We start from the raw sequence: 115,847 nt of genomic DNA, 5'->3' as shown, positions 1-115,847 counted from the left end.
GAGGTGCAGATGCAGGAGGAATGACCACAGCCTGAGAAGATTATCAAGACAAGTTTGCTCAAGAACTCGTGAGACCTTCACAAGGAGTGGATTTAGCATAATGAGAGTACAACATGGCCCATCGTGCACAGATGTCTTCAGGGCTACAGGTTTTTTTCATTTCATAAAATCAAACCGTTCCTGAACCAGAAACAGCTGAAACATCTTACCTGAGCTAAGGATAAAAAAAAACTGGACTCAGATTCTCACTTGATGGTTCAAAGTCCTCTTTTTAGATGAAAGTAAATTTTGCATTTCATTTGGTAATCGTGGTCCTAGGTGGAAGAGCAGAGAGGGCATTGTGTTTTACGAAGTCCAAAGTCAGGATAGCAGTTTGTTGATCAATCTGAAGACAAGTTTTATGGAGATGCTGCTTTCCTTTTCCTTCTATAATGGCTGGTTAAACACTGACCATTAAATTATTAAAGATCCAATCTAAAAACTAAAGAATGTTGTTTCATTCAATAAAGGAAGCTGAAACGTACAGCATGAGTCAGGTAATGGAAGTACAACCACACAACTTGTAAAATGCTTTGTCTCATCACTCAAGCTGGCAGAACGGGAGTTCACTGTGCTCCTCTGGCAAAGCCATCTCTCTCTCTCTCTGACACACACACACACACATCTGCTGAAACATTCACCCCCATCCCCATCATGGTGGTAAGTGAAAATCAAGAGAGATGTTTTGATCTGAGAGAAATACTGCTGGAGGAGAGCATGACATTCAGACTTTTTAAGTGAAGGTCTGAAGAAAGAAGGTTTAACACGGAGATTTAAGAGTCCAAAAATGAGGGTGGAGCATAACAAGGAACACAGTAACAAGGTTCCAAAGAGTCAAACTCTACACAGAAAGAAGCATGTGCCACATGTTGCTTTCATGCAGTTGGGAGTGACTGGAGGAGCTGCAGGAAAGCAGGGGCTCATCAGTCAGCAGAACATGATATGTTCGCAGTGTCGCCTTGTGATTTCCCCACTGCTGTTGTTAATCTGCTTCCTAACCTCTCCATTTCTCTTTCTGCAGCCAGAACAAAACCCTGGAGATGGGTGGGGAGCAGGGGAGTGTTCTCCTGATGTCTTCAGCTTTATATAATTTGGATTTTATTTTCCTAAAATGTACAACGTTTCAGTTTGTTTTTAATTACTATTATTCTTGGTTGGATTTTCTTAAAGGATTTTGCTACAGCGGATCAGAGAAAGTAGTAAAACTTAACATTAACATGTCTTCACAAGCAACATTTAATTGGCAATTCTTATAGGACAGAAGGAGTCACGCTAAAAGAGAGATGCTTATTTTCTTCAAAAGAGAAGAGTCACCATGAAAGACAAAACACATAATTGATGGTTTGTTTGTTTTTTTCACATTTTCTTTGCTTAAATTATTCGTGACAGTCTTCTGTTCACAATGTGTGTTCCTATTTTTATTGGTATTACTATAATTAAAGAGTGTCTGCATTTCTTTCTTCTTTTGAGGTTGGAGTGAAGAAAAAATAACATACCATATTTGATCTTTTAGACAAACTGCATATGAAAGGATAAAGCTGAAGTTTCTCTCTATTTTTCTTGTTGTTTACAAATCCTTTGAAATAATTCTGTTGCCAGACAAAGAAAAGTCATATTAGATGTTTCTGCAAAACCCCAAATTACAGAGTACATTGTTGAAATTCTTTCTTTCTGCAACATCTGCACACAACAGTCACATCACTACAAAGGTTATAGGGAAATATAATATTAATGGAAAGTGACAGGCATACATTGACTTTATTCCTTCTGAAAATTTACTTGCTAACCTAAAATGCAAATGATTTCTAAGACAGAACCATATGGGAAGTTAACCTTGGAAATTCTTTCAAGGACGACTTCCTACCAACAAAAGGCTTCAGTGCATCTGTTTGATATTCTATTAATGAAGAAGAATCATGTATTTCTTATATAAATAATGCCGTAGAACCATCCTATCATCGCCTTGTTTTCCGTTATCGTGACACCTGAATTATAGTTGCCATAGTTGCAGTACAGGATGTTGACTTGTGTAAGATTTAAGGAACTTTACAAGATAAGTTGTCTGAAAAGACCACACTAACAATGCTAGGTTAGGCCCAAGCTTATTTTTTTCAGATTACACATTCATTATTGCTGAAAAACGTCGTCTTCTTCTTTCTTTCTCTTTTATCGTTATTGTCATTGTAAATACTTGAAAACATACATGGAGGTGGCTTCCTTATGGTGACAGTCATTCACACAATACACATTGCACTTAACACATGGCACTATTGCACGAGAACACCATCACATGTGTGGCATTATTGCACATCTTTTATAGTAATGGCTACCGGACAGAAGTTAATCTTGGGGCCAGGGTGTGAGGAGTCTTTTAAAATGTTCTTGGCTTTCCTAAGGCAGCGGGATCTATGGAGTTCTTCAAAAGAGGGTAGAGGATAGCTGCTGGTCTTCTGGGCAGTCTTAATGATTCTCTGGAGTGTTTTCCTCTGTGCTGCTGTGCAGCACGATAACCACACACAGAGGTACTAGTAAAGGATGCTCTTAATAGACAGTGTTGGGAAGGTTACTTTTAAAATGTATTCCACTACAGATTACAGAATACATGCCCTAAAATGTATTCTGTAACGTATTCCGTTACGTTACTCAATGAGAGTAACGTATTCCCAATACTTTAGTATGTTATTACTTAACATATTATCATGCTTTTTACAACTACGTGAATGTACTATTGCTGTCATTTATTACTGTTACTGAAGGTCCGCGGCTCCGAACCGTAGTAAAGGGACCTCTGGCTAATATGGTTCCATGTCGGGCTCGTAGCCGAAAACTAGCTTTACTTTGTTGTCTGGGTCAACTCTGCTTGCGAGAGACAGAGAGAGGGGTTGAAAGGCTGCTCCAACGGAACTTATTGTTTCAGAGGAAAACACGAACACAGCGTACAGTCGAGTCTTAATAGCTTACTTACAACTGGGCTCCTCAGGCACTCTTCTTGGCTGCAGTGGTTATTATTATATTTACATGCTTCCAGCTCCCGTTTTTGCTCGATGACAGCTCGTACTTTTCCTTTTCCTCCCTCCTTGCTCACAGACACATAACGAGTATGGCAGTCCATTCTCCCTGCAGCACGGACTACACTGCCTATGAAGCTACATTCTGCATTCTACCTATTAGCTTAGCACAACAGCAACAACAACAACAAGGCGCTCTCTCACCCAGGAAACACGCAGAGAGAGAGCGGCACCCTGTAACCATGGCAACCGTAACGCTGCCGCCTGGAACAACAGAACGTAGCTGTCAAACAAAACCCAAACAGTCCTGACCCGCGACAATATGAAACAGGGAAGTACCGCCGTGTAATCCATTTATTTCAACAAAGTAACTGTATTCTAAATACCACCTTTTTAAACGGTACCTGTAACGGAATACAGTTACTCATATTTTGTATTTTAAATACGTAACGGCGGTACATGTATTCCGTTACTCCCCAACACTGTTGATAGAGCATCTGTAGAAGGACACCAGCTTTTTTTGAGAGATGCTGAGGACTCTTTTGCTGGGCCTTCTTTGTCTGCTCTCCCACCTTCACATCTCAGCTCAAGTAGAGAGGTGGGAACCAGCGTTGGGAGCTATGCTAAATATATTACTAACGAGTAATCTGAGTATTTTAATGTTTTACTTTATTACGCATTGCGCCAAACACAGGTCACAACTGCTAAACATATTGTGTCTTGTGTGTGTGACACACTACAAGCCACATCCGCTAGCAGTTACAATGCACAACATTAAACACAGACAGACTTATTTTTGATCCACTGAGTGATGTTCCAGTCTGTTTACTCTGCTGTTGTAGAGCAAACACGAGTTCTGGCTCTCTTTGACACACTGATATGTCATATATCACTACAAAGTCCAAGAGCAGCAGATTTACAGATGAATAACTGTGTGACTCAAAGTTTTCAACAGCAAAGTTAACATCTGCACATTTCAGAACGCATTCAGACCCGTTTACTTTCACTACATGTCATTTAGTTGTCGATTTGTTTTGAATGGATGAAACTAAACATTTTCTCTTCAGTCAGTACTCCATAGCAAACACAAAGTGAAAACCTCAAAACCTGAAGTGTCCTATTACGCACTTTAATACTTTATGAAACGTAGACTTTATAGAAGTTACAGTTTCAAGTCTCTACAAGTGTCCACATCTGGATTTGAGCAATTTATTCCATTCTTTCTGGCAGATCCCATCCAGTGCTGTCAGACTAGATGGAAAGCGTATGTGAACAGGTCTCTCCACAGATATCCTGTGGGGCTTAAGGCTGGGCTTTGACTGAGCCCCTCAAGGACAGTCAGAGACTTTTGCTGAGGTTTCTTAAGTGCTGTTTTGGCTGTATTCTTCCAGTGCTGTGTTGTGGCTGAATCATGGACCCAGTCTTAGTTTGCTGTGCTGTAAAATGTTTTCTTTTAGGACCGTTTTTGCTTTTAGCTGCACTCATCCTGCCTTCACTTCTGATCTGTCTCTTTTTCTGTTGCTGAGAAGCACTCACAAAGCATGAAGCATGATGCTGCGACCACCATGCTTCACTGCAGGGAGGGAGGACTAGACGGAAAGTTCGTACTTGTCATCTAACCATGTCGCAGCCCGGAGGATCAGCAGGTAGCTGATCAGTAGCATTACAGTTTCTCTCTTGCTCTCTCTTTCTCTTGCTCTCTCTCGCCAGGGTGGAACTCATTGTGGGTTCACGCCCTCGACCTACGCACCTGTGAAGTGGAAACACCTGGGCCTCATTATTGCTGTCAGCAGTTAAGCCGAGGGATGGCAGCTACTCATCGCTGGATTGTTGTGTGACTAGCGTCAGTGTAGCCAAGCTCTCAAAGATTTCTGTATAGCTCTTGTTACTTCTTTGCCTTCCCTGCACCCGTCTCTGTGTTCCCTGAGAGGATTCCTTGTCGTGAGTGATTGGAGAGCGGCTGGCAGCGAGCAGTGAGTGACCGAAGAGGAGCAAGTGTTTTCTTTGTGAGCAAGTGTAAAAACAGAAACAATATAACTTTAAATCTCCCTGAGGGGCATATTATAAGGTTTAAGTTCAACAAAGCCATGCTTCTTTTGTATTAGCTGACAAAACTTGAACAAAACAGCGACACGTTAACTGACTGCAGAAGTTCCTGTATGAACTGAACAACTCTGAAAATCCAAGGAAAAGCTGAGTGTATCTTCTTTAGACCTCATCTGGAATTTGATGGATTACTATGCTGCATTCAGGACTTTATCACAATGGTATATGAAGAGTGGTGCCACTAGAAAGTGTACACACAGTGTCTCACTTCATGCTTGCTCTTCACCAACCTCTGGTGTCACTTTGTTGTCACTTGTGTTGTAATTGTCTTATTTGTTGCAGAGGTTTTTGCTTGGGAAGTAACCGTGACCTCTTTTTCAGAGGCTTCTCTAACATTTAATGCTTGTGAAAAATGTTTTTCTCCATTACTTTAACAGCTAAGAGCATTTTGAGCACAGTATAGACAACGGGTTGCACTGAGGATTTTGATCTATGGCCTGTTGTCACTGCTGAGGATTCGTGTACACAGATCCTTTTTCACTGAGCTGCTGTTTACAGTTTCAAAGTCTTCATCAGAACAAGCACTTCTAATTGTACTTTGCTCCTCACTGTCTTTGAAAAGCAAGAGCTGATAAAACAAATCCAGTAAATGCATTTTTATCTTGAAGTTTGGTTTAGTAATCTGACTTAATATATTTTGTGTTTTATTTATTATATTGGGAACAGGCTGTGGTCATCCATCCTGTTCTAATAAATCCGAATTTCAGGAACACCTTTAGATCTGTTCAGTTTTATTCATACAGCACCAGTTAATAGTCAACAAATCTTGTCTTGGGTCATATTGTAAGGTAAAGACTACAGTGTTAACCTAAGTCAAATGTTCACTCTGATTCATTGATGAAGTGAATGCAAGTCAGTAATCAAAGGTGAGTTTTTGGCCATAACTCACTATAGTATATAATGAGTGGACAGACATGGATGTAAACCACACCTTAACGGTTTGGCTGAGCCAAAACAACCACAACAGTGATTCTAGCTACATTCTTTGTTTGTCAGGTGTCCTGTTTGGAGAAAACACTTTGAAGCCACTTGAATGTATAGGAATGTATGCTGTCTTTATATTTTAGTATAGTTTTTGAGTTGAGGCAATAAAAGAATATTTAACATTAAATGCACCAATGTTCTTGTGCACTACTTGTGCACAGATCATTTTAAGAAGTTTTCATTTAGAAGCAAATAGTGTGTAAGCTTGTAATTGCATAGAAATGTATGGTTAAGGATATAAAAAAGTACATTTAATGGGTTAAAGTTAAAAGAAGTGACAGTAAATAAGAATAGAAACAGAATTTTCAGTTTTTCTATTAATGGAAAATATCCACTAATGATACAGAAACTATGCCGTGAATACTGTAAATAGTACAGAGAATATACTGTAAATCTACAGAATTTTACCGCTTATGGAAAAGTCTGTCAACTTCCATAAATAAAACAGAAAATGTACTGGCAAAAAAACATACCAGGACATTTTCTGTTTCTTTACGGAATAGATTTTTACAGTAAAGGAGCAATTAGAGGAAGTACTTCAGTCTTGTCATCATGGGTACTGATAGAGGTTTTTGTGGTTAACGAACACTCCACGAAGCCTGTGTGCAACACGCGACAATAAAGAAATGCTGACAGAGTAGGGCAGGTTATTGTAAGTCCTCTTGTCTCTCTGTGGCACAGTTGCTACATTCTATTACGGAAGGACCCTCCCTACAGGAAAGAATAAATGTATTTCCCTGGCTGACCAGTGAGGGTAGTGAGTGGCTTTGGGCAGTATTTGTGTTGGGTGGATCATCTCTTCCTAATGAAACTCAGCAGGCTGGAAATCCACAGAGAGGCAGAGGTGGTGTCAGCAATGATCCGTTTGGGTGGATTTCCTTAAAAATACCAAAAAAGGAAATGGTGCTATTAAATCGCTGGAACAAGGACTACTTTTTGCAGTTTGACCCAAATCTAACACAGCGAGTGGTCTAACAATCACCTGCTATGTTAGATTTGTTTGTTTCCTTTGCACGCTCGTAATGACAAGCATGCAAGACTGTTTTGTAAGGAAATGGAAAATAATTCAGCTGCTAGGTTTCTCTTAGTATATTCTGTCCAATATCACGCCTTGCTGGGAGTTCGTGTGCATATTAGTCCTCACGAAATAACCTTTTCTCCACATACTTCTACATGTTCTTCCAATCAGTGCTCCCTCTGTGAGCGACTGTAGTTGCTGCAGAACAAACGGCATGTGCATTTCATTGTGCAGCCCCGTTATATGTGCGTGTGTTTGTGTGTATCTTTTCTGGGGCAGTTATATGTCACTTTTGGTCAAGTGTTTTATGGAATTGACATGTGTTGCAAATTGTCTGCCAATGCAGTTACTGGAGTGTCTGCGAGCTCGAAAGACTGAGACAGTGAGCACACATGAGCATAATTCTTCAGAATGACGATGGGAGTGGACTTACGGAAAGTTGCCTCAGTATCATTTATCCTGCACGGCTAATGTGTTTTGTAGTCTGTAGTCTAGACAGTGCGAACACGCATTTCACAGAAATAAACGTGGTCATAATTATGAACAAATGTACTCATTAATCACATGTTCTGCAAAAGAGAGAAAATAAACACATTCGGTACAAGCTGTGCTTTTTGGTCTGACAGTACAAATAACACATATAAATCAAAGGATGTGAGCCAACACAAGAAAGACACACAGATGTCATGGCATTTCAAAAATTGTCAGAAGTGATAGTTGTATCATCTGATCACTAATCACACACCAACACTTGCTTACCATTCAGCTTACAGTTCAGGCCTTGTCCATAAACCCTTTGATGCAATGACAGGAGGAGCTGGTGATTGAAATGCGAAGCAGGAATAAGTAAGTTTTCTCTCTACAAACTTCCTGGTATAATAGTCTTAACTGGTTCTTGCCTTTCCACCAGATGTGTATAAGTGGTTGCCTAAACAATAACAAGAGCTGCAGTGAGAGCCAACACTATTGTTGGGTAAAAACTGGCTCATTTCAAAGGCTTTCATTACAATTAGAGGAGTTTCAGACCTTGATTATACTGTGGATATTTTGACATGTACAGTGTTATGAAGAAATATTTGCCCCCTTCCTGATTTGTGATTTTGGTTTTGCATATTTGTCACACTACACCTACAGCTACAGGATGACTGTAGGTTAGCAAGTGACCGCTTAATCAGAAATGTGGTGATTTGATCCTTTGGCATGAATATGAATGTGTGTCAATGTTAGACAGAAAGCATCTCACTACACTACCGGTGTAGAAAAAAGTGCTTGGGTGAATGAAGTGCTTTGAAACCTCAAGTAGAATACAAAAGCGCTATATAAGAACCAGTGGCTTTTTCATGGCTTATATATTATGGCATCAAGCACATTTCAGTATTACACTAAGCTGACCCGAGTCAATGCAAAATGCAGAGACATTAGAGGGTTTTCAAGCATGAGCAGCCTTTTAAGGTCATGCCAACATCTCAATCTGATCTAAGTCTGGATTTTGAATAGGCTGCTCCGAAACTTTTTCATGATTCAGAAGCTCTGGCAGTGATCAGGTCTGTTTGTGGATGCTGAAATTTAACTCAGCTTTTACTTGCCAAGAAGGTAATGTTACCATGTTACCATGTTATATTTTGTATTTAATCTTGTTATTTTGTTTAATATGAGCATTTGTTTGATGATGTGAAACATGTAAGTGTGAGAAATATGCAAAAAAGGGGGCAAATACTTGTTTATAGCGCTGTTTGTGGACAGCTGTGGACATCACAGACAAGTAGTTGTTTCTTTTTGACTTGGTGGTATGACTCTGTCTTGGACCTCCTCTTCCTTTTACTCGCCTACACAGAATTGAGCAGCATAGCAGCATGACCAATGTACAGAAGAAAGCAGGTATAACAGGGAGCAAGTCAAAGAGAACATGAAAGGAGGAGCTGAGGTGGAGCTGGATATAAAACAGCTTGTAGATGTGCAGCAGATAGGGGCAGGCTAAAGGAGCCTGAATAATATGGTTTATGTGATATTTGTCAATTGGATTTGAAGAAGGATATTAACTGAGTCATTAGATGATTTGATCCGGAAATGTTTCAAGTTTTATTTGTCATATGCAAGTTAGCACAGGGTCAACATTGCAATGAAATGTGTTTGACGAGCAGCAGTCACTCAGTAGCATGATACAGTACAGAAAATATAATAAAATATAATAAAATAAAATATAAAAATAGTAAGGAGCTAAATATTAGAGAGACATGGTAAAAGAGAAAAGATGACTAAATATATATGTATCTATAAATATAAATATATGTACACTAGTGATTAAATAAGAAAATCTTGAAAAGAAATATGACGGGAGGGCAGATGGGATATGAGATAAATGAGATCATCTCTTCCAGGATTGTTGCTAAGTATATCTTCCTGGCCTGCCTGAATTGGCTCATTGTTTTTCAACTCCATTGGGAGTCAACCTGGAGGATGGTCTAAGGAGCTTGGAAAGAAAAGCATCTGGACTTCTTTAAGTTGCTTGAAGACGTTTCACCTCTCACCCGAGAAGCTTCTTCAGTTCTAGGGTCAAATGGTCCCAGATTTAAACCCCGTGGGTGTATCCCCCCAAAGAGGGACAAAAGGACCCCCTGATGATCCTCTGCATATTTAAAGAGACAAGCAGCTGATCGGTCAGCCTATGATGACAAAATTTATCACACAGACTCAACTGGTCCACCGTGATTATGGTGATTGAACTCTATAACAGTGGTGTCACATTAAAACAGAGCAGGACAAGCACAGGTACAAAGAAGCATCCTGGGAATAAAATCTGAACAGATCTTCAAGTAAGGAACACTTTCAGTACCACGATGATCCAACAATCATCGATGAGCCACAGTCATGTAAAACAGAATGTTTTCTGCATTTTATACTTGAGTTTTTCGACCGTGGGGAGTATAATTCAATATGTGATACAGAATCTTACCAAAAAGGTCCATAAGAGGGCCTAAAAAATCTAAAGCTTTTCCTGATATTAAATAATTGAATCTCCCATTTGAAGATGATCCTGTGATGATTATCTGTTCAGCCAATGATATGAGCTAAGCAGCCGTAGTGCAGCAGTAATCCTACTGTATAGTGACCAGAGAAAATCAAGTACCATGCATATACATGTCTGTCTTTGTCTTGTTCTTCTGTATCTTTACCTAAATATGTCATACTGTGCATATGGATTATGAACATTAGAGGTTTAGATTCATATCGGAGAACTCAACCTGCCAAGGAGTAACCAAGGAGGGCAGGTACAGTTTAAAGGCAAATATAGATTCATTTTTTGTCTTTACTGCACTCTATTATTTGTTAATGGATAGAATAAGAATACTTATATTATAGACGTATTATACTTAGTTAATCTTTGTATAGTGCTACAGCCAACCTGCAGCTCTAAATATCTTCAGTATTACACAAACACAAGCAGCACAGTTACTATTCTAAAAACAACCCCCCAAAAAACAACAATTAACACTATTTTAATTTTTCTCTATATATATGTAAATTAATCATGCCTATAAGCTCAGCTTAGGCATCACCTCAGGCTCATCTGACCAAGAGCCTCTATCCTATTTGGCAGTGAGCTGTGACAGTGGTCAAAGGATTAATGGAGATCAAACACTCGCTTTAACATGAAAAGACAAACCAAAGCTCAATTAGCTGCGTGTACATAACCATCAGCTGACTCCAATCACGGCACAGGGCAATCTGAGCAGAGGAAGAGAGGTGAGACTAAGTCTTCTCTTCTCGTTGTTGTAAATTGGGGATACTGTGAAATAGATCTGATTGATTGCCTGAAAGATTTTTTGTGTTATAAAAAGTTGGCAAACAGATCAGTACAATTTGTTTTGCTAACAAAACAAAGCCACGTGCTCCTGTCACTGCCCAGCTGTTTTAGGTACACAGAGGTTTTAATTAGTTATAAATATTAAACAGTTAATAATATATCCAGTTTCATAGACGATGCTTGTAAAAACCACAATGACTGAGGCTTCATGGAGCCCACAAATGCACATTTCTTGAGGTAAGCAAAGAGGGTTGAGATAATATTGTTCAATTTGTTTATTCTTAAGGGCGTTGATTATAGGAAAATACTTTCCTGTTTATTTCATGGATTTTTTGCCGCAACAAGACTCTAAATTTCTAGCAGCAGTCTCCTCTAAACCACTGCAACCAGCTGCTTCTTCTACAGACATGGAAGCTTTTGTTGTGGTTTAACTTTGAACTTTAGTTATCATCTGGAAACAGAGTCCATTGTTTTACAATGTATTACGTATCATCCAATTCAATTCAATTTTATTCATAGAGCGCCAAACATCAGTCGCCTCAAGGTGTTTTATATTGTAAGGCAAGCACTTTGGCGACAGTGGGAAGGAAAAACTCCCTTTTAACAGGAAGAAACCTCTGGCAGAACCAGGCTCAGGGAGGGGCGGGGCCATCTGCTGGGACCGGTGTAGTGAGAGAAGGAAGACAGGATAAAGACATGCTGTGAGAGAGCTAGGGATGGGTACCGGTATCCGGTGCCATGATGGCACCGGTTCTGACATAAATGGTAGAAACCAGACCGAAAAGCAGCGCACATTTCGATGCTATATTTCGGTGCTTTTTTTTCCTGAGATGTCATACACTTTGGATTCTAGCCAATCATTTTACCTTTGCAAGGATAGTAGGCGGGCCCAGGTACGTACGTTCTTTTAGAGCAGAGCTACAGATTAAAAACGCCCAAGGCGAAGCGGTCAAAAGTCTGGCTGTACTCCACAGCAAAAGATGCAAACTCAGCAGCCTGCAACAAGTGCTTTAAGCTGATACTGTGATACTGTGCAAAGGAGGTAACACCTCGAATCTGATGAAACACCTGGCGACGCATAGCGTTTTTTTAAAAGCCGAGAAATGCGCCGTATTTGATAGCTTGCTGCGAGACCTCACACCGAGCACATCTACTGCGGGTGTGGTGCCTGTTATCGGACCCGGAGTTAGCAACATCCCCCAAAAACCTGAAGAGGAGAGTCCTGGCCCCTAGCCCTGCCAGTGTAGCAGAAATGATGATGGATGATGATGCAGCAGCAGCCGTTCTTCTGTGGGTCAGTAGTTTAATGTTGTTCGTGTGTAATTTACGCTGAGTAGGCTAACCACGTTATTACATTAATGCACATAAGGTGAACTAGCAAACACCGCCGTAGTTACATGCGGCTGTCTTCTTGTTTGATGGCAGATACTCCCTTCACCCTGGCCAAAAAGGCTAAAATGACCAAAGAAAAAGTGGGAAACACCTAAACATGAGAGGTTTTTGGACAAAGTTTGTGTTTTTTTCCCCCATTGATTAAGCACTGCTTCCAGCCAAGAGTGATGCCATAAATCCCCTATAGGCTAACATTGTTATCTTTTTACAAAAAAACAGCTAAACATGAGAGGTTTTTGGACAAAGTTTGTGTTCTTCATTCTTTAAGCACCGGTTCGAGCACCATTTAAGCACCGGCACCGTTTCAAAAGTACAGTTTCGGTACTGGTATCGGATAAAACCTAAACGATACCCATCCCTAAAGAGAGCCAGAGATTAATAACAAGTAGCATTCAGTGCAGAGAGGTCTATTAACACACAGTGAGTGAGAAAGGTGACTGAAAAAGAAAAACTCAATGCATCATGGGAATCTCCCAGCAGCCTACCTCTATTGCAGCATAACTAAGGGAGCATTCAGGGTCACCTGGTCCAGCCCTAACTATATGTTTTAGCAAAAAGGAAAGTTTTAAGCCTAATCTTAAAAGCAGAAACAGTTTCTGTCTCCTGAATCCAAACTGGAAGCTGGTTCCATAGAAGAGGGGCCTGAAAACTGAAGGCTCCGCCTCCCATTCTACTTTTAAATACTCTAGGAACAACAAGTAGGCCTGCAGAGCGAGAGCGAAGTGCTCTAATGGGGTGATGTTAGAGCACGTCGCTCTCGCACTGCATCATAAGCCCTCAACTGACCGATCAGCATGCAGTAGCAGCATTGTTATATAACATATAACAAAAAAGGAAAAAGAAGGACATTAGTGTTTTATTTTAAAATGGACATATTATCAATACTGTATTTGTGAAAACTGTGTGTGAAATGAAATGGGATTTTTTTTTTTTTTTTGCTTTGTTTCATTTTGTTTTGCCTGAAAGCTATTGGAAATGATTCCGACACCACTGAATCCTGTAGATTGAGGACTTTTTAGCGCTTTCTGCTGTGCCCCTGGCTGAATCGCTGACAATTTCTCTATAATGGGAGTAAAGGGAAGATGAATGGCTCTCCTAAATTGGTTTTGTTCTTTGTGCTGATGTGTCTTCCCCCAGGGCATGAGATCCAGCACGCTACTGTACAAAAACAGGGCGAGAGTAATACTTAAAGGCAACACAATACACCTGTGTCAATCACATTCGCTCCCTGGCTCCATTCCCTAAACCACTTGTGCTATCTCTTGCTGCTGCAGCTTCTCTAACCAGAAGCACTACAACAACATTGTCAAGTTACCGTAACGTCTGACTTAAAGCCAGCTGTTCATGAACCAAGCCTCTGAGGTATTTAGTCTGTGTTTGTAATAGAAAACTATTTAAAAATGTATTTTATATATTAGTTTTATTTAAAAATATATAAAATATTATTAAGGGACATAATTAAATTGCAATATTCACCAAGTCAAATTAAGTTATTCTACTGTTTTAATTATATTTTGGAAATGTAAAACTTCTTGCTAATGCCTTGTTCACATTTGGACTAATAAGTTGGCTTTTTTTGGTCTATGGAGCAGTCACTATGTTGTTATTATAGTAGAGGCTGCAGGGATCAGTGGGATATGTGGGATTGCTGGGGCTAATCAACCTGATCGCCCTGTGTTGGAAATGTGGGAGCAATTTCAGCTCCCAGCATAGACCATTTAAACTGTATTGTCCACCAGCTGAGGCACTTTCGCTCCCTAGAAATTCAAACCAGATACTGATAGCAAGAAAACACTCAGTGCCATTTTGGATACTACAGGGAAGATTTTGACGCCATCCTGCACCAACAGAAGTAACGGTAAAGAAAAATTTATCAACCAACTTTACCAATTATAAGTTGGATTTCAGAGTATTTAAAATGAAGTTATCATAAAATATTTTGATTATTTTAGTAAACTTATTTTAGAGCCTACTAAAAAAAAACAAAGGGTGCAAGAAATACCACAATATTTAATGTAACTAAGTCATTTAATTAATGTTGAAGCATAGAAAGTAAAAAATGAACTTATTCTAAGATAAAGAAGAACAGAGCAGTAACTGTGAAGGACTGAACCAATCACCGCCTGCATATTAAAACTGACCTCACAGCTGGCTACAACAAAACATGAAACAGATTTTAATAAATTAATGTAAAAGTAGAAAAATTTTTCTGTATCAGCTGAAGAGGGTGAAAAAGGCAGGATAATTATTGTAATTTTATATTATTTTTGTCATCATTTTATGTTGAGTTGTTGGTTAGTTGTGTTTACTTCCACTTCCTCTTCTTGACCCTTTTTTGCTAACGGTTTAAAATAACCCGGATTTTCACTGACTGTGAATGTTGTTAAGAATGTTGTTGTTTTTTTATCTTTTATTTTTACTTCAGTCAGAGCATGACACCATTAACATGGAGATTCCCAGTATTCATTTCCACAAATTTGGCAGCAGTTCCTCTGAGGACTGCTGTTGTACTGTCCTGAGTTTCTGTTGGCACTCCCACTGGATGCTTTTTTTTAAGACAAGGGTTCCTCTCCCTTTGAGATACAGTGCATTCTTACTGTACCGTAACTCCTGTGTAATGTAAATATACTTTTTTTTCATTTACACAGGACACATAGATATTTTATATTGTCTAAATACTCCTAATCTGTTCCATGTTTGAGCTTTGTTTGCCACACACTAATGAATTCCAGTGTTCTTTGGATGGTAAAACTTAGTCACTGCAACAGAGACTCTGTGTTATGTTGAAAACTTCCCCCAAACCAATGCATTTTTTTCTCAACACAGAATGCCAGGGAGAAATAGCAGGAAACAAAACAAGATGAAAATGTGTTTCCTGCTGTGCAAAACACTGTGAAATTGTCCCTTCATGTCATGATCAAACCATGATTTCTTAATTAGTGGCTGGGTGGTCAGCCATGAGGACCGTGTGATGTAACTGAACAATAATAGGCGGGATACTTCATTTAAATTTAAATTTTAATAGAATGAATGATCAGCGAATTCATCATCATCACTCTGGGACTGGGCAGAGGCATCTGGACGCAGACATGGAGACAGACGTTGGATGTCTTTCCATGGATCCAGTTGGGTGGGGTGGGTGGTACTGTATGCCATGGTTAAGAACTGGCAAAAAGGACAATGCACCAACCGACCCTGAGGAATGATGCACATTATTTATGCATCATTTAACAAAAAAATAGTTGTGACTCACGATAAGCATAACCCACTTCACATGTTGCTATGTGTTTTTGGTTTGTTGTCTTTTGTTTAGTACATATTACACAGATTACAATTTCAGCATAACTTTTTCCAACATTTTTCTCTCAACATCTGAAATAGATGAGAGAAAGAGTTACTGGGCACATAAACTGGTAGGTGGGAGATGTTTACCTTCTGGTATGTGTTTAGAGTTGTAAAAGGGTATATTTGAAACCAAATAACCCAAATCCCAAAATTTTAGGACTCAGCTTTGTTGCCTAAAAGTAACCACATATTTCCTAAAGGCCTAGGCCTAACCTAAATAGTAACAAAAAGAGTAAAGTCACTCACACAAGTAAAATAAAATTGGAAAAAGAAAGTCACCCAGTTAGACTTAAATGCTTGTCTCATATTTAGATTCATACCAGCCAACAAGTACTTTTTTTCCCCCAATGTTTTTAAATTACACTAAAATGATGGTAAGGGGGAGACCCCTTTCATTAAAAGATGATGAGAAAAGGTTCCTCATAAGTGTACCAACAAACTATTGCAAAATATAACTGAACTCCTAGTTTAATTACAGGTAGTGAACTACTCAACAACACCGCTCCTTTTATTGTAGGAGACCTCTAACAGCTGTAATGAGTACATATTTTCTGCAATTTTGTCTTGAAGGTACAAATCTTGAACATTCACAAAATTAGAGGAGAGTCAGAGGACAACTTCAGAGGCCTGTATCAAATAGGTTAACACATATTTGACCAGTTTTACTCAAATTCATTAATCAACTGATTGATTGATTCATATAATAAGCGCAGTACCCATCTTTTAGAATATAAAAAGTAAGCAAGAATCAAATAGTCCACCTTATCAACTCTGACCTGACTGAGTGAGTTCCATGCTTTTCATTTAAAACCCTCATTGCGGAGCATGTTTTTGTAGCTGTCTGAAGTGTTGAACTATGCCTATAAACATATTGCAGTACTGTAATAATGAAAGAGAAGAGTTCTTCAGAATTTTACAAAGTGCAATATACATCCACTGTGAGTCATGATTCATTAGAGGGTTGGGACAAGCCTTGTTGCCTTGGCAAATTCAGCTCGGGAATCCAAACTCCCAAGCATGGGTAGATACAATACATTCCTCTAATCTGCAACCCACACAGCAGACCTCCAGTTAATATTACTACTGTTCATCCACCCATCCATCAATCCTTGTGGCCAACATAGATCAACTCGTAAGCTACCTGCACAGTCAGCGCTCTCCAATACGATGTCTGTGCCACTTCTGTCATTGAGGAATACAAAAACAGAGACTCTCAAAGAGATCAAGTGTGCAAATGTGCCTACGATTAATGATTACAATGCAAAACAAAAAGCACATTCACACATACTGATTCCAGAAAAAAGAATTCCTGGAGCTTTATTCCAAGAGATGATTTAAATTCTGAGGTTTTCTCAGAATACAGAGTCCCTGAGTGGGTGAAAGAGATCAGAGGCATTTATAAAAGTATAAAAGTATTTTAATCCGTATAATATTGATAGACTTGGTAGTAATGAGCACTAAAGATGGGTGTTCTTAATCAGACTCATATGTCACACTTGTTGTTTTAACTTTTACAGGCTTGAGTCTGTGGGCATCCTAGTTCAGATTAGTAACTAATGACCACAGTCAGCAAACCCACGTGGCAAATTACGCCCACATGGCTTGGCTGCATTAGTCCTACGTGCCTCATTCTTTAAGCCAACACAGCTGTTGTATAGACTGTAGAATAAACTGTGGCTTTACTCACTGCCTTTGTCATCACTCTGTGCTTCAAGTGCATCTCTGACCAGAACCCTTTCAGTGCACGCACAGCTCACAATTCAAGGCTTCGTACCGATGCATTACTTATTTCCAGGTTTGCTCATCGTTCAGGGAGTGGCACTAATATGATACACTTGTGTTACACTCCATATGCTGTATATGAAGATGGGCAGCCTGACAGCTCCTTGCAGGGATTCCAAAATAAAGGGATCATTCTCTGATGGCTCGCAGCAATATAGGCTCTCAGTGTTAGAGGTAATGTACCTAAACTACATTTATTTGATGCTATAAAATCATAATCAGTGACAGCTGAGATTGACAGCTTCTTTGAATGAAATAGTTGGAGCGACACTGCAGACTTCTGTTCAGGGGTGATGAATTCACTGATGAATGTGGAGAAATCAGTGTTTTGTTGCATTGTTTATGGTTCGTTGAAGGCATCACTATAATACAAAGCATGCTAATTTTGTACCCTGCAGACCCTTTAGATAGCTACTTCTACAGATTCAGTTTTCTCCTTGTTAAGAATAGAAAAGGCAGTTCAACATCAGCCTTTTTCACGCAACTAAACACGCTTCCCTTTTTATTGGCTCTGTCTCTAACGATGTCATTGTTCTGACAAGTAGCCCACTGGACTAATCTATGTAGCTCTTTCATTCTGGGACAGTTCATTTCAGAACACCCTCCCCCGACCCCCCAACCCCGTTGCCCCTCAGGCCTAACCACATGCCCTTTCACCTCTGCTATCCTCCAGTCCCCCGTGTACTCCGTCATTACCCTCCTCACACGTCTGTTTACTTCTGTTGTTAGGGCTGTTCACATGGTGACCAATCTGGACTCTCAAACCAACGTCTGGGCTTGTGAACAAGTCTGGGGAGAAAGAGTGGAAAGGAAGAGGAGTGAGAGAATGAGAGAGGAAGCCAAAGAGAGAAAAAGAGACTCGATCTAAAACACTCTCCAGACATGGCAGAGGAAAGTACATCTATCTGGGAAAGCAGGTCCAGCGCTCCAGCTTTAATTATCTTTTAAGATGCACATGGGGCAGGGCAAACGATTCCAGAATGGAGCGACGAGTACAGAGGCCGGGCAGATTCATGCTGCAGATTCCTCTTTTTCCTCACAGCAGACAAACAAATGTAAATAGAAACCAAAGGTCGACAAGTAAGAAAACATTCACAGGGATGTAATGAGGGAGATAACTTATTATTTCAGCATTATTCTCTACCGGTTAAAGCTTATAGAGGCCTTAAATGAACCTGCTGTGCAGAGCAGCATCTGTTTGCCAGAGAGCAAGCGAAGCCTCCACCCCGGACCAGACCAACACTGAGATCATTGTTGTTCCACAGCCCTCGCCGGGCTCTAGCAGTGGGGCTCTACTGTGGTAGGTCTTCCATAGACATTTAAAGTGTTTTCCAAACTCATTTCTGCTCTATTAGATAATGCACCTAAGAGAATGGCGGTTAGGCAGCAGGAAGATGTAACTGATGTATGAGCAGTGTTGGGAAGGTTACTTTTAAAATGTATTCCATTACAGAATACAGAATACATGCCCCGAAATGTATTCTGTAACGTATTCCGTTACGTTACTCAATGAGAGTAATGTATTCTGAATACTTTGGATTACTTAATATATTATCACGCTGTTTACAACTACATGAATGTACTATTGCTGTGATTTATTACTGTTACTGAAGGTCGGCGGCTCCGAACCGTAGTAAAGGGACCTCTGGCTAATACAGCGGGTTCCATGTCGGCTCGTAGCCGAAAACTAGCTTTACTTTGTTGTGTGGGTCAACTTTGCTAGCAGAGACAGAGAGAGGCGTTGAAAGACTGCTCCAACAGAACTTATTGTTTTTGGAGGAAAACACGAACACAGTGTACAGTCGAGTCTTAATAGCTTACTTACAACTGGGCTCGTCAGGCTCTCTTCTTGGCTGCAGTGGTTATTATTATATTTACATGCTTCCAGCTCCCGTTTTTGCTCAATGACAGCTATACTTTTCCACTATCCTTTTTCTCCCTCCTCTTGCTCACACATAACACATAACATGTATGGCAGTCCATTCTCCCTGCAACACGGACTACACTGCCCATGATGCTACATTCTTTAGAGCTATGCTTGTAGCATTCTGCCTGTTAGTTTAGCACAACAACAACAACAACAACAAAAAGGCGCTCTCTCACCCAGGAAACACACAGTCGCAGAGAGAGAGAGAGAGCGTCGCCCTGTAACTATGGCAACCGTAACGCTGCCGCCTGGAACAACAGAACGTAGCTGTCAAACAAAACCCAAACAGTCCTGACCCGCCACAATATGAAACAGGGAAGTACCGCCGTGTAATCCATTTATTTCAACAAAGTAACTGTATTCTAAATACCACCTTTTTAAACGGTAACTGTAACGGAATACAGTTACTCATATTTTGTATTTTAAATACGTAACGGCGGTACATGTATTCCGTTACTCCCCAACACTGTTGATGAGGAACTAGGAAATCCAGAGGTCACGAGACAAAATCCTATGATGCTGCTCAATCACCTCACCATATGCTCAAGGAGGAAAACCCTGACTGCAAACATTCGTTCTGGTTTAGTTTTTGCTGATCTTTTGTTGCTTATGTATGTCCCATTTTAGCTGTTTCTGTTTCTTTCATATTTTATAGGCATATAGCATATAAGCATACACTATATTGAATATACACACACCAGCCATTCTATTAGTTGTACCTGTTCAACTGGTCATTAATGCAAATATTGAACCATCCAGTAGCATCAAGACAACGTGCTGAAGATCAAAGTGAACATCAAAATGAAGTAGAACAGTGACTTTGAACATGGCATGATTTAACAACTTGACAAAATCAAAAGTAGTGAGGTACAATATCTATCGATCTATGGGGATTCACTTTAACCTTCACTAAGCCCCCTTCCCACCTCTTGCACTGAAAGCAGAGGTGGGGGAGCTGACGTGCTCTCAGTTCAGATAGACGCGATGCATGGTTAATTCCATTTTTACCTTCACTAGGGAGTCTCACGTATGTTTGCTGTCTTTAACTTCAAATTATTTTCCTTTATTTATTTATATTTCTCCAAGCACCTTTTAGATGATTTCCTTAGCTGCTTTATATGATATAACAGGCACCGATCACTGATAAGTCACAATACATCAACGCTGTTGCCAATCTTATTAATTGATCAATCCTTGTTTTGTCAGGCCACAAATGTTAGGCTCTGTGCCTTTACTGTATGTGTGAAAGCACTGATGATCACACAGTTCCTGAGTTTCAGTGTCCCACCTACTCCCTTTGTTTGGATAATGCTAAAAACAACTTTGGTAAATCCAATCCAAATACTGAAATCTGGCTTTCATTGCAGTGGAGGGAATCTCTCTTTAGCTCTCTCACTCTCTGTCTCACACACATGGCTCATCCTGTTTTTTGTCCTCAGTGGAAGAGAGTTTGTAGCAGACAATTGTTAAAACTAATGACATCACTCCTAGTGGACCTGAGGCCATGCTGAGTGTTGTCATTATTTCTTTGTAGCTATGATGTGATGCTCCTGTTTACAGTGGACATATTTTGGGTGTGGGGTTCCTATAATTTAGTGGTGATGTTACTGAATATTCAGTAACAGTGAGACAGTCGCGTGTTTCACATCACAGACACAAAATTACCTAAATAATTTCAACAAAGTGCTGTATGTATGCACAATGTTAATCAACTACCCTTAACAGCATCAACATGTACTACGATGGCTATCCTGGGCCAGTTAAAAACATAACTGTTCCCTAACATTATAAAGATCCACCCAAAATACTTGCATTTCATGCCCCTGAATCACCTTTTAAAAACATGCAGCGGATGCATCAGATGTTTTCACTTCAGCCACAGACTGCATTAGTCAGTCTGTGGTTGGGATGAGATGGCAGAAAGACAAAAAAAGGCTGGTTAAAATCACCGGATTAGCTGGGAACATAATGATCATGGATGTAAACAGATGACTACTATTGTAGCTGTACTGAAAATAAAAAAAAAAATATTTCTGGGCGCAATTCGAGGATCATTTGTGTCCATGTAAGTAAAAGTTGCTATCTTTTAACTTCATTTAATTGAAGTTTTTAAAGTATGATTTTCCTTACTTGTGTTAAATAATGCCACTCCCACCTCTACATTTACTACAGGTCTGCACATCACCCTTGTTCCACGCATAGTCTCACTCTCCAGGATTGAGTTAAACAATCTAGGTAAAAAGTCCACTGCTCTTTTTTACACTCTTCATCCTCTTTATAGGTGTCCTCACTACCTCCTTACTATCCTCTGCACTTCCAGATTCATTAACTGCCCTCCATCCATCCTTCTCTCTCCATCATTTTCTTCAGTCATTGCATGTCTCTCCTTTATCACCCTAACTTACTGCACATCCATTTTAAATGCTTATTAACAGCTCCTGGCACTCCTCTATCATGGATCTAGCTTTTACCAAGCAAACGACAAAACTGCGAACTGCTGCTGCGGCACTGAGATGTGTATAGGCACAGAGACGCTTAAGCTGTACTTCCCCAGTCATCAGCTAACTCTTCCTTACCACCAAGAGTCTATCACAGCTCTTTCCTGAACTCTGTTGAACATTTATCCTTCTTCAACTTCCAGCATTTAATCCTTGCCTTTGCTTTCACCAGCTTGCTCTTCTTGGTTTCTAAAGTCATCCTACAGAATACCATCCAATCCTTAATATCCAGAGTCGTTCCTGACAACACCTTGTAGTCTCCGATCTTTTTCACATTTCACCTTCTGCATAAGATGTAGTCCACCTTCCTATGTTCCTGCCTCTTCTTAAAGTGCATCGTCACTGCAGCCATTTTTCATCTTTTTTGCAAAATCCACTATGATCATTTCTCTCCCGACACCATACCTAGCCAACAACTCCTCGTCACCTCTGTTCCCCTCACTTACACGTCCGTTGAAGTCTGTACCAATCGCCAGTCTCTAGGGAGTGGAGACACACTCTATTACTTCATCCAGTGTATCCAAGAATTCTTCTCTTTTAACAGACCTACCTGCAGTAAAACCTCAGTTTTCACCTCTATAATACGATTCCCATACTCTTTCTTCGGGATTACTCCTACTTCATTTCACTTCCATACAGCTTGAATCCATCTACAATGCCTTGATTTCTACTCTAGTCCTATCAGTCGGATCTCTCTTTTACCATAGTCCCTGCATTTCAAGGCCTCTCCTTCTCTCTCACTGCCTTCTCATGCCTTCCTCCTCTCCTCCTCGTTTGTCTTTGGCCAACAATAGCGCAGTTTCACGTAGCCCTGTTGGCCAACGGCACCAGAGGTGGCCATTTTTAACCTGGGCCTCAACCAAGGTAAGGAAATCCCATGCTTTATGATTGTTACGTCCCCACATGAAAGCTAGGCGAAGAGGGTGGGGGACAGTAACAGTTGGATCCGGGTTGAAATGAAAAGAACGCCAGGCAGAGGTATTTAACACAAAATACATCTTTATCATCATCAATTAACTCAATATTCATATAAACAGTAACAAAACGAGACAGCAACGCTGCATTAATGATAAATCAGACAGGCCGACCCAAAGAGATGGTGACCACTTCAACAAAGAAAACAACTATAAGGCTTCAACAGAAAAAGACAGCAACGCTGCTATTAGCAATAACTAGGCAGGCCAAACAAAATAATGGAGGCCACCGACACTTAAGGAAAACCACTGCTCAGTTAAGAGCTACACACAAAGAGCCACGCACGGTGGGGCTGGTCACACACAGCAGGCCTTTTCCAAACCTAGACCAGTATCACACACTGACCAGCACAGAGGAAAACCACCAGAAGCCTCTCCCACTGCTGCTACCACTCCACGCAGTAGGCAGGACAATCACACACCTAGCACTCAAAGCGGAGACACCAGAGAAAGCCACCCTCCCACATCCAGCCCATCCCCAGCTTATATGACCTCAGAGAGGTGATTGCTGACTGGGCCCAGGTGGTAAATGAGGCCAATGAACAGCAGCTGTGTCCTGGGGAGAGAGAAGAGCAAGAGAGGGACAGAGGGGTGGAGCAAGAGAGGAAGAGGTGGAGAGAAAACACCACACCCACACAAGGGCAGTTTCAGGAGGCCCAGCTAGGGCCGTAACAATGATCCACAAGTTTCATTTGGCAAAGTTTTATGCCCTGAACGCCCTACCTGACACAACTGCATTTACCTGAGCTTGGGACCGGACTAGAAGTGCACTGGCTTGTGCCCCCGGTCACGGCTTAATTATAACTACATTATGTCATATATTTATTGTCCTTTCATTTTTTTATTTTTATTTTTTAGCTGTTTTAAGTATAAATTCATACATTTAAAACCACTTACTTGTTAGATGTAATTTAAACATCTGGTTATAAAAAACACTTTTGGCTGCTCCCTCGTTAAAACGGGTCCCCGCAGCAGGAAGCTCTGCATGCTTAATTTGGCGAATGGCATTCGTGACGCAACCGCAAGAGAGGATTTTGTCTCCTACAGTCTGAAGTGTTTATTGATTATTTTGACCATATTTAAATCATTTATCTATCGCTTTGAAAAATATCCACAGACATTCACGCAGAATATGTAAAGTTGGCAGCGTCGTGAGAAAAAACTTAACTTAAAGAGTGTGAAACAAACTTTGATGTGTATAAAATCTTTAGCTGGGTTTTCCCCATACCTATCAGATCGTTACCACTGCTGACTGAACATACAAGACAACTTATCTGATATGGTTTCAAATACACATTTGCGAAACAAGGCCTCGTTTGTTATCTCTGACTGTGAGTCATAATCTTGTAGGTTTATGGTGGCGGTCTCTGAGGGCATGCTTTGGGAGTTTCTGCAGATTTTAATGAAACTGGCCCTGGCCAGCTGTGGATCCTGAAACGAGACAGTTATATAACCACTGCTGTGTTGACAAAGAGGTGTTTGATGTGTTTCTCATAGGTTTAAGACGTCTGGGTTTTTCACACAATCTGAAGAACAGCCAGGAGCTGTGAGACTCTCTTAGACATCACATTTTTACCTCTAAGCTATAGTTTTTACAAAAACCTATCAAGAAATACATCATCTTTCTTTAGCTGAAATAACAATTCTCCAAGTACAACGGGGGATACATCTCTGCAGCTTAAATGATGATATAGATTACTGCTAATAATGTTCAGTAATGTAAAGTTAAAGGAATCTCATCATGGAACAAAGCTCTCGCTGTGTGGCAGGGAAACATCTATGAGGCTCGCTGTGGTTTGGAAATAATCGAAATGCCACGGCAGCCTAAAAGAAAGGATTAATACAGTAGAAGATGGTTCACATATGCCCTGTAAATGCATACAGTTAACTGGGTGTGCACTCAGCTGCACAAAAAACCTGCCTTTGTTTTCTGTGCACACTGAGCTCCCTGTTTAACAGATCTTTTATTCAGCTCAAATGTCATGAAGCGTGAGCTGTAGGGGTCGTGTGGCCGGGAGGTTCAGAGCGAAGGGTCAGAGGCCAGTAGAGTCAGATGAAGCAGCTGATTGTATAATGGGACAGTAATGAACACCAGTGCTGAGTGAGTGGGTTGCCAGGCAGCCAGAAAGGTCAGAGAGGTGATGAGAACCATCAGCCTAGCTTTCTGCTATCACACTGTCGCTCACACACACTCTCCATATCGCTCTTCTTTTCTTTTTGTGGATCATTGCACTCACACTTGGATAGATTAAAAATAACTAAATAAACACATTAAAAAAGTTTTACTTTTTGAGTTTTTGAGGTGAGTTAAGGTGTTCTCTAGAGAAGGACAAGTACAAGTGCAGTACAAGTAGAATTTCTATAAAAGAAGCTAAAAGTTACGCTTAATAAAACTGATAACATTTAAGTTATGATTTCTCCTTCTTTTTACTTTTTACTGTCCAAGCTATTCTGCTCATAAATGTTAAATGTTTTCAGAGTACAAACAGTTCATTTATTTACTAAAATCTCAGGGAGCATTAACAATAAAACAATCACATCATTTTACCAGTTTAAGCTTAAGAGTTTCAAAACACAACAGTGTCACCATCTACAGGCTGTTGTATGTCAGCACATCTGAGAGCGGGATGAGGGTGACACCCATACCAGTACAGGCTTTTATTTTTCTAAGAGAATATTATTTTTTGGATCTCTTGGACAACTTAAGTATCATTTTCCCACACACCTGCTTATTTAATTTCAAATGGAAACTAGAAGGGCCCACAGAGTATACTTTTTTCTTTTCCCAGCTCTCCACCGTGTTTAAGTGTGCCTTGGTCATTTTTTGCACAACCTTCTGATAGTCAGACAAACAATCAGCCCATCTGATACCTATGCATCCATGTTAACCTTCTCTGAGGAATCAAACATTCAAAATTTTATTTTTGCAAGCCATCAGAACTGCAGTTGTAAATGATAACATGCACAAATAAGCTGCTCTATATGTCTAAAAACCAAGAATAATGTTCAACAGTCTGGCAATCCCTGTCCCTATACTGCCTTACAACTCATTACTAGTAAATAATGTTGTAACCATTAATAGGGCCACTGATTAAAACTGTGTATTATTAGAACATGGTATCTATAAATGGTTGTTTCAAGTGATAAATCGCATAATGGAAATATCTTTTTAATACTGAAATGTTCAGTGTTGTTTAAAGAAAAAACTACAAAGAAAAATAACATGCTTAAGGAAAATTTTGTTGAATTATGTTTAATTTTTTGAATGAATGTAAAAAACACTTTAAACCTAAACAAGTGAAGTAAGACATTTCTTCTTCTTCTTCTTGACAAACTTTCATTTCCAGGCTTCTTCAACCCAACACAAGTAAGACAAAAACCCTCACTGAACACCAGATGTCATCCTCAACCTTCCTCAAGATTAACACAGTACGTCAGCCACAGCCCAGGCAGGGGTCATTTCTAACAGAAGCCGTAATTATCTGCGCCTGCTGACGAACTGGACCATCATCTTGGCCTGTCTGATCTCACAGCATCTAGATCTACTTAAATAAATGTTCATCAGATTACTGTAAATTTAAAAAGAGACACTCTTCTGAAAAGCTATGCATTAAGCTGTAAAAACGAATCTAATTTTAACATTTATCTTATCATGACAAATTAATGCTTTCAAAATTTTTTTTGTCATCAACAATTTTTATTTCATTTTAAACTTCAATAACAGAACTTAAGGATAACTACATAAATAAATAGTTTAAAAAACAAATAAACAAACAAACAAACAAAACACAACAACAAAAAAAAACAAAACAAAAACCAAAACAAGGGGAAGTTATCCTATTCTTTCTTCGCACACCAATCCCCACACCACCACTCTGTCATTACTCCTCTGTTCTTCAAGTTACAGAAAGCCAGCTTGTAAAGGGCGACCAAATACAATCATATTGATGCAATTTGTCTAATAAACCATAAGTCACTTTTTCGTAAGACACCAACTTAGCCATTGTCTTTAGCCACTCTTCATAGGGAGGGGGGTTCTTTTTCTGCCAATGTCTTAGCAGGACCCGTTTGGCTGTAGTAAGAGCCAGAATAATCCATCTTTTTGTATAACTGGAAAATGTTCTGCTTTCAAATTTTTCATTTAAATCTGCTTGTGATTTAAAAGTGAAAAGTACACTGTCCATAAATATAAGCAGTGTTTTGTTTTTGTTTTTGTTTTTTTGTAGCTGACTGTTCTTATGATTGTGGCCTTGTTACTGAAGATTTTATAATGTTGTCTTGATAAATCTTTTGTGCAGGACTTTTAAAATGTTGACTCTTTAAATTTGGTGCAGTCTGTGTTTGGTCCTACTCATAAACACACTGGATCTTGTCCTCTCATACAGTTTGGTATGCCCGTGTCAAACCTAGGGATTTGTGACACTATGTTCTCTGATCATATGTCTGTATCATATGAGGTTGGGTTGTCTTGTGCTATACTTACGAACCCGTGTTCGGCGCTGTCGGATGTTCAAGCCTTTCACTGCTGATCAGTTCTCTGCTGTTTTTGATCTATTCTGTGATGACTCTGTGAATCCAGAGGAGCTTAATGCCTGGTTCACTTCCTCCTGCAAAACCATCTTAGACTCTGTGGTGCCACTAAAAATGAAACAGCCAAAAGCTAGATCTGATAAACCTGGTTCAATGACGGGAGTGCCAAAGAGCTGAACGAAGGCGGGAGAAGGACAAGCTGCAGGTGTCCTTTCAAATCTTCAAAGATTGTTGGCGTCTGTATTAAATACCTTTAAACAGGCTAAAAGATGAGACAAAGATGACTGCAGCAAACTGTTGTAACTCTCGCCTGCTGTTTAAAACTATCAACTACATTCTTAATGCCTTTATTTTGAAACCTCCCTTTTTTTTATTGATAAGGTTGTCACCACCAGGGCTCTCATTTCAACCCCTGTTTTTGACCTCTAAGCCTCGGTCCCTTGTTCTGCTGTTTTTAACCAGTTTGAGCCTGTGTCTCTGTGTTCTTAGAGGATGTGGTTCATCACATTAAGCCCTCAGGTCCTCTGCATGATGCTGTTCCTCCTTAATTTTTAAAGAGGTTTTTCCCAGTATAGGGCAGTCAGTTTAGTAGTCAGTCTTCTGGTGTAGTCCCTGGAAACTTAAAAACTGCAGCTGTGCAACGTTCAATTAAGAGATCTGATCTTGATCAAACTGTGTTAGCTAATTTTAGGCCTATCTCTAAGCTGTCGTTACTTTTCCAAAAGATTGTTCATTATATTCAGTTGAAGTCTTTTTTGGAAAAGCAAGATATCTTGGGTCATAAACCCCCCCCCCCCCCCCCCCCCCGGAAATTACACCCTTGCCCCCTGATAGAAACTCTTTCAAGGTTAAACTTTGTGCCCTCTCATTCCTCAAATTTGCAGTCACAAAGTTATTGATCATTTTTCAGTATCAGTACCTTCACAAACACCTATCATTTACACCACTTGTCAACATTTTGTAGTACCTTACTAATAGCTAAAAAAAAAACGATAAACATTTTAAATATTAACAAAGAGTAACACATAGCACTTTGAAACATAAAACAACAAACCTACTCAGTCCATTACAGACATGATGGGGAGTAAGGGATCTTGCTATAGCCAATATTTACTGCGTTACTGCTGGGTACATGTGTATGTGACGTGTGCACCAGCATACATGAAGAAGGCAAACTGGTGGAAGGAGTATGATTATCTTGGCAATACACGTTTGGGAAACCCTGTATTCAGTATTCACATGGTCGATAATTTGCCACCTACTTAAAAAGTGTTGCAGGCAAGGAACATCCATCCATTAATTCATCAATACCTACAATCATGCATCCTCTTAACCATGTATCCAATTCAAGGGGGCTGAAGCCTATCAAAGGTGCTACTATAAGAGAGGCAGGGTACACCTTGAACAGTACCAGGAACATTAATTTGTGGGTCTGGTACTCTCTGCTACACAGGGATAGCAGTCTTGCTTTGTAATACAGACTTTAGATCTCACGAGCTGGCGTTGCGTTAGAGGATCACCAGCATGTAAGACTGTTCATAATTTTCATGTCTAGAGATTAAAATATTAATAACTTGAAAGAAAAACTATAGAAATGGTAAATGGAGTGGTATTTATATAGCGTTTTTTACTCTTTTATTCAACCCTATTGAGCCATAGCCGCCTCGTTATCATGCTTGCTTTGTTTTGTAACAGTCAAGTTCCTGGTCACAGTTCTTGTTGCAGTTACACGGGATTGTAGTCTGCCTTCTTCCTTTCTTGCTCCTACATCTGCCTTAAGCTGTCTGCCGGTTCTGAGACGCGTTGTTATGTTTTCAGGGAGGAATCATCTCAAATTTCACACTGAGCAGGCAGTCCCTCCTTAAACACCACGGCTTTTACTTTGAAAAGTCATTTCCCAGACGCTCGCGTAGCAGCTGCGCGTTCCCCTGGGAGAGAGAACGGCGCTCGCGACAGGCTACTTTTTTGAACTTTGCAGATACAAAATTAAGGACCTGGTTATATAACTTCTGGAAAATGACATATTAGAAGCAAAAACAGTTTTTAGTTAGCAAAGCAAGCAGTTTTCAGACTAGAAGAAATTTTGTTGTCCGACTGGTCCGTGGCCGTTGCAACTTCAGGACCACCGGCTGTCTCATGCTTGTGTGGAGATTCAGCAACCTCCAGTCAAAGGGGATGTCTGTGTGATAAATGAGATAAGGGTAATGCGCTCGACCAGCGACACGCACCATGGTGAGAGTCTTCTTTTGTCTTCCTGCAGTTTCCCCTTCAGCCTTGCAGTCTGAGACAAGACGGAACACTTTGAAAGTTTTCAGCCAAGTGCTGAGTAGGCAGATCCACGAGTCTGTTTCAGAGAGTGCATAGTACAGTCGACCACATATTTCATATGTTAAATGAGTTTATAACTAGTAGTGGAAAAAATATAATTGTAGGTCCTAAATGTGGACTGTTTGTACATTGCAGAGCACCAGTCTCACACCGGCATTGTAAAAAGGAATCTTAGTGAGCAGAACTCCCCACTCTATAAATAATAAGTATAAATAACAAGGACACTGCCATGTAAAAGTAGTGTAATGGAAGTGTGCATATTTAAAGACCACGTACACAACAGACAGCTAAGCAGGTCCTCGTGCATGTGTGTGATTACTGCTGGCTGCTCCCTTCCGTTCTCAGCCCCAGTTGTTGTAATTCTGCCTTAAACACACTCTGCTGTGTGTTGGTTTCAGCTGCAGATGTTTTTTCTTTCATTTAATTGCCAGTTTATATTTTGTTCATGGTCTTGGTTCAGTGTGAAACCATCTAAAACTGCAGTTTTGCGCTGATAAAAAGGAATTTGGAAATGAGTACACACCAGCATATAGATAAATTATATGCACAACTGAAATTGTTACACTGTGGTGTTTTAACTGAAATGCATCTGCATTTTATTTTTTATTTTTAAACAGAAAACAAGGACATTGTTGGGTGACTCTTCAAGAGTGCTCTTTCTTCTGCTTTCTTTTGTGGTCTGTTTCTTCTGCTATGTTTTTCTCTCAGCACAAGCTGTTTTAAATTTCTGGGTGACTAATGGAGGAGAGCTGGTGCAGATGGTGCTGTTGGTCTTGCACACGTGCATTTCTCATTGACCGTAAGTCATGACCACTGAGAAGTGCAGTCTCTTTGAAAGCTCTTAACGAGGCAGCAGTATTTGTGCAGCTACTTAGATAATTAGAGAGAATTCATGTATACAAATTAACTTTTGAGGTAATAAACTGTGACTTTGCATGACAGCTTACTTCTCGAACATAAAGTGTACAATGTCATTAGCTCCTTATTGATCTTGTCCCCACATTGGGGTTAATTTATCATCACTTACTACAGATGTGCTACTTTTTGGATGGATTCTGCCTTTGTGACAGCAGGTTTTCAATAAATTAAGAGAAGACTTCTCAGAACAGCTGGAAGCAACAACCTAACTTTAATCTTTTGTCAAAATGTATGTTGTAGTCATTAGAAGTGGGCCTAGTTTTTACAAACTTTCACATTTCTTTAATCTCAAGTTGTATTTTATAAAATTGTATTCTGTAAAAGATACTGTAGAGCAAAGCAAAAGACGGAGAATTTGCCATACATAAAAATGTATTTTGCTACTTAGGAGTTGTGCTCATGGATCATAATTATAATAATTATGCAGTCACTCGTTTTGCCAGCAAAAAAGATTCTCTTAAAATCTAGGCAAGTGTTGTAACAATGAATATTGCATTAATTGTAGACTAGACTGTAGGCCTTAATGACTGATGTGTTAGACTTCAGGAAGTTTTGTTGACCAGTTTCAAACTTTTATGACATTTTACATGACAATGTAAAATTCATTTTTTTGGAAAACAAAATAAACTTGTGGTGAGGAAATGTTTTTCATTTGATATTTATTACTAAACATGTGAACAGATTTTACCTAACAGTAAAATGAATGCTACACATGTGCCATATACACATCAATAAAAAAAATTATAAGAAATATGGGCAAAATTGTCAGGTATATTAAAATAGGTTTTAACAGAATAAAACAACAAAAGCTTTACTTTTCACTTGTTTTCACTTCACGATAAACTTTTAAAAGTATATTTATATGAAAACAAAATGAATATATATAAAATACAATACTACACCCTTAAAAGTAAATACTGCCCAGAGAGTGAGCTGCCTTAATGGTGGTTTGTGCTTCTTGTACTTATATTAGTTTGGTTTGTTTGTTTTTGCTGTATCTCACAGCGGGTAAGAATCCTTAGATCCAGCTCCTGTGTCAGTTTGGCCCACCTCTGGTAAAATTTTGATGGAAATCTATCAATAAGTTTTTGATTAAGCTTCTTAACAGACAGATAATCCAACCATATAACTGCCATTAATCTCTCCTGTAAGTTACAGTCACAGCAAATGTAACCTTTGAAAGGAAAAAAGATGCACACAGCCTGAAACTCTCTGAGACGAGATATACAGGACCAGAAAACACAGTGTAACCTGATATATTTTGATACAAAATTTGAAAAGAGCTTGGTTGGCATTTAAATACTTGTTTTTCTATCATCTGATTGGCAGTCATCCGTCTTTCAAGGAGTCCCTATAGTTTCACATTTCAAATTGGTTCCATATGCAGAGCAGGCGCCTGGGTTTAAATTGCCACATGGAAACCACAAACCTCTTCTCTTCTCTTCTCTTCTCTTCTCTTCTCTTCTCTTCTCTTCTCTTCTCTTCTCTTCTCTTCTCTTCTCTTCCTCCTGCACTGCATGCTGGGAGTGTGAGTGTATGGGTGTGTGAAGGTGTTTGGTGAGTGCGTGGAGCTGCTGAGTGAGTTTGGGACGTTTGGACTGTTTTCTTCCAGAAAACTTTGGCCTTTATGGGTGGTTAACAGGTAAGGCACGTTTATTTCATTGTGTTGTGTGAAGTGAAGAATTTTAGTTAATTGGCCAGTTTTACCTTGAGTCATGGCGTCCCTCACTAGTGAGGGTTCACCTCCCCTGTCTGTTAGACATGGGGCCAGGGTGGTGGCACCCCAGCAGTACACCGTGGAGCAGGTTTTGCTAGCTGTTGGTGAACAGGTGGGCCATGAGAACATAACTTATGGCTCTCGGATGAACAAGGCTGTGGTTGCCTTTCTCTGTGAGGAGCGCTTGGTTCACCTGTTAGTTGAAAGGGGGATCATTTTGGATGATTTGTTTGTAGCTGTTTCGCCACTGTTTGTGCCATCTACGCGGGTCACCGTGTCCGGTGTCCCGCCATTCATCCCAAATGAACTGCTTGAAAAGGAACTGACCCGCTTTGGAAAGTTTGCTAGCGGCTTCAGGGTTGTTCGCCTTGGCTGCAAAGACGCCAGACTGCAGCACGTTCAGTCTCTACGAAGGCAGGCCTTCATGTCTCTACGAAGGCAGGCCTTCAAACGATCCTTCACAGACACTGCAAGTGTAGTTTAAAGTGAGATATGAAAACAGCTTATATACTGATTATGCAAGTGCACGTAGCATGAAGTGCTTTGAGTGTGGTGATGTTGGCCATAAATGCTCTTCCTGCCCTCAGAAAGAGCAGGAAGTGCACGGTGACACAGGTGAACAAGAGGCTCATGCTAGTGGAGCAAGTGAGCAGGAGCGTGCTGTAGATGCCGGCATGAGAGAACAGCCTGCTTGTAGCGGTGCGGACGAGCAGTCGTCTACGCGCAGCGCAGTCAACAGCGAGCCTAGTGGCTCGCTGTTGACTGGGTGACAGACTGGTGACAGAATGGAGGTCGCAGCCAGTGCTCCACAGGCTACCCTAGAAGAACTGGGGATAGTACAGGGGACCGATGAGGTGGAGGATGGAAGTGATGACAGACAGGACAAGACAAGTGTGGAGGAAAATCCGGACAGTGGACAGACCGAAGCACTGGCAAGTGCGGTAGGACATGAAAATGTAATTTCAGGTTCTTTGAGCGCGGAAAATGAGGAAGACGACTTGTTGGAAGATGATTCCCTGTCACAGTTCTCTGATATTGTTTCTCAAGATGAACATCAGCAGTCGTATTCCTCGCTTTTTGGATGAGATATTTGGCATGCAGTCTGTGGAAGTCAGAGTTTTTTCCAGATGTCGATCTTTTTATAAAATCTGTTTTGAAAATAAGGAGAGTTGTTGGTTATGAACAATTGAGCAAACAGAAAAGATTTCGCCTAAAAAAAGATCCTGACTAAGTTGAGGAGGGAGAAACGAAGAAAAACTCCTTTAAAAGCGCAGTAAAATGTTCAGAGCACTAAGGGTGTTTTTATGGAAGGGTTTCACTGTCTTCCTTCTGTTTCTCTTCCTGTTCTCTCTGTCTTATATGGCGAGTTTGAGAGTGGGGACGCTTAACATTAATGGGGGTAGGGATAGAGAAAGGCGTGCAGTTTTGGTGGAACTTAGCAAGAACAAAAACATTGATGTGTTCTTTTTAGGAAGGAAACGCATAGCACTATAGATAATGAGTTGGAGTGGGCATGTTTCCCTCTGTGAGATAGAGCAGGGAAGGGCACAGGTAGTACAAGCAACCATCAAGGGAATACCTTTTGCTTTTATGAATGTATGCGCCCATAACTCAGCTGCAGGTCGTGTACGGTTATTTCATAAAATTAATTATAACTTATCAAAATTACATAGTGTTTTTCTGATCATCATTTAGTGACTACAGATATTTCTTTATTGATGCATTCTAACATCTGTTCGCACTGGCACTTTAACATGCAACTGATTCATGACAAAGAGCTCTGTCGAGCTTTTTCTGACTCCTTGTGCCACTGGAAACAAAGGAAAACTGACTTTTGCAATTTGACTCAATGGTGGGAGGTGGGGAAAACGCAGATTAAGCTTTTTTGTCAACAATACACGTCACATGCAACGGCCACTGTTAAAGACTGCTTTGAGGACTTATAATCTTATCCTCTAGCATCTTGAGCTCTAGTTCTAAGTGGGACAGATGATACAAATAGTACCTGGGACAGTAGGAGGAAGGCTTTAGGCAAGTTTCTCCACGAAAGAGCAAAAGGTGCTCTTATAAGAACTCGGATTTCTACTATTAAAAAAATAGATGCCCAACCAGATTTTTCTTCAAGCTGGAGAAAAGGATTTGCGAGTCACACCAAATGATGCACTTAAGGCTTCCAAATGGGAAGGTAACATCTGACCCAGCAGAAATGAGGAAGCTTGCCATTGACTTTTATGCCAGCCTCTTTAGTGCTGAAATGTGTGACCCTGACTGTGTGACGAAGATGCTGGAGGCGCTGCCACGGCTGGATGAGGCTGAATCGGCTGTGTTGGAGTCTGCTATCTCTTTTGATGAGATGTCTTCAGCGGTTCAACAACTCAACGATGGTCGGTCATCAGGAGTTGATGGTCTTCCTGCTGCATTTTATCAGAAATTGTGGTCGCTGCTAGGAGAGGACATACATGAGGTTTTAACATACTGTATGACCACTGGGATCTTGCCAACAAGTTGCACAAGGGCAGTTTTGACTTTACTGCCAAAGAAAGGGGACCTGGGCCTGCTTAAAAATTGGAGACCAGTTTCTTTGCTTTGTACGGACTATAAGATTATTGCAAAATGTCTTTCCAATAGGTTGAAGACCTGTATCGACATGATTGTCAATGTGGATCACGCATACTGTGTCCTTGAAAGGATTATAATGGACAACTTGTTTTTAATTCGAGACATTATTATTATCTGGCCAAGCTCAGAGACTTGGATGTGGGGTTTTTATCTCTGGATCAAGAGTTGATCACCGCTATTTGTTTAAAACTTTAGAAGCTTTTGGGTTTGGAAACATTTTCATTTCATGGATCAAACTGTTGTACTCAAACGCTGCTGTCATGTTAAAGGTGGGGGGAGGGTTAAGTCGGTCTGTTCCAGTTCAGAGAGGCATCAGGCAGGGGTGCCCCCTTTCTGGTATGTTGTATACGCTGGCCATTGAACCCCTTTTGCACCATCTTAGACAGGGACTCTCAGGTTTGACCTTTGAAGAAGCAGGAAGCACAGTAAAATTGTTAGCTTATGCTGATGATGTTACTGTTTTCATAACCAGTCAAAGTGATATTAAAACACTCCGACAGAAACTGGACTCATATGAGCGAGCATCCTCCGCGAAGGTTAACTGGTCGAAGTGTGAAGGTTTCATTTTGGGAGGGTGGGTTGATAAAGAGGAGCCAGTGTTACCGGCAGAGTTACAGTGGAACAGGGAGGGACTGAAGTGTTTGGGAGTGTTTTTGGGAACTGATGCTTTTCGGGGCAAGAACCGGGAGGGTGTTGTTGGAAAAATGACTGCCCGGTTGTCTCGATGGATTTGGGTCCAGCCACAGTTGTCCTACAGGGGAAGGATCTGGTTGTTAACAACTTGGCCACTTCTGTACTCTGGCACCACTGTTGTTGAACCTCCGGCCTCTCTTCTCAAGGAGATACAAAAAAGGCTGGTTGATTTCTGTTGGGGAGGGCTTCACTGGACCAGGTCTGCTGTGCTGTCTCTACCTGTGTCGGGGGGGGGGGGGGGGGGGGGGTCAGGGTTTGATTGACCTTCGCAGCTGCCTCACAGCGTTCCGTCTTCAGACAGCACAGTGGTATCTTTATCGAAAACAATAACCACTCTGCTTCAAGACTGCATCTATGCTGCTTCACAGAATAAAGGACCTTGCATATGACAAGCACCTGTTTCTTATAGACCTAACTGGCATACACCTTTCGCAGACCTCTGTTTTTTACCAGTCTGTTTTGACTGCTTGGAAGACAAGGAGGAGTCTTGTCTTGTTGGTGAGGAGCCTCTTTTTTACAATCCCCTGATGCTAAGTAGGATGATCAGCACTACTAGTGTGCAGAGGTTCCTCGTAAATGCTGGTCTAACTAAGCTGGCGGGCCCGAGGATGGCAGGGCAGTGGAAAACGGCTGCCGAGCTGGCTCAGGAGACTGGAATCAGATCTCTGCGCTTTCTGGACAAGCTGGTGGAAGAAGTCATGGGTGGTCTTCCTGGACTTGTAAGGGCTGCACTGGGGACTCTGCAGGTGGTCAACCGAGTTCAGCTGACTTTCTGTCGTGCCTGTTTGTGCCGCAGTTGGGGAGCAGGATGAGGAGGGAGGCTCTCTTCTTTCCTTTCGAACACCTGTCAAAGATTTCACAGAAGGCTATATATGAGGTGGCTGTAAAGGTGCTGAACAGATTGTTGGCTGGTGTTCTGGAGTCGAGGTGGTCAGGTGTGTTGGCTCTGGGGTCATCTCCAAGGGGCAGCTGCAGGTCCCTGTACAAACCTCCCATAGAGAAACGCAGTGCGGATCTCCAGTGGAGAATAGTGCATGGGGCCATGGCTGCGAACAGGCATGTGGCACATATGGATCCACGAACAGGGCACCACTGTCTTTTCTGTCTAACTGAGGAAACACTGCAGCACCTGTGGCTTGGCTGTCCCAGGCTAGCTGGCCTGTTTTCATTGCTGCGGCAGTGGCTTGCTGGCCTTGTGTGTTTTAGAGGAGGGTCTCTTTATCCTGGGTCCGAGGTACTCTGAAGTGCAGCGTAGGAAGGTTTGCTTGATTAATCTTTTAATAGGTCAGGCTAAGATGAGTATATGGCTCACAAGGAGGAACAAAATGAAGGGAACAGGATCTGTTAATTTAGGAATTATGTTTTTGTCCAATAGAGTTTGTCTCTATTTGGGGTATTAATGGAGTTTTGTGTAGAATAACTGATGATAATTTAGTTGTGTCTTCTGTTTTTGTTTTCATTTTTGTGTTTATTGTATTTGGGTGGGGTTGATGGTTGTTCATATGTTGATTTGGCATTCATTTTCAGTTATGGTTGTAAGTTGAAGAATTGATATAATAAAGGTGTGTTAAAGGTCAAAGGTCTCTTCTCTTCTCTTCTCTTCTCATAATGTAAATTATATAACTAGGTTTTTGCAGCAGATTGGATTCAGTGAAGGTGACAGACCTACCTGAATATAGACAGAACAACAACGCAGCCCTCTGCAGTGTTCTCAGCTGTGTGTTACTCCATGTCTGCATCTGTGTGAGAGACAGAAAGAAAAGCAGGTAGACACGCCTTTGCTGATTGCAGTGTATCAGTGGAGTGCATCCCTACTAAATATACTGTAACAGAAGTGTGGTTAAAGCACCAGTTATAATTTTGTCATGCACGCTACAACCATTTCAAAGTTAGACAGCACTGCAATCAAGTTTTCTTCAAATCTTTATAGTTTAAATTATGTTAGTTTGTTAGAGCCTCTGTAAATGTGTCTCTGTAAAAACTGTAATTCCTAAATAGTTACAGTTAATACAGCACTTTGAATTAAAGATGAAAGTCTACACTTCAGTGACGTCTTGATTGTTTTTTTTTATATATACCCACTGTAATGGTGCACTGAGACAAAATTAGAAAAAAATGTGCCAATGTTCAAACATCTCTCCTCCACACTCCACCATGCCCTCTCCACAGTGTTTCACCAACAAACACACAGTTACATTGAGTTCTAAAACTGAAAAAGCAGACAGAAATATCACCTTCAGTTTTTTCATTGCAGTGGTGATGGATCAGTGTAGCAGTGTAGAGGGCAGGAGTGCAAGCTTTAACTTGTGTTTTGGGCACTGGTGTGTGCCCACACATCTGTGTTGCAAGTGTTGGTTATCTGGTGGTCATCATAGCAGAGGCCTGCCCATCGCGGCTGTTCTCTCTGTGTCTCATAGTTAGTATTGCATTTTTAATTTCTCTTTGCTATTTGGGCTGATTGGGACATGATGAATGTAAAAACAAAGAATTACCAGATTGTTTTTTTTATTTATTTATTTTTTTTACCTGATTTTTGTTTCCACATATTCGCTTTAAACAGTGGCAGTATAATGTCCTCATAAGTGGATATCAGGCACTTGTAGAGCACAATTTAGTATTTTGGTCTAGACAACCCAAAATGTAATGTCCACATATGTGGACGCCAGGCCAGGACCCTGCATCAGTTGAATGCAACATTAAATTGGCCCTCACCCTGTCTGTCAAGCAGCCTTTGTGATAGAAAACCCTAATTATGGCTGTAGACTAGTTTGACTTATTTGCACCGTGTTGAAGAAAGTGAGCAGCAGTGATGATGATGTAATCTCATGCAGTCTTACTAACTCTTGCATTTGTGTGCTTGCATTGATGATATGAGTTTCTGCAGTACATTGGTTTTGGTTGCTTTGGCTTTGCAGCGTAATGAAACTGGACAGGAAACAGAAGAGATTTCAGTGCAGTGAAAGTGACTTCAGAGGCGCGTTGCCTCCCACTCAATCTGTCGCGAGTACAATTCCAAGAGGGACGCTGTCCACACAGCCATCTGCTCCTTGTGTTTGTGTGGAGGTAGCTGGTGTATCGCTCAAAACTCATAATGGTATGCATTGCGACTTGTTGGGTAAACCAAGTAGTGGGTGGTGAATGGGAAAGACAGGAGATGGTAGAGAGTGGGGTGTTAGGAAGTAGTGACAGATGAAAAGCTGTAATAGTTGTAGAAATCAATAGAGTTTATAGCCTCTGTTTATGGTGGATGTGTTATATTACGCCAGTGCTAATAACCATTTGGTCTATGATACCTGATGGATTTGCATCAGCTGTGCTTCTGTCTCGTCACAGAACAAGGAGAGAGAATGCCACTCATTTTCTTTCTTGCTCTATTTTTCTACAGTTTATTGTAAAAATGAAACACTTGGCTGGGATGTCTAGCCATTAAAACGGACACCTGTGAGGGTCTTTGTTAAATATCTTTCAAGTCTTTAAAGACTTAAAGATTAACACGAAGAAATTAACAGAAATTGCAAATAACAGAAAGAGATACAAAGGAGAAAATATCTATATGTAGTTATTATCTTAAGTAATTTGGCAAATGCGGCTTGCACGTAGTCTGGCCTGTGGTTGCCAATGTCTGTTCGTCCGTCCGTCAGCCAGTCCGTTTGTGACGCTCACGTCTTCCATCTGGGCATCTATCGATCAAACAGAGCAGTTTTTCCTGACACAATTTGCCACGTTGCAGACTTTCCACCAGAAAACTGCCCAGCGGAGGTGGTGATCGGTGAGCAGCTGTTGTCAGTGTCAGGTCACATATATATTTGTAAATAAGAAGTATGTAATGCTGCTGGCCAGACAGCTATTGAAATCTTTCAGCCACACATACACTTCTCCAAGGACAAACTCACAAGGTTTCAGAGATTTATGCAACATAATGGTTTATATAATGAACTGCTGCCAGTTTAGCAAATTAAAAGCACAAGGCTGTAAAGACAATTCTATACTTCCTGAAGCCTGTGAAAATCTCCTCTTTACAGAACTGTGGATGGATCCTAAACAGGCAGGGATGACTATTACAGCTGCATTTCTAGTGAAATGAGTACACACACACACACACACACACACACACACACACACACACACACAAACAAACTGGCCTTTTAATGCCTTTTAGCTTGACTGTTTTACCAATTTAATTTTTGAATCCAGTCTCAAGTGGCAAACCCAAGAACTGCACTTCCACGTCCACTTTTCTTATCACCCGTGGGGATTGCTGCTTGGTATTAGGACTGTGCCATCATTGTTATGAACCTTTATGTCATATAAAAGTGTTTTATCACAGTATCATTGCTATAGCAAGGCAGTTTATGTTCCCTAGTGCAAATAACAAGACGAGCTCAGGCATCTCAGAGACCAAGAGCGGCATTTCAGTTTCCGATAGGACTAAAAAAGGATCTACTTCAACAAATTACAACATGTGCAAGAAAAATGTTTCTGTTAAAGGTGCAGAGAACAACATGTTTCATCTCTACTTGGTTTTATCACACATGGCAAGTCAGGAAAATATGCATGGAGAACCCATTGGGATTGAAATGCACATTTAGGTATCTTCGCATGTGATCTGGGACAGGTACGTTTTTGTAAATCCTAACTAATCTAAAAACTGACATCAAATGTAATTGCATTTGATGTGTCCGTTAAAAAAAGCAAAGACCCAAGGATACTTCATACTGGAGTATCAAGATAATGTATTCAGCCTTAGTAGTGACATTACTTTTTTTTATAATTTGTGTTTAATGTAAGTATTCAATTATGAATACTCCTTATTTATCTTATAGTGGTACTTTTTGCAGCCCACAGATTTTATCTGAATCAAAGCGGTTTTCACAGCCAGACCTGTGTATTTGAGACAGCCCATTTAGGGATTGACAACACACAGAGCCAGGAGTAGAAAAAGAGCTTAAAAGCAAACTTTTTAAGCTCTTGAGATACTGGGTGCATCTACACATATTTGGAATCTTTGGTCATGTTTAATATTAGAATTTCCCTTTATGACAGCATACAGTGCTGTGAAAAAGTATTTTCCCCCCCTCCTGATTTCTTACTAGATTTTTGTCAAGCTTGGAAATCATAAAACTGATTTGTCAAAAAATGTTTTAGTATGACTTTGATAAGCTACGAAGCCACACTGCTTGATGGATTGTCAGAGCATTAAGGCTACCGTAGGCGGGAGCCTCGTGGAGGAATCTGGGTCCAAAATTCCGTCCGCTTCAGGTCCCAAAGTCAAACGAACACTGCGGCATTACTGAGAGTTAAAAACTGTCTACATTCTTTTATCTTTAATAAAATGATCAGCGTTGCTGCTTTACCAGGTGTAACAATTAAGTTTAACATCCATGAAAACAGAATTTATTCAATTTAACAGAGTTAAAAGTTAGCAGGAAGTTAGCTCGCTAGTTTCCACCTAAACATGATATACCACGTTCTGACTGAGATTTCTGAAAAAATTAAAACGTACAGCTCTGCTATCACTTCCAACATAAATGAAGACAGAAAACTAAACAGCAGTGACTTTTTTAGGGTTACTGAAGTTGGACCGGATATATATCGATGTGCTACGTGATCGCTAGCGACACAGCTATGTTAGCATAACATAAACACAGTGAAGGTGGAGGATGAATGCTAACTTTTTTACACTCGATAAAAGTTAGATTCATTCTCCACCTTCAACACAAGAGTTCCCGATGGTTAGGGACATATGCAATGGCAGGATGCTGTAAACAGACTAAACTTCAGTCAGGAGAACAACTGAGATAATTCATCCACAATACGAGGTTAGTCATTAATATACTGCAACAACACGGGAATAGAGCAGCTGCAAGAGAATTCAACATTAATGAATCAATGGTACGCAAGTGGAGAAACCAAGAAGAATGAGTGGAGTAAAGTTTGACTTATCTGACTGTTTTGTTTCACTTAATGAGCCTTATAATCCGGTGCACCTTATGTATGAAAACAGACCTTTTCATCGACAGTGCGCGTTATAATCCGGTGCGCCTCATGGTCCAAAAAATACGGTATACATTTTTTAAATAATGAGTTCATCTATTAAGGAATAAAGCTTTCTAGACAAACCTGATCCTTCACTAGTCACATCCAGGTCTAGGTGTGGCTAATGAAAGTAAAGGGCTTTTTAATGACTCAAATACCTCAAAACTATGCAGGGCTTAGGTTAATGTACTTACATTTTACAAGTACAAATAAGCAGCCAGGGATGGTTTCCATTTGTAACCAGTTGGTCTACTGAAGCATTAGATTAAATACATGGTGACACTAAGAAATATAGAGGAAGTCATCTACCATCACTCAAGCTATGTGACTATGGCAGGGTTGCTGTGTTCAGTCAATTGAGACAACATTTTTGTCCTTTAAACAAGAATCACTATTTCTGCTTTAATTAAATTTTGGCTTAAGTTGTTGTAATTTGGCTGCAGCCCAAATGTAATCTGTTTCTTGCGAGCCAGTAAATGATCCTGAAAAGTCAGCCTTCATTTTCTTCTTGCTACCACATCTTTCTGCAAAATTTGCTCTTACGCAGCCCCTTCCTCTTAGGAGAATGGAATGTGCGTTGTGGAACAGACTCGACCACGTATGCACTCAGATCTCTTTGCAGCCATATGGAGGAAGGATTTTTGTGCCATAGAGTAATTACTTTCAGAGCTGTGATCTGATGTTTGGGCTTCATTCTACACACGGAGATGAAGAATATGAAGAAATTTATTCTTTATTCCTTTGCCAAAAGGGAGAAAATCAGGTCTGTGCACTCACATAAAGCTTTTTAACAAAGCTTTCTAATTTAAAAGTGAGATTAGTTTGGGATTCTGAAGAAAAAGAGACGTTTTCTCAGTGCCTGTAGTACATATCTTATTAGGAGGTAGCTTTTAGAAAATGAGCAACTTTCAAAGGCAGATGGGGTTTTCTTGAAGCTTAAAAAAACCCTTAAATTAATCAGCACATAAATCCCTGAAAGGCAGCACTCATTAAGTGTTTGCTTTTAACATGTCAGAAAAACTTGTGGTTTTAAGGAGTTGACTTGTCCTTATTGATTGTTATAATCAATGGGCAGGTTGCACAGTTGCTTCACTCTTTTGAAACTTGCATCTGTTCAACTTACTCATTTTATTATGGCAGGAGTTCCCCTCCTCATAATCAAGGCTTTCATTAAAATGAGAATAAATTGGATTGTTTCCTTTCTAACGCTAGCTCTGTTTCAACAAATGCCCAGATGATAACTTCTCAGAGCAGTGAAAGCCAGTGTTGCCAACTCCTCAGTAAGGAAAATCGCTATTGGTTGTCCTAAAAGTCGCTAGAAGTCACTAAATGACGTCATCACCTAATTTGCATAATTGGTCATGCTAATGTAATTGTAACCTACGCTGCTGGAGAGAGAAATAAGTATTTAATCCCAGGGAAAGGTGAGCTCTGGGCCAGAGTGCCATGTGAGTGGTTACAGCTAGTGAGCTGCGTGTCTGGGTTTGTATCTAGTGAGCTGCTCTCTTTTTGACTTATTTTGTACCTTATTGACCAACGCTTGAGTTTTGTTTGTTCCTTTAAATGGTGATAGCGGCTTGTCCATCTCTTTTAGTATTAATAGAAACTTTAATAAAACTCTTTAATTTAACCCTTTTGCCTCCTTGACTCCTTTTTCTCACCCGGACACTTTTTGTTACTTCCCCCTCACCGCCTGGACCCTTTTAGGGGAACGTAACATTAGCTTATCACTCAGGGGGGTCGGCCTGATGGTGTTGAATCCACTGGAAAAGTCAAAAAACATGACCCTCACAGTGCTCGCCGGCTGGTCCAGATGGGTGTAGATATGATTGAGCAGCAAACTGAAGGGGATTCTGATGTGGGCGGACTATGAGTCGGAACTGGTCCAGGACGAGTCTTTCCAGGGTCTTCATGATGTGGGAGGTCAGTGCCACAGGCCTGTAATCCTGGGGGCCAATGTAGAAGTGTTTTTCATGTAATTTTTTGCTGATCTGTCTCTATGAAATTAACTTGGCACCCATCCTAAATTTGTGACCATGAGTGATTTTTTGTTTTGCCTAGTTGGTAACTGTGTAACATAAAATGCGTTTTCCAACTTATTTGGCCATTACTTTTATTTTATCTGATTAACTTTAGCATGAAATATAGTCTCTCAAGAATGAAATTATATGAAATTGAGGGATGTACCCTTATGCTAAAATCAACTTTTACCATTCCAGGGCAGATGGATGGCATGAGAAGACCTGCCACAATACTGAAGATTTACAGTAAACTGATTAAAAGGGAATCTTTAATTTTAAAAGCTTCTGCAAATAGTTTTGATTGAATCTTTATTTTGAACATGTTAAAAAAGTACAACAACATAGAATTAAAAGAGACAAATAAACAAAGCAAAACAAAAAGAAAACGAGCAACCACAACTACAAATAACTTTCATGTTCAAAAAGGAGCAGGAAGAAGCATGAGCTTATTTAATCCCACCCCTTTTCCACTATCTAGTAATCAATAGACTACAGAAATACCTCCTTGCAATTACATTATATGTCATGTGTATTTTTTTTATTATTCATTTTTTTAATATATATACATATATGTTTCTATCTATCCATACATACGTATATACACATAAGCACATATACACATTTTCAATAACCCCATTAACACCTCAAAGGATACACAACCTACAGATATATATATACCCATACCAACATACCCGTGCACCCGCACACACATGAAAATATTAGACAAGAACACCCTATCAAATCTCTACCTCGTCCCTGTACCCTGTAAAAACCATCTCCTTAAACCACTTTTTAAACTGTGCCATGCTCGGACATTGCTTTATATCTTTACTTAGTCTGTTCCACAGCTTCACTCCACAAACAGAGATGCAAAAACTTTTTAATGTTGTACGGATACGAGGATGTTTTAAATTTAATTCCCCCCTCAAATTGTATCCCCGTTCCCTTTTAGAAAACATTTTTATAATATTGTCAGGAAGCAGGTTATTTATTGCTTTATATATAATTTGTGCAGTGAGAAAATGAACCAGATCTGTGAATTTTAGAATTTTTGATTTTAAGAATAGTGGATTTGTATGATCTCTGTAACCAGTTTTATGGATTATCCTTATGGCCCTTTTTTGTAATATAAAGATTGATGATAGCGAACATTTGTAAGTATTGCCCCACACCTCTGCACAGTAATTCAAATACGGTGCAATCAGGGAACAATAGAGAATGTGGAGTGATTTGTGGTCCAGAAAGTGTTTTACTTTACTCAAGATTGAGACACTTTCTCTTGTGTGTGGCATAGTAAGTAAAAGCCACTTTTTCGATTGAAGTATTAATATAATAATTTAATTGATCAAATAGTCTTGAGGTGAGCTTTGTCTGTCGTTTAGAGAAAATTAATATGTAAATAAAGAAAAGGCAGTGCAATTCTCTTCTATATTTAACAGAAGTGATCCCCATTTCACATCTTGAGGTGTACATGTTAAAGAAAACTATTGCTTTCTCTAACATCAAATTAAAAACATCACTGTTGTTTTCAGTGTGCACATATGGAACAAGGCATGACATCTGGAACATTTTTAAACACAGGAATTTCAGTATTATAAATTATGAGCAATTTATATTAATCCCAGTTATGACGACAGGGCTGTTTCCAGGACAACCAGTACGTGGTCTGGCAGTGTACAGCTCAAAAGAATGACTGAATCGCTGTTCCTCACACACACAAACACAGCCTATGTGCACTTTAGAGGTATGCAAATTAAAGGATATGCAAAAACATGCACGAGGCCACACACAGTCACACAGCACTTGGCCAGCTGAAGGTCTTGTCAGCGAGAAGATTGCCAGATTGCCCGCTGTCACACTCCACCTACTCAGCTGACACATAGTACGATGGCAGTCAGGTCACCATGCAGAGACCACACAGTCACATCACAATGGATGACAGCCGGTTCCACACAAAGCAAACAGAGCACAAAAAGACATTTCTGGGTTTTTCCTGCTCACTGTCTGTGAGGTATGTTACAGGATATACACAACTATAAAACTGCATCAGCTGAGTCTACATTTCCTGTTACAGGGCAGCAAACACAGTACATCAGGTGCAGATTGCAGTTATCTGTGTACATGTAGTAATACTATTCCATTACAGAAATATTGCTCTACTTTTAAAAATACTGGTGTTGGAACAAAAAGCTGCTCAGGAAATGACAGTACTTACTTTTTAATCATCTAGCAAACATAGTACTCTTAATGTTTAAAAAGGATGTGCAGCAGGTTAGGGTGATCAAGGACAGACATGGAAATGTGTTAATGACAGAGTGTGTTGAGAAGATGGAAGGAGTAGGCCTACTTTGAGGAGCTGACTAATGTGGGAAATGAGAGGAGGCTGGGTGGAGGACAGTTAGCGAATCAGGACGTGCCGAGGATTGGTAATGAGAAAGGCAGGGCACCTATGAAGAGGATGAAGAGGGGAAAGGTGGTTGGTCCAGATGACATACATGTAGAGGCATGGAGATGTCTGGGAGAGAAAGCAGTGGACCTTTTAACCACATTGGTTTAACACAGTCTCTGGGAGTGAGAGGATGTCTGAGGAGTGAAGAAGACGTGTACTTGAACCAATTTTCATGAACAAGGGTGATGTGCAGAGCTGTAGTAACTACAGAGGGATAAAGATGATGAGTCATAACATGAAGATATGGGAAGGAGTTGTTGAAGTGAGGCCAAGACTAGAGGTGTGAGCAGCTTCGTGCCATGAAAGAGAACTCCAGATGAAATGTTTGCTTTGAGAGTGTTGATGGAGAAGTGTAGAAAATACAGAAAGAGTTTTGGATCCAGATACAGTCTAATCCAGACGGGCTCTAATGAGGAAATGAGTATATCGCTGAGGCAGCTCAGAGTGAGTGGTTTGGAGAGGCAAGGCTGAGATGGTTTGGACATCTGTAGAGGAGGGAGCATGGATAAATGTAAAGGATAAAGGATATTGAAGATAGAGCTGCCAGGCAGGAGGAAAAGAGGAAGACAGTAGAGAAGATCCATGCATATAGTGAAGGAAGATATGCAGAGGGTTGGTGTGACGGGACAGGGTGAGGTGGAGGCAGATGATGTGCTGTGGAAGAACACTAAGCATTTGAAAAAGGTTTTTAATGTTGTATTACTTATTTTTCAGTCATGTAATATAATGTGCTTTGCTGTTATGTTGAGAAATTAAAGCCATCTCCAGCTACAACATTTAAATGTTTTACGCATTAATTAATCGACATTTATGATTATTATATATTATAATATGTAAAACTAGAAGTGGGAATCACCAGAGACCCAGTGATACCATATTATCATGATAATTAACTCACAATATAGACATTAGTGTGATTTCAAACATTTAGTGATATGGTATTTGTGTTTTATTATAATAATATTGTGACTGGTCACCCAACTGTGAATAATGCCACCAAACGTAAGGTCTGTTTTTGGCATTTAATTTGATTTGAGAAATTATTGGTCGCTTGCTCTCACCTAGCCATCACCACAGACCATAAATGTTATCTAAACTTTACAAACTGAACTCTTTGTGTTATGATTAGTTCAAATTAACTGTATGCAGACGTGTGAACGTCCTCTTTAAGATAATGAGCTGTTTTAGGCTACGTCCACATGTACACGGGTATTTTTGAAAACTGAGATTTTCCGTTTTCGTTTTAAAAAGTAATCCCGTCCACACGTAAACGCAGAAATGAAGGAAAACACTGCTAGGAACATGCCAAAGCAACAGGTGGCGATATATTCCTAACCGTGCAGAAATTTTGGCCAATCAGAAGTCTAGAAGCCTTGGTGGGAAAAAGTAAACAAAGCTGGGGCATAGAAGTAGAACCAAGTTGTATGTGTGGCGGGACAGTAACTGTGTGTGTATATGTAAGCATTTAAGCACTGCAGAGAGTACAATTAACAGTAACAGTATTGTAGAAATTCATTTCACCGAAACAATAACGTGGCGCACAGTGTGACGTCAAAAAATGCGCACCAATTTGACCCTGCGTTTTCTCCGTTTTTCTCATCCACACGTAAATGCAAAAACTGAGTTTTCAAAAATATCCACCCTGGCCGGAGTTTTTAAAAATCTCTGTTTTCAGTGACCAAAAACGCCGTTTACGTGTGGACGAAAGGTGCAAACGCATAGAAAAATCTGCGTTTTCAAAAATACCCGGGTATGTGTGGATGTAGCCTTAGTCACATAGGACTCTATAGCCCATGATGTCCATACGTTGTACAGTTAATTCCTCATAACCCCTCATCATACTTCATTTTCCACAGCATGTAACAAAAGTCCTGGTTTTCCACAGCACTGCATCAGTGGAGGTCTTTGCACATGAAATGGGTGATGGTTTGTGCTTTTTTTTTCTTAGCTCACTTTGAATTGGAACAGTTTGTTTTAAGCTAGCTTTGCCATCATTGGCTGACTACATTTAAGGACACTCCTTGCAAATCACATATGTCACATTCATCTTTTTCGTCTCATCCTTATTAACAAATCCAAAATAATTCCATACATTTGAATTTAACCAGTGTTGGGGAGTAACGGCATACGTATACGCCGTTACGTATTTAAAATACAAAATATGAGTAACTGTTTTCCGTTACAGTTACCGTTTAAAAAGGTGGTATTTAGAATACAGTTACTTTGTTGAAATAAATGGATTACATGGCGGCACTTCCCTGTTTCATATTGTCGCGGGTCAGGCCTGTTTGGGTTTTGTTTGACAGCTACGTTCTGTTGTTCCAGGTGGCAGCGTTACGGTTGCCATGGTTTTTCTGGGTGAGAGAGCGCCTTTTTGTTGTTGTTGTGCTAAGCTAATAGGCAGAATGCTACAGGTATAGCTCTAAAGAATGTAGCATCATAGGCAGTGTAGTCCGTGCTGCAGGGAGAATGGACTGCCATACACGTTATGTGTCTGTGAGCGAGGGAGGGAGAAAAAGGAAAGGTACAAGCTGTCATCGAGCAAAAACGGGAGCTGGAAGCATGTAAATATAATAATAACCACTGCAGCCAAGAAGAGAGCCTGACGAGCCCAGTTGTAAGTAAGCTATTAAGACTCGACTGTACACCGTGTTCGTGTTTTCCTCCAAAAACAATAAGTTCCGTTGGAGCAGCCTTTCAACGCCTCTCTCTGTCTCTCACTAGCAAAGTTGACCCAGACAACAAAGTAAAGCTAGTTTTCGGCTACGAGCCCGACACAGAACCCACCGTATTAGCCAGAGGTCCCTTTACTACAGTTCGGAGCCGCTGACCTTCAGTAACAGTAATAAATCACAGCAATAGTACATTCATGTAGTTGTAAATGCATGATAATATATTAAGTAATCCAAAGTATTCAGAATACGTTACTCTCACTGAGTAACGTAACGGAATACGTTACAGAATACATTTTGGGGCATGTATTCTGTAATCTGTAATGGAATACACTTTAAAAGTAACCTTCCCAACACTGAATTTAACACAGATGGGTCTTTTATGATTTAATTCTCTGATGCCTCTGTCTTTCTTTTACTTAGTTCCTCCCGCATGGTGATCGTCACTTTTGCTAACACAACATTTCATTTGTTAACGTGAAATAATAACATGGAAAAAATGACCACCTGACCACAGGTCTCCACCTTTGACTCTGTATTTGTCTGATCTATTTACAAATAACTATGACTGTCGCTCCCAGGCCACAATCACTTGACCTGCATGCATTATATCTGAGCTGTGAGCAAATAGCCAAGTTTGCAATTTCCTGGAAATGTTTGAATGAAGCTTTATGCTATATGGCTTATGTCTGACAGGCGTTTGACAGAATATGGTGACTTTAAGAAAACTGAGGTCGTTTTAAGTATTTCATGTCTGAAAAGAGGAAAATGGATTTTCAGTAGATTGACATGTTGTTTCATCAGCCATCCCATTAACTTTGAAAATTGTAGAGCAGAGATTTGGGGGTTTATTACTTCACAGATGGAAAATATCGAAGCAGTTTTATGGAGTCAACCTTACACAAATATCCACTATAGAAACATTTATTTTTAGTGTCTATGTGTGTTTCTGTGTGTGTAAATCTTTTCTAAAACCATATTTGAAAATAGACACTCTCTTTAAGACCAAATAATGGGGGTGGATACCCGTCATAGATGATGTTATACTTCATAAAAATGATATGGAGTGGACCTGGCACCTGATTTAAAGTGCGGTTCCTGGGCTCTTGCCTGTTTTGCTTGGCTGATAGTCTAACCTTGGTAATTACTTTATAGAAATAAACTTTTTGAAAATGTAACCCTGTCCTCCAGACGTTGCTCTTCATTAGAAACAGCTAACCATCCTTTAAAAAGGCAAAGGGGTTTTCCAGGATGATTAAATACACTTCAGATTTCACTGTTTGTCAATTGGATCCAACGCCTGCTTTCCGGAAGAAAAAGTTGCTGACAGGAGAGCAGGATAGAACAGTGCTCATATTTCAAACTCCAGGAAAAGCAGGGGTTAGTTTTCGTCTCGAAAGAGGATCTCTGTGGGAATATTTAGATTTATGCTTATTCAAAGGCCTGAACTGAAGTGCGTTATTCACTGTGCTCTAGCTTCGGAAAGATATGGGAGCACATGCAGGGTGGAGTTCATACTTTATGAACGCGCAGATGCATTTTCTTGTGCACGTGTGTAGCTGCCTTCATGGATTAGTTCCTGCTGTGTGAACATTCATCCCTCTGACTGTGCGCGCTCATATCAAGACACCAAAAACATCGGTTTGCATTACATCAGCAATTCCATAGCCCACTGATGTATCCAATGCCTCAGGCTTGTGTGCCCTTGAGCTGAGGTGTTACATATACCAATATTATTGCTTACTTCCATTTCTATGCACTGTATGTCATATTGATACCATTTCTTTCTGTGCTATATACTACCATTTCTAAAGTATAATTTTGAGCCCTACTGTTGTGGGCGAACTGTGGAATTCATTATGCTGTATTGTGCATCACTGGTGCAACAAAATCCCAGCTCTATGCCAAAGACTCAGCACAAGGCAAGCTGATAACTTGAGCTGACTAAAACTGTGTCTCTGGCCCAATGACCAGTCTACTTGGAGATGCAGTGTTACAGACTGGAGTAGCTGTTTCTGACTGACTGGTAGTTGCATCAAGTAGAGCTTTTTCACCTTACTGTGCGTTGCTTGGCTTCACACTACTCTTTGTTCAGCTTTGATGCTACAGGGATGGACCTATCAAACTATTTCCAGCTCTAAGATGATATTGATACCTTTGGGTGGGGAAAAAATAATTATTAATATTAATAATAGTATTGCAATATTTTGCATTGTATCGATACAGGGACACCAAGTAGCAATATTCTAATAAAACACTCAGGGAATTCTATGAAAAAGCAAGCTCATGCCCCACCATCCTGAGATAAAGTTAACCGAGAAAACTTACATTGAATCGGCTTAACTGAAAAACCAACCAACGCTGGGCACACTGAGCTTGGCAAAGCTACCTCTGAATTCAGAGCAAGCTAATGGCTCTGGAAAAGGAGTAAAAATAGGACAGCAACCATCTAGCATCTACTAGAAAAAAAAAAATCAATGGCGACTGTATTTAATTTTTTCCACCTTCTGTGACCAATTGCAACTTTCAGTGCGTTTCAGTGTCCATAGTTGAGGTTTCACACTCACAGCCACTTTTGACTGTGAGGCAATTGCACAGATTGTCCAATCAGACAGCTACATTCTGACTTGGACTGACTATAATCACTCTTGAAGAGATTATTCTCTAATTTATGAACATGTTGCCATCATTTTAATTGCTGTACCATCAGAAATGATTGCATGAAATTTCCAACTTGACCCCAGTCAAGCAGACTGACTCCATCATTTTGAAACATTTATGGCAGGGTTTAGTATTGGTGTGCTTGATAATTGAATTGGCAAATTTTAGCTCTGATGACATTATTTGCGACTGAAAAAATGTGATAAACACACATGTTAAATGTTATTGAAATTCTCTGTGTAACGCTAAGCGCAGCCACAGTAGAAAAAATGTTTTTATCCTCTGCTTCAAAAATGAAATTGAAAATAACCAATATTTAAAAGAAAATAATCTGAACTCTTTCTCCCTCATCTCTTCTTTCTATAGTTGCTTTGTTCCCATTATTGTCTGGGTAGAAAAATACACTGATATCAGGCTGTAATCTCAAAAGTCATTTATTTTTCATCTTTCATGTGTTGTCATCATCCTCAGACTCAGATGCATCAGAAAGTGAAGCGAGCAGTTGCTGAATGCATTCTGTGCCTTGGTACATCACTTTGCTTTTGTTGCTTTGCTTTTGCATTTCTTTCATCTTCCTGCCATCCTTTCTCACACGCTCTTCTTTATTCATGTGCATGTCAGAGAAAAGGAGGATCTGACCACTTTCATTAAGGTCTGCTGTCGACAGCTGAGACACACACACACACACACACACACTTCATCTCTTCTATAGAATTCCTCAGATGTGCTTTTGTCCTCCTTTTCTTCTCTTTGCTTTTTTCACCTTTCCTTTTCGGTTGTTTGGCTGTAATTTTTCGGTTGTTTTCGACTCAGTAAATGACTCAGTAAATTTTCTCTAAACAAAAACAGCAGACTGGACATGCTAAAAACATTCAAAGTCTCAGCTGGTTTTAAACTACATATAGTCTGTCACGGCATGCTGTTCTTCATCACCACTTGGGCAGGGTTTTTATATGAGATGTCCCGAGTCAGTCATAAGTTGAAATCAACACTTATCCAGCCATATTTTAATGGATCATTATGGGATAAAGTAAAGCTGAGCCAAATCCAATTCTTTTCTCTGTAAGATCTATAATCTGAACTGCTTTTTATCATTAGAGTCTAAGGTCATACAGTAGCACAGGGAGAGGCCAGCAGCCTTCTCTGTGGTATTGCATGTTGTAGGCTAATCTAACCCTACCTACCTACCTTACCAGTAACACAATAAGACATTCCCGGTTAAATAAAGGTTAAATATTCAAATTATAACATTTCTTTTCATTTATTTGTTGTCATTTATCTCATCCATTTAAAAAAGCTATACCTCGTAGCTGCAATTCTCCCAACCTGCATAGAATTGAAAACTGTGTTTCTTCTAAAAATATCTAATGTTAAATCTAATGGTCTTAGGGAGTTCTTGGAGCACTGTCCACTCACCTTGTTTGGTCAGAGTCAGAGTAGCTATGTAGGTGAGAGCTTGGTTAATGATTTGGGCTTCCGTGATTAGTGATCATCAGTTGAACAAGGTAAACTGTGTCCCAACATTGGTTATGATACTGCTTACATTTTTTAAATTAACTTCTTTTAAATCCTGTTTTAGTTCTTCTGACTCATTCAGGCTGTTTGTATTTTTGCAGAGGTAATCAACACTAACTTTGAGGTAACATTTGTGTTTTGTGAGCAAAAATACAAAATTCTTTGATGCTTCGTCCAAGTCAGGTGTGAGTTTAGTCATGGATTTATTCAGGCAACCGTTTGGAAAGGATGACACGAAGTTCAAAACCAGCTACAGATAGAACGAGAATTGTTAAATAATGTTTGGCAACACCTTAGAATTTGTCAGCAGATAGCAAAGTTGAAGAACCCTGACTGCTGTGGCTGAACGCATACTGAATTAAGCTTTGAAATGGCCAGTGATAAATGCTTCATGCCACGCAGGTCTCTGTTTTTGATTGTTGGTGAATTGAGGCTGTTTCATGTCTTTCATAGCAGAGCTCACTCGGGGTTTCTAACATCCTATCTGTGAAACTAAACTTAGGTATTTTATAAATGAATTTTATCCTCACTGTTTATCCTGCAGCAGCAACCTGTACAGATAATCGTGTTCTTGTTGGGAATCAGCCAGTGATGTGTATTTGCTTGTAAAGGTGAACTCTTTGTTAGAGCATTGCACAAATTTAATTGGCCTCTGAACACACTTCCAATTATTTTAACAATGTCACTGATATTAAAGGATACCAGTCCAAACTGGGTGTTATGAAGTGGCAAGCTGTATCTTTCGCGTTGAAGCTTGGCTGTTAGTTAGTTGATGTTGCACATAAACACGTGTGGTATATCTGCGTCTCTGAAGATTTGATGTCTCTCTGATTGAATTAATCCAGATTGAATTAACTGGTTATTTTTTTTAGTCTCTCCATCCACTTTGATCCAGATGGAGAGTTATTCTTTGCTTGTGTGTGTGTTTGTGTTTATGAGGGGATGATGTGTGTATTCGTGTGTGTTTTTGGGGGTTTTTTTCTTTCTTATAATTGAAGCTGGCACAGACAGAGACCTTCTGACCTCATAAATTTTAAACATAATTCCAGCTTTGATAGCTCTATTAAACCAATCTCAGCTGCTGGCTCATTCAAACTCTCTAAACTCTCCCTGATGCCAGCTTCTTATCATTCATACGTTGTTAAACCTTCTTTTCCCGTTAGTATCACTTCATTATACAACAACATCATAGAGTTGCTTCTTTCTGTACTTCTCTATATAAATGTTTAATTGCTAGACTATAACACTAATGATTAATGAAGACGTCAGCTCTGTTGTACATTTAAATCAAAGTGCACTCAGCTTTACTCCGTTCCACACTCTGTTTGACCTTGAAGCACCACATTTGGAATAAAACAGCTCAACAGAATGGAATGAAGATAGTAGCAGTAAAAATTTCAAGTACTGATGCAGCTTAAACAGCTGGGATAGCAATTATCAAATAACTTGGATGTATATTGATAGATATGTCTTATAGATGTTGACTTTTATTCCTTTTTGGTTTTTTAGATATATATATATATAAAAATTGTGCTTTGCATCTCTCCCGACCTTTGATCCCATCTTACTCTGCAGGGACTGAAATGCCATTTGTTCAAGACATGAAATCTTTGAGGATGAATCCTTATACTTCCTTATACCTCTTTATCGCCATGGTGTTGCTGTTTGTAGTTCAAAGTCAAGAGCTTGATAACTAATAATAAAGTCCCCAATGAGGATATCAGAGCCTCAGTTAATTAAGGCCTCGAGCCACATTTACTTTCCCTAATTTGTAGCATTTGTAATTTTTGATCTTGATTTCCGTCAGTTATTTTATACTAGTGCTAGCCAAACGCTCAATCAAACAGGACTAGCATTGGTTGCTTTGCTTTGTTTACTACAGAGGGCTGCAGTCACCTGTAGTTTGCACAGTTATATGCTTTTGTGTGCAAACCGATTCACTTTTGGATCCGTTTGCAGAAACACTCATCGGTTCATTTGACTGCGTGACTAACTTAACAGTCAACCATCAAAAAAAACGTTTTTTGTTTTTCAAATTTCATTTTTCACTTAATTTTTCAGGTTCAGCAGTGATTCTAATTCTAATGTAATAGAGTTTTAAGTTAATTCTAAATCTGTCCCTTTTTACTGTGAAGCACTCGTTATATCTGTTTCATAATAAGCACAACCATTGCCTTCACAGCATTGCTGTGTTTCCCCTTCTTAAAGCTGAAGCTAGGAGCTGTTTGGTGCAGTCTGAGTAAAAATGAATGAAAGCGAGCCTAGCCCAGACTCACAAGGTGAGCGTGTGAAAGGATTATGAACAGTTTGTGCTTTTGACTCTTGACTTTGAGACTTTGTTGCTTGCCCTAAGGTACTGTGCTAGTCTGCTGTTGCTGGGGGGGCTGTCTTCATCCCTGTCTGCAGAAATCTTGCAGTGAAGGCAGGCTTGTGCATGACTGACTTAGCAGTCAACTCCAAACTGTTTTTTGTGTTTTTCATTTGAATAATATTTTAAGTTTAAGAAAATCCTCTGTGAAGAATAAATAAACTAGTAACTGAATGATGTACATGTGGATGGTAACACAAGAGGACCTTCCTGCTTTATGTATGATTTGACTGGTGTATGTCCAGTAAGGTGGTCATTTCTGGCTAATTTTTCCCTTTTATAGCACTAAGTCCAAATATACCCCTCCTCACCCTCATTAGGTGTAACAGAAGTGTACTGAGTCTACCCTTCTGTTAGTAAATCACACAGTGTATTTGTTTGAGCCATGTCACACTAACTACAGCACAGATGGTTAGCTACTGCTCTTCCAACCTGATGGCCAGTTTCCGTTTGTTAATGTGAGGACATCCAGCTGGTATGTTAGAGTTTACCCGTAATTGCACTGTTCTGCCGACTTTGTCTCACAGTCAAACACACTTTTGGAAACAGCACATCCACTTCTGCCCACACTGCTCTGTCAAGACTTTTATTCTGTTGTGTCTTGCCCTGTTTTTTTAAGCACACTGATAAAAGGTGCCATAGAGAAGACGGTGAAATGAGACAGCTTTCTGGGTCCAGACATTCTCACCTCCTTTCTTCTCCATTCTCTCCTGAGGCTGGCTGCAGCACCTGTTGCGTGTCTTGACCTAATGCTGCATACCTCGCCGTCAGCTTTGAGCAGGAAGAGAAGAAAAGAAGTGATATTAAAAAGAAAAGAAAGGGGAAAAGAGCCAGGAGCTGTCAGATAGTGGCACACCTGGCCTGTCAGAGCAGGTAGGAGGTATACATACATGTGGAGGGTTAGATATGAAGCTGCCAGATATTAAATAAACAACATATCATCTTTTAGTCACAAATCTACTTAGAGGGGACTAATTATTCATCATCATCATCATTAACAACAACTTTGCCACAGTCTTTATTCCTGGACTTTACTAGACCAGCTTTTCATCATTAAGACTTCAAAATGATTCATCTTCTTAGTTCATCCTTTGTAATAAGCTTTTTTGAGTTTCCTTTCCCGTCCCCAGTTATAATCTGATTGGCTGCCTCTCACAAAAACAAAGTTTGAACATCAGGTTTTGTAGGTTTTCTGTGCTCAGTGCCTGAGATGTCCTCTCTGTATTACATCACATAGAGCCAAGAACAGAAATAGCTGTCTGAAACAGAGTTTTAGGAGAAGTCCAAATCCTGAGCTTTTGGCTCACAGGGATTACTTGGACTTTATTTGAAACTCTGGCCATGTTTCATATGAACGTCCACCAGTGTTGCAGGATATAACAGAAAAATCAAAAGCATAATATGTCTGCTAAACCATGATATCATTCTACATCTGCAAACACACATGCAGATGCAGAACACTTTGTAGTGCTTTAATACAGATGACTCCAGTTTACATTAGCGATAAACTCTTAGCAGATAAGAGAGATGAAACATGATGAATTCGCTGTTCTCTAAATTCCCCCCTTGGTGCATTGTGCTAAAAGATGACTCACTTTGTATTGCTGTCCTCTGGTAGGTGAAAACCACAAAATTATTTAGTTTCATTTGGATATATTGCAGACAGGTTGATAGGATTGGGCAGTAGGGGTGGGCCATATTATACCTTTCACGGTGCACAATGTTAGGCAATGATAAGAAAATGAAATATCGCAACAGAATATGGGTAAAATGCGCATGCGCAGTGCTTTTCGTACACACATCTCAGAAAAAGCATGGCAGCGACAGAGAAAAGGGCGAAAGTGGATCGTTGAATGAAACAGATGAACCAGAACTGGTTTGTAAAAATTGTGCAACTTCAGTGGTGTGAAGTGGTTTGGTTTTCGTCCGTCAGATACCCACCAAAGCACAATTTTTTGTAGAACAAGCAAGCATGCCGTCATAGCAAAGGGAGGAAACACCACAAGCCTATTTCATCATTTGAAGCAGAAGCACTTGTTGGAGTACAACAAAGCTGCTAAAGCATGTGAAAAGGCGTCCGCTTCAACTAGCGTGGTGGTGAGACCAAAGAAGCGGACTCAACAAACAATCGGCGTACTTTAAGTAGCTGCATGCCTCATGACAAAAGCAGCAAATGCTGGGGGGAACTAACTAATGAACTAAACTAATATAAATAGCTGCTTGGTTTTTTTTTTTTGCACTAATAAAGTTGTGGAGTTGTAAAGCATTTTGTCTTGCGTCAATTATTAGCTGTGTCCCAAAACGTCGGCTGCATCCTTCGGAGGACCCGGCCTTCGTGGTCTACGTGGGCCGGGTCCTTCAAAGACCGAGAAGGCCGGAAGTGCGAGGCTGTGAAATGGGACGGTCTAGCCTTCAGATTTGCGTCACCGCTGTCTCGCTGGAGTTTAATAAACTCAGCCGTCTGCTCCTTGCTATTTAAAATATAACAGGACACTGGCGTAAATTCTCGACCGTTTAACGTTTATTCAGCTGTGTGAAAATCCCGGAGGAACCCACCCGATGGATTAATAAAGTTTTATTTAATCTAATAATCTAATAACTTTGATCGCAGCCAAACCGATTTACTCCAGAACAAATAAAACACCGAAAAAAGGCAAACAATTACATTTTTAAGTTATCCGAGTGACTTATATATCATGTTTAACCTGAGTAGCGAAAGAGCGGGGGTCTGAAAACGATGAAGCCGGGAGTCCGCTGCTCTCGCCGGCTGGAGTGACCATTGGCTTGCTATCGAGCTGGTGGGTGACAGACGTCTCCGAAAACGTCGGCACACTTTTGCAAATATGCAATGTCTTATAAACAAAGCAGATATTTGTAATTTACACAGCTACTTTCTCGCCTTAAAATATGTTAAAAGTTCATTTTGTGGCCCAGAAAGAAACTTAGTAGCGGCCGCCATTGTTGGCAGCTGAAATTTGGCTGGGCCGCGCTATGAATTCTGGGATATGGTGGGCCACGAAGGACACACCCGACCCATCCTTCAAATTCGGGGAAATGAAGGACGTATTTGTCGGCCGCATTTGAAGGAGTCGACGAATTGGGACAGCCTTCGTCGCCTGGCTGTGACGTAATCGGCCTTCAAATGCGTCCTCCGGAGGATGCAGCCGACGTTTTGGGACACAGCTATAGCGTCAGTCATATCGTTTCGCAAATCTTCAAATATGTATCGTGATAAATATTTTTGGCCCTATTGGGCAGCATATCTTCAATATATCTTCTGAACGTTTTATTGATGCTTGCAGGCAACGGCATTTATAAGTGTAAATAAATAAAGGGCCAGTCTTTTCCAATGACCGACTTTCAGTAATGACACAATGATATGAAATGATAATCTATTGACACAAGGTGCCACAGCAGTATTGCAGTGCAATAGTAATGACACAGCGTAAGTCAACTATATGGACAAAAGCAGTGCAGGCAGTTTTTTGCATACAAGTATAAAACATCTGCTTAACACTTAATTTGAAGCAAAGTAAGCTAAACTTGTATCTCATTTCAGGAGCTTCACAAATATCGTCACTCAAAAATATTTTAATTGGATGGAAATCAGTCATTTTCATCCACTGTTTACTTTTCCTGTTCTAAGAAGTGCATTTACGAGAATAGCTAGCAATGCTTGTTAGAGTCATTTCTTTACATCTGTGCCACACATCACCAGATGCTAGCATCTCCTCCTTCGTAGCCTGGTTTGACTTGACAGGGCGTCGAACATATTTGTTGTTTCCATATTTTGAAAGGGTCTATTCTTTATCAGATGATGTTGAAGTTTTGAAAAACAAAAGCCTGAGCTGATAGCAGCATACCTAAGGAATGGTTCAGGGTAATTTAAAACGTCATCACAAAGGAAAATTTGAAGTTTAGCCTTAAATTAATATTTTAGGCTAAGTTTCCTCAGGAGACTGAAATATCTCTAAACTGCTTTCACTGCATCCCACCATGCTTTAATGCATTAAATCCACGTTGCACGCTGCTTTGTGCCTGCACCTGGTGACCTGTTTTGAATCTACGGGAGCTATGCATACCTGAACTCTGGTAACCGTGGACACCAGTTTCATTTCATTTGTAGTGGAGAGAGAAACTGCTGGCCCTAGGGCTGCTGTCAAAGCAGCGGAGGAAGAAGAGTGGAGCCAGACAAAGAGGCAGGACTGCAGACACAAATAACCTGTCAGAGAAAAAAGAAAACTGGGAAGATAACAAGTGTAAAATATCTTTAGCTTGGCAGTAATAGTGTCATTTTTCTCTTTGAAAGCACAAACAAAACGCTACATTGAGTTAGACTCTATAACCTCAGGTCTTTAGGGGTTTGTGATTCTTATCGCGGCAGAAAAGGCTTACATACGCATGTGAGTGTGTGTGCACAGGTTCTCACCACTCTGTATATTTATTCATTGTGTTTGTCCAGTTCTTTCTTTCAAAGTATTCATTCTGTGGGACAAAGTGCATGACAGCACAGTCAAAAGTACAGCCAACCACATCACGTGACTCATGCAGTGAGTTTTCCCTCCCCTCTCGTTCTAAACATTTAAAAAGTCTGGCTCTGTGCATCTTTGTATGCTATAGGGAGGTGCTGAAGGCAACAGCACACTCCACTGTTGACATATTCACATCGAGCTATGCTAAGCTGCACACGAATGGACACTGATTAGCAAATCTCAGCCAAAGTAACTGCTAACGCAGAGGAGTGTGTGTGTGTGTTGTGTGGGGCTGTAGTATTGCATATGGAATGTTATCACCTTGTGTCTTCAATGCAAAGTCATAATTTGAGCTATAATTTGAGACACAAAGTTTAAAGTCACTGCAGATCCAGGTTGATTGTATTAAATAAGAATCCTGTAAACTGTATGCTGTTAGCAGTTAAAGATTTGTCTTGATGGTGGCAGTGTCGTGTGAGTCTTACAGTGGCTAAAATGAAACACAATGATAAAGACATTTTTCAGCTTGACCTACTGCCTGCCACAATAACAGGATGGCACTTGTGACTGCTATACTGCTTGTCTTTGGTGGGGGAGTTGTCACTGATGAGTTAATGCAGGCTGTTGGTGGGATATTTCATTGGACTACAATGAAAACACATTAGAAATTATTATTATTAGGAAACACTATGTGCATAAGAAGAAAGTACAATTTTAAACTGACCAAAATGTATTGTGTTTGTATTATGTGTGAAGTGCATTAAAAGATTAGTAATGGCTTACTTGACTGGAAACAGTAAGAGTATTTTTCACTTAGTGGCACACTCACTGCAAATGATTATCTCTCTCAGTTCCCGGTTTGGTTTTTTATAGTCTGAAGTCTACTGTCGCTATCACACTGAGCACTTTTTCACAGACTTAATTTCTCAAAGCAGCAGGCAACTTTCTTCTGTGAAAAAGCTTCAAACGGCCACTGTACAGTACACAGCCTGCTCAACACAGCAGACAGCAGACAGGCTGAAGAATTAGGAAGCGGAAGAAGACCAAGGTGGAACTAAATTAAGAATCAGTGTTGAATTTGAATAAAGTTCATTTACATGGTACTATAAAGGTATCATATTAGATTTAATAGTTAAGTATTATAATCAAATTCATTCTATTTGTGCAGTTTAGCTTCATAAATTGTATACAGGAGTGTGGATGGGAACGTCACTTATTAATTTGATTCTCAATGGATTGTCACTGGCTCCACTTTGAGAGTCACCACCATCACTGAGCAGCACATCAATGATGACACGGCATGTAATAAATCTGCATGAATGTAATGTCTAATGTTGGGGTTGTTACTCAAAAAACTAATGTATTACACAGAACACTTTCCTAAAAAATTATGTCGTACTTTACTGAAACCTGAAACACACTGTCTCAAATTACCATTTGACAATATAAACCTATAGGCTACAGTTACACACACCATTACAAATCCTTATCCTAATGAGGACACGTGTGATCTTTCTCTTTAGTATTTAGGGTAAGAACACAAAGCCAACAGCACAAATCAAAGATGAAAACGAGCACAAAGAGACTTTAAAGTAAAGTGATTTTACTTAAGAAAAATGTACAGTTAGAAACAATGGCTGCTTTGGTTACCTGTTTAAGTTCAGGGTCTGGCTGCTGCTGGGGTCAGCAGACACTCAGTTTTATCATCACTCTGTGTAGGTGCTTGCAAAGAGCTGAAGTTGTTGTAGCGGCAGAATGCAGTTGTCTTCTGGATGCACTCTCGTCTTTTGACCAAAAAAAAGTTTTGTTTGTTAGCAGGTTAATGGCCACAGTTGTGAAGATATGTTCACATTTTATGTGATGGTAGATACCAGTGATAGGTTGAAATAAGATGAAAATCCGGCCAAATTTGAAAATCAATAAAAACTTTATTCATCCATTCATTCGCTTCTGCTTATCCTTTTTCACGGTCGCGGGGGATTGGAGTCCTCGCAGCTGTCTTAGAGCGAGTGGCAGGGTACACCCTGGACAGGCCGCCAGTCTGTCGCAGGGCAAACATACAGACACAGACAACCATTTGCACTCAAAACCATTTAGTTTCCAATTAACATATCCCCACCAACTGCATGTCTTTGGACTGTGGGGATAGGTTAAAAACTATATATTACCCATAATATTTTATTGATCGTCTTCAAATTTAAAAATAGACTAGGCCTGGAGGGACATACCTAGGTACCTAGGTTGGCTAAACATTTTACCTTGACCTTCATTGGTACTGCCCTAAGGTCAAAGTTGACCTTGAAAAGAATTTCAAGAAACCATATTGAGTAACGTATTAAAGTGCTGTGCAATCTGTCACACGATAACATCACAATGATCCCATAAAGTTTTGCTAAATCACAGACTACATGAATATATCTTAAAATCTCAAGTTTTTACAACTTATAGACGCCAAAGATTTTAACCAGTTCTGTGTAAGTTAAAAATAATATAATGCATGCAATATAATTTAAAAACATCCTAGAACATCGGAGTTGAATGAATTTGAACATTTCAGATAAGCTATTTCTGTATTACTTGAGAATTTGTATTAAGAGTTAAAATATTATGATTGTGAATTACTTAATATTTTTAAGCTATCTAATAATTGACCAACCAGTTAAAGATTAAAGTGTTTGTGGGACTGCAAATAGCAGTAGCATCTGATTGGTTAGATAAACATTTCAGATAATAAATGAATTGATCAAATGTGCTACATTGAATGTCACTGAATCATTAGTGTGAGACTCTGCTGAATTACTTTAAATGAGATCATTACTGAGGATTAATACGATGTGTGGATAATGACCAAATACAATATAGCTTTAAGAAGTTTATCTGCATTATTGATTTGGAGTAACTATTTAAACCTCTTTACAATGAAGGTTAAGGTGAGTTTTCAGTCATCCTGCTCGAAAGTGTCTGAGGCAGGCGAGCTGCAGAGTTGCTGTGAAATCCAATCCATTAGCGTGAAATATAAAAAGGCATTAAGAGGTCAGTAAACGCTGCCAGTCTGCTCAGTAATGATCTCATTTATTTAAAGTAATTCAGCAGAGTCTCACACTAATGATTCAGTGACATTCAATTTCTCCATGTAGCACATTTGATCAATTCTGGACTGAATGTGTGGCTACTATAATATACTGTAGTCTCTTTAACTCTGTTAACTACAGCATTAAAAATTGTCTTTGAGCGGTAGATGAATGTATCTATATAAGTCTGACACTCCAAGTCTCACACTGGTACTGTTGGGTAGTTTGTACAGGCTCTGTCAGCACAGGCAGCCTGATTCAGGCCGTCCAGTCCAGGAGAAGAATAATGGAATCCTTTCACAGGTGGAGGAATCTGGGCATGTTGTTAAGAGGCTTTGAGATGAGGAAGAGATCTCAAGGGTCTGAAACATTCCTTCACCTGAATGCAGAAAAAAATGAAGGTGATGCAAAGGGAGGGAGAGAGTGAGAGAGCAGGCAGGGACAGAGCAGTTATCTGGGTCAACCTGGCAGCATTCACATATGGCTTTACTTACAGGTCGGGGGAAAGTGTGGTATTCAGATGGAGCTGTGTGGTTCATCCAGCAGTTGCAGGAAGTTTTGCTGATGGGAAAAGTGCTGTATGCGTCCTCTGCCACTTAGCTTCTTAATATTTCCACTGGTAGGCCACCCTGTCTGCAGAGGAGCTACCATCCTGTTCTCAAACAATTTTATTTCGAGTTTCAGCTCAGATCTGTCAAATAAAACAAATACTGCTACAGAGACTTCTTGCAACACAACCCCTTGAAAAATCGGATGATAAATCATTGGAAGGGCCAATTCCAGCTCTATTATTTGAATGTCAGCGTCATGGAGTTATAGCTTTGCTGTTTAAAAGCAAATGGAAGGAGTGCAGTCTACAGTAAATAAAGGGCTAGCACCTCTGCGACAAAATCACTTTGACAGAGCCTTCAGCAAGAACACCACAAGTCGTACTGGGGCAGCGAGAGCACATTGTGAGGAATACGGCTTTTCCATCCTTGCTGGGCACAGGCAATGGGCATGCCACAGCTGTATTGGTCTCAGCTGGATAGGTCCAATGCAATTGTAAGCTACTGGAAAAATGCAGCCGCCTGACACGAGCTTTATATTCTTTATATTCTGCTCCTCACAGATTCATGTTTGTGCAGCATGGACAGGACGTTTCAGTGCTGATGGCTTTATGCTACAAAATTCCAGATTATTCCTCTCACGTAAACTGATGACTCAAAGGTCACTATTCTGATCTCATGCAACCGACCCGAGCTGTATGCCAACATCAGATTGTTTTTCAGCTTTCCCTTGTAGAGTTTGTTTCCACATGCCAGGAGAAAGACCTCGCAGGAGCACTGAGCACTCCAGTCTGTTTATTGCAGATGCTATCTTTGATTTTTATGTTCCCTCTCCATTATAATCATTGGTCTCTCAGTCTCCCTCTAACTTCTGTTTCTTTTTATCTCTTTTTGTGTTTGGTTTTGTTTTTTAACCACAGGCCTGGCGAGTGTGGTCCAAACTCCGGTGTGGTCACAAATGGATCCTACTTCTTACCCCTCTTTTCCTTCTCTTCCTCATGATCTTTGTGATGATCACCCTGCCACTCCCTTCACCACCCGCTCACATCGCCTGGAGGTCGTCCCGGGCCCTGAGTTCTACGGGGGAGTTCAGGTCCAGGAACAGGATTGTGGAGCCCCTTCCAGCTGCTGGCTTCCAGCAGCCACTCGCTCACATGTACAGCAGGAGCTTGAGAAGCAGCAGTAGAAGAGAGACATCTAAACATTCTGTGCCACTTAAACCTTTCGGGGACGCTGCTGGCAATGACAAAAACAGCATCAAAGAGAGACGTCACGCTGACATACAAAGAAATAAACACAAAAGCAAAGGCATTGCCTCCAAGAGAAAAGAGCTGGCAGGCGCCAGCCAGCCAGCCAGTCATCACCGTCCCCATCCAGAGTTTATAGACAACAACATGCTGCCAAAGCACAGAATTAAACCAAGCGACCACAGTGCTGTGGCAACGCAAGCTACACAAACATACATTTATCTTGAAAAGAGTGCTTCAGCAGATCCCATAGAAAGTGAGACAGGAGCTGCAGATAGACAGATACATGGCAGCCATACAAGTGCAAAGATAGCACAACAACACCTGGGTTTAAAAAAACACAAACAACCAACAAAACACAATCTGAAATCAGACAATGTGCAGGCTGTTAAAAAGCCCGCTGGGTATTTCATAAAACACCGTAATCTCTCTGAGGATCCCTCAGATGCGAAAAAGATCCCGGGATCACTGGCCAACAGAAAGGCTTTGTCCAAACCAGAGGTCGCTGTGATGGAAGATGACATCGACTGGTGTCAAAGCTTTACAGAGCACGACTTCCCAGACAGCGACCGCAGGAGGATCAGGGCCGACTTGCACCGCCTTCCCTGGTTCAGCAGGGAGGACATCCAGAAGATGGAGTTCCTCGCTAAGGGCGAGGTGGTTAGCAAGACCAGGATGCCGGGACACGGACAGGTGCTCCAAGTGGCACTGGATGCTCCAGCAGACCAGCAGGTGTGTTGTATTGCTGATTGTAATTTTAAGTTGAAAACACTTCTCGATGTTAAAAAGCTGTTTCCTACTTTTTCAATCACATAATGCAGACGCCTCACAGACGGACACAGATGAGGTGAAAGCAGGTGAAAGAGCGCTGCTCTGATATGACCATAACAAGCCAAAGGTGTAATTCGGCGATGCAAGCTGAATACTGCTTGAGATTGCCAGCCCGTATTGTGTTGGCCTTGAATATTGTGCCATCCTTATCACACTTCCTGAGACGCACAGGGTCAGTGGTGATGGCATGCCTGGGTGACAGGATGAGATGCTGAATTCTGCAAAGACCAACAGTGAATGCATCTTAGCACTGTGCATGTGTAATCGAAGCCGGATACTGTGTGAGGCATGTTATTCTGCACCAAAGAGCATCTATTATTCTCTAGAACTATTTAAAACAGCACTCCTGCTGCTGCACTTCATTCTCTGAACACACACACTGTGGTATATTTTGACTCAGTCTCACAGTCGCAGTCATCTCACTGGAAAAACTCATTATTGCACCAAATGTGGATTAATTGGTAAGCCTTTATAATCCTATTACTGCATAAAATGTTTGTAATATAGTTACGCTCTATGAAGCATTAGTAATCAGTTAGTAAATACTTATTTGTAGAGCATTCCTTCTTATTTTGTACTTTCTAAACATGGTTTATTTTGAATTAATAAGCACATATATAATGGAAATAATGCCAGCACTGTTATACTTACAGTGTTGGGGAGTAACGGAATACATGTACGGCTGTTACGTATTTAAAATACAAAATATGAGTAACTGTATTCCGTTACAGTTACCGTTTAAAAAGGTGGTATTTAGAATACAGTTACTTTGTTGAAATAAATTGATTACACAGCGGTATTTTCCTGTGTCATATTGTGGCGGGTGAGGACTTTTGTTTGACAGTTACGTTCAGTTGTTCCAGGCGGCAGCGTTATGGTTGCCATGGTTACAGGGTGACGCTCTCTCTCTGTGTGTGTTTCCTGGGTGAGAGAACCCACCTTATTAGCCTGAGGTCCCTTTACTACGGTTCAGTAACAGTAATAAATCACAGCAATAGTACATTCATGTAGTTGTAAACAGCATGATAATATATTAATTAATCCAAAGTATTCAGAATACGTTACTCGATGAGAGTAACGTATTCTGAATACGTTACAGAATACATTTTGGGGCATGTATTCTGTATTCTGTAATGGAATACATTTTAAAAGTAACCTTCCCAACACTGTATACTTATAAATGATGGATTAACTGTAAAGTATTACAGTAAGTACTACAAGTTATTTATTTATTTAATGTTTTGTGCTGTCATTTAGAAAGTCCATGTAAGTGATACAAAAAAGTATTTTGTTCATTCATGCAAAAAAATATGATAAAGACATAAATTTATTGTTTGTGTGGTGAAAGCGGTTTTATAAATACTTATTTCATATTTTAATTCAGTTGATTACTAGTTGTTAGTTTAGTATTTTGTGTGACTGCCTCAGCCTTACAAAGCAGAAAGTATAAATAAAACTGAAAGGTCAGCAGGACGCTGCCTTCACAACAGAAAAGAAACAGAAGCGTAACATGACAGAGAACACGTGCAAACAGAATACTGAAATATGTGCCAGACCACAGTCTGAGTTTGTAGAGGATTTAAGACATGCTGAGCAATCAAACATAATAACATTATCACAAAACAATAGAGAATATTTCACAGAGCTTCACAGACAAGTGTAGATACCATAAATTGTCCACCATATTAAACAGTTATATTCAAGTCTAGCGTGTTAATAAAGCCTTCACAAATTTATGTTGAGTATTACTCAAAGCTGTTTTGGTGAACTACTGCCCATCTTTACTTGGAGGAAACTGCCTGTCTCAGGGTTGCTTGTTTTATACAAAGTCGTGTTATTGACTTGTCAGTTTTGTCAGTTTAATTCCAGAATGAAAGTGTTGGAATAACATATTGTTCTTTCAGTCTTTTCATGGGATTTGTGGCCAAAACCAAAAATGTAGAGTAACAGCAGTTTCATCCATTAAGCTGGATTGTCATGCAGTGAGTGTGTGACACAACTAAGAGCTGATGGTTGTGCTCACAAGTCAAGCAGGTTTTTGGTTAATGGATTCCTGCTGTTTATGGAAAAGGAGAGAAAAATATATTACATTTAAAAGAATTCAACAATATTATTATGTATACTCTAGCTCCACCTTTGGCACATTTATATATGAAAGATGTTAAAAGGTCCCATCCTTTAATTACTGGATAAAAAGTCATAATTTGCTAGTTGATTAAATATTCAGTTTGTCATAAATGAAGTCCTTACAATTAATTATACATGGCTATAGGATCGTAATGGGTGTATGGTCTTAGAGTAAAGTGAACAGCATTATCTAACTGTATTCATCCATCACAGAAGCCATCCGTGATGAAAGACTCACATCAGCACGGAGAAGGACGTGGACGTTCAACTACCCACAGTGAGCGCTGTCAGCAGGGCTGCTGCTCCCTGGTCAAGCGCACTGATGACTGGATTGAAGTGTTCGCCTTCCACCTGGACAGAGTGCTGGGACTCAACAGAAGTCTCCCCACAATTCTGAGGACCTTTCATAGCCACGTGCTGCCCAACAGGTACATTAATGGCACCCCCAGACCTGCAGTGTGGTGGGACCCAGATATTCACCACCTTTCTGATGAAGACAATGACCAGAACTCAATACAGCTCAGCTGGGTTCACTACCAGAAACTGCTAAAAGCTCGCTGTGGGAGTGAAACAGACCTGAGGTCAGCCCCCTGCGTGGGAGTGCAGCACTCAGAGTGGGGAAGGCTAGCTCTTTTTGACTTCCTGCTGCAGGTAAGAGAAGTGATTTTGTCCATTTTCCTGTGGCTTCCTACTGTAGTAATATTAAACTGTGTATATACATCTCCAAAAGTTGATTCTGTTCATCTGGACGTAGCGTTTTGTGGGAGAAACGTTTCGTCACTCATCCAAGTGACTTCTTCAATCTCAGCTGACTACAGGGAGGAACGCTGGTTTGAGTCAAGGAGGCCATTTACGTGAAAAGGGAAAGACCATCTCTGAATCGAGGAGGGGGCCTAAGGGTACATCTTTCACCATCTTACAATGCTGTGATTGCAGCCATTCCCCAACTCTCTGTGAATGGTACTCATGGTCATTGATCAGTGGTCTTTGATCAGTGGGTTTTGGTCAGTGGTTGTTGATCAATGGTCATGAGAATTTGCATAATTACAATTAAGGAACTGACCTCCCAGCCCATTGTTCCTTCAGTGGGCTGGTTTCAGTCATTATGCAAATGTACTGTTTATAAGATTGGGGAAACCTGCAGTCAGCTGAGACTGAAGAAGTCACTTGGATGAGTGACGAAACGTTTCTCCCACAAAACGCTACGTCCAGATGAACAGAATCAACTTTTGGTGATTTCCTTTCCTGGATGATTGAGAACGCATCAAGATGTGTATATACAGTTCAGCAGGACAATTTCTTTAGATCGAAAAAGCTGACATGCACTATTAAAGTTATCCAGAAGACACGGGACAATGAATGGCGTTTGCTACTACTACTGATAATAACAATAATAATAATAATGATAATAATAATAATAATAATAGCAATAATGATGACAATGAGTGAAAGGCACATTTTTTAAAAGCATCAACCTACCCACAAACCCAGAAAAAAACAGCTAGGTCATGTGACCCTCACCTTGTGGGTTGTAGTGTAGTAACTTCCCAAGCTAGTTAACATTGATGCAACCTAAATTTCATTACGTGCTAGCTAGCTAAATTGCTAACTAGACAATAAGTTAATAGAGTTCATCACAGGCACTCAGATCTTGACTTTTCTGTTTATCAGTTTGTTAAAAGTTTTCTTTTTTTCTAAACAAGCAAAACACTCCAGTGTCAATGTCTGCTTTGGATTCTCCGCTCTCTTGAAGGTTACCAGTGTCAGGCTGACGTGCTGTTGGTCAGCTGCTTTATTTAGGCATGCATTTCAGACCTAAATACAGTTGAATCCAAGTTTTAAATTACTTGCATGCACAGGTCAAATGTTATTTTATGAGGTCAGTCCTGAGCTATTTTACATTATATAGAGGAGGCTGAGTGATGCCTTTCAGCTTTAAAAGTTGGAACATCTTGTATGTAGACAAACATGGGCTTTTTGATCGGCCTTAACATCGAAAAATTAGATCTGGCATTCATACATGAATCTAGCATGAAATGTCTTATTCCTTGTACAACATTGAAACAGCCAACATTTGTTTCAACCAGGTTCCAACACTGAGGGTCAGTCATGTGCAGCCTGGGTTTTCCTCCCCTCATTGATTTCTGCTTTGCTGGATAAAAGCAATAAAAAGACCTGTTGTTGTTATTACTCTGGCATTTGCTTCACAAGTTACACAAAGCACATAGTTGTATAAGCATGTGCTTTCATTGGCTCGTGGATTGGGAAAAAAAGACACTTATGGAGTGAGAATGATGAATGTCTGCTCTCAGACACAAAAACCCACAGTGGCCAAACTGTTACATTTAGCAGGTAATTAAAGATGCAGCGTTATGTGTAAGAAGCCATCTGGTCACACCTTGTAACTAACGCAAAGCTGTCTGTAGTAATGATCCCACCAAGAAGAAAGTCGTCTAAACATTTTTCCTAAGAGGATTACAAGCCACAGATCACTTGTGAAGTATAAAGCTGAAGTGGTGATGTACTAGAATAATATAATGTCATGTTGTGGGTAACTTTAATCTGAAACACCTGGTTCATGCTGAGCGACAGCTGGATTTAATGAGCTTTTATAATAAATGTTTAATGTACAGTGTACAAAACTAATCTCTGCACACTTTATGCCTGTGGAAAAAAAAATTGTTTCCACTGGACAGAAAATTCCGTGTGAAGACTATTATATATTCAACAAGTATAATTTGTAGCATTTTTTGTATTAAAAGCTTATTATTGCCAATATGAACTCTTACCCGACTTATACATGACATAGCAGATACAACAGAGTACAGGGCAGTCTGCTGTATGTCTGATTGCACTTAAGTTGATGGCTGTGCCATTTCTAATGTTTTTCTTAACCAGACAATCTTCAAAGAGATAAATAATCTGGAAAAACTTATCATTGTGACTGCACTGAATTTGAATTTTATTCTTTCTAACTTCATTCATTTAGTCAAAGTGACACCCAAGCATATTATGGGCTATTATAAAGTCCACTGATGTGGTCATTTCGTGTTTATTGTATTTCTGGCTGTTCATCAAATTCCCAGTTTTATGCAGTTTTCCCGGTAATCACATTCATCCTGCATAGAGATTTTCTCATCAGTACAATCGCAGCCCAGGAGTCCAGTGGAGGGGGTGTGATGTGGGGCTGTCAACTTTAGCTATAATATGTACTGCCATCACTATAAGTATTGGTTTATGTATTCCAGTGATACTGCGAGCTAATATGTACTTTCACTGTAAGTGATGTCCAGCCATCTGTGATCAGGATGATCTTTCCCTACAAATATTTTTTCTAATTTTGTCTGTAGTGGTATATTAAATAACTCTGTGTGTGGCTACGAATGTAATATGTGGGTTAAAGTTCATAAATGAAATCTTAAAACTTGTTGTTACTAGGTCCCAAATCTATTCAGTGTCAGTTTAGCTGCAGTAGCAACTGCTGAAGCTGGTAAGCTCCTTGGATGAGAAGAGGGAGGCAAAAAGAGTTAATTGTAGTTGGCCTGAGCTGCAGTTCCTGTCAGACTTTAGCTTGCCTAATGAGCCAAGTGCACTGTCATGTTGCTTTTTGTCAGCCACACTTAGGAGAATTAATGCAGTTATAAAAAAGATTACATTGCAGATTACGGTGTGAAATTTTAAACCAGTGGTATTTTTTTCTGTTTGTTCACACTTTAACCCTCTCGAGGCAGGCGTTGCCGATTTGCAACAGTTAAAAACTAACAACCTGATTACCCCACATACATATTCTATGAGTTTTTTTTACTCAGAAGTACCACTGCAGGACTTGGTTGTGCATTAGCAACAAAAAGTTTCATTTGAGCCTGAGAGGGTTAAAGATAGATGAACGAAAAGTGCTACAGACGTGCTGCTAGACTGATTTATTTGGTTTGAGAGGTTGTGACACCAGTAATGTAATTAGAAAATAGATTGCACTTGCACAGTAGTTCATTTTGTTGGTGAAATACAATTATGAATATATCCATTTTAATCCAGTTTATAAGTAACCCCCCAAACGTTCCAGGGCCTCCACCATTTCTGCTGAAAAGGATGTGTGCTTCCATTAATGTAATATCCAGGCTTTTCCACCTGGACTGGAAAAACCTTTATGGTTTTCCCTTCCAGAGACTGGATCACATCCTCATTTTCTTTAAAAGACAGTGAAACGTTCCCAAGCAGACATAGAAGTATTACCTATTTCTGTACTAAGACGTTCTTACTTACATACTGCCGACATTTGAATTCTCATGAACTTTTCACAAACATAACAGTGCCTGCATAACATTTACATTTGGGACAGCTGAGGTCCCAAATTGTAATTCTGGATGGCAATTGCAAAACCTTGTCCCAAACATCACTGTCTATTATAACATTTGAGCAAAATATACCAGGATGTTCTTAGCCGTGCAGGGAATTGAGGGTCGGGGGAGCAATCAAACACACATCACAGGTTCTGCAAACGTGTGTTCTGGTTGTTCAACAGGTGTTTGATAAATTGCTTGTATTGTCTCCCTTACTGTTGGATCATGTTGCACCTATGATTACAAGAACTGGAGTCACTTACTTGAGAAAAACACAATCTGAAGTCTGTTATATTTTCTCCACAGTGGCCTCTGTTCTGATGTGTGTGTGTGTGTGCGTGTGTTTCATCCTCAGCCAGACAGTAACCAACACAGAGTATGAGAGATTTCCTGAAATAGTGACTGGGGGGTTCATTTACCTCAGTTGCTTTTATTTCTCATTCCCTTTTTATTCTAAGTGTGATGCCTAATTCTCCTCTCCCCTCCTCCGTTCAAGTCACTGAGTTATGCTGTGCACTGTAGTGACTCACACCTGAGAGGAATTGCTAGGCTAGTTCCAGCTTTTGTCAGCAGTCCTTTATGCAGACAATAAGAAGAGCATCACTCTGATTAGGATTTATCCATTACGACCCTGGGATAGCGCTCAGTTCTATGACCCACTGTGTGCACCTTTGCTAATCTAATATAAATTGCTATTTCTCAGCAAGTACTCTTTGTGCGTGGGTTTTTTTCATGTGTAGATGACATCACAGGCCATTGTCAGAGATCCTAGTTTTAACTGACCAAGGTTTTTATTTGATCACTTAAGCAAAGTTTTGGGTTTCTTGTGCGACGAACAGGGACACAAACCTCATGTTATGCTTGGGGTTGGTACTATTTTCTCCTTTATTTGTCATCCTGGAGGAGCTGGACTAGTTAAAGGATGTTATCAAAAACCAAACCTAAAGAAAAATCCATTCAGCAGAGGGTTTAGGAGAGGATAACTTAGTTGGTCTGTGGAAACCCCCGGTTTGGGGATTTCTCTTCCAGTGCTCCATTTGTCATGTTCATCTGCACCAACGCAGGTTAAATTGATTCTCAGTGGTTTAAGCTTCCTCACTGGATACAGTGGGCTCCCTGAAGATTAATGTGTTGTTACACTTTGCTGATCAAGTCTTCCGTTCAAGCAGTGCATTTAATGTCTGTTCATCTCATTTTTTTTTTCAGTAATCTACTGTGACAAATTGTGACAAAGTTCCCACCCACTGCATTTCTTTTATCTTCTGGAAGGCATCACCACTACTGAGTTGAGATTGCTTAAAATCCATACAGCTACTCACTGAGTTTATTCGATTTTAAAAGAAATAATCAGTACTTTCTGTAAAGTAAGTTTCTGACTTTTTTCTTTAAGAAGTTGGAGAGCAGAGAAATTAGCTTCTATCTGGACAGTGTGTGGAAAGCAGATGTTTATCTCCACCAGAGATGGGCAGTACTGTAATCTGATTACGTTTTTCAGGTAACGAGTAAAGTAAGGGATTACTATTGCAAAAACGGTAATTAGATTACTGTTACTTTCCTGTAGGAACGCTGCGTTACTGCTTTACTAAAACCGTGATTCTTTTGCGAGAATGTCTCATGACAGCGACGCAAGCGAGTGCCACGTTCGTGACAACAGCTGTGTGCAGATCAACAATGGATCATATATCGAGTACGGGAGAGAGTATGAGCGTGCAGCGTTTAAAGCGTGGAAGTACTGACCTTACTTTAAGTTTGATTCCGTAAAGTGACAAAAACATTAGCGTCCGTTGTGCGTGGGAAGAAAACTTCTTTTTACAGCGAAAAAAACCCCTAAACTTCCGAGCAAGCACCAAGTAGCTACCACATAATGGGAAACTCACAGAGAAACTCGCGGATTCTTCCACTGACCGCTGCACACCTGCACCAGTGTAAACCTCCGCCTACCCCACTCCTGCTTTACAGGTGAAAATAGAGCAACAGGACCACTAGTCTTTGACTTTATTTATTTTCTGCGGTGTTTTACTTGCATCTATCTGAAAGAGTGAGTGTAAACACAAAAAATAAAATTATTTTATGTGCTGGAATGTGCAGAAAATAAGTTTAAATGTTAAACAAATTTCTTCCAGTCAGAGAATGTTGCATATAATTTAATTTTTGCTTGATGCATAAAGTTAAAAGATTAAAACTAATAAAACAAGTTTTAAAAAGAGACTTTTCCATTTGATTACATTTTATATGATGAATTATTCAGAAAAAGTAGAATTGGGCAGAAAGATCTATTGCTTTATTACCTATTCAGGTTGTAAATCATAGTTACATGTTAATAAGTAACTAAGTAATTAATTACTTTTGAAAATAAGTAATCAGTAGGGTAATGGGATTACTTTTGGGGGGAAGTAATTGGTAATCAGTTACTGATTACTTTTTTTCAAGTAACTTGACCAACACTGATCTCCACTTTTATAAATTGGACTAACATGACGAATAACATGTAGCATGTTGAATTTTGGGTAATGTAGGTTTTGACAGAGAAGAAAAACATGTGGATTAATGCATTGGATTTAACAGATGGTGAGCTTTTTTTAGTGGAGTAAGATGATCTAATAAGACTACAGTCTTTCAAATGTGGGAGGAAACCTGAGCATTAGTATTAAACTGATACAAGCATTTAAACACCACACATGCATGTCTTTGCCAGCAAGGTCATCAGAGGCAGATGCATTTAAGCTTTTTTATGATCCAAGCACTGCATCCATGTTCCCACAAACACAATAGCCTCCTTCTCTTCCTAATGCAGCAGATGTTTAACTATGTTTTCCTTTTATATCTATTCTAGTTTTTTTTCTTAACAGCAAATAACACAGTCAGGTTGGCAAGTTTTTCCCCAGAGAAAACTCACAAATGTCTGGTGTTTATATTATGCTAGAAAGAATCTGTTGTGTAATGTCACTGCTTGCAGTAAGAATTCACAGGAGCCAATATATTTTACATACAATGTACCATATGTAATTTTTGAAAGTACATTTTGTGTTAGTGACTCGCTGTAATTTGTAGCAGTACAGTAATTGCCAAGTTAAGAATCACCAGACTGTTGGCATGTTGTATGAAGCACCTCGAGTTACTTTTAATACTTTGATGAAGGAGCTGAAATAAAATTGAGTGTTTCTGGTTACAAAAAAAAAAAAGCAGTGCATCTCTTTTAGCGACAGGCTGAACATCGTATAAGTAACGAGTAGCAAACTGTACAGATGGAATTTATGTGCATGTCGCTGCCAGTACGCTTAAGCTCTGGACTGCAGTTTTCTTGGATTTATCACTGGAGACATTTCCAGCACCTGTCATTGCTTCCCCTGTGAGAAAACAATGACGGACATCTTTGCAAATGGAAACATGAACTGCACAAAATGAAACAAATACAACAGCAGTGATAACACATTATAACACATTTTATTTAAAATTCTAGATTCAACTGGGTGAATGGTGGGTGGTTTTGGTTTCCACTGAGCATTAATACGCCAGTAAAGATGTTATAATTTAATATTTCTTTCAAGATCTGATGTGTGAGTTAAATCATCCCTTAATTAATAATTGTGAGTATATGATGTGATTAATTGCTCAGTCCTCATTCATTCTATCTTTTAACTCTTTTGTTAGTTTGAGTGTGTGCTGCAGCATGCCAGAGCTGACAGGCTGATTTTTTTTACATCATGGATTAACTTAATGAGCAATACCTACACACCAGAAGTGTTTCTGTGGATTTTTGCTTGTGTGTGCAAAAAGTGTGCGCCTGTGTCTGTGAGTATAGATCCAGTACCATCGGTTCAATTAAAAATCCAATATAGCTCCCGGTGTGTATATTAGTATGTGCACCTTTGGTTCTCAGGGTCTGTGTCTTTGGGTTTGCAATTTTAGTGGAGCTCGTTTAAAAAGTGTCAGCTGCTAATGATCCTGTCAGAGCTGCTGTTTCTGTGCTAAACGACAGCCTGCGAGTAGAGAGCAGAAACTTGACAATGATAGGTAGTTACTTTGTAGTATATGGGAATACTACACTAATGATTGGGAGTCATTCAGTGTGGATATTTACAACATTTATTAGTACACTGATGAGAAACCAAATCAAATGGAAGCACTAAAGGATTCAGAGGTGCAAATGCAATAAGTAAAAGCAGTAAGCTGCAATGAATCCCCCCAGGAACGTCACTGAGCTGTGAGGGTAGTCCGGGGGCCACGATCGATTAGGATCTTTTCATGTAATTTGGCCACAAGTCTCCAGCATCCTGAAATTACTCACTTTGAACAGAGACAGTATGAAGGAAACACGGCAGTCTGAGAGTCCTGGATAGAGCGTCTATGGTCTGAGCTCAATGTTCCCTACATATTCCTCACTGACTCACAGAACTGAGTATCATGAAGAGTGATGAGTAAATGTCCTTCAGAACTGAGTGAAAATGCTGGAGACATGCGTAACTTATCTGATCACCTGTAGTGTGTGGGAAGAGGCTTTCCTCACAGCCCTATTCTCTCTATTCCACTATTACCCTGTGGGATGGTTGCCCCCTCTCTTTGTCTGATGCTTAATTTCTTTAATTAATGAAGAAAAAACATACATTTGAAATGTGTAATTTTGTAATTTGTTATATTTTTAGCTTGTAATTTGAGTTTTCCATAAAAAGGCGATGACAGGAGAAACAGAAATACAATGTTAATAAGAATGAATAAGAAAACAGCAACAATGTTCATAATTGTACTGTTTCAGCTACAAAAATAAAAGGATCTTTTACTGCTTTTACATTTCCAGTTAGAAATAGGCATTTATTGGAGATTATGTATCGGAATTTCAGGAGTGGGCCCACGCCTCCAAACACGCTCCTTCCGGTTGTCATCTATATAGGTTCACCCAGTTCTGCAAACTGTTCATTCTCGTTTACGTGCCCCACCCTCCCTCTCTCCTTGTTCTCAATTCTTTAACGTCTTCACTCCTATTTAGTACATGGGGATCTGCCAGGCCTGGGAGCCGTCGCCAGTCCCCTTCCAGCCCTTTCCCCAACCGCAGCTCAATTCATGTCCAAGCATTCACCTTTAACTACTAAAACGCTGTCTAACCTAAAATGAGAACGTGGGCCCAGCTAGTGAATTTAAATTTACTGTGCTGTTGCTGAGGCAACCAGCACCATATAAGTTTAAGGTTCATTTTTTCTTCCATTTTGCCATAAAGCATAAGTGTACAGTTACCATTAGCTTAAATTAAGCAGAATGTGAATCTGCCATTTCCTCATTTGCAGAAATAAAGTGGTGAAACATTTTATGTTGCGCTCCAGCAGCACTGCACACGTGGCATCATGGGAATCCCCCGGCAGCCTACGTGTATCGCAGCCTAACTAAGGGAGCATTCAGGGTCACCTGGTCCAGCCCTAACTATATGCTTTAGCAAAAAGGAAAGTTTTAAGCCTAATCTTAAAAGTAGAGATAGTGTCTGTCTCCTGAATCCAAACTGGAAGCTGGTTCCATAGAAGAGGGGCCTGAAAACTGAAGGCTCTCCCTCCCATTCTACAAGAAAATCCAAATTCAAAACCCAGAGACTAATTCCTGTGCCAGTTTGCAAATGTGCCTATATCTGGATATTTATGCAGTTAGAAAAGCTGAGATATTTTTTTGCTTGATTTGGTCAAATGCCTTTCGTGGTAAGTTGGTAATGCAGCCCGTGATCAGCACACCGTCACTGTGAATGATAACAAACATTAGAGGTAGGAATCATGACATTATCACTTCACTCACTATACTTTTTTCAACTGTAAATCATGTGTGCGCCCCAGTATTTGTGTTTCAGGTCCTGGATTAATATTCTTTGATTTAGTGTTATTCATGTTTTCCCTATTTGTCTCTGTGTGTTATATGCGTAGTTTCTAGTCTCTAGTTTTCTGCCTTCCCTGTGTTCTCTGTTCCTAGTCATCGTGTCTCCATGTCACAGTGTCAAGTCTGCATCTTTGTAAAAGTCTCATGTTTCCTTTTTAACTTTGATAGTTCCTTGTCCTCTGTTCGGTGTATTCAGTTTTGCTTCCTCCTCGTCTCGTTATGTCTGATTAGTCCTGTGCCCTGTGTTTTCCTCTGTGCATTGTCGCATCGTACTCCCTCATTGCTGTCATTTTTCTCTGTGTTGCCTGAGATCTTCTGGTGTTGTGTTTTTCTAGTTGTCATGGTGCTGGGTCGTTGACCCAGCGTTTTGTGTTATTATGATTATTTTCCTCTGTTCTAGTTATTCTGATTTTGGTTTTCTGTGTCCTCCCCCCTTGTGTCCGGTTCGTGTTCTAGATTTCCTGTTTTACTCTGAAGTTCTCTGTCTGTTGTCATTGTGTTCAGCTTGTGTCCTCCAGTCATCATGTGTATTAGGATCAGCTGTTCTTCCCTCCTGTGTGTGATTACCCGATTACCTTGTGTGTGTATATTTAGTGGGTGTCGGTTTGTGTTCGTTGTCGGCTCGTCTGTGTTTCTTGGTATCCTGTTCCTTAGTCTGGGTCTCCCTGCTCCTCTCTCCGTTTCGTTATGATTTCAGGTTTGCTCTTTAGTTTTTCCCAGTTTAGGTTTCCGTTAGTAATTTCTCATGCTTCGTTGCCTGTTTCTGCCACTGCCACTTTGTAAATAAACGTCACTCTCATCACCAGTCGCTTGCCTTCATTTTGGGTCCTCATTCATTCCACAACACGACTGCTGCCCCAGCCGTGACACTAGTTTCCTAGTTTATGTTCCTAAGTTCCTAGTTTCCAGTGTCGGTTTTTGTTTTTCTCTGTTGTAATATTGAGTTTTTCTCACAGCAAATAAAGCTGTCTTTTTCAGTTCGACCTTTTGTTTGGGTCCTAATCCTGCCTGTCACAGCTGTAATATGACAGGGAGACCTTCCTGCATCCTTCCTGTCTCTACTGCTGCTTGGTCTTCACAGTTGGTTGTGGTCACTTCAGGTTCCTGTGGTCATGTGGACTCTGTGTTGTGATGTTTGTACTCTGGTGATTTGGGTGATTTTGGTGGCAGTGGAAGTGTCCTCACTGCTGTTTGTTTCTGCTTGTTCCTTTTTTCGGTGTTTGGTTTCTGGCTTTCATTGTGATACATTTTGCCGCAGATTGGATAGTGAGGAATATCACAATGATGTCTTCACAAATTTTCAACAAAACCAACAAACAATGTTGCATCAGAGGTATACTAGGTTATCTTACTTCGCTTTTTCTTAGTAACCAACACTGTTACTAAACCCTGCCATAATTTGGAGATAGTGTGTTATCAGTTTGTGACTGAATGGGGTCAGGTTAGCAATTAGATGCAGTCTGTTTCTGATAATACAGCAATTAACTGTGATGAACTGTCAAAAATCTCCATAGACAGAAATTCACAATTAATTATTACATTTGCACTCAGTGACCTTCCTGTACTTTAGGAGTATAACGAGAATACAACCAGCTGGCACCCAGTTGCTTCCAGTCCCCTCGTGCTAAATGGGACTTTGTCAAGCTAAGTGTGTCGGGTGTTTTTTTGGTTGAGCTGATTTATAGTAAGTTTGCTTGCCTAACATTATCTCGATAGTTAGTGTCCCTGTATTGGTACATGCAAAACATACTAAAACACTAAAAATTAAATACTATGCTATATCGATTAATTCTCACAACCCTAATGAACATAAGGTGACAGTGTACTCGGTCTGTCCATCATTTGTTGAGGTCACATGACACTGTGGCCCTATCACCCTGCTGAAAGACTTTCAGCTCTTATTTCTAACTGTCACAGGAGTGAGACTTGGAAAAAAAACCTCTCAAGTAAAAATTGACATTTTTACTTCTACCAAGTCAAAACTATAAACTAGAGAAGAAATAACAGCTCAAAACAATAGGTCAGTCACACTGATGTTATTGAACCTGTTCCATAAAAATCACTAGTGAACACTGAGCACGAGTTTGAAAAAGAAGAGTTTATCTTCAAACATCCTCTTATGTTTGAACTTGGAACCAAAATGAACACGGTACATCGACTGACTCAAACACACTGTCCTTTATTCTGTGCCTTTAAGCGTTTTCTACCTACCGTGCACAGAGACACTATGACAGCTGCGTCTGGAGCATTTTGGGTTTCAGTGCCTTGCCCAAGGACACTTTGAATGTGCCAGGGATTGAACACACATTTCAATTGGGTTCAGTGGAGCCTTTTATCAGTGGCTGTCTTGGAACTCAACAGGCCTTTTTTTAATGAGGCTGCAACACTGACAGTAAAGATAAATGTAACATTTATCCCCTCATTATTCTCAACTGCCATCTGGCTCTTAAAACAAACAGTTTGATAAGCCAGTAAGTTGGCCTGCTGGTGACATTAGACATTAAATAAAGCTTCCGTGTATTGTACCTGTTGTTTCAATTGAAAATGTTTTGTTCTTTGAGTCAAGGGCATGCTAGTCAGCTAAATGTTTAAGTGCTGCAGGTGCATGTGGACCTGTGAACCTGCAAGGAACGAGAGCTATTGCTGTTTGCTAATCTTAACCATACTGGCTTACAGAATGTGATTAATGGTTCGTAACGGCTAACAATAAATGTTTATATAGATAATGTGTGACATTTTCAGCTCTCTTTTCACAACACAGAACCAAGTGAGAATTTTTACTTTAGGAGCTTAAGAAAATGTCTCGTAACTACAGATACAGTACTGGTGCATTGGTGACTTGCAGTATACATTTACAAGGTATTGGCTACATTTCTGTTTGTTTACTGTTTGATTAAGAAGGTAGGATTCAGTTGGCCATATCTTGGTATGTTTACACACACACTTCAAAGCAACGACTGCAAATAAAGCCTGGCTCCTTAGATTAGAGCTGCCCACAGTAATCCTGTTTACACCACTGGAAATACGCTTGAGATTATCCAGAGAATACTTTGTTTCTACTAAATTAAAGGGAAAAAAAGCATGCTTTTGACAGCTTTGATGGTGCTCAGGGTGACAATAAATGTGAAATCTGGGTAATTGTTCTAGGCTGGAGTTGGATTCACAGTTTGTGTGCCAAGTTTTTTAGACTGTGGTGGTGGAGTTAAGGATCATACATTTAAACACACCTACACATATTGACACTGACCTTACTTATGTTCACTTAATGAAGACATCTGCTAGCAATACAGTTGTCCAGACTCACTAGCCAGTTAAGTGTGCATCTCTGCTGGGTTGGACTCAGTTTTGCATTGAGAACCGTCTTAATTCTTCATAGCACAGATTCAACAAAGTGCTGGAAACACTCGTCAGAGATTTTGGTCCTTACAGACATGAACAGCATCACACACTTGCTGCAGATTTGGAAAATCTCTTTTTCAGTCTATTCTCTGTAAATCATAGAGACGATTATATTGGAAAATCTGGGTGGACCAGCAGTTCCTGATATACTCAGAACATCCATGTCACATTCAAAGTCACTAAATCACTTTTCTTCCTCATTCTGATACTTAGTCTTGACCATACTTCCCTAAATGTATTGATTTCCTGCCATGTGAGTGGCTTTTTAGATATTTGTGTTAACGACGCAAGTAACAAATTGCCTGGTTAGTGTATTTAAAGGTATTTTTCCCAAAGGGAGGTGGGATCTATGGTTGTTACTAGAATTTTAAATTTGTATTTTAAATACCGTTACAAATACAAAAAAATACAAACAATGGCGCTTAAAAAATACGTTTAGAAAAGTACAAACCAGTACCTTGTGACTGTTGTGTAAATGCTAATAGTTGGGTGGCTAACACTGACGTGCACAGTGAGGCTAACATTTATGATAAGTGTTCAATACTTGAGGGGAGGGGCTGTGTGTCAACCGGAGTAGGCAAAGATGATTCTGTTGCCATCAGTACTGTTACAAATGAGTATCTAATCCCACAGTAATTTTTAATATTGATTAGTATCAATATTATAAGTTTTGTCGTATGTTATGTCCTCCAAGTAGAAGCAATACAAGAACACAACACTAATGGCTAGAAAAGAAACTAAACTGTTTGCCTAATACAGACCAAGGGACAAAATATTCCCTGTGGTTTCATGTATGATGGGAAATAATAAACATGCACATTACACAGAAGAAACAAAACAGCATACATCTGCAAACCACAGCTGTCGGATTTGCCCAAGAATCCTTATATTTTTTACTTCTTTTCTAGCATCATCATTAGCTGACAGTTGTCTGTGCATAAACGGGTGTAAACAGGAACTTCATAGAATTAAACCTGCACAATTTTATTTGCAGCAATTCTACAAATCTGCCTGTATGTTAGTGCTAGAATGCAGGAGAGAGAAATATATCAAATATAACGTTCTGTGGACAGGATTAACCGAACATGACATCTGTTGAAAAACAGGTGGGGATTTTAAGTTGTAATTCCTCTAGCGGTTCTGAAAACCAGCTCACAGATGTACTACACAGTAAATTATTAAACCCCCAGTTAGGCGAGGTAATATTAGATACCTCTGTTTTTTCATACCTTGACATTTTTCACTGAGGTGTATCGCAGCGTTTGTAAAAACGAAAAGAAAAAGAACAGAAAGGTGCAGAGCAGCTGGTGATGGAAGGCACTCATGCAATGAATGTGAACAAACAAACAAGTTAATGTCTGATTTAACTTTGCTTCCCTCACTACAAACTAAAAACACTAATTTGGATGCCTGTAGTCCATGTTGTCTTGACAGCTGTCCACCCTTCTGGGCTAATAAAAGCATTAGGATACTAGCTACAGTGGTTTCTTTGTACTAGACCAGTTGATTAGTCTAACGTATTGTTTAAGTAAGTATTATGTAGGGAACCCTAACCTTATTCCACAGATTCCTACAGGAGGACTTGATGATATTACTGAGTCCACTGCAGCAGCAAAGGGTTACTCTCTTTAACTAGAGGTGATGCTCATGTTATCAGTTATCAGTGGGACGAAACCCACAACATTTGCAAACAGTTCTCTAGTTTGACATTGTTTTCTACTTCTTGTCTCCCTCTTTTAAAGCTCACTGAAATTAACTGGCTGTTTACTACTGAACAGCCAGTGGGGCAATCGTGGCTAAAGAGTTGGGAGTTTGCCTTGTAATCGGAAGGTTGCCGGTTCGAGCCCCGGCTCGGACAGTCTTGGTCGTTGTGTCCACTTCACCTACCGCCTACTGGTGTTGGCCAGAAGGGCCGATGGCGCGATATGGCAGCCTCGCTTCTGTCAGTCTGCCCCAGGGCAGCTGTGGCTACAACTGTAGCTTGCCTCCACCAGTGTGTGAATGTGTGTGTGATGACTGGGTGTGTAAAGCGCTTTGGGGTCCCTAGGGGGGACTAGTAAAAGCGCTATACAAATACAAATACATTTACTACATATTGCATGGTATCTTCATGCAGTGCATAGGGTCACACGACTGAATTCAGAGACATTGTAGAAGAGGGACATGGCACACAAATACAAATGAATAAAAATATATATGCAAATGACATAATGGGAAAGATGGTGTGCACCTGTTCATCTATTCATAACAAATGGAGGGTGCTACGTTACTGTAGTAAAATGTTGAGCATTTACTGTTATTTGGGTCATTTATATCATCCATCCATCCATTCGCTTCCGCTCATCCTTTTCAGGGTCGCAGGGGACGCTGGAGCCTATCCCAGCTGTCATAGGGCAAGAGGCAGGATACACCCTGGACAGGTCGCCAGTCTGTCGTAGGGCCAACACACAGAGACAGACAACCATTCGCGCTCACATTCACTCCCGCATTCACACCTATGAGCAATTTGGATTAATCAATTAACCTATCTCCACAAACCCCCACATTTATATCTGCAGAAATTAAAAAAAAATTAGAAAAAATAACCAAGAGGGTGTAAGTTGAAGCTACAGCTTATATAACACCAACCTGATGCAAGAAACTCAACATATAAGGAAAATTAGAACAGTGACAGTTTTAATCTCCCACAAGAAAAAGAAAGAAAAGGTAGACCGTTCACGTCAAACCCAGCTATAGATGAACTCTTTGTATACAGAGCGTCTTCACACTGAATATTTAACACCGTTCTGAATAATTATGTTCAGTTCTTTTCATGTCACCTTCTCGGTGTCAGGCTTGTCGCGACATGCGCTGCTTGCACTGTGGCGACTGCACCCTGCCGCTAATTTTACAACGTCCAATAGTCATTTGGACCTGCTTTGTTCTGTCCACACTCTCAGATGGAATGTGTATCTAACACCCATCGACAGTGTGTGTGTGGGATGGAATATGAATAACCCATGAGGCTGCTCTCTCCCCCTCTAGATGTCAATCCCTGTAATAGGGCCAAGCTCTAATAGCCTCCTATTGATTTGCTGAGAGCCGATGAGGGCGCCTCTGAACACTTGTTTCTACCTTCTCCCTTAACACCTCCCTTGACTCTGATAGCAGGGAACCAAACACCAAAGGCACAGGAAGAATAGTGTGAAGGACACATATTCTCACACATACAATGGCCGTGAAGAACACCCTGGGTAGGATAAGGGAACTGAGGCTAAGGTAACAATTTTGAGTGTAGGTTTAAAAAATGAAAGGTACACTGTTTCAGACTGCTACCTAGCTGTTTGTGCTATAGCTGCAAGGAAAGAAATCGACCAAAGCTTAGCACGCTCAGCATGTTTCTGATGGGCTCGGATTATATTCTGAAATCGTTTCACAGTGTGATCAAACCAGCCTGAAGCCAATCACTCAAGTCTGATACCCAGAGAGCAGAGCCAAATAGTCCTTGCTGAAGATAAACAGCTTGGTGATTTTCTTATTTTCTGAGATTTATTGTGAACACATATAATGTGAACATAGATTTTAATGACATCAGGTTAAAATTTTGGGTTGTCTGTCTATTCAGTTTGTGGAAATGTTGAGTTCTCCTCAAGCTGGCACTAAAGAAAATTGTGTAAAGCTTCAGCACCAGCGTAAGCTTTAACCACTTCCAAAAAAGGGGTTGTCCCCTCTCCACCACCTTTAAAGGGCTTTGATTCTGTAAATGCACCTCAAGGAGAGAGGTGGCCTATGGAAGACCTTAAGAAGTAACACCAGTGTGTTCTAGCCTTTTTTATTAATTATTGTGAGGTGCAAATTTGTCTCAGTACAGCAATCGAACCTGTTTACCGGCACTGAACTGCAGAGTATTTTCCTCCAACAGAAGAAGACATTTTGCAATATGAAAAAAACTTCACATCATATAGAGATCCAATATCTGATTTAACAATTGACGACTTAGACCTAAACTTTAAATTTTCAGTTTATCAAATGCCTCTAAGCAGTCCTTACCTTTAATCTAACCTCTCTTCTTCCTCTCCTGTCTTTGTTATCTTTCTCCATCTCTGAGTGAATTTAGCTCTCATTCTTTTCTCTCCCTGTGAAATACAGCAGCTGTTACCTTCTACCTAAAAAAACATTACTGCCTTTATGCTCGCCCCTTTTCTGTAGTGCTAGCTAGATGCTAACTTACCTTACTTACCATAACTTACGAACATTTGCACTCATTCCAGTGTCGTGCCAATTTAAAAAAATATTATATGGTTTTGCGGCTTTCATCTTATTCATCTCTGAAATAATAACTCTCCCTAAATATGCTAAACTGAAAGTAACAAGTCTGTTTTGAAAATGTTAAGAGTAGAAAGTATAAAGATAGTGTAGAAAAAGGTCAAAAATAAATAAATATTCAAGTAAATTACACATAAATAACACAAGGTATGTGTACTTACTTCCCACCTCTGGTGATGTATAAACTTCACAGTGTTTTTATTGTAGTGTTATTGGTATGACTCAGATAATGTTATAGGACACTTACATATATTATTTGTATATCGTCCGTATGGTGTTTTGGTACCTGTAGTTTATTTACTCTTGTCCGAATCAGTTGATGAGTTTGTTTTCACACAGAGTTTATGTTGTCACATAAACTCCAAGCGAACCAAAATATGTTCAGTCCGCTCAATGGCCAGATGTGTCTGGTAGTTGGTTCAAATTGAGGTCGAATAATGTTCGCAACAGAAACGAACCGATCTGGAGTTTGTTTGGAGCTTACAGCACCTCCTCCCAGGGGTCTTGGTGCGTTTGGTCACAGTTTAATTACTGTGTTCACACCTGCACATATTAATCACAGCAAGGGGGGAAGACCAGAATTCAATTTAAATGGGCTAAACGGAGGTGTGACAACACCCTCAAAAATCTAATAGACAGTATTTAATAAGTGTAAACGAAGAAATCATAATAACCCCGTGGAAGAGATAATGAACACATTTATGAATAATGGTCTCTTTTAGTTTTTAGGCCATAACAGCAATAGCTCTTTAACAGGTGGGTACAAATGCCTTCCAGGTGAAGTTTTTCAGGTCGACCAACTGAGAAGAGACCCTGTGACAGACCCACGACATGTTGGAGAGGCTATGCGTCTACTGGGGGCTACCAGGAGAGGGATGTAGCTCTGCTTATACTCCTACCCCATGATGAGTAATGCAGAAAAAAGTAATACCCACCTTGAGACATTTTCTTTTTCAATCCAAGCCTTCAGACTGCTCATTCCCCAGTCTGGAAATCTTGATGCAGCTTTTATCACACTAGGTTCCCCTTTGATTCTTAAGCTACAACTAGTTATTCAAAATGCATTTCCTGGCCTTCACTCTATCACATTTGAATTTGTTATTTACAATCCAATATAACTTTCATGGTGTCTAATCTGTTCTCTGCTCTGAGTGACTGATGATGCATGTAACAGCATTATGCATAGCCTTTTTTTCAATTAGCAATTATAAACCTGTGCAGTCATTTTAAGAACAAATGATATGGTAATTCACGCGCATAGATTTCCTCATCCATTTTTTACTACAATGACCCCAATGCACTGCGCAAATGTGCTCGATAAGTTTCATAGCAGTTGAGCATGTAATAGGCAGAAAGCTGGCTTTAAAATAATCTTAGTGCTAATTTTCCTCCTCTGCATATACTTTATTTGCAAAGTACTTTGTTACAAATACATTACTGAGCAATATAATCAAGATTTATCTCTAGTAAGACTCAGCCTGTGGATGAAGTCCACCATCTGGAGCAGCAGTTGGCTGTAGTCCCTCTTGACTGCAGCACTTGTGATCTTGGCATAATGGTGCATGAAACAGTTCTCCACCTGTTGCAGGTTCCAGTTAGAGTGGCCCTCCAGCTGTCAACAGCTGCAGTACAAGAACTGTAGAGCTGGAGTTTATCTCACAGCTGGTTAGCTGGTTAGACTCAAGCTAGCACAAAGTGAGAGACTATTAACACTGAGCAGAGCTTAAGAGCAGAAGCCACTAACAGGGAAGCCTGATGACCACCGCAGGGGTGAAGATGATCTGGTGAAAATCCAAACACCGCCCCAAGGCGGACCCACCATTGTCAACTCCAAAAAAAAAAACATGGCAACAAAAAAATAGAAAATACCCTTGCCATGACACAACCACAATGGCTGCACCCTGCAAACAGACCACTAATTAACCGCTGTGATTCCTGGACAGACCTCTTTTCATTATATATGAGGCAAACCTAGACAATCTTAGGAAGGTGGTTTTAATGTTATGCTTGTACATTGTATCTCCACAGGGTGCCAAATAGTAAATAGCATAGAAGAAATACATATATTGAAATTATTTTAAAAAGCAGTCTGCTCCCTGGGATTCTGCTTTGAAACATTTTGATTGTGTGCAAAAAATGCAAAGTGCTCTCCTGATAATTTAGTATTCTTATTTTTGCCATCCAGTCCAATCTGAAAAACTATTAGATGGACTTCCATGAGATTTGGTTTCTTAGTGTTTCGACCATATTCAATTCAATTCAATTTTATTTATATAGCGCCAAATCACAACAACAGTCACCTCAAGGTGCTTCATATTGCAAGGTAGACCCTGCAATAATACATACAGAGAAAAACCCAACGGTCATATGACCCCCCCACTTTGGCGACAGTGGGAAGGATAAACTTCCTTTTAACAGGAAGAAACCTCCGGCAGAACCAGGCTCAGGGAGGAGCGGGGCCATCTGCTGCGACCGGTTGAGGTGAGGGAAGGAAGACAGGATAGAATATGCACAGAATTATGAAGTCTGCTTAGTATTAATATGTAGTTGGAGTTGTGAAACCATAAAAAGTGGATTGAAAGCAGAGGAAAGAGCAACGCCTACACGAAGTCAAATTTCATTAGAGTGAAAAAAGTAAGGAGCAGTACATGCTGCCCACACTGAGACTGAACGCTGAAAAGTTGAAAGAAGAAAGCACCAATAGACATCGCACCAGAGGAAAGTGTTTATGGGGATAAATGGAAAATAAGGTCTGATTGCCATGTTAAAAAGGTTGCTGAACACGTGATAATGCAGTGTATCACTCTGTTCCAAATGGACACACGCAGTGGCAAAATAGATTTGAGTAAATCATACTCCCCAGATGCACTTTACAATTTGTTCCACTTTAATATTGTGTTGACTCTGACCGCAGAAAGCTGTCTCACTCTGAGGCTTGCTGGCAGTGTAAGTCAATATTGGCTTAGTCTCCACAAAGCTGCTGGACTGTGCTCAAAATCACTATATTCCAGTGTGGGAGTGAAATGTGGCAACGGGGTGAGAAGTCAAGTGAGAAGAAACAGCAGAGGTGCATCTTTAGTACACAACAAAACACACAATCACCTCTCACACATTCTCACCTACTGTTGACTTGAGGGCAATAGGGTCATGTGAGTCATACACCCTTGAACACGCACACAAACCTTCCTTACTACATATACACACAAACCCTTGCAGTTGACCTGATGGCAGATCTCATCAAGGTTGTATCTGTTTGTTTCTCACTCTGTCAGTCTGCCTTCAACACCAGGGAGTAAATTACACTCTTACACTGAGCTTTCTCACATATTGTTAATCATTTTACCAGCTGCAGAATGGGAGAGTTGACTACAGGTTCTCATTTTTGAAATCTAAAAAATGTAGCTTTATATTGCATGGATACTGTTTGTAACGTGACTGACAGTGATCATCTCAATGTAATGTTGGGAAACCAACGTTACATTGAGATGATCACTATCAGTACCCTCATGTGGCAGCCATCTACACCAGCGTCACACTGCGCCCTGCCATACCATCTACCAACTACTTCTACAGCACTGCGCACTTGCGGTATAGGCTCCAATGACCTGGAGCCTAAACCGGTCATTGGAGCAAGTGGTTGCTACCAGTTGGCAACCACTTGCCAACTGGTAACCACTACCAGTTGGCAAGTGGTTGCTTGTTATTGCGGCGCCTTTTGAAAGAAGTTGGTTTCAGCACTAACGCACAACGTTCACACTAAAGGCAAGTAATTTCTGTTTCAGGTTTTTTCATCACACTTTTTGCCCTTTAGTTAGCTAGTGATTGTCTTCCATACTAATTGCAACCACAGCAATCTGCTAGCAATTGAAGCAAACACAAGGAGATATGGCACCCTCTTTATGACTGATTTCACCTGTGTACAGCCAGCAGCTACTTGCCAACACACTGGGGAAAATACATTTTTCCCTACCAACAAGAGGTTGCCAGGAGGTCCCTGACTTATCTCTGGGCCCGTGGAATTGAGACCTCAGGTACATATGTCTCTTAACTGGTACTTTATATCACATTAATGCCATGAAACAGATTTAAAACTAACTTTTGACCCTCTGTGGATTAGAGAATAATATATTCAAATTTATCCGCCCAATTCAGTCACTAAAAATATATACTGTACAATCATTCCATCCTGGAAAAAGAGAAGTTCAAAGAAAGAAATAAAAACCCAAAATTGCAGTAACATTCATGCCCATGATGAGTGGATGTAAACTACTGACCACAACTATGTAGTCGGGTTGGAGGTTTAGTCCTTAATCTCTCTGCGTGCTCAGATGTTCTTAGTAAAGACACTGAATCCCCCAAGGTTGCAACTGATAGCAGCCACTGTGGAAGGGAGCTCCACAGCCACTGGTGTGTTTGAATGTGTAAATGAGAAACACACTCTAAAGCACTTATCTGGCCAAGATTAAAAGGCGTTAAAGTGCACATTATTTAAAATTTCATGAAGGATGTCATCCCTAATCTAGCTAGGCTTAGATTACAGGAAGTAAAAGAGACTTGGCAGCAGGTAAGAAATAGCCAAGAGAACCTTTTGTTCCATGGAAAGTTCCATGATCACTTGAGTAAATTGCCCAGTTACCTCAGCTATTTGAGTTAAATATAGTACTTAGAATATCAGGTCACAGGCAGTTCTCACAGTAGTTGCACCGTTTTTTCACACTGAAATGTAAAAGCTGTGTTCAAATACTTTGCTGCATAGAAATAGAATGAACTTCAAAATATATGAAACCACATTCTCTCGTTTCACTAGAACATTAAAAGGTTCTATTAATTCATCTGCAGTCGCACTTGTACATGCTTTAATTTTTCAATATGTATGGTTTCAATGACTATATCTTATATACAACTGTGCACAGACGTGCTTGTGTGGAGTGCAGTCCTGTCCTGTATACATGTAACACGACGTTATCTGCAACTATTCTTTTTCAGTTGTGTTAAATCCATTGTCTGAAGTCAACACAACAGAAGTATAATACCAAACTCTGATTTCAGGCACTGGCCTGGTATGTCAGTAGAATTTAAATTCACTTAAACAGATGTCACATTAGGTTGGACATTTCCCAATATCAGCATAGTCTGAGTTGTTCACAACATCAAATGTGTTTGCATATTTTTTGGCAGCGATCACTGAGTATGCGGTGTAGAATATTCATGTCTCATAACCAAAGCTATGAATTTCACTTTTAGCCCTAATCAGTGCTGCTCTTGTTTTGAACACAGATACTAAATGTGAGTCTATTTTTTAACTCCATGAGATTATCTGTCAGGCCAGCAGCCAGAAGCAGACAAGTGGCTGGGGTGATGAGCAAGCAGGACTAACCCAAAGCTCCATGTCTTTTCCTTTGTAAGCACTGATCTTTATTCCAAATCATTTGGCCAAAAACAGTAAGATGTAAAATAACAGACAATAAGGAGGGCAGAATGAAGTCAGAGATTCTTCTTTATATGCGTTATTTGAACTATTTTTTTTGCTCTCATACTGTTTAGAGATCTACTCCATAGTACCAAATGCTTTGGGCTTTTAATAAAGATTTTAGTACTGGTTTGGTTTTCTTACTGGTTACTTCCTCCCTACCATTGCTAGATGTTGCTCATAGGGTCTATATCTTACAGTATAAAGTGTCCTGGGAAAGCTGTTGTTCGATACCGGTGCTGCAACTAAATTGAACTGAAAAGGAATTCTTAACAAATTAGTAAACATTATAATTTCAATTGTTTGTAACCAGTAAATAACTGTTAGCAGAGTTTTATTCACTATCAATTAATAATCATTCAATTGTGTTACTTTAAATCTGATATTGATAATTCTACAGCTAAAGCCTCCACTCAGTGTTAATTTACTGTGTCATAAAAAAAATATGTATTTGTTTAAATAATATTTTATTTGATAAATTACAATTAAATGATCAAAGTGGAAATTTGCATGTATTACACAGTGCCCTTGTATTAATTCCTGAACTACAAATCACTTGTCTTGAATCACTGCAATATTTAATATGTTTAAATATTAATATTATTCTATCTAGTTTTTATCCTAAAAAACTATATTAGTGCGACTGTTTGTATTTCTGTCTTAGCCAAGCTTCATTATTGCAGCACTAAGTCTGAGGGGCACTCTTGGAGCAACTATTTTAGAGACGTGCTTCCTTTGCATACACACGACCTTTCTACTGAGTATCACAAAGTGCAGCCTGGAAGCTTTTGCACAAACATGTTGACAGACAAACAGAAAGGCAAACAAATGCCCCTGAAAACCTTCTGCCGATGCATGTCCACATAACAGCAGTTTGAGAATTCTAGCATTGCTAATTTTCTGCTAATTTGCAGATCAAGGCTCTGCAGCAGAGGTCAGTTAGTAACCTCTAGGTCAATTATTATCATTGTATGTTCTTTGTTTTGCAGGTAAACGACCGCCTGGACAGGTACTGCTGTGGATTCATACCTGATCCCGCAGAACTCTGCGTGGAGAACCTGCTTTATGCAAAGTGTGCCAACACCAAAGACCTGCTGCTGGTTCACATCCTGGTACGTATCACAGCCTGCTAATGCTTCCTGTCTAGTCGCTGCAGACAGTAGACCCTTACGTTTCCTCTTTGTTCCATTATCAAAGTAATTTATGTCCCGAGACACTACAAGGCAAACATTAATCAGTTATCTTCAGTCAGCAGACCACTTTACTGATCACTGTTTGATGGATGTGATAGCAAACAATGCTTTTCTCTTGCCATTCTAAATTGTTATTTAATCAAAAAATATTTAAGTGTCAGTTTTCTGTTGTTGCCAGATCATTATTCATTATATCAGTGGGAATGTATTGAATAAAAACCACCTTGGCTCCCCAGTTTTCGTTACACAACAATTTGTTGCTGTCATTCTTCCGTGGAAAGACAATGGTTCTATATTTACATGATACAGCAGGAGTGGATATTAAACTCTCCGAGTGTTGATGTGTGTATTCACAGACAGAAAATGAGTTCAGAGCCTGGCAGATGTTACCGAGCTGATTATGCTGCATGTGCTCCATATTGTTTATAAGAATAGATAAAAGCTCACAGCATTTCCTGCAGGAAACAAGCTCTGCAGAGAGAGTCTCGACACATCTTAGCAGCACAAAAGAAGCAACATTAGGTACATTGGAACTTAACAGAAATTTAGACTCTTGAACAATATAAAGACAATAAAAACACCACGACGGACCGTCAGTCCAAGTTAGTGCAGGTGTGTGTGGTTTTTGTACAAGCAGTCGGGTTGTGTGCTTTTGTGCTTTCTCTGGGTTAGCTGAACATCTTTGCATGCTCTGAGTGACACACACCAGTCTGTTTCTGACATCTGTTTGTTTGTACGTCTGATGCAGTGGAGGGGTTTCTGGGCTGCATGTTCTCAAGGGTGCCGAATATCTTTAGTGATGAGGAAAAAAACAGTTTGATATTTTAAATGTTGCTGCACATTTTTAATATTAATATAAAAATAAATGGTGTCCCTAAATCAACCGGATATTGTCCAATATTCCTTCAATAGGAAACAATAGCAGTTACAGGTGGCAGTCTTGAGGATGGAACTTGAGAAAAAAAGACTTCAGAAAACACAATTTCTGCTTATGCTTTATATCTCCACTATATAATGTAGATAAGGTAAATCTATTTTAATGTCATGCTCTCCTCGCTTCTTATTTTCTCAATTAGTCTGTGTTTTATGTTGTTTTTATACAAGTTGCAGTCAGACAGTTCAGTGACATAAAAAAGTGAAACATACCACGTTTGTATTTGGCCCCTTTTTTATGAACCCTTGGGCAGCACTGTTGATATTTTAAGATTGTATCAATTATTACAGGTGCACATATGAGGGGCCGTACAAGCCAAAATTCATTCTTTCACTCTCACACACATACATTCTTCTTTCACACACATATACTTTCACTCTCACATAGTTTTATTTTAATTTTTATATTTAGATATTTTTATTCTCATGTTTACACATATTTAACACACACATTGCAATATTGTGCTCTCTTATACATGTATTTTAATGTACATATTTACAAATTTTCACTCTAACATACATGCATTTTCATTTATGCATTCTTACATTTTGCTCTCATTTACATGCATTCAATATGAATTTTAATCTCACAAATAATATATGTATGTAAGAAGAGAATGCATACATGTCTGAAGAAAATATATGTATGCAAGAGAATAATGTATGCGAATGAAAGAGTATAGTGGAAACGGAAGGAGTTTAATGGAAACGGAAGGCTGGGTGTCTGTACCGCTGTGATTGGCTGAGAAGTACGCGCGGGTCACTTTCAAGTGTCTGACAGCATGGAGGGGGGAGAAGAAACTCGAGGTCTTCAGCAAGCTATCGGGGTGTTAAGAAATATTTTATCATCTCCTGAAACGGTCACATTGTTGTCCTCGTCACTTGATCGAGATGGGACGGGCTAAACTGCACCCAGTGTTACCCACAGCACGGAGGAAAGTGAGATGAGGGAACTTTTTAGACCAGCTAACACCTGGGTAGCTTCAACGAGCCAAGTAGCTACACGGAGTTCGACTGGAGTGGGGCAGTCTTTTATGGCTAACGTTTTAAATAAATTCTAACAACAGCTGATCAAGCTTGACCGTGCTGTTGTTGTTTAGCGCAACATCTGCTGGTCTGGTCTCCGTTTCAGCTTGTACGGCCCCTCATATGCACATCTGCACTTTCATCTCAAACACCAACTTCTATGTCAAGCCAACTTGACCTTCATTATCAGGGATAATCGCTGGTGATGAAATCTACATCTGCAGGTATGACCTAACAAGGGAATCGTCATTTAAAGGGGCCAAGACTGAAGGTAGCACAAATGCACCAGGAGCATGCATGTCATTTTCTTTACAGGTCACAGGATTGTGCACTTGTTCTTCCTGTGGAGTCTGAGGGAGAATGGTCGGGCTACCTGTGTATGATCAATACTAAAAAAATCAACATGAGCACAAAAGCTGAAATGGTAAATGGACTGATTCTTATATAGCGCTTTTCTACTCTCCCGGAGTACTCAAAGCGCTCTATACAACATGCCACATTCACCCAATCACACCGAATCTCACAAGCACTTTCTCTAATCCGAGTGCTTGCTAATGACATTTACACACAGTCATACTCCCATGGATGCATCGGAGAGCAACTTGGGGTTAGTATCTTGCCCAAGGATACTTGACATGCAGGCTGGAGAAGCCAGATATCAAACCACCAACCTTCCGATCAGTTGGTGACCTGCTCTACCTCCTGAGCTACAGCCAACCCATCATTTTGGAATTAAGTGGATTCTTAATTCAAAAATGATGTTCCATGTGTAAACGTGCACCAATGATCAACCATAAAGACTCTGATTAAGAATGGAGATATGTACAGTAGTTTAATGACTGTGTGAGAGCATCACTGGCTTTATTTCCAGACTGCAGACTGTACACAATGCATATGTCCAGGTGGGGATGATGTGTATGTGTGTGACTGGAGAAGGCAGATTGTGTTTCAGCTTTCTCGGGTGTGCGCTGTGCTCCTGACAGCGATCATGTTCACTGCGCATAAGCTAAATGAGAGCTATCACCACGATCAATCACTTTGACGCTCTGTTCTGAAATTCTTTAATTCCTGGTGATGCTATCTTGGATATTAACCACTGATGATCTTCCTTAATGTGATGAGGAAGACTCACTACATTCATATTTGGGAAAGGCGCCCCAGACTTTTCCTCATCCTGCCACATGCTGTCATTATCCTGTTAGCTGCTGTGAGCTACTCACCGTGAGCGTCGGTGTCAACAGTCGGACCCTCTGCTACGTTCTCCAGGAGTGTGGAAGTTGATTGTGAAACACTGAGCAGATGTTGAAATTTAATTTGGCTCACTGATACTGAAGTAACACTGCTGACATGAATGTTTATCATAAAATTAATGTTTTTCACAAAGTCTGCAAACCCAGTGCCAAAAGAGTTGGCACACTGTATAAAATGTCAGTAAAGAAAGAATGCAATGATAGAACATACTAAATATATCAGATGTTTGAAATATTTTCTCACTGTGAATTTAATGAAAGGAACACATCAGCCGGAGGAACATTTTGCACATAAGTCAGTTAGATAGGCAGCTATCTATGTAATGTCATGGGAATAAAAAAGACTTTGGATATTTCATCATCAAAATATCCTGGGAGGCTGGAGCAATGACTGAGCGCAAAGGACAACACCAAATATTAATATTGGATGCCTGACATCTTTGGGCTCTGAGGGCTCTGCATGAAAAACAGACATGAATGTGACATGGAAATCGGAGCAGGGCTCAGAAACAATACAGAAATAACTGTCTGTGAACACGTTTTGCTGTGCCATCCACAAATGGAGGTTAAAAAAGAAGCTATATGTGAGAATGATCCAGAACCCTGGCTGTCTCCTCTGGACCAAAGCTCATCTAAAATGGACCGAGGCAAAGTGAAAAACTGTTCTGTGACTAGACAAATTGAAATTTGAATTTCTTTTTGGGAAATACGGACGCTGCATCCTCTGAACTAATAAGGAGAATTACCATTCAGGTTGTAACCAGCACTCATTTCCAAAGCTGATATTGGGGTGCATTAGTGTCTGCAGCCTGGTCATCTGGAAAGGCACAGCCAGTGCATCTATGGACGAAGAGGGAAGCTACACAGTGGTGAATGTGGCCCTGTCCTGGCTTTTTTCAGATGTGTTGTTGTCATCAAATTCAAGCACTATTTCTATACTCTACATATACCATAATATTACCTAGTAAAAGATGCTAGACTACAGTTAAATCAATATTATGATCATTCTGCACCACTGCAAAACCTTCTTTTGTCACTGAAAAGCAAAGTTCTATTTTGCAACTGAAATGCGTGGACACTGTTATTCTGTGACTAGCTTTATTGGAATGTGCATTTTATGGAGGAGAGTATTTAAATTGACGGTCAAACTAATCATTTTACTCTGCAGCTCTTGTGGCTGATACAGATGCTGTGTATCAGCCACAGCATCTGTATCATTTATTTGAAAGTCAGAGATGTTGTGAGGACAAGCAACGGCTTTGGATGGCTCAAAGCTATGAAGCTCTGTCCCGTAACTCCTAAATGAGTTCCCCTGTCCCACATATTTCTGGTCCTTAATGATAGAGGTATTTTGATAAACAAAGCAGACTTAATTTACTTTGAAGCATCAGGAGGAAGAGGAGACTCCAAAACAGCACAGTGAGGCAGACGCATTTTTACAGTGAGTGATGCGCTATTAAAAAACCTAAAAATATGTCAATCAACATCATTCAGTAGCTTTTTGGGTTTTCTCAACGTTTGCCTGTTGTTGTGGTGAGCTTTACTAAGATTTGCATGTTTAGATAACAGCTTTGGCAACTTTAATTTTCTTAGTCACTAAATTATGTGCATGTGAGGTTAACAGTAAAATACTAGCTACAATTACATGTTCAGGAAATTTTGCTTGTAACCAAAAAATTGAGTTGGAAGTTGACATATTTGGTTTGGCATTGATTTTTATGCCAGGCCTGGAACCAGCCGGGGTTTTACATCAGCTTGTGATTTGGTTGAGTTGGTTGTTACAATAAAAAATGTCAGTTAAATATATTTTTTATTGTAACAACCAACGATTTATACAGGAAAATAATGACTATTAACAAGGTTGCCCAAACTTTTGCATCCCACTGTATCTGCCAAAATACAGCTACTAATGGGACTCACACAAATCTAAAGTGTATTTTATTATCTGAATGTTACAATGTGTAATATTGGCTTTGATAAATGCTGGCAAGTTTATATGGCATGTAGCAAATCACAAGCAACCCACACAGGTGGCACAGTAACTACTTTCATTATCATGTGGACGGATCAGGATGGGATAATAAACAATGTAATGTCTTTTCCACACCCAACAGGTAATCATTGAGTCGCACATTGATTTATCCAGAAAAGGTTTTCATTATTATAAAGTATTCCATCAAATCATGTTCTCTAAAGCTGGGCTTACACTGTGTGATTTTTTTGCTTATTTTGAGTCGATTTTTCAGTCGCGACCGTTTTGGTGATCGGCCCGAGTTTGGCCTTCATCATGTGTCGTGCATCGTGTAGTATACGCGGGGTAACGAGAAGCGATTAACACCTCATGACCAGCTCCCGATCATCAATCGCTTGGTCGTAAGAAAATCAAACCTGTTTGAAATCCTGTCGGCCGTCGTGAGGGTGTCACCGCAGACTCTCACACTGCGCACACGCAAACACAGAAATGAAAGTGAAAAGACGGAGCAGCACACAGATCATACGCTGGAGGCACAACTTGCAGAACTTTGGCAAGCTCATCTGAGCCTTTTCGACATGGCCTCACAAAATGATCACGACCACAACAACCGTGAAAATAATTGGATGGACATTGCTGCTCAATCACAGCTGCCTGATCAATGTTTTTCATTAGCAATTTGGCAAAGTTGATGGTGGTGGTGTGCGTGTCTGTGTGAGTGAAAAACAGAGAGGGAGAGAAAGTGAGAGCGAGCGACAGATTTTCTGTTATAACCCTCATGTTATGGACGCACAGTGTGAGCACTCAGGTCGCATCAGAGCATCGGGCCGTATAGTGTGAGACCTGCATCATGACCTATGAAATTCTAACCCCTGCGAGTCAATCGTAAAGTTCGAGCAGGGGCTGAATAACGCGACTGAAAAAAATTGCACAGTGTATGCCCAGCTTAACTGAATTGATTTATCCAGATTGCTGATACAACATCCAAGACCCCACACAGTTTCTAGTTTTTTCTAACAGTAGAGTCTGTCTTAATAGAAAATATCAGTTCTCATTGTTTCACTGCCATAGGTCTCATGCTAATTTGCTAAGGGTACAGGGGAGGTATTAAATGTTTTGTTTATGAAGCGAAGAGTTCATGTCTGAAAAAGCCACTTGGGTTAATGTAAGAATGAAATACTGAAATGCTTCGAATGCAGTTTGACACGGTCCAAGTGGACGGTCATGTGTCTTTCAATCTGTGTAATGGTGACACACTATTTAAAGAAACTGTTAAAGGCGAACTGTGGTTTCACTTATCTTTTTTATTTAGGGACACACATAATGTATTTTATCCCCTTTGTAAAGAAACTGCACAAAATTATATAAATCTGTTGTCACAATCCGGGTGAAGCAGACTGTGTGGAGTGAGGACCCAAGTGCTGACACTGACAGTGCTGAAACAGTACAAAACAAAAGGGTAAGGGTGAAACTAAACTATAATAATAATAATCTGGCATGAAATACCTGGACCATGAAGGCTTGACATGAATACATGAAATCCCCCCAGACTGGACAAGGAATGAATGAAAACTCAGAGACTAAATACACGCAGGAGGTGATATGGTGACGTGGAAACACATGGGGAAGCAATGGGTTGACTTAACATAATGACGACACAGGGGAAGTGAAACTAAACACACTGAGCACAGAACACCAGAGCATTTCAAAATAAAACAGGAAGCATAACGGGAGGCAGACATGGCACACATGATAGACTAAGGTTGTGTCCACATTCATGGGCTGCATCCTCCAGAGGACCCGTCCTTCGCGGTCTACATGGGCTGGGTCGTCAGAAGGTCGGGTAGGCCGGAAGTAAACGGCTGTGAAAATAGACGGTCTAGCCTTCTGATTAGCGTCACCGCTGTCTCGGTGGAGTTTAATAAACTCAGCTGTCTGCTCCTTGCTATCTAAAATATAACAGGACACTGGCGTAAATTCTCGACCATCTCACACTTCTGTTTAATCAGTTTTCTGTTTGACGTTTATTCAGCTGTGTGAGAACCACACAGCTAGTTTTATTTTATCGAATCTAATCTAATAACTTTAATCTCAGCCAAACCGATTTACTCACGAACAAATAAAACACTGAAAAAAGCCAAACAATAACATTTTTAGGTTATCTAAGTGACTTTTATATCACGTTTAACCTGAGTAGCAAAAGACTGCGGTGATCTGAAAATGATGCGCCGGGAGTTGTGCCGTTCTTGTCGGCTCTAGTGACCCTCGAGCTCCCGGCTAGCTATCGAGCTGGTGGATAACAGACGTTTCCGAAAACGTCGGAGCACTTTTGCAAATATGTGTTATCTTGATAAACCGAGCAGATATTTGAAGTTTACACAGCTGCATTCTCGCCTGAAAATGTTTATTTTGTGACCCAGAAAGAGTAATAAGAGTAATATTAAAAACTTAGTAACGGCCGCCATTGTTGGAAACTGGAACTGGCTGGGCTGTGCTATGAATTCTGGGATATGGTGGGCCACGAAGGACACACCCGACCCATCCTTCAAATTCGGGGAAAAAGAGGACACATTTGTCGGCTGCATTCGGAGGAGTCTACAAATTTGGACAGCCTTCGTCGCGTCGCTGTGACGTAATCGACCTTCAAATGCGTCCTCAGGAGAATGCAACCCATTAACTTGGACACGACCTAAGACACACGGACACAGAGGAAGAAGGGAACTGGAGATGAGGCATGGACATAACTAAGCACAAACAGACCATGATGGCTGGGAGGAAAAGGAATGGTTCACAAGGGGAATACATGTAAGCAAGGGGGAGACGGCAGACAAAAACATTACTGAAACGCATTAAACACAAAGGGGTGAAGACACTAGGGGGACTCTAATAAACAGAACCTAGGCAAAATAGAAATGAGCTTAAGATAACTAAATGAGACTTAAATATAAACCGTAAACATCAAAATATAAGAAAACAAAAACCGACCCAGGATCGTGGCGTCTGTAGTGTCACGGCGGGGTGCGCCGGTGTGAGGAAAGAGGTAGACCCAGATGCAGACACGGTGGAGACAAAACGTAGTTTCAAAAATAAAGCGAGCCTTTATTGGCTGATTGCAGAAGAAAAAACAAGGAGCTAGGGAAACTAAGGAGGCTATGAACACTGTGTTAACAAAAAGGCTGTGACACTCAGTGAAAAACTATGACAAACTGTGAACACTGAGTAAACTAGAAAACACAGAGAAACAATGGAGTAAACCTATGAAAACTGTGGTGAGGTTAACAGACGATCTGACACTGACTGAGTGGAAACACACAGACTAAATACACATAAGGAATGATCAAAGGAAGTAGAATCACATGGGGAAAACAGCTGACAACAATTAACATAATGACAGGACACGTGAAACTAAACATAACACAAAACTCTTTCAAAATAAAACAGGAAACATAAGGAGATCCAGACATGACTTGAACTTGACAAACAAAGAAAACTTGGACATGAAACATGGCAGAATGTAACTAGATAAACCGAAATGAAACTAGACTAAAAAGAATAACAAAACACCAAGAAACTCAGAATACTGGGTCACATGACCCAGGGCCATGACATGTAGTTTATCAACTTTTTTCATTCTTGTTAATATTGTATTACGTTTAATGTTACTCACTTCCAATCGGTGCACACTTCCTTCTTGGTGAGCAAACAGTAGGCTCTATGTTAACTGTGTATGTTTGTGTGTATTCTCAGGTGAGGAAGACGGATCCCTCCACACTGGTGTTTATAGATAATGCAGGGAGACCACAACAGTCCACAGACAACCTCAACTTCAAGCTGGTTGAGGGCATTGATGAGTGAGTAAAAAACGTTATGTCAGAGAAGAAGCAGGCAAATGAGATTTTTTTTGTGTGCGTGTCCTTCAGTCTAGCAGTGAGCTTCAACAAATGACACCATGCCGATTGAGAAACTCATTTTAGCTCACAGCGGGTAGAAAAATGATGTAAGGAAATGTTCCAGGAAAAAATAAAACGCATCCAACAACATATTTCCCTGGTGACGTTTCTGATTTGAACAGCTTTCAAATCAGCAGCACAGAAACGTCCACTGGAAGCTTGTTAGATTTTTGTTACAATGTCTGTCTGATTAGATTAGCGTGCTTTCAATTAGCCTGCTATTCAGTATACCGAATGAATCAGCTCTGATAGAAATTCCCCTTTGTCTGTCACTTAGGATTACTAAGCTCTTCCATAAAATTCTCTTAAATATCTTAAGCCTGGACTTGGAGCTGAAAATAGAATGTTAAAGTCACATATTATTTCTCATGACTGAAGATTAAAGAGCTAAATAAAAGAGAAACTTGTTAGTTTTCAGAGGTGTTACAGGACTAAATTTTCTCAAAGTCTTACAACTTGCTGTATTTAATTAATATAATTACATTTTAATATACATTCATTTTCACATGATAGTTATTCTTCCTTTTTTGTACACTTTATTGGGTTTAATTTGAATTTATAAAATAAATGTTTTTTGTCAATAAATATGTCATTACTATACTGTTAAATTGTTCATGCTCATAATAAACATAGTGTGAAATATTGAAGTTAAATTAAGCCCAAAGCTCAGGCTTCAAACTTTGCTCTTTATGAGCAAAGAGTAGATTTGCTCATAAAGAGCTGGATTTGAGCTCACCTCTAGGTCAGTCATACAAACAAAGCTCAAAAATTACATCTTCTTTTATACACATATCATCTTTTTTGTCCACAACAGCTGCAGCAGTGTCGGTCTGGAATTAGATTCATGAATTTCTTGGCTGATGAATAAAAAGCATTAAACTAAACTACTAGAAAGATGTAGTCACCTTAACATCTTTAAAATTAACTGAGTATGTGAACATACGTGCCAACATTTAGGTTCCAAAAGTTGTTTTTGTGTTTTTCTTTCTCTTTTTTTCTTTTTAGTGTGGTGATTTGTTGACCTTTGCTGCTCTTGTAGCACTAAAGAATGGCTAATATTATTCTAAAGCTTTTTGCTTATGACTTATTGATTCAGGAAGCTTGAATCACCAAATGGCTTTCCAACCTGACAGAAGTCTGCACTGCACTATCACAAAAATCTAGTATGGCACAGCATCGTAACATAAAAAAGTAATAATAATAATGTATGGCCTCCCTTTTCCTTGTTTGTGAAAATCTTCATTAAAAATCTCCCAGTATGATTATTGATCTGTTTGTGAAAAATCACGCAGAGACTCAGAGGCAGAGAACTATGGACAAAACAAAATTAACTTCAGATAAATTGCAGACAGAACAAAAGGCACAAATATTTAAAGGCAACAACAGGAAGTCTGGCTTTGTTTAAACTGAATTAAAGAGCAGATTACAAACAGTAAGTTAAACACCATCCTTCCAGCAGAAAGCAGCAAACATGTAGTATGAACACTCACATGCACAACATCTCCTATACAGGAGTATAGTACTCTGTGTGAAAGCTTGAACACAACAAATCAGAAAAGTCCAGAACACCATTATTTCAATTCAGTTCAAAAGATACAACAGCAAGCAGTGCTTTTTGTGAGTCTGCCAGTGTCAGAGTTTTTATTGAAAAAATGACATATTCTTTCGATACAAGAACATGTTCATGCCTTTTTAATTTGTCATTTATTAAAATTATAAATATATATTTTACCTCAAAAGTACAGTTTTAAATGTAATGTTGCTGAAACAACAAAATAATAAAATAAAAAAAATCTATCTGATCAAGAAATCACTCATCTTTGGAAAAGAGAGTTTATTACAGAGAAATGTCTCTTTCCAAAATAAAAGCTATACTATATGCTTCTTCTGGGCTATATTCTCAGCAGCATATTAAACATATCAGATCCCCATAAGGAGAATCATGTGCTAACGGCTGTCTAAATGACTCGGGTAAAGTTTGTAGCATGCGTGCTTGTTGTTTTTGTCTGCTTCCACTTGTCTTTGCACTAGGATGATGTCGGACTAAATGTGCAGTCATATTTGTTGTGTTCCCACTAGTGCTGTCAGCGTTAATCTCGTTAAAATGACATTAACGCCATAATGCTGCAAATCTCCGTTAACGAGTTACCGCAGATCGTGTCGTGTGTGGGGCTGGACGGCCAACATGTTAACGAGCTAACTGCGCTAACGCACTAGTTCCCACCAATGTAATTGAGCATTGCGTGGCACATCCAACATACTGTTTTACTTTAGTCCATGACGCGCTTACCTTCAGGGTCATACTTCACATGAAAACCAAAATAGTTCCAAACACCAGATCTGAATGAGGGTGGGGGAGGTTCAATTTTGGCTAGCATTGAGGCAGTTGCCATGTTGCAACGAGCTTAGCTTCTGTCTTGCTAGCTTGCTCAGTGGATCTGCGCTCGACAGTTCGACGAAGAAAATTGTTTGATACATTTGCGCACCGAACCGAAAGCACTGTATCGAACGGTTCAATACCGAGTATTGTTGCACCCCATATATATATATATATATATATATATATATATATACATATGTACACACACACACAGTTATTTATTTGTAAAAAGCAGAGATGAGCGACGTGTTACTGTAATCTGATTACTTTTTTCAAGTAACGAGTAAAGTAAGGGATTACTATTGCAAAAATGGTAATTAGATTACCGTTACTTTCCCGTAGGAACGCTGCGTTACTGCGTTACTAAAACCGTGATTTTTTTGCGAGAATGTCTCATGACAGTGACGTAAGCGAGTGCGATGTTCGTGACAACAGCTGTGTGCAGATCAACAATGGATAATATATCGAGTACGGGAGAGAGTATGAGCATGCAGCGTTTAAAGCGTGGAAGTACTGATCTTACTCTGAGTTTGATTCCGTAAAAAGTGACAAAAACATTAGCGTCCGTTGTGCGTGGGAAGAAAACTTATTTTTACAGCGAAAAAAAACCCCCCTAAACAAGCACCGAGTGCGCAATGACATAATGGGAAATTCACAGAGAAACTCGCGGATTCTTCCACTGACCACTGCGGCATACCTGCACCAGGGTAAACATCCGCCTACCTACTTCTGCTTTACAGGTGAAAATAGAGCAACAGGACCGCTAGTCTTTGATTTTATTTATTTTCTGCTGTGTTTTACTTGCATCTATTTGAAAGAGTGAGTGTAAACACACACAAAAAAATATTTTATGTGCTGGAATGTGCAGAAAATAGGTTTAAATATTAAACAAATTTCTTCCAGTCAGAGAATGTTGCATATAAAATTTAATTAAATTCTTGCTTGATGCATAAAGTTAAAAGATTAAAACTAATAAAACAAGTTTTAAAAAGAGACTTTTCCATTTGATTACATTTCGTATGGTGGATTATGCAGAAAAAGTAGAATTGGGCTGAAAGATCTATCGCTTTATCACCTATTCAGGTTGTAAATTGTGTTTTTAAAAAGTAACTAAGTAACTAAGTAATTAATTACTTTTGAAAATAAGTAATCAGTAAAGTAACAGGATTACTTTTTGGGGAAGTAATCAGTAATTAGTTACTGATTACTTTTTTCAAGTAACTTGACCAACACTGGTAAAAAGTGTTTGGAATCATGTATGATTTTCGTTCCACTTCTCACGTGTACACCACTTTGTTTTGGTCTTTCACGTGGAATTCCAATAAAATTGATTCATGTTTGTGGCTGTAATGTGACAAAATGTGGGAAAGTTCAAGGGGGCCTTTTGCAAGCCACTGTATGTATCTATGTATGTATATGTATGTATATATATATATATATACATATAGATAGATAGATAGATAGATAGATAGATAGATATGAAACCACTCTGGTTGAAAATTCAGTGAGTTCTGTTGATTTTATTTGTGAACACATGTCCATAAACATAGCTTGCCCATAAAAATATAACAGCACATCCGAGGATAAGAGTCAACCTTCAGGTGACTTTTAAAAATGCAGTTTTTAAAAGATTGTGTTGTATAGAATGCATCTTGTGTAATAATTAAACAACAGTCTCTTACACATCCTTAAGTTGAATTTCACCTTTGCAGAGTAAAGGGTATGGTATGCAGTGGGACGCATACAGTATGAAGGGTGGTAGAGTTTTCAAAACTTTATTTATATCTACACAAACTTAAAGAGAAGGACAACATGTTTTTTAATTGCTGTGTAGTTGTTGCTTTTTGATTTTTTAGAAGAAGCTGAAATGGGGCTGTTAAGCCACGCCCCTGAGAGGTAAGTGTCAGCTTCCTTTTAATGAATCAGCCGGGTTCAAAAACTAATGATGGCTGAGGGAGTATCTGCTGTGTAATAATCACTGTCAACATGAATTCTTCTTGTGGCACAGAGTGACTCCGCCTCTAGCACCGTCACCAAGTCTAAAAGTGTACTTGTATATTAAAAATATACAGTTTGTGTGTAACCTCAACATTGAAGTAGAAGAGCATCCCAGCAGAATGAACCTTTTTTTGATAATCCACAAGTTTTCTTCTTGTGCCACCCTCAGGCTAAGTTGTCAGCCTTCAGTAGCCTTGTAGCCTTTATTCTAGCAGCATGCTCAGGGCAATTTTTTGAACTTTTCATGGTAAAGCATTTTCTTCTTTTAAAGTGTTCTGTACAAATCAGGCTTGGCGCCATCGTTTCATCCCTGGCACTGCTAAGACTGTGAGAAAACCTAAATCATGAGCAGGTTCTTTGTTTTTTCCTATATTGTGACGAATAAAGAACATGATGATCTTTAGTGTCTGCACACAAATATTTTAGTTTTCTAGTCTGTGAAACAGCCATTAAAGCTACAACATATCAAAACCAATGTTATGTCTTTTGTCAGATTTCCAGAGAAAGCTGTGTCTGTGCTGCGCTCAGGCTGTCTGGAAAGTCTTCTGCTACGCTCCCTTTACACAGACAGGGAATTCTGGGACAGCCACGGCGGGTCCAGCGGTCTCGGGCCTCTCATCCACATGGTGGAGCAGAGAGGGAAAATTCTCCTGCAGCACATCAGGGACAAAAAGCTTCAGCTCAAGAGGGATCTGTGACTGACCTGATCAGGCCAACCTGGATTTTAAAGTAGATGCAAACTGCAGATCCATGAGCTCGAAATCCTATTAGCTGTCGTCAAAGAGAGCAAGAGTCTCTGGAAGAAAAGAAGCCTGCAGCAATGAAATGCATTGTATAATTTAAAGCACAAAAGTCATTAAGATTGAAAAGTGCACCGGGGCACAATGAAAACAGATTTAGAATGGTTTTTGCAGTGCAGAGTCATCCAGGGCTTGCATGGTGGAATAAAATATTTAAATGTGTGCAAACAGATCAACAAAGCAACAAAGTGGACTGAAACACTGGGAGCTAAGTGCACTGTCTGGCAGCCCGAGCCCAGCAATTCATGAACATGTTTGACTTTTTCACTTCATAATACGCCTTTCATTCTTCGTTGGTTAGTCTTAGTCTTCTGTAGTATTGGCTGTACAGCAGATACAGTATTTTTAAAAGGTGCAACTGCTTTTAGGTCAGCTGGCCAGATGGACCCCTGTGCTCTTGCATTCTGGTCTGCACTTTGTAAAGATGCTAAAGGGCCCTCGAGACTGACCAAATGTCAGCATGTGGTGCTTTTAGAGTAAGACTGAGTTGATACAAAGCACTCTGAAACTTTCTAAAGGTATATTGCGATTTGCGTTATTTCAGCAAGTCCTACCACAAAAGACAGTTCTGTTTTCACTTAAAGTTTGATGTCTAGGCTTCAAGCTCATCACTCCCACCAAATATGATTCACACAGAAACTAGGGAGTGATGACTAAACATCCTCCATGGAGCCTACAGGTTGATGGAGGTAGAGACCCAGGACAGCAGAGCCATTAATATGTCAGAGGGAGAAAAGGGAGATTTGGGAATGAAGGAAGACCGCTAAGGTTTCGGCAGGTATATGACATAAGGAGAGATAGCGGGTGTATAACATAAGGAGAGAGAGTATGTATGACTTACCAGCCTGAGCTCACAAGCTTCACTCCATTTAATTCATTACAAAATAAAGTCTGTTGTTATGTCTCTGCTTTAGCCTTTTTTATTGTTATTATTCAGGAAACAGATTCAAAACTAAACCTGAAGGTGTGTCATTGTGCGTACCCCGTTAAAAAAAGAGCCAGCAGTCCTAAATTTGATTGACTCAAATTAGGGCTGGGCGATATGACCCAAAATTCATATCTCAATATTTTTTAGCTGGATGGCGATATAAGATATATATCTCGATAATTTTTTTTAAAGCCATAAGGTAAGAACAAAAAGAGTTCTTAGTCAAAGCTGTGGCCCAGATGTCACAACATACATGAAGAAATTACTCAAAAATAAATTATCAGCATTTATTAAATCAGTGGTTCCCAAACTTTTTTGCTAGGCCCCCCTTTGTTTTACAAGAAAAATGTTGCCCCCCCCCCTCTTGCACGCACATGCACGAACACATCCTCCAACCACACACACCCATATTTTGCTCCATCTTTCTTTCACACCTCAAACATTTAGTAAACAATTAAGCAAATACAAGTAATCTGCAATAAATGACAGGTAGTAATAAAGTAAACTACTAACTCTTTTAGGCTACCTTCAAACATACACGGGTATTTTTGAAAACACAGCTGTTTCGTCCACACGTAAACAGCGTTTCCTATCACCGAAAACTGAGATTTTTTAAAACTCTTTTTTTTTTCCGTTTAAGTGTGGACGAGGAATACAGAGTTCGTCACGCAACATCAAAGGTATGTGTCTTTTTTCACGTCACGCTGTGTGCCACGTTTACATGAGATGAATTGCAGAGAGACAAAATACTGTTACTGTTAATCTGACTATCTTCAGGTTTTACATGCTTACATATAAACACGCAGTTACTGTTCCTCTATTTACAAAGGCAGAGGCGTCATGGTGTGATTATTTTACGTGTAGTTGTTTTTTCTCATGTGTAATAATATTCAACATTGCTATCAATGTATTTTTCAAAAAATGCCTCTCTGTGCAAAATGGGTTTAAAAACATAAACAACTGTGGGATAATGTTTGTCTGTGATCTGAAGAGCCCAGCGCTGCTCCCGACACAGGGAAAACCAATTCTGTAGGGGAGACCTACCTCGGCACTTGTGCAGGTGAAACCGAAGGGAAGATTTGCTTCACCATATTTTCTAGTCTTTGGCTTGAATGAAGTTGGTTTGGAAACATATTCAGCGATGTTTCATCTCCTGCTTTGCGTCTCTGTGGGCGCCCCGTGCTAGCAGTGTCCAAAAAAACAGACCTTTGGGAAGATCTGTATTAAATAATAATGCTCCATAAATAAAAGAAAACAATGTTGTTTTTGTGCATAACAAAAAGCTCTCAATTGTGCAGTCAAAATGTAAACTAAAAGACGATGAGCATAATAACAAAGACAGACAGATTTCACAGCTGCTCTATTCCCAAGTTCTACTGCGTGACAGCCTTGAGTTTGAAATCCTCTTTGTAACCATGTCTCTTAACAGGTGCCATTTATAGCCCTTATACACACACAATACAGTAATATTACGTTGAAGCGCAGTACGTATCACTCCGCGAGGCTCCAGACTACGGTAGCCGTAATGCTCCGACAATCCATCAAGCGGTGCAGCTCCGACCAAAGTCGTACTAAAACATTTATTGACAGATTGCTGAGCGCCGTGTACCACCTAAAATCGGTTCGCGGTCAGTAAGCACAACCAGAATTCATACATAAGGCGCGCTGTCAACTTTTGAGAAAATGAAAGGACTTTAGGTCGTTAGCGCGGTTAGCTCGCTAACACGTTGACGCTGTCCAGCCCCTCGCACGGGGCGATCCGCGGTAACTCGTTAACGGAGATTTGCCGTGTTCATCCTGTCGTTGCCTGCAGGTGACGCTATGGGTGAGGGGGAGTTGTGTTCAGTGAAGGAGAGGCGAGGCCGAGTAACGTTGCGTAGAGACAAAAGTGGACGAACGAGAGGCAAACTTGCGGCTCCACACAAGTATAATTATAACGTAACATAGACTATATCGATATAAATGATATTGTCACATCTTACATCTCGTATGAAAATATATAGATTTTTTTTTTTTTTTTAAAAACGTGATATATCGCCCAGCCCTAACTCAAATGGTTTGATCATCTGCAGAATGTGCAATACCACTGTAGCTCCGTCTGTTCTTCAGGGCGCCTGTCACTGCTTTTCATTGAAGCCTCCCATCTGCACTCAGTAGCTTCTCCCCAAATGTCGCCTCATTGAAGGGAAATGTGAGACAAATTATCCCCCGTTTCCTGTTTTAATATTACAGAGAACTAGCAGCAGATCGAGTGATTGATTTGGAAATCTGCTTTTGTGAGATAAGCTTTTAATCGAGGGATTAAAACTGGCTGTCAGCAAATAGCTTCTGGAGCAGATCCTGGAAGCTTTTTCATTTATAATAAATTACTAAATATATTTATATTTATATATATATATATATATATATATATATATATATATATATTATTGCAAACTGGCTGAACTTGTACATTGTATAATACAAATAGTGAATCTAAAGTTGAAAGAACATTTTATAAAAATCAAATACCATTAGTGAAGGAACTGAGCTGTGGTCTTTCTGTTTGAGCAGCACGTATTTTAAGCTTCACTGTCAGAAAAAATCCCTTTTGGTATGTTGATATTGTGAGATAAAATTCCAGGCATATTCACAGATTAATGACATTTTCTATGGCTCCCTCTTTCATCACTGAATAAATGGCTGTAATGAGAAACGATTCAGATGTGTGATCCTCTCTTCATCACCACTCGGTCTCTTTTACATTAAATATTTTTCCTTTTTTTTCTCAGTTTTTTTTTTCTTTTTTCAGTCCGCTAACTGTGCTGGCTGCTGTTGGATTTTGCTATTTTTACATCGGTTCGGTCCAGCACATTAAGCCCCATCTGGATTATACCCTACTTAATGCTTTCAGACATAAATAGTAAATCCTTCATACTGTACTGCTGAAGGACGGCAGTTCAAATACCAGAACACTGGGACTAAAGAAAGGCAGCAAAATGAAGAAAGTGGTCACAGTCAGATAGATGAGTGTTTACAATACCAGGATTAAAGCTGCAAGCAGCATTATGAGGGCCATCGCACCCCGTTGCGTCGAGCCACGCCCAACACCTACACCCAGCATGTTCGATCTGATGTCACACTGATGGAATTCATGTGTAGAACCACCAGGTAAAATTTCATCTGAATCAATGATGATTATAGCCATCCCACTAGGTGGCGCTCTAACCATTACTGGCAAATCGCTTATCAAACATTTCTGAGCTTGACTCTTGACTCATGCGTGCGCCGTTTGGGTGAGATTGGACATTGTGTTTTTGAGTGACAGCAGATTACTGCTTTTTGGGGAGTGATTGAAACTCCACGTGCCACCCTGACCATCCCGTTTCCCTAAACATAAAAAGCTTCGCAATTTAACATCACAGAGGTCTTTAGATTCCATGCATTGGAGATCACGTCGTTCTGATGAAATCCCTCTGAGGAGTTCGTCAAAGTACGAGGCCTGAAAAGAGGGAAAAATTAAGCCAAAATTACATGTTCAATTCAAAATGGATGACTTCCTGTTGGTTTTGGAATATTGCTCCAAGAGACTTTTTTGTACATCTTTATATCTTACATAAGCTTACCAGGTTTCAGATTCGTAGATGAAACACTGAGCAGGGGCTGATGTTTTGAAATTTTGTTGGGGGCGCTGTGGAGCCATTTTACAATATTCCATGAAAATGATCACATAACAAGAAAACTTTCAACACATTGGAGGTGTGCGCCAAATTTCAAGAGTTTTTAAACTTTCCAAGTCCCTCAACAGCCACTTCATCTTTCATGGTGAACCGCCATGCCACCAGGGTGCACCATTCAGTTTAAACTCACAATTTTCTCACTGAAGCATCATCAGGGACTGATGTTAATATTCACCGCTTTTGAGGTGGACCTGATGAACCTGTGAAAATCAGTATATCAAAGTGAAAGACATGACATTTCCTGTTCCCACTAGGTGGCGCTCTGCGTATTCCTGACAATGGGCATATCAATCTGTTCAGGGCAGGTCTGTCATCATATCTGTAAAGTCTGGTACTGATCAGACTGCCTTTCTTTTAGTTACACTAATTTGTTTCTTCATGGCGAGACATCAATGTTCGCCATGCTGCTGGGGTCACACCATTTCGCAAAAACTCACACTTTTCACTGTAACCCAAGACCAACTCCTTAAGGCTTTCCTGGAGAAATTTGAGGCTGCACGGGTTACCCATCACTATACTGCACCCCAAAGTGTAAAACATGACATTTCCTGTTCCCACTAGGTGGCGCTGTCACTGGTGTCAAATATGGCAGTTGAAATATGTTCTGAGGTGGAGCCTTATCATATGTGTGCCCTTCGGTCCAGATCAGACAATGTATGACAGAATGAGAGGCAATAAGATTTTCATGGCGAATCATTGAAATTTGCCGTGGCGCCACGGCCACACCGTATTCCTAAAACTCAAAAGCTCCGCAATTTAATATGGCCCAGGTGTGTAGTTGACACTGACCAAATATGAAGCTTATCCAATCAAATCCCAAGGAGGAGTTCGCTAAACTACAAGGCCTGGAAATGGCAAAAACAGAGCCAAAATGTCAGCTTCAATCCAAAATGACAGACCCACTGACTTTTTTGGTCGTCTCAGCATGATACACGTGTGGGCCAAATATATATATATATGAAACCATTAAATACTAAATTTTTCACCAGACCTGACACGTGCAAAATTTCATGAGTTTTTGAGCATGTTAAAGCCCTCAAAAAGGCACTTGCTTTGCCTGAATAATAATAATAAGAAGAAGCAGAGCAGATACAATAGGGCCTTCGCACTCTCAGTGCTCGCACCCTAATTAGGGTTTAAAACTTTAAAAAGATGTAACTTAGTACTGGAGTACTGAAAGCACATAGAAAAACACAGCCACTCAACAACTAGCTTTGTACAGATACAAAGGCCATATTGGAGGAATGGTCACGTCACTCGTTCTTGGCTGATAACCACGGGCTCAGGTTTGGACGAGCTTATTTTCATCCCAGCTGCTTCACACACTGCGGAAAACTGCTCATGACGTATAAGCTGGAAGTCATCACCAGACAGAACCACATCATCAGCAAAGACCAGAGCTGACATCCTGAGAGTCACCCTGTGGACTTAAACATTGAGGCGCTGATTAATGGATAAAATGCTGTGAAGGTAAAAGATTTGCCCCCCGGGCACAAACACATCCTCCAACCACACACACCCATGTTTTGCTCCATTGCGGTTTATTTCACACCTCAAACATTTAGTAAACAATTAAGCAAATACAAGTAATCTGCAATAAATTACAGGTAGCAAGAAAGTAAACTACTAACTCTTTTACGTTACGTCCACACCTACACGGGTATTTTTGAAAACGCAGCTGTATCGTCCACACGTAAACAGCGTTTCGAATCACCAAAAACTGAGATTTTTTAAAACTCCTTTTTTGCATTTACGTGTGGACGAGGAATACAGGGTTCATCATGCAACATCAAAGGTATGTGTCTTTTTGCACGTCACGCTGTGCGCCACGTTATTGTTTACATGAGATGAATTGCAGAATAGCAGATAGAGACAAAATACTGTTAATCTGACTATCTTCAGTTTTTACACGCTTTCATATAAACACACAGTTACTGTCTCTCCGTTTAGAAAGGCAGAGGCGTCACGTGTGATTATTTTACGTGTAGTTGGTTTTTTTTTCCTGTGTAATAATATTCAACATTGCTATCAATACATTTTTCAAAAAATGCCTCTCAGTGCAAAATGGGTTCAAAAACATAAACAACTATAGCATACTGTTTGTCCGTGATTTAGACAGGGGGAACAAATCGTGGCAGGAACGGCCTGATGTTATTTGTATCCCACTGTAACTTTACTGTATAAAGAGCCAACATCTCCAAAATGTCAGGAGTAGTTAGTCATTACAACAAGTGTTTGTGAACTAAAAATCAAGAATGTGGGATACTGTTTGTCCGTGATTTGGAGAGCCCAGCACTGCTCCCGACGAAGGGAAAACCAATTCTGCTGAGGAGACCTACCTTGGCACTTGTGCAGGTAAAACCAAAGGGAAGATATGCTTCACCATATTTTTTAGTCTTTGGCTTGAATGAAGTTGGTTTGGAAATGTATTCAGCTATGCTTCATCTCCTGCTTTGCGTTTGTGTGGGCGCCCGTGCTAGCAGTGTCCAAAGTGTGGGGCCCGGGAAGCTCTGAATTATGGTAAGTAAAAAAATACTTACATTCTAGAAAAATAAACTTTGCGCCAAAAAACCAAACATAAACAGGACTTCAGTGGGTGGGTTCTTGGCCCATCTCTGAATTCTTGACAACTATGGGATTGACTGGCTCAGTATTTGATAAAAGTTGGGCTTCATCACTTCAAATTTCAGTGTGGTGCTAAACCCAAAATATAATAAATGCATTTAGAAAGATAGCAAATCACATCATTCTAACTGAAGAATGAAAAATGCTCACATGCTCTCCACATCAGTATAGGTGCTCTCTTTTAATTCATTGATTTAGCAGTATCCACAGACCCCTTCTCAGTGTAATGTTCCATTTCTGTTCATCTTGTGAATAAAACTATTTACCAACTTTACTGAATGAAATTATTTTTATTTCCCTCCCTCCTAGCAGAGCGTGGTTTTAACATGTAATGTCCTTTCTGTTAGCCTCAGCTGTCTCCTCTCGACTGCACAGTTCTGTTTATGATCACCAAAAACTGCTACGGTAGCATAGCTACTGTAAATTATTTACATTTAAACTTTTCAATTGGTAAAAACTGCCGGCTGCATCTACACCTACCTGTGTCCTGCCACATCTTGAGACTGAACCCACTGCACCAGCCAGGGGATCCAAATCCTTGGCTTCCATTCAAACTATGCAACATATTCTTTAGAAATCTAACCAGATTCTTACTCTGGATGGCATTACCTTGGCCTCCAGTAACACTGTGAGGAACCTTGGAGTCATTTTTGACCAGGATATGTCCTTCAGCGCACATATTAGAAATATCCTGTCTCAGAGTGACGCTGAAAAACTAGTTCATGCATTTATTACTTCTAGGCTGGACTACTGCAATTCATTATTATCAGGATGTCTAAAAAACTCACTGAAAAGCCTTCAGCTAATCCAAAATGCTGCAGCAAGAGTACTGACAGGGACTAGAAAGAGAGAGCATATTTCTCCTGTTTTGGCTTCCCTTCATTGGCTTCCTGTTAAATCCAGAATTTAATTCAAAATCCTGCTCCTCACATACAAGGTCTTAAATAATCAGGCCCCATCTTACCTTAATGACCTTGTAGTACCATATCACCCTATTAGAGCACTTCGCTCTTGCTCTGCAGGCTTACTTGTTGTTCCTAGAGTATTTAAAAGTAGAATGGGAGGCAGAGCCTTCAGTTTTCAGGCCCCTCTTCTGTGGAACCAGCTTCCAGTTTGGATTCGGGAGACAGACACTATCTCTACTTTTAAGATTAGGCTTAAAACTTTCCTTTTTGCTAAAGCATATAGTTAGGGCTGGACCAGGTGACCCTGAATCCTCCCTTAGTTATGCTGCAATAGACGTAGGCTGCCGGGGATTCCCATGATGTATTGAGTTTTTCCTTTCCAGTCACCTTTCTCACTCACTATGTATTAACAGACCTCTCTGCATTGAATCATATCTGTTATTAACCTCTGTCTCTCTTCCACAGCATGTCTTTTATCCTGTCTTCCTTCTCTCACCCCAACCGGTCGCAGCAGATGGCCGCCCCTCCCTGAGCCTGGTTCTGCCGGAGGTTTCTTCCTGTTAAAAGGGAGTTTTTCCTTCCCCCTGTCGCCAAAGTGCTTGCTCATAGGGGGTCATATGATTGTTGGGTTTTTCTCTGTATCATGAAGCGCCTTGAGGCGACTTTTGTTGTGATTTGGCGCTATATAAATAAAATTGAATTGAATTGAATTGTACAAATTCATGTTTTTTTTTTTCAACTTGCTCTTTCCAAATCCTGAACAGGTGTCGAGTCAAACTGGTAAACCTGTAAACTGTAATTTTTTCTCTAGAAACCAGTTTGTTTATTCAGTGACTGGACATTAGATTTTAGCCCCCATTTAGCCATTGTGATGTAAATGTTACCTCACATAAAAGATTTCAATAGTCAGCATAGGAAGCTGTATTTTATTATGTATATTGTCTAGTGATGTGCGATACCACTGATTTTCTTTCTGATCCGATACCAAGTAATATTCAGGGTGGTATCGACGATACTGATCCGATACCGATACTCTGTACAAAAACGTATTTTATTTATTGTATCTCAAATGATTACAGGACATCAGATTTCTTGTTCTTATC

General features: G+C 39.9%; 1 protein-coding gene and 1 long non-coding RNA gene across 4 annotated transcripts; both read left to right on the top strand.

The window, feature by feature from the left end:
- The first annotated feature begins 29,037 nt into the window (after positions 1–29,037).
- On the top strand, positions 29,038–107,471 carry gask1a (golgi associated kinase 1A). Of its 3 annotated transcripts, none has more exons than XM_085178403.1 (6): positions 29,040–29,640; positions 64,417–65,475; positions 67,915–68,352; positions 92,055–92,177; positions 101,187–101,290; positions 102,486–103,081. In XM_085178403.1, the coding sequence occupies exons 1-6, from the start codon at positions 29,638–29,640 to the stop codon at positions 102,517–102,519; spliced, it is 1,761 nt and encodes a 586-aa protein (XP_085034529.1). In that variant the 5' UTR covers positions 29,040–29,637; the 3' UTR covers positions 102,520–103,081. The 3 variants fall into 3 exon arrangements, with proteins under 3 accessions (XP_085034530.1, XP_085034529.1, XP_085034528.1); XM_085178402.1 differs by lacking the exon at positions 102,486–103,081 and adding an exon at positions 106,261–107,471 and having other exon boundaries at positions 29,042–29,640; XM_085178404.1 differs by lacking the exons at positions 92,055–92,177; positions 101,187–101,290; positions 102,486–103,081 and adding an exon at positions 69,789–71,578 and having other exon boundaries at positions 29,038–29,640.
- A 2,428-nt stretch (positions 107,472–109,899) lies between these two features.
- LOC146507660 (uncharacterized) lies at positions 109,900–115,296 on the top strand. The gene is made up of 2 exons (XR_014876995.1): positions 109,900–114,704; positions 114,910–115,296. It is a non-coding gene; the product is annotated as an uncharacterized LOC146507660 (long non-coding RNA).
- The last annotated feature ends 551 nt before the right edge of the window (positions 115,297–115,847 follow it).

This window comes from Neolamprologus multifasciatus, chromosome 11 (assembly GCF_963576455.1).
Source record: "Neolamprologus multifasciatus chromosome 11, fNeoMul1.2, whole genome shotgun sequence".
Taxonomy (NCBI): domain Eukaryota; kingdom Metazoa; phylum Chordata; class Actinopteri; order Cichliformes; family Cichlidae; genus Neolamprologus; species Neolamprologus multifasciatus.
The sequence above is the reverse complement of the archived record's forward strand: the minus strand, read 5'-3'. Positions and strand labels throughout refer to the sequence as shown.

Bases quoted from the DNA above. Each gene is read 5' to 3' on its own strand.
- gask1a (XM_085178402.1), top strand. The intron at 68,353-92,054 runs GTAAGAGAAGTG...TTTGTTTTGCAG, and splicing joins TTTTTGACTTCCTGCTGCAG to GTAAACGACCGCCTGGACAG. The intron at 101,291-106,260 runs GTGAGTAAAAAA...GTCTTTTGTCAG, and splicing joins CTGGTTGAGGGCATTGATGA to ATTTCCAGAGAAAGCTGTGT.